Source organism: Esox lucius, chromosome 13 (assembly GCF_011004845.1).
Source record: "Esox lucius isolate fEsoLuc1 chromosome 13, fEsoLuc1.pri, whole genome shotgun sequence".
Classification (NCBI taxonomy): Eukaryota; Metazoa; Chordata; class Actinopteri; order Esociformes; family Esocidae; genus Esox; species Esox lucius.
The window spans coordinates 7,139,141-7,283,319 of NC_047581.1; the positions used below are offsets into that span (position 1 = coordinate 7,139,141).

Sequence of the window (144,179 nt, forward strand, 5' to 3'; positions counted from 1 at the left end):
TATTTTTTTTGTATTGGTATTAAGTAATATTCAAATTTTCTGAGATACTGAATTTGGGGTTTTCATTAGTTGTCAGTTATAATTATCAAAATTAAAATAAATAAACACTTGAAATACACTCACCTAAAGGATTATTAGGAACACCTGTTCAATTTCTCATTAATGCAATTATCTAATCAACCAATCACATTGCAGTTGCTTCAATGCATTTAGGGGTGTGGTCCTGGTCAAGACAATCTCCTGAACTCCAAACTGAATGTCAGAATGGGAAAGAAAGGTGATTTAAGCAATTTTGGGTGTGGCATGGTTGTTGGTGCCAGACGGGCCTGTCTGAGTATTTCACAATCTGCTCAGTTACTGGGATTTTCACGCACAACCATTTCTAGGGTTTACAAAGAATGGTGTGAAAGGGTAAAAACATCCAGTATGCGGCAGTCCTGTGGGCGAAAATGCCTTGTTGATGCTAGAGGTCAGAGGAGAATGGGCCGACTGATTCAAGCTGATAGAAGAGCAACTTTGACTGAAATAACCACTCGTTACAACCGAGGTATGCAGCAAAGCATTTGTGAAGCCACAACACGCACAATCTTGAGGCGGATGGGCTACAACAGCAGAAGACCCCACCGGGTACCACTCATCTCCACTACAAATAGAAAAAAGAGGCTACAATTTGCACAAGCTCACCAAAATTGGACAGTTGAAGACTGGAAGAATGTTGCCTGGTCTGATGAGTCTAGATTTCTGTTGAGACATTCAGATGGTAGAGTCAGAATTTGGTGTAAACAGAATGAGAACATGGATCCATCATGCCTTGTTACCACTGTGCAGGCTGGTGGTGGTGGTGTAATGGTGTGGGGGATGTTTTCTTGGCACACTTTAGGCCCCTTAGTGCCAATTGGGCATCATTTAAATGCCACGGACTACCTGAGCATTGTTTCTGACCATGTCCATCCCTTTATGACCACCATGTACCCATCCTCTGATGGCTACTTCCAGCAGGATAATGCACCATGTCACAAAGCTTGAATCATTTCAAATTGGTTTCTTGAACATGACAATGAGTTCACTGTACTGAAATGGCCCCCACAATCACCAGATCTCAACCCAATAGAGCATATTTGGGATGTGGTGGAACGGGAGCTTCGTGCCCTGGATGTGCATCCCACAAATCTCCATCAACTGCAAGATGCTATCCAATCAATATGGGCCAACATTTCTAAAGAATGCTTTCAGCACCTTGTTGATTCAATGCCATGTAGAATTAAGTCAGTTCTGAATGCGAAAGGGGGTCAAACACAGTATTAGTATGGTGTTCCTAATAATCCTTTAGTTGAGCATCACAAGCAGCATCACAGCATCACAACCAGAGGAGCTGAAATCTATGAAGGAGAGGTAACCATCTGGACTGACTCATAGGAAAAGGGACACTTGACTTTGGGACATCGGGGTCATAGGAGTGTACAACACAGACAGTAGTGAACACACACATCAAATGTGGGACACCAGAATGGCTGACAACATCGCAAGAGGGAAGCAGTAACACCTATAAGGATTTAAAGTACTGCAGTTTTCCCATGTAACAAGTAGGAAGGTTGGATGAATGGAGAGGACCACGCAACACTTGGCATGATGTTAAGCATTGTGTTAACTGTCAATACTCTAGCTTGTTTGTTGTCTTCATGTGAACAATCCCACCTAAATCTTCTGAAATAAAACAGTTTCCAGAATCTATGAAAAGTTTGAGGGAGGAGTAGATGTAATTTCAAGGATTAAAACATGATAATTAAACTTTTTATGTGAAACAAACATATCGGTTATAATAAGTTATTATTCAAAATGTGATATTTAAAAGTGAATAATGTATTTGTTTTCATGTCATGCATGTCTTTTTCTTAACAATTCAAGATGTTTATTTGAAAGCTCCAAATCCTCTTATTTCTCCCAATGGCCTTTGTGCCCTGGCAAAAAAACGTTTTTGTGTCAAATTACCTTGCACCTAAAATGACGGAATTCCAAGCCTGATGAGAAGACTAATCCCAACGATAATACAGGTCATTCAAAATGACTTACACATTGAATCCACCAGCAAGTATAATTACATTTTAAACTGAATTATTTTACCTGAATATTTTCACTTATTGGACAAGGGTTCAATCTGTAGCCAGTGTGTGGAATCCTGAACAAAGGTAAACGCCAGTTTGAGATAAGGGCTGGCTTTCAGGGTTTTACATCTAGCCAAATATTGGAATAAAATGCGATTAAAAGGTCAAATTTATCATTCAGGATTAGTATTGATAGATTAATATATTAATCTTCTAATTGCGGTGTTAACACAATTCTATATTAATTCTATATTTACTCACCATTGGATGAATCTTCATCATTTGGTATATCCATTCAGATGTATCTCTTATGTACCATATATGTCATGTATGTGCCTTATATAAAGTAATATACTGTAATTTGAATTCTATTTGTTGCTGCAGTTCTATTTACACACTCTCTATTTCTGTCCTAGAAAATATGCAATGATTTAGTTGTTTAGGCCTGACAGATGATTTAAACAGATACTACTTGAAGGCGCCAAGGAAAGCATAGATGGGAATGTGCCCAGTGATAACGTAGTGGGCTAAGTGGATGTCAAAATCACCAATAATTGTAAAACATCCCCCAAATCCTTATTTTGGTTATAACAAAGATGCATTCTTAGAACAGACTCTAGTTCATTCCTCTGCATCTCTCCTGAATCTTGCAGCTTTGCTGGAGTACTGCCATCTTTGATACTTGTAATGCAATTTTATAACCTCTTTACTTATTCAATTCATATTTTATATTTATCTGTTGACTTCTTGGAATAAAATATAAAACAGTTAAAAATCCACTTCCACCCCTCTGAATCAGATTAAATATATTCATCACATGCCATGTAAACAACAGGATGAATGAATAATTGATTGGATGTAAAATGAATGAATGATGAATATATTAGTGTAATGTACTAGAAAGTCTCTCTGGTGTGTCTGTCCCAGGTAGAGAGTAAGGTTTCAGTGAAATTACTAGAAATCTTTTGACTTACAGGGGATAATCTGAAAAGGACAGAAGGACATGAAAATGGATGGAGATTCCAAAACGTTAGTGAGGCTCTTCTATTACATACGTTATGCTGCACTCTGGTGGTAATAAAGAGAATCACATTACAGAGAAGAGAGGAAACATCTGTCAATCGAGCAGAACACTTTAAAACACATTAAACCACCTCTACTATGCCTTTACTAATTGTCTGTGGGTCCAAAAGATCACATAAAAACATAACAGTACTAATATTAAAAGTCTAACTGTAAGTCCAACAGAACACATTAAAACACACCATTAGTACTACTACTACTAATCTGGCTGTTTATAGACAGAACACAATAAAAGACACCATCCATCCATCTTCTTCCGCTTATCCGGGGCTGTGTCGCAGGGGCAGCAGTCTAAGCAGGGATGCCCAGACTTCCCTCTCCCCAGACACTTCCTCTAGCTCTTCCGGAGAGACACCGAGGCGTTCCCAGGCCAGCCGGGAGACATAGTCCCTCCAGCGTGTCCTAGGTCTTCCCCGGGGTCTCCTCCCGGTGGGACGGGACCGGAACACCTTCCCAGGAAGGCGTTTCAGAGGCATCCGAAACAGATGCCCAAGCCACCTCAGCTGACCCCTCTCGATGTGGAGGAGCAGCGGCTCTACTCTGAGCTCCTCCCGGGTGACCGAGCTTCTCACCCTATCTCTAAGGGATCGCCCAGCCACCCTGCGGAGAAAGCTCATTTCGGCTGCCTGTATCCGGGATCTTGTCCTTTCGGTCATGACCCAAAGCTCATGACCATAGGTGAGAGTAGGAACGTAGATTCACTGGTAAATCGAGAACTTCGCCTTGCGGCTCAGCTCTTTCTTCACCACGACAGACCGATACATCGACTGCATTACTGCAGAAGTTGCACCGATCCGTCTGTCAATCTCCCGTTCCATCCTTCCCTCACTCATGAACAAGACCCCTAGATACTTAAACTCCTCCACTTGAGGCAGGCACTCTCCACCAACCTGAAGTGGGCAAGCCATCCTTTTCCGACTGAGGACCATGGCCTCGGATTTGGAGGTGCTGATTTTCATCCCCACCGCTTCACACTCGGCTGCAAACCGTCCCAGTGCATGCTGAAAGTCCTGGTTAGAAGGGGCCAACACAACAACATCTTCTGCAAAGAGCAGAGATGAAATTGTGTGGTCCCCAAACCTGACACCCTCCGGCCCCTGGCTGCGCCTAGAAATTCTGTCCATAAAAATTACAAACAGAACCGGCGACAAAGGGCAGCCCTGCCAGAGTCCAACATGCACTGGGAACAAGTCTGACTTACTGCCGGCAATGCGGACCAAGCTCCTGCTTCGGTCGTACAGGGACCTGACAGCCCTTAGCAAAGGACCCAGGACCCCATATTCCCGAAGCACCCTCCACAAGATGTTGCGAGGGACACAGTCGAATGCCTTCTCCAAATCCACAAAACACATGTGGATTGGTTGGGCAAACTCCCATGAACCCTCCAACACCCCGTAGAGGGTATAGAGCTGGTCCAGTGTTCCACGGCCCGGACAAAAACCACACTGTTCCTCCTGAATCCGAGGTTCTACTATCGGCCCTATTCTCCTCTCCAGAACCCTGGCATAGACTTTCCCGGGGAGGCTGAGAAGTGTGATCCCCTTATAGTTGGAACACACCCTCCGGTCCCCCTTCTTAAAAAGGTCTGCCATCCCAGAGGCACTGTCCCCGACCGCCACGCCATGTTGCACAGGCGTGTCAACCAAGACAGCCCCACAACATCCAGAGACTTGAGGTACTCAGGGCGGATCTCATCCACCCCCGGTGCCTTGCCACCGAGGAGTTTCTTGACCACCTCTGTGACTTCAGCCCGGGTGATGGACGAGTCCACCTCTGAGCCCTCATCCTCTGCTTCCTCAATGGAAGACGTGACAGCGGGATTGAGGAGATCCTCGAAGTACTCCTTCCACCGCCCGACGACATCCTCAGTTGAGCTCAACAGCTGCCCACCTCTACTGTAAACAGCGTTGGTAGGGCACTGTTTCCCTCTCCTGAGGCGCCGGATGGTTTTCCAGAATCTCTTCGAGGCCAGCCGATAGTCCTTCTCCATGGACTCACTGAACTCCTCCCAGGCCCGAGTTTTTGCTGCCACAACCACCCGGGCTGCAGCCCGCTTGGCCTCTCGGTACCCGTCAGCTGCCTCAGGAGTCCCACAAGCCAAACCGGCCTGATAGGACTCCTTCTTCAGCTTGACGGCATCCCTTACTTCCGGTGTCCACCACCGGGTTCGGGGATTGCCGCCTCGACAGGCACCGGAGACCTTATGGCCACAGCTCTGAGCGGCCGCTTCGACAATGGCGGTGGAGAACATGGTCCACTCGGACTCAATATCTCCAGCCTCCCTCGGGATCCAGTCGAAGCTCTGCCGGAGGTGGGAGTTAAAGATCTCTCTGACAGGAGACTCGGCCAGACGTTCCCAGCAGACCCTAACAGTACGCTTGGGCCTGCCGAGTCTGTCCAGCTTCCTCCTCCGCCATCGGATCAGTTGACAGCTCCACCCCTCTCTTCACCCGAGTGTCCAAGACATACGGCCGCAGGTCAGATGAGACGACAACAAAGTCGATCATTGACCTGCGGCCTAGGGTGTCCTGGTGCCACGTGCACTGATTGACACCCTTATGCATGAACATGGTGTTCGTTATGGACAAACTGTTATGGACAAACAATTAGCTTAACTGTATGTATTTTTAAAATAACACATTCAAACACACTACTGCAATTGTATGAATATTTCTAGAAGATAACACATGATGAAACTATTCCATGGTTTACCTCTGAATCTGTTGGTCATTCATCAGACAGATGGTTCCTTCACCTTTGTAACCTTCATGTTCTCCTCAGACACTTACAGTAGTTGGTGTGCTGTATTTGGGTTAGCGGTAAGTTGACAGGCATCTGTAGGCAAAAGGGTATATTAATGAAACCACATCTTAATTTACAATTTGATTTTCCTTGGTACAGTACATGTTTTGATTGATTACTCTTTGATTTACAAATTAGGATTGAATAGACTTACATTTTTCTAGGCAACCCATGTAGGTAGGCAACCCTGCTTTTATGAGCGATGCCTGTATAACCTCAAACTTATACTTGTGTACTTACTCTCTCTCAATGAATTATCACAGCTCCAGGCTGTCTCCATACCTCTCTCATGGCTGTGTCTAACATGAACAGTACCCCCAGGCACCAAGGGATAGATAAGAATTTATTTAAGCAGAACCCATCTGACATATTCTGTAATCCTTCAGTAACCCTGGAAATTCTGTTTTAAATTCTGTCACCAATACGTTTGTTCAATACAATAATCCATTTGAATGTTTTACCTGAAATCCCTTCTGTAGTATCTAAAGAAGTATAGTAGGCTGTGGACTCTTAGTAGTGCATAAAACCAACTTCTTATCAATTTTGCTCTTCTGAGAATAGCCAATGTTCCCAGGACTTTCTCCCAGAATCTCTGCCTTCCACAGATGTCTCAGGCACGACCCCCACTTGCCTGACTGATAAATCATCAAGATGCATCCTCTTCAACAATCTTCCACATACAGTAGTACAGAAAACCAGCAGGCTCCGCTCAGCTCCAATTGTTTCAGTTGTGAGTTGACTAAATAAAGAATTGAGGCAAAATCTGTACAGCAACCCTCTGGCAGAAGACACTCACCAAGCTGTGGGTAATGGAGGACGATTTCAATATTAGCCCCACATTCTCTCTTATAAATCCTCACACATAGACAATTGTTTTCCCAACAATGGCCCAGAAATGCATGTTCCCTATTCCCTAGCCACAAATCTAACCCTTACCCTAACTTGTTCTTCAACTTATATGGGTTAACGGATCTTAACTGATAGCACAACAGAGGGTGTTGCCATTTGAGACAGTTGAGACTTGTTTCACTTCTTCTTGGTTTGTAAAAGTATTCCAAAATATGTATGAAATTAAAAGGTTCTGGGGAATGATTATTCACAGATGTGTTGATCATTCATTGGAGGAATTGTTCACATATATGTAGATTACAATAATAATAATTATTATTATTATTATATAATCTTTATTTGTAGAGCACTTTTCAAAATCATGTTACATGAGAAACATGAGAAAAGCAAGAAAACTACTTAAGAAACAGTTAAAAGAAAATAAAAAAATAAAGTCAGCTAAAATCATGAAAGGCTTTCCTATAAAAGTATGTTTTAAGAAGGGACTTAAAGGAATTCACTGACTGATGTCCTCGGGCAGGCTGTTCCAGAGCCTCGGGGCCCTGACTGCAAACGTTCTGACCCCTTTAGTTCAGTTGAGACTCTGGAACAGACAACAGGCCACTTCCCGAGGACTTCATGGTATGCACTGGTGTATATGGGACTAAAAGGTCAGAGACATAACATGAAGAGGTCATGAAGAGCCTTAAAAGTAATCAATAACATTTTAAAGTATATTCTAAAACATACTGGGAGCCAGTGTAATGAAGCCAAAACAGGGGTGATGTGATCAAGTTTCTTGGTTCTGGTAAGTCTGGCAGCTGAGTTCTGTACAGTCTAGAGTCGATCAATAGATGTTTGGGTCACAAAAGTAAAAAGGCTGTTGCAGTAATCCAGACGTGATGGTCTCAGTGTCCTTAAAAGTTAATATTGATCATATTTTGGATATATTTCTAAGATGGTAAAAACACGATGTGCTGTTCGAAACTTAAATTACTATCAAACCAGACGCCAAGATTCTTTGCAACAGGCTTGATAAGATCCACTAGGGAAACCACTGCCATCTGCTGGGACCCAATGACCAGGATCTCTGTTTTGTCTGAGTTCAGCTGGAGGAAATTATTTGACATCCAATTTTTGACATGACAAAGGCAGTCGGTTTGGTGAACTCAGCATTCCAGGGTCTGTCCATCTGACAGGGAGGTACATCTGTGTGTCATCACCATAAACATGAAAAGAGACACCGTGTTTCTGAATAACATGTCCAAATGGAAGCATATATAAGAAAAATTAAATAAGTCCCAAGACCGACCCCTGGGGCACACCATATTTAACAGAAAAAAATGAAGAGACATAGTTATATACAGAGACATATAACCTCCTATTGGACAGGTAGGATGAAAACCATTCTAAGGCTGCACCAGAAATCCACACCCAGTGCCTCAGTCTGTCTAACAGGATGTTGTGATCAGTGGTGTCGAATGCGGCGCTAAGGTTCTGGAGTACTATGACTGCGCACAGGCCATCATCAGCAGACATCAAGAGGTCATTGGTAACTCTAATCAAGGCAGTCTCAGTGCTGTGATACTTCTGGAAACCAGATAAAAATGTCTTTAATATTTTGTAATTTTCTAATACAGAGAGCAGTTGATGGGACACTATTTTTTCTAAAATCTTTGACATAAAAGGCAATTTGGAAATTGATCTATAATTTTGAGGGAGTGATCCAGAACAGGCTTTTAAAAGGGGGTTCACACAAGCAGTTTTAAAAGAATCATGGACACAACCGGTAGATAAGGAGCTATTAAAAACAGAAAGAAACAGAGCCCGACAGATTCAATTACTTTTAGTAAAAACTTTGTTGGTATTACATAAAGGGGTCTGGAAGACACTCTCATTGCAAAAATGTTTTTAAAAGCTTGGACAAGTCAATGGGATAAAACCGGTTAAAACTGTCTTGTTGCCGGTGAGGGACCTGAGAGTAAGAGGCAGAGGGGGTAATAGAGGCTCTGTTCATCTCCACCTTATCAGTAAAATAAGATAAAAATTCACAGTTCACAATCATCATCACTTTCAGTTGAGGCACACAGAGGGGCTGGATTTACCAGCTGATTCAGTTTTAAATACAAATCTGGGATTGTGCTGATGTGTAACAATGAGTTCAGGATAAATAACGTGTTCTCGCATCCTTAAACATTTTATTGTAGTTAAATAATAAATCCTTCATAATGAGGTAATGAACTTGGAGACTGGATTTTCTCCATCTGCGTTCTGCATTTCCTTTTACAGCTGCAAATCTTGTCATTTATCCTGAGCTGCTTTCTTACTGAAGACTTAGGCCTAACTTTGAGAGGTGCAATGATGTTTAATGAGTTCAAGCAAATCAAATTGAAATGGTCGGCCAGATCATTGGTGTGGGAATCAGGCAGGTGTTGGCTGTGACTCTGAAACAATGTACAAAACCTTGAAACACTTTGTTCAGTAAGGACGTGAGTACACGAGGAGCCTGGTGAGGCAGTATGAGTAACCGATGATTCACAGTTAATAACTATACATTTGTTTATAGTCATGCCCAATAATTCCACAGAGGTTTACACCAAGCGTAAAACCCAAGTCCAATGTATGGCCATGGCTTGTTTAATGGTAAAGAAGAGGTCATGTTTAAAAAATCTGTTGCATGAACATTAGTGGAGTCATCAACATGAATATAAAAAGCCCCACAAAGAACAACTCTGTCATAATTTAAAACAAGAGTAGATAAAAATTCAGGAAGTTCTCCTAAAAATACTCCAGGCAGTTTTGGGGGTTGATAAATGATAGCAAATATGTTCGGTTGCAGGCTGTAATCTTTACAAGTGAGAACTTCAAAGGAAGAAAATTAATCACATCGTAATTGATGACATTTAAAGCTTTTCTCATGCAAGCTCACTATGCCACCACCACGACCACTGACTCTGGCTTGGCTGATACAACCATATTGAGGAGGACACAATTCAGCTAGCTGGCTGTGTTCATTAGTTTGCAACCAGGATTCAGTTAAAAACATAGAATCTTGGTTGGCTGAATAAATAAAATCATTTAAAATGAAGGTCTTACTTGAGAGCGATCTCACATTGAAGAGTGCCATTTTAAAATAATTAGTGCTTGGTGCTGGAATTGGTGCACTTGTCTTAATCTTTAATAGATTATTAGGCTTTCTATGTTGGATTTTCACGTTTCGGATGACAGGACCATGCGTTAGGACTACAGGAATGTCAAAATTCTGTGAGACAGCACTAGCAGGAGAAGGCTTTATAGACCCATGGGTGGGGCTAGTTGTTGAGTAGGCAACTGTCAGTAGCAGTGCAGAAGAGTTCTGTTCAGTGACCAGTGGAGTGTCCAGGTTGGCTGCATGAGTAATTAGTCATTTGCGTGGGTTACCTACAGGCAGCGGTCAGGGACAGCCTCCAGAGCGTCTGAGCATGGCCTCTTTCAGGATTCTACGTTGGGAAGAGGAGGTCTTTGATCGGGATGCCGGCCGCTGATCAGGTTCAGCAGCGGATCGGCGATCCAATCGAACACCGCTAGCCGCAAGTTGTGGGGAATATGAAGTGTCAGCATGACCTCTGGCGAAACCACCGGGCAGCTGCCACCCTCCAAAAATGTCTTGCCACCCCAGGTGTCAGGAGTGTCTGCTATAATGTATTCATATTTTATTTGATTGAATAGTATTATATTTTTTCTACTTTTGTTGTTAGTCTCTATGGTAATCCATTCCAATATCTTTGAGTCCCCCCTTCCCGTAAAATGGTTGAGTCCCGGAGTCCGCCTGCTCGTGTGAATGTGCTGCTCCACACCGGGCGTCATGTCAAAATGCTCTTAGCAACTGAACAGTCAGGATCTCATTAGAATAGCCTAGCAGTAATGAAAGAAGGTACTGCTGCACATGTTTACTAAATACACAATACAAAATGTAATCTTGTAAATTAATTTGCAGCAGCCATTTTTATAGTTAAAATATGTCTGATATCGTCTACTAGCTAATGTAATGCAATCGTCAATATTATTGGTGCTAGCTAGTTGTAATTTTTGTATTAGCTTAAACAGGAATGCCTAACCCTGTTCCTGGAGATCTACTGTTCTTTAGATTTTCTCTACAACTAATTTAGCACACCTGAATCTAATAATTAGTTGGTTGAAAAGCTTAACCGGGTTAATCACAAAATGGGTTTGAAGAGAGCACCTACAGGACAGTAGATCTCCAGGAACAGGGTTGGGCCACCCTGCCTTAAAACCTCTGTCTTCAACAAACAAGATTGTCTGGAGGTCCTTCACATTCATCTCTCCCAGATTTATTGTAATCTCTGCTGCTCTTTGGGAGTCATCTATTGGAAAGTTTTTTTAAGTCTTTCTCGACCGTATAACTAAAATGGTTAGATTAAGTAGCTACATGCAATTAATAAATAGTTTAAGAGTTCCAAAATGCATTACACAATTTGAGTGACACTTTTGTGATAAAATGATGGCCGACGTAAGAGTTGTATACCCTATAGATCATTGAGAGCTTTACTTTGAGAACATTATGACTTAGAAACATTATATTCTTTATAAATCCTGAGCAATACATATTAGTTTTTCCTGAACATTTATATAATTCATTCAGATATTGTTTGAAAATATGACCAACTTTTACATTGTCCTGAATATTTTTTCCCTCTGAGTATTTCCCTGGTAGTAGGGAATATTCTCCTTAGTTGGTATATCAGAGTATTAGTTTACATGTAAATACACCCATGGTAATATTCTGCACTGTGATAGCCAATTTTGCCCCCCCAAAAAATCCTGCTTTGTATTGAAATGACTAAAATAAATAAATATTATCTATACATATATACTATACTGTGTATACACTGCATGCACAATTATTAGGCAAATTGTATTCCTCAAGTTTTATTTTATTGTTGAACAAACACAATGCACTCAGTCAATCCAAAATATAATTGAACCTCAAACCTGGATGTTTAACAAAGGAAAAGTGAGTGTTGATCTTTCTCAGTTGAATACATTAGAGTGCTGAATTATTAGACAACAATTGGTGTGCATAATTATTAAACAACTATTTTTTTATAAAACAATAAACATGTGTTTATTCGCATTCTTTTAAAGTAAATGTTATAAATAAGTAACAAAAAATTACAATTAATTAAAATTGTTGTCCTTTCAAAAATATTCAGTGACTGATATAGCCACCTTTCTTTTCAATAACTGCCATGAGCCTTACATGCATGGAGTCCATGTCAGTTTCTTGATCTGTTCACCATCAACTTCTGCTGAAGCAGCAACCACAGTCTCCCAAATGCTGTGTATTCAGGTGTATTGTCTTCCCTGACTGTAAATCTTATGTTTGAGAAGGGCCCACACATTCTCAATAGGACTTCCTCAGGAGAGGAAGAGAACTAGGTCATTATTCGGGCATCTTTGTGGCCCTTGCTGGCTAGCCAAGCAGTTGAGTTATTAGATGAATGTGATGGATCATTGTCCTGCGTGAAGATCATGGCCTTATTAAATGCTAAGAAACTATCTTCCAGAAACTGGCAGTAGGTTTGGGATTTGAGTTTCAGTCCATCTGCAGCCCATACCAGTAACCCTCTTCCACCTGACTGAAGTGGTGCCGAGTGTCCATTAGTGATCCAGCCACGGGCCCATTCATCTGGTGCATCAAGAGTCACTCTCATTTCATCTGTCCAAAAATCCTAAAAATCTGTCTTCAGGTATTTCTTTGCCCAATCTGTACAGTACATTTCAAATCTTATTCAGTGGTGGTCGTGTTTCAGTCTTCTTGACTTTGGCCATGTCTCTGAACACTTGACACCTTGTACTTCTGGACCATCCAGGTAGGTTGCAGTCCTGGACTATGGTGGCACTGGAGGATAATGAGTTCCTGGTGGCTTCATGTTTAATTCTTCTGAAGTCTATTGCAGTTCATTTGCATCTTTTCATCTCCATGTGTTTTTTGCGCCCCAGTTGACTATTCATAACAGAAGTTTAGCTTTTCAGTGTCAGTTAAATCTCTTTTCTGGCCCATTTTGCCTTGATATTAGGTGTTGTTCACCACACCCTCCCTCGTTACACAAATACGTATCACCTGAAAATGATAAAATCCAATGAGCATTCAAGTTTATATGTTTGGAGTTGGAAAATGTGCATAGAAATAATGATACGATCAGAATACTCACTTGCACTATGTCATCAGATCTAAGGGTATTTGCCTGCGTTCTCTCCTCTGATCGCCTCCACTGTACTTCCTCATGCTATTTTGTGTGGTTGTTTTAACAAGTTTGTAGTAGGCTATTGCCAAAATATCCCACCAGGTCGACTGGTGCTTTGGTGTCAAGCAGGAGGACAGTCGTGGACAGGTAGCGGGGTCCCACACCAATCCGTTTGGCCTTGAAGCTGGTCAAGAAGGAGTCTTTCTGTCTCAGTTCCTGGGAAATCTGTAGGATGTCTTCCTTAAGGGAGTATATACAGATAAGATACAGTGGGGAGAACACTGCCGATTTTGCAGGTTTTCCCACTTACAAAGCATGTAAAAGTCTGTATTTTTTATCATAGGTACTCTTCAACTGTGAGTGACGGAATCTAAAACAAAAATCCAGAAAATCACATTGTGTGATTTTTTAATAATTAATTTGCATTTTATTGCATGACATAAGTATTCGATCACCTACCAACCAGTAAGAATTTCGGCTCTCACAGACCTGTTAGTTTTTCTTTTAGAAGCCCTCCTGTTCTCCACTGATTACCTGTATTAACTGCACCTGTTTGAACTCGTTACCTGTATAAAAGACACCTGTCCACACATTCAATCAAACAGACGCCAACCTCTCCACAATGGCCAAGACCAGAAAGCTGTGAAAGGACATCAGGAATACAATTGTTGACCTGCACAAGGCTGGGATGGGCTACAGGACAATAGGCAAGCAGCTTGGTGAGAAGGCAACAACTGTTGGCGCAATTATTAGAAAATGGAAGAAGTTCAAGATGACGGTCAATCTCCCTTGGTCTGGGGCTCTGTGCAAGATCTCACCTCGTGGGGCATCAATGATCATGAGGAAGGTGAGGGATCAACCCAGAACTACATGACAGGACCTGGTCAATGACCTGAAGAGAGCTGGGACCACAGTCTCAAAGAAAACCATCAGTAACACACTATGCCATCTTGGATTAAAATCCTGCAGCGCACGCAAGGTCCCCCTGCTCAAGCCAGCGCATGTCTAGGCCCGTCTGAAGTTTGCCAATGACCATCTGGATGATCCAGAGGAGGAATGGGAGATGGTCATGTGGTCTGATGAGACAAAAATAGAGCTTTTTGGTCAAACACCACTCGCTGTGTTTGAAGGAAGAAGAAGGAAGAGTACAACCCCAAGAACACCATCCTACCCATGAAGCATGGAGGTGGAAACATCATTCTTTGGGGATGCTTTTCTGCAAAGGACTGCACCGTATTGAGGGGAGGATGGATGGGGCCATGTATCGCGAGATCTTGGCCAAAAACCTCCTTCCCTCAGTAATAGCATTGAAGATGGGTCGTTGCTGGGTCTTCCAGCATGACAACGACCCGAAACACACAGCCAGGGCAACTAAGGAGTGGCTCCGTAAGAAGCATCTCAAGGTCCTGGAGTGGCCTAGCCAGTCTCCAGACCTGAACCCAATAGAAAATCTTTGGAGGGAGCTGAAAGTCTGTATTGCCCAGCGACAGCCCCGAAACCTAAAGGATCTGGAGAAGGTCTGTATGGAGGAATGGGCCAAAATCTCTGCTGCAGTGTGGGCAAACCTGGTCAAGAACTACAGGAAACCTATGATCTCTGTAATTGCAAACAAAGGTTTCTGTACCAAATGTACCAAGTTCTGCTTTTCTGATGTATCAAATACTTATGTCATGCAATAAAATGCAATTCCATTACTTAAAAATCATACAATGTGATTTTCTGGATTTTTTTTTTAGATTCCATCACTCACAGTTGAAGAGTAATGCAATTTACTGCAGGGATTATTCAAAGCTATGTAGGTTATTCAAGGGAGGGATTATTCACAGATATGTAGGTTATTTGGGGATGAATTATTCATATACACTCACCTAAAGGATTATTAGGAACACCTGTTCAATTTCTCATTAATGCAATTATCTAATCAACCAATCACATGGCAGTTGCTTCAATGCATTTAGGGGTGTGGTCCTGGTCAAGACAATCTCCTGAACTCCAAACTGAATGTCAGAATGGGAAAGAAAGGTGATTTAAGCAATTTTGAGCGTGGCATGGTTGTTGGTGCCAGACGGGCCGGTCTGAGTATTTCACAATCTGCTCAGTTACTGGGATTTTCACGCACAACCATTTCTAGGGTTTACAAAGAATGGTGTGAAAAGGGAAAAATATCCAGTATGCGGCAGTCCTGTGGGCGAAAATGCCTTGTTGATGCTAGAGGTCAGAGGAGAATGGGCCGACTGATTCAAGCTGATAGAAGAGCAACTTTGACTGAAATAACCACTCGTTACAACCAAGGTATTCAGCAAAGCATTTATGAAGCCACAACACGCACAACCTTGAGGCGGATGGGCTACAACAGCAGAAGACCCCACCGGGTACCACTCATCTCCACTACAAATATGAAAAAGAGGCTACAATTTGCACGAGCTCACCAGAATTGGACAGTTGAAGACTGGAAGAATGTTGCCTGGTCTGATGAGTCTCGATTTCTGTTGAGACATTCAGATGGTAGAGTCAGAATTTGGCGTAAACAGAATGAGAACATGGATCCATCATGCCTTGTCATCATTGTGCAGGCTGGTGGTGGTGGTGGAATGGTGTGGGGGATGTTTTCTTGGCACACTTTAGGCCTCTTAGTGCCAATTGGGCATTGTTTAAATGCCACGGCCTACCTGAGCATTGTTTCTGACCATGTCCATCCCTTTATGACCACCATGTACCCATCCTCTGATGGCTACTTCCAGCAGGATAATGCACCATGTCACAAAGCTCGAATCATTTTAAATTGGTTTCTTGAACATGACAATGAGTTCACTGTACTGAAATGGCCCCCACAGTCACCAGATCTCAACCCAATAGAGCATCTTTGGGATGTGGTGGAACGGGAGCTTCATGCCCTGGATGTGCATCCCACAAATCTCCATCAACTGCAAGATGCTATCCTATCAATATGGGCCAACATTTCTAAAGAATGCTTTCAACACCTTGTTGAATCAATGCCACGTAGAATTAAGGCAGTTCTGAAGGCGAAAGGGGGTCAAACACAGTAGTTGTTTGGTGTTCCTAATAATCCTTTAGGTGAGTGTATATGTCAATAATTCAGAGAGGGATTATTTACAGATATGTTGGTTTTTCAAGGGAGGGATTATTCACAGGTAGGTAGGTTATTCAGGGTAGGGATTATTAACAGATTTGTTTTTTATTCACAGATAATTAGGTAATTTAAGAGGAAGGATTATTCAAAGATACGTACATTTTTCAGAAAATGATTATTCACAGATATGTAGGTTATTCAGAGGAAGGATTATTCACAGATATATAGATTATTCAGGGGAGGGATAATTCACAGATATGTAAATTATTCAGAGAGGTATTATTCATAGATAGTTAGGCTATTCAGGGGAGAGATTAATCACAGATATCTAAATTATTTAGAAGGGGATTAATAACAGATATGTAGGTTATTCAGGGGTGGGATTAGTCACAGATCTTTCCAAAAAAAAATATTGGTTGTCCTTGAATATATGGATTAATCCTCAGAGTATAGAAATATGATTTGTATGACTCTGAGTCAGCATTCTACAAACATCCTATACAAAAGAAGAAATCTATTAATTTCCGACAAAAAAACAAAACAGCCCAATCTCTAGGTCGAATTTGCTAGCCACAGCAATCTTTCTCAATGTAGGTAAATGTTTAATGCATGTTACCACAAAATGTGTATAGTTTTTTCAGATATGATCTTTTGTTATTTGGACTGCATGTCATAATCGCTTGGTCGGGATAGTCAAAGTCAGTTTTCATGCAATGGTGCAAATGGGGCTGGTTGCCATGTTGTCAGTCACACAGACACTTGTGTGTCACCAATGTCATACACAAACACACACATCCAAGTTTATAGTTTGGATCCTGCAGTCCAGCAGTCAGAAGTGTAACTCTTAAGTCCTGCAGGTCATTGTCTCTCAGCTCCTGAACAGTAACCCTTACTACAGATCAGAAGAACATTTGATGGACAAAATTGAAAACACACATTATAACTCATACTCTAAATAGTTGATTCACACAAGTGTCTTAATGTTGCAGAATGGGCTGAATAATACAACACAAAACAGCTCTACTCCTCTGTTTTCCAGTTCATTGCTGCTGAGATCCAGTTCTGTCAGGGCACCGTTTGGTGTCTGCAGAGCTGAGACCACAATCTCACAGGATTTATATTGGAGGTCACAGCCAACCAGTCTGGAGAGTAGAGATAATATACAAAGCCTTCAGAATAATGATACTGTCTGCATACATCAATACATTACCAGAACTTACAGGGCTCTCATGCTTTTTCACTACCGACAGCAACCGCTGATAATCTTGCCATGATAAGTCATGTGTCTTCAGGTCAAATTCTTACCCTCTGACCTCTGATCATCTTGTCATGATAGGTCATATGTCTTCAAGTCAAATTCTTGACCTCTGACTTGAATAACAGGTAGACCAGGGCTGAACATTGGTGAGGTTCTAGTTTTGTTTCTGAAAGTGTTCTGATTGCAGGCAGGTCTGCATTTCTTCAACTGAAGAGTTTGCATCAAGTTAATTCAGACAGTGGAAAAAGTTGATGATCCTTTCTGGTGAGGATTCCTTCTTGATTGTGTCTGAAAGCTATTCAATCGTTCTATATACACTCACCTAAAGGATTATTAGGAACACCTGTTCAATTTCTCATTAATGCAATTATCTAATCAACCAATCACATGGCAGTTGATTCAATTCATTTAAGGGTGTGGTCCTGGTCAAGACAATCTCCTGAACTCCAAACTGAATGTCAGAATGGGAAAGAAAGGTGATTTAAGCAATTTTGAGCGTGGCATGGTTGTTGGTGCCAGACGGCCGGTCTGAGTATTTCACAATCCGCTCAGTTACTGGGATTTTCACGCACAACCATTTCTAGGGTTTACAAAGAATGGTGTGAAAAGGGAAAACATCCAGTATGTGGCAGTCCTGTGGGCGAAAATGCCTTGTTGATGCTAGAGGTCAGAGGAGAATGGGCCGACTGATTCAAGCTGATAGAAGAGCAACTTTGACTGAAATAACCACTCGTTACAACCGAGGTATGCAGCAAAGCATTTGTGAAGCCACAACACGCACAACCTTGAGGCGGATGGGCTACAACAGCAGAAGACCCCACCGGGTACCACTCATCTCCACTACAAATAGGAATAAGAGGCTACAATTTGCACAAGCTCACCAGAATTGGACAGTTGAAGACTGGAAGAATGTTGCCTGGTCTGATGAGTCTCGATTTCTGTTGAGACATTCAGATGGTAGAGTCAGAATTTGGTGTAAACAGAATGAGAACATGGATCCATCATGCCTTGTTACCACTTAGTGCCAATTGGGCATCGTTTAAATGCCACAGCCTACCTGAGCATTGTTTCTGACCATGTCCATCTCTTTATGACCACCATGTACCAATCCTCTGATGGCTACTTCCAGCAGGATAATGCACCATGTCACAAAGCTCGAATCATTTCAAATTGGTTTCTTGAACATGACAATGAGTTCACTGTACTGAAATGGCCCCCACAGTCACCAGATCTCTACCCAATAGAGCATCTTTGGGATGTGGTGGAACGGGAGCTTCGTGCCCTGGATGTGCATCCCACAAATCTCCATCAACTGCAAGATGCTATACTATCAATATGGGCCAACATTTATAAAGAATGCTTTCAGCACCTTGTTGAATCAATGCCACGTAGAATTAAGGCAGTTCTGAAGGCGAAAGGGGTTCAAACACAGTATTAGTATGGTGTTCCTAATAATCCTTTAGGTGAGTGTATTTTCCCCATTGCTCTGTTTACCTCCTTTTATGCACTTCTGGTTAGATGCTAATTGCATTTTGTTGTACTGTACTTGTACTGTTTAATGACAATAAAGTCTAATCTAATGTGTAAGAAGGCATTGTAAGAGCTTCTGATTACATTCCTGAGATTGACCCAGAAGGAAGAGGAATAGGTCCAGGCGTCCATTCTCACTCTGGTCTGGTCCAATGCTCTCCTGGGTAAGTCAGATAACTGGTCTTCCTCACTTCATCATCATCATCATCATCACCCATATAGCTGTGGAATGAGTACAGAGCAAATGCTTTAGGGGTAAAACATGTTCCACTTTATCTAGACAACTAGAATCTAGAGCATCTACTGCTGCTAGAAACCCCTAAATTCACAGATGTACAAAGGTGAAGTATTTCTCTTTGTACAGCCCAGATTCCTCTTTAAAGATCTCTGTGCACAATGCTGAGAACTCAGTTATGTCAATACCACACTCTTTCAGATCATAGAAGATTAACTTGCCCTTCTGCAGCTGTTGGAAAGACAGCTGTGCCTGTTTGAGGACCAGCTCTTGGTCTGACTGAAAGGGTTCCTCTGGGTTTGTCTCTGTTGTACTTTTTGTTCTACCATCTTATTTGAATGAGTGGTGAAAACATGGGTTGGACAAGAAAACAAAAGTCTTTCTTGACTTTTTTCAGTATTATCTATAGGACAGTGGCTGATATCCAACCAAAGACTGGCTTGTGACCGATAATGTGCAGGTTTCTGAATGTTTTTATGTGATTTGATCATTCTTCTTGCCATATACTGATCTGTGATTTTCTTACTGAAGTACTCCTTCTGTGACTCATTGAACCCTCGTACCTTTGTCACGAGGTCAACACATTCAGGAGGGATCTGACTGTCTGCTGCAGGTTGTGTGTTTATACAGAGGAGATCAAAGGAAAGCATATTCCCCTCCATGAGGTTTGTCAGCAACCTATCCACCAAATTGTTGTTGCAGTCTATAGGAAGTCGATAGTTATTCGGAAAACAAAACATGATAACAGTTTTGGTTGCCCGCATTGCAATATTCATTACAGATACTTACCACCGTCTATTGTCCCCAGGTTGTATTATCTCTCTTTCCACCTCTTTCTTTTAGAGGCGAGAGATTAGGAGTATACAAAACGTTCACACGCACATGAGGAATGGTTCATTAATCTATACAACCAAAGTCTATTCCAGCCTTTTACAGTTGATGAGACTTGCATACAAAGATTTCCTCTTCAAATTAAAGGACGCTAGTATACTACCAGAGCAATTACAGAGAAGATGACGAGTAAACTATTTCTCCTTGACAGTTACCTTTGCTGTCATATTTGTTTAGAGACTCTCTGAGATCTTGTTTCTTTGGTTTGTTCCCAGAACTTCTGTTCCAGATGCCTGTACACCTTTTGGAATCAGGCCAAAAACAATCACAATCTGGTCTGTTGAAGGAAATGCACTCATTCATTTTACATTGAATCTCGCATATGTAGAGAGAGGGAAAGCAAGGGAAGTCCATGGAAAGGAGGAAAGATACTGTTCAAAAGGAGGTGGTATGTACTAGATAGACAGTATTTCCCAAAGAGCAGGCAATGAAAGGTCTGAATAAATAGTTAACATTAAGTTTATAGGCATTGCAGGGCAAGCAAACAAAATGCAAAGACTTTGATAGCAAGTATTATGAAATATCACAATATTCCATGAAAGAGCTGGTATCCACAGAGAGACTGATCAGGAGAGAGTTTGAGGTACTTCACCATTACTAAAAGAGGAAGAGGAAGACAAACTGATTGCAATGGGAGAGAAAGAGAAGGGGGAGACGATCGCCAAAAAGATGATGAACAGTCAAGATCAGATCACCTCTCTTACAGAATGTATCACAGCTGTGATAATGAGCTTCAGAAACTGGAGGTCCCATTGGTCAGGAGTTTTAAACACAGCCAGACAAGCCATACAGCCCTAAAGCAATTAGCATCAGAACGACACAGTCAAACAATGACACTCTACCATCACCACGACCACCAAGACATAACTTAGTTATGTTGCAATTTAATACAGTCGATCAAGAATCCCTAGAAGAAACAGTTCGACATCTTAAAGTTTCCACGTTGTCATGACACACTGCCATCTGACTTTTTTTAAAACTATTTTTAACTCTATAACAATGGACCTACAGCAAATTGTTAATGGCCCCCCCTCTGGAATCAGGCATTTTCCCAACGTCTCTCTAAAAACAGCTGCCATTAAGCCTCTTTTAAAAAAGAGAACACTAGGTGCATCTATATTGAAAAACTATTTGAATGTCACTCAACAACTGTAGGATGACATCATGTGACCTATAAAAAGAATAGCAAACAGCAGCTCGGGTGAAATGCACGGCGAGGACAGTTTGAAACTGCCTCCTAGAGGGGCAGGGCTGAAATCGTGCAAAGCTAGAAAAAAGCCCTTCATCAATGAGAAGCAAAGAAGAGCCAGGCTGAAGTTTGCAAAAGACCATAAGGATTGGACTGTAGAGGAATGGAGTAAGGTCATCTTCTTTGACGAGTCAAATTTTCAGCTTTGCCCATCACCTGGTCATCTAATGTTTAGACGGAGCCCTGGAGAGGCCTACAAGCCACATTGTCTCACACCCACTGTGAAATTTGGTGGAGGATCGGTGATCATCTGGGGATGCTTCAACAAGTCTGAAATCGGGCAAATTTGTCTTTGTGAAGGACGCATGAATCAAGCCAAGTACAAGGTTATCCTGGAAGAACACCTGCTTCCTTCTGCTCTGACAATGTTCCCCAACTCGAAGAACAGATTTTTCCAGTTCTCCGAGTTCCATGCCACACAGCCAGGTCAATCAAGATGTGGATGGAGGACCACCAGAACAAGACCCTGTCATGGCCAGCCCAATCTCCAGACCTGAACCCCATTTAAAACCTCTGGAGTTTGATCAAGAGGAAGATGGATGGTCACAAGGCATCAAACAAAGCTGAGCTACTTGAATTTTTGTGCCAGGAATGGCATAAAGTCACCCAACAGCAATGTGACAGACTGGTGGAGCATGTCAAGACATATGAATACTGTGATTAAAAATCTGGGTTATTCCACCAAATATTAAGTTGAAACATTAGTATTCTGTTGTTGAAAATCTATGAATTTGTTTTCTTTATGTTATTTGAGGTCTGAAAAAAAGCATATTTTTTTGATTATTTTGACAACAGGTGAATAGACTCATTGTGTCACTGTACAGAGCACATACTGTAAATACCTGGATGAACCAAAATTGTCTACAATTAGACCAAGATAAAACTAAGATTATTGTGTTTGGCAACAAAGATTAGAGACCTAGTATTAGTAAAGAACTGGATTATAAGGCCCTAACCAGGGACCAAGTGCATAATCTTGGTGTTCTGATTCAGACCTCACATTCAACATTAAAATCAAGGCGGTCACCAAAACAACATTCTTTCATCTTAAAAATATTGTAATAATCAAGTGCTTTGTGTCCCAAAAAGACCAAGAGAAGCTCATCCATGCTTTTATCTCTAGTAGGGTTGATTACTGTAATGGACTCTTAACTGTTCTCCCTAGGAAGACTGTAAAACAGCTGCAGCTCATTCAGAATGCTGCTGCTAGAATGTTAACTAGGACCAAGAGAAAAGAGCACATCACTCTTATTCTTAAATCTTTGCACTGGCTTCCAGTCATTTACAGAATAGATTTTAAATTGGTGCTTTAAGTCTATAAATTACTGAATGGTTTAGGCCCCAAATACATTTTTGATATGTTTGAAGAGTACAAACCGTGCAGGGCTTTTAGATCCATGAACTCAGGCCAGCTAGTGGAGCCCAGAGTTCAAATAAAATATGGCGAAGCTGCGTTTAGGAGTTATGAATAAACTACCAGCAGATCTTAGACATCCCCCAAATGTATACATTTTTCACATGCCTATGAGTCCTGTTATGGAAATTTGAACTAATGTATTCTTGGTCCTATACATGTATGAATGAGTTACTAGTTAAAGATGCCGAGAGGGGTCTGGTGTTTGAATAGGAGACATCCTTGACCGGCACAGGTGGATTAGAGGGGTACTCGTAAATCTGTATAACCCTTTATTGTCTCTGTTGATTAACCAGACATTGTGTCTCCTCAGGAGTTGAGAAGGATAAGGTGGGGGGACAGCCTGCCCTTTGGGTAAATGTTACACAAGACAGATGGGCAACTTAACACACCCCTTCTAACATTTGAAATAAATACGGATTGTTCATGTATGGAGTTAGAGACTCCTCAGATGATTATGTGTGTAAGCGGTTGACGCTTCTCTCTTATTTGCAAATAATAATAAAACTGTTAAATTGTGCCAAGAGAATTTCGTCTCTGTACTTCCTTATTAATGAGTTCGATGAAATTACCATCACAGTCCTTAAACTTAACTACACTGTTTTGCCTTACAGCTATTATAGCTTCCTCATGGAATCTAATACGGAATCTACCAGTTATGTTTTTATTATGTTTTTATTCAATGTTTTATTATTATGATGGAGAGTACCCTGGAGGGTGGTTAGAGAACTATAAAATTCTGACTATTTATTATTCTTTTGCATTTTTATATTTTTCTTTTCATTGTAAACCTCACTGAATTTCTTCTAAGTATGAATTGTGCTATATAAATAAACTTGCTTGCTAAAGCCCAGTACAATCTACCAGGGCAACGTCCAGTTCAGAGTCCAGAAAAAGATGCAGGGGAACGTCAAATACACTGCTGTGATTTTGGACCCCAACACTGCCTCTTACAGTGAATATATAATAGATTTAGACAAAATCCAGCCACTTCCTTACACCCCAGAGAGGAACACAGGGTATTGCCATAGTTCTGTGCACTGAGGATTTCCTTTCAGGAAAACACAGCAGGGAGGTGTAGGTGGGGGCTATCCTGAGGGGAATATGGGTGTGACTAAAGTGTCAATCAACAGATAGGAGGAGGTTTTGTAAGCCCCCAGAATGGAAGCTGGACTCTGTTGCTGAGATGTGGTCAGTATTCAGCAGGACTTGGGAGCCTCAATCTGAAGAAGAGACCCCAGAAGATCAGAGTTCAGCTGGACTATGACAAAAGCAGGATGTCCTTCTACAATACCAAAGACATGACACCCATCTACAGCGACTCTGAAAAGCATTCATCCCCCCTGGACTTGTTTTTTTTGCCCCCGATCAACACACAAAAGACAATAATGCCAAAGGGAAAAATAAAATCTAAAAATTGTTCAGAATGAATTACAAATAGAAAATAGAAAACAACTGCATAAGCTTTCATGCCTTTTGCTATGACTCATCTGAATGAGTTGTGGTGCAGCTAGTTGTCTTTAGAAGTCAGGTAATTAGTCCATCTCTGTTGCATTTTCACGTGATTTCAGGTTAAACACACCTGTCTCTGGGAGCTCCTAAAGTTGGTTAGTAATTCCTAACTAAAATTACATTATGACATAGGAACATTCAAAGCATATCTGCAATAAGGTTCTTGAAAAGCACACAATCAGGGGTATGATATAATATTATCACTGAAAGTCCCCTGAGCACAGTAAAGTCCATTATTAAGAAATGGAGACAACATGGCACAACTGAGAAGCAGTCCAGAATAGGATGTCCTCAAAAACTGATAATTCAGGCGAGAAGGACACTAGTCAGGTAGGGCTCCAAGAGGCTTATAGCAACTCTAAAGGAGTTACAGTCTTCCGTAGCTATACAGGGACACACTGTGTATACTGCAACAATAGGCTGAGTGCTTCACAAAAGTGGCCTTCATGGCAAAGTGGTAAAAAGATAAAAACACACATGAAATATCAGCTTGAGTTTGCTAAAAGGCATGTGGGAGACAACGAAAGATTGTTCACATTACGAGAGTGGGAATAAATGCTAGGGAGACTTATCTAACTTTGTCTAATAATTTCCATAGCGTTTAAATTTACACCAGCATTTTCAAAACATACCATAAAGTATTGTGGCAGTCAATCGCTGGAAAATGATTCAAAATGCATGCACACTTCACTAAACCTGATGCAAAAGTCCGAAGGACTATCCGTTACCTTGGAAGATGTTGTCTCTGAGTTACTGAAATCTGCAAGCTTAAACAACAAAAAATACCCCTCTGCCAATAGGCAGGCACTGCAAATTTTAATATGCAAATCGCACCTCTCATGGCCATCTGCCCCATGGCTATAAAAGAGGTCGTCGTACTCTGTTCTGTCTCCCGACATACCTTTCTTCATGAGAAATCCATCAGTGACCGGTCAGGGTATGAACCCTATGGGCGACGCTCCACTCATAGAACTGGAGTTACGAAAGTAACCATCGTTCTTTGCTCCTATTGGTTTAGGGCAAAGCGAGCAAGCCCAAGATGTACTCCCTGCCGGTCCCCTACCTCACTAACGAGATAAGAGCCAACAGGACGGCTCAGGCGTGGAAAGATCACGACACCTAGCCACTTCCATCCCGCTCACACCAAGCACACCAAGCACATGGAGAGTTCGAGGCCAGCCCATAGAACACGCTGAGACCTGGACTCGGTGCACAAGTAGACGCTCAAGCGCACACAATATGAGCGTCATACACAAAATCGCACAGGCACAACGGAGCAACGGACGAACCCATGTCAAATACACCGTCCCAGTAGCTCAACGGACCCAACTCACACCCCAGACTCAGCCACACTGAGCACAGATTGAGCCAACGTGCCCGCAGCCATGTCACTCAAGTAAAACCGGACAAAAGGCGACGGCGTCACCAAAACATGGCAGCACAAATGTCCTCCACCCCCATGCCCCTAAACAGCGCGGCTGAGGCTCCATGCGTGGCCCCAAACCCCCTAGGCGTAGGAGTGCTGGTTTAAGGGACAGCATCTTCAACGGTATCTGATCAATCGGTTCGAATGGCCCGTCACACAGCGCCTCCAGAACCAAAGCCAAATCCCATTGAGGCAACGTCCGCCGGGACCCATGACACGGTGAGATCGCACATGCGTACATCTTGAGCGTGCCAGGAGACCTTTGCTGCTCAAATAGACTCTGCAGGAACGCCAGGACACTGGCCACGTCACAACAGAGGGGGTCAGCCCCCGCATCCTCACACCAGCGGGCAAAGTTACCCCAACGGCTAGTATAGCTAGCCGACGTGGAGGCTGCCCTCGTCCCCTGAATGGTCGCGACCACCTCCTCAATCAGTCCCCGGCGCAGCAGCCTGGCCCTCTCAGGAGCCAGGCCTGCAGCGACTGACCCTGCACAGGGAACACCCCGATCGAGCTGTTCACCTGTGACAACGCCCCTTGGTGGTAAGGGATCGGCCAACAGCGTTGTAGAGGGGGAATGCACTGTAGAGGGGGAAACGTGTACAACAGCACTCTCGGCCATGGCCGGTGAGCCAAGGACACACCCAACGGGGGCCTGTCCTGCACTCTAAGAGAATACCACAGGGGGCAGTGCAAGTCCTCCCGGGACGCAAACAGATCCACCTGTGCCTTCCCGAAGCGTCTCCAGACCTCGGCCACAATGTTGGGATGAAGATGCCACGCGTCGGATCGTGTCCAACTCCAGCCAGTTGATGTGATGCTCCGAAGGGGGCCACACACCTCTGACCTCGGCACGTCCTGCCCCAGCACATCAGGGATGTATCCGTAAACACAGGGACCCAAACCGACACTCTCCCCATGGGAACCCCACACAGCAGAGTGCGCGGATCTCTCCAGAACGGCAGGTCCGACTCCAGAGAGCTTGGGACCTTGAGCAGCCGCTGCCGGTGGTGCACCAGATCCAGACGGAGGGGGCGAACCAGCGTTGAAGGCCTCTCATGTGTAGCAGGCCCAACGGAACCACCACGTGGGCCCGACGACATCAAGCCCAGGAGAGACATGACCGCGTACACCGACACCGTGCGTAACGACCGGACGAATCCGCGTGTACTTGTATGCCCGGCCCTGAAAAGCAAACCGCAGGAACTTCCTGTGGCGTGGCAGTATAGGAACATGGAATTAGGTGTCCTTTAGGTCAATGCTGACGCAAAAATCCCCAGGAGACGTTTTGTCATGAGCATGCGAAATGGCCTCTTTGACACGCATTTGTTCAAAATGCGCAGGTCTAGAATAGGCCTCATGCCCCCCTTCTTCTTGAGCAACAGGAAGTATGGGAGTACAGTTCCTTCTCCCTCTGCCCCAATGGGACTAGGGACACCGCCTCCTTTTCCCCTTGCAGGGCAGCGACCTTCCGAGGGACACTCCCCCCAAAGAGTCAGGTATGCCGTTTCTTGAAGGTGCTGCGTCCGGCACAGCGTGAACATCCTGAGAACACCATCCCTACCGTGAAAGCATGATGGTGGCAGCATCAGTGAAAGCCCGGAATTCAATCCAATTGAGAATGTGTGCAAAATAGTTTTAAACTGCTGTTCACCAAACGTTCCTATTCAAGTAGACAGATCTTGAGCAATTTTACAAAGGAAAATAGGCTAAAGAGTAAATCCATTTTGATGTTGTAACACAACATTTTTGGGAAAAATCCAAGGCGGCTGAATGCTTTTGATAGCCAGTGTACACTCATAAGTCTAGATTTGCTGAGAAACTGGCCCCATAAGTCTCTCTTGCCAATGCAAATGATGCCAACTGCCCAGCAGAAGTTCACAGTTACAAGGTGTGTTTGTGAGATTTGGATTTTGGAAGACTTGGTTTGTGGTGTGTAACCTCAGTAGGCATAAATAGTTACAATACAAATGTTTCTCATATAAATGTTGCAGAGGTAAACTCTCTTAGGTTAAGTTCTTTGTAACAGTGAGAACCGCCACCTGCAGTGCCGTCTAGTGTACCAACAAGGTAAAATAATGTTTCCTTTTCCCTATCAGATTACGGTTCTGATTTAAGGTCTGTTATTATTTTATATGTAGAAATGTATTGGCTTAGCAGTTTATATTCTAAGAAATGTGCTTTAATGAAGTTTGCTTTGATTTAAATAAAATACATTGTTAGAGAGATGTTTTTTAATGAACAAAAATGTAACTGCAACATCTAAAGTATTGGTCCCATGTCCTGAAATAGATATTTCGTATATATTTTTCATCGTTAATGGTGCCTTCATAGATGTGCAAGTCACCCATGCCATGTGCACTAATGCACCCCCATACCATCACGGATGATGGCTTTTGAACTGTGCACTGATAACAAGTCAGATGGTCTCTCTCCTCTTTAGTCCGGAGGACGTGGCGTCCATATTTCCCCAAAATAATTTCAAATTTTGATTTGTCAGGCTACCGGACAGTTTCCATTTAATCTCAGTCCATATTAAAAGAGCTTAGGCCCAGAGAAGGCATCACCGATTCTGGATCTTGTTTATATATCGCTTCTTCTGCTTGGTAGAGTTTTACCTTGCATTTGTGGATGCAACGATGTACTGTGTTCAAAGACAATGGTTTTCAGAAGTGTTCCTGAGTCCATGCAATGATTTCCACTACAGAATTGTGTCTGTTTTTAATGCAGTGCCACTTGAGGGCCCAAAGATCTTGGCCATCCAATATTGTTTTTCGGCCTGCAGAGATTTCTTTGGATTCTCTGAATCTTTTAATTATATTATGTACCACAGATGATCAGATCCCCCGTTATTCTTAAACTGTTGCACAATTTGCCCGCACAGTCTTTCACAGAGTGGTGAACCCCTCCCCATCTTTACTTCTGACAGACCCATCTTCACTAGAATGATCTTTTTATACACAATCATCTTACTGACCTACTGCCAACTGACTTAATAGTTTAATTAATTTTCCACCAGGTTTAGTTTTTTAGCATTACACAACTTTTCCAGTCTTTGGTTGCCTCTGTCCCAAATTTAGAAATGTGCTACTGAAAGTGGGTGTATATTTTTCAAGAAACTATAATGTTTCAGTTTCAACATTTGATATGTTCTATTGAATATAGGGTTTAAATGATTTGCAAATCATTGCATTCTGTTTTTCTTTACATTTTACACAGCGTCCCAACTTTTTTAGAAACAGGGTTGTAGATTGTGTGATCCCATTGAAAAAAAAATTGGAATAATTCAGTTATTTCCTGTTCGTTTAAAACTAATATGCTCAATACTGAAGGTTTGACTTTAGTGGAGTCAATTTGGGGCAAATAAGAAACACTAACATTATGGACTTTCAACCAGTTGTTAGGTCATGGGGTTAGAATGGTCAGTGTAAAGAGGATGTGGGTCATTTTACGACTCCATATACCATACAGGAGACCTGATTGTCCTTGAGTGGATCAGCCAGACCCCGGAATTGAATGCGATCAAACATTTCTGGAGATGGTTGTGCGTCGACATTCCCCATCCAATCTGACAGAGATTGAGAGAATCTGCAGAGAATAGGAAAAACTCCCCAAATATAGGTGTACCAAGATTGTAGCATCATACCCAAGAAGACTCAAAGCTGTAATTGCTGACACATTTGCTTCAACAAAGTATTTAGTGAAGGGGTCTGAATAATTATGTAATTGTGATACTTGTGATCTTGTGTTTCGTTGTTTCTTGCGTGTCGTGTTTGTGTAGATTGATGAAAGGAAAAAATTAAGGCTGTAACATAACAAAATATGGAAACAGTGAAGGTCTGATACTCTACCATCCACTGTATAATACATGAACCCTACTAGATTCTGCTCACTTTGGTTAGAAATGGGCCAAGAGATCTGAAGCTGCTGCAGTATTCCATCAAGACAAGACACACCCACTTAGACCACATCCTGTTGCCTATATCTGTAAAGGAAGCTTTTTGACAGAAACACAAATTACTTCAACTGTTGCACACCACTCTTTTGATGAGGAAATACCCAGAATATGTTTCATTTGTATCCAGTTAGGCTGTTCAATTCAAATGGCTAAGGAGCCTAATAGCTGTATTATAACTTGTTTAAGTATACTATTAGACTTGTAAACAATAAAAATTATATCAATCAGTAAGGAAATTCTATTTGATTTGAATATCTGGTATTATTTGTTATTATTTTCTATTTTATTTTCTATATGTCATTAACATATAATGTATAACTCTTACACAATACACAAATAACCTCTGTCTTATATTTGCCCCTATTTGGAAGTACTGTACACCGGAGGTGTGTATGCGCCGCGGCTACGTTACCCACGCACGCAGTTACGCGCATCGCCCAATCGAGGGCAGCGCTGAGCAGTTTGCCGCACACTGGGCTTTGGAGCGCTTCGCTTTGCACAGAACTAATCGCACTGGAGAGGAACGTTATAGTAGGCTACAGAAGGTTGATAGATACAGGGAGACTTGAGCAAGCAACCACCCTGGTCGCTCGCCTGCCTTCCTTATCGAATCATATATACCCACTGCCGTTCAAAGGCTATATTTGAATTGTTGGCAGCGCAGAAAGAAGATACATATTTCGAAAGAAATAACATATCGTGAAGGAGGTCATATCAAGCAAAGGAGCAGCCGAGAGAGAAGCACGAGATACGTAGAAATGGCTGCGACAACCTGTACACGATTCACGGACGATTTTCAGCTATACGAAGAGCTGGGAAAGTAAGCTTGTTTGTTTTGATCATTTGCATGAAACATTTGCAAATGTTTCAAGTTGCTTGCTGTTGTAGTTCGCGTCACGGAGCTGTGGGTGCGGGTTTTTGTTGTTTTGCATGGTCTTTTTCGGGGTGACAGCGGCGGCAAGGGTGACAGCTCGCTCAAAATACGTGTGTGTAATCTACGCACACACACATAAACACACTAGATTCTAGTTCAGTGCGTTCATAACACGAAGTATTGCGTCTGGTCTACGTGTCTGAAGAAAAGCGCATGAAAAGCGGATATACATGTTTTACCAACATGTATATGGTTGCCTACTCAAGTGGGCACTGAGCACTATCGCGCTTCGGTTGGCATTCTACGCCCCTCTTTTCTAGTCATTCCCCTATCAGTAGGCGAGCACTGGCAGTCCGGGAGACAGTGACAGTTTGAGCTGTCAAAAAACCCTGCTCTTGGTGTGGGTGGTGGTAGAATTGAAATGTTGTTTCATGTTGTTGGAGTGCTTTTAGTTTAATCGCCTCTGAGCACTATTATACTCAACAGCTGAAATTTAGTACTATTTAGTCATTATGTGTATTTCTAAAATAAAAAATGTAATCAGGTATTCTAAATTATGCGTTTTCCTATTGAACTATAACAGTTTTATTGCTCCAATTATTATCAAATTTGGCTAAGGAGGCAGAAGCTATCTTATAGCGTATGGCCGGTGACGCCAAGCATAGTGCAGAGGGGAATGGAAACGTAAACATCAAACAATGTGCTGCCAGTCACTGTACAAGTGACAACATTGCACAGGCCACTCACTGGTTGATAGGCCCATGGAACATCCGCCTTATATTTTCCTCTTGTGTTGTTTCTCACATGAGCCTGTAAACGCATATTATGTAACCTATAATGCAAATTATAATGCTTAATTTCATGTCATAGTCGCGTTTATTTGCAAAGTACATTTACAGTTGTCCCAGAATTTTGCTAATAATGCATAATGGATATTATATAAAATGTCAATAAATAATAGCTTTGGCTTTTGGTGAGTTGTTTAATTTGTCGTATTGTTGTAAAAGTAGAACATAAATCCTGTTTCTTAGGGGAAACTGAGCTGGCCATAACACCACACAATTTGTCTCCTATCCTCTCAAATAAGACAGCTTTCAAAGACGTGGAGACTGAAATTAACAGAATTGGACTCATATATAGTACATTTAAGTGTAGGATATTGATAAGTTTCCACATCCAATTATGTAATAATATTGCCACACTAATGAGTAATCCAATATCTAGTATTGTAAAGTTCTCCTCTGTGTGTTCACTGCATGGCTTGAAAAGCATTTTACTAATAGACCAATGAAACCTTGTCATTCAAAATATATATATACTTTAGCAAGGAAAGACACAATGCGATTTTCAGCTGTTCTTCAAGTGAACCCGAGTCTAAAACTCAGCACACACAGGATACCACAATAGAAAAACAGTAGAAGTACATAGGATACAAAACATTGGACCTTTGTGTTTTGCACAGTGGTCCCAGTGGGTGGAGGAGGAGACCGACTGTATGTCTTTTAGGGAAGTTATATAGATACCGTTTTGAGATCTTCAACTGTATTGTCCATGACTCTGTAATGTAAATGAAGTGGCTAAATATAATGACTGTTAGCCTAGGATACAGTTACATCATGGATACATATTCCAATGTGTCTGTTGCCCCATGGCTCAGCGTGGTTACTGCTAAATGATAAAAAGTACACTTTGTGTTTGATACAAAACCAAGCATTGTTCAATATGTAGTCTCAGCATACCATAAACCACCAGACCCGTTATATAGGGAGACATCTGTAGCTCGATATCCTCTTGTTACTGAATATCTTGTTACTCTTGTAATGTAACTAGGCTTCCTGTAAAGCTGATTATAGTCGATCTGACTGTAGTGTAGTTGCTACTGTAAGTAATTCTACTGTAGATGTCAATTTAGTGTTGCGGTTTCTAATGTAAATATGCCTCCTGTAGATCTGACTGTAGTGTTGTTGTTACTGTAGGTAGACCTACTGTCGATCTGACTTTGGTGTTGTTGTGACCATAAGTAGGCCTACTGTAGATGTGAATTTAACGTTGCTGTTGTTACTGTAACATGTCCTCCTTTAAATCTGACTAGTGTTGCTGCTGTAAATGTGAATTAACTTTTGCTGTTCTTACTGTAAGTACGCCTCCTGTAGATCTGTCTAGTGTTGTTACTGTTAAAGATCTGGGCTTGCTTTTTTGTTAAGAGGGCATGCATCCCAAACTCAATGGATGGATTTCAACATCATTTTGTGGTGAATTGGGTTGTTTTGGTCAGCTTTTCGAGTGTTCGTTTGCAAAAAAAAAATTCTTTAAGCAATTCGAAGTCTAGTAACCAAAGTCTACACTATTTTTAACAGTGATTGGTCAAAATTATTTTCTTCCTCTTGGAAAAAAGTTAACATTGTGTATTCATTCATCAACATTGTGTATTCATTCATCCTTTTTTTCTTTTCTCAATTGAACACAGTTTGAAAAAGTATGAACTGAAACACATTCATTTTCCCACATTCCAAAATAATTCAGCTAAAAAACGCTGAAGCATGCCCAGGCCTTAAGTAGGTCTAGTGTTGTTGCTTCTGTAAGTAGACTTACTGTAGATCTGACTGTAGTGTTGTTGCTTCTGTAAGTAGACTTACTGTAGATCTGACTGTAGTGTTGTTGCTTCTGTAAGTAGACTTACTGTAGATCTGACTGTAGTGTTGTTGCTTCTGTAAGTAGACTTACTGTAGATCTGACTGTAGTGTTGTTGCTTCTGTAAGTAGACTTACTGTAGATCTGACTGTAGTGTTGTTGCTTCTGTAAGTAGACTTACTGTAGATCTGACTGTAGTGTTGTTGCTACTGTAAGTAGACTTACTGTAGATCTGACTGTAGTGTTGTTGCTACTGTAAGTAGGCCTACTGTAGATGTGTGCACCTCCCTCAGTCCCCAGTATATGTTTGTGCATGCGCATAGCTTTCTGATTTCCCAGCAGCCTTTAGTCATTCCAGCTATGTGGGGCGAGGTGCAAGTGGCCCAGGAGGACAGTATAACCCCCCCCCCCCCCCCCCCCGTAGGCTGATATGAGGGTTGAGAATGGTTGGGGAGGGTTCCTTGTAAATCACTTCAATGTCTCTTCAGAGACATGTGGGGTGGAGCAGGCCAGACACTAATGAACAGAACCGGTAGTTAGCTTAGCCGACCTTCCTTAGGGCCAGGAAAGCTGGATTTCCACCTGATACTGACGAATGCGGTGTGGTTCAGTTGTTTGCCGAAGGGTGGTTTGTGACAGTGTTAGTCTGTGTGTCTGTCTGTAAGAATGTCTGTATTTACGTCTGAATGGGTCAAGTTTAACCTTTGATTGTGTGATAACATGTTGGAAAGCATATGGTCTGCTGGAGCATTTACTGTAGGTAATATCACTTCAAACCAACAATGCAAGACTTTAACTCTACTGCTTGGACTCCATTTTAATGCGATAACAGTGGGATACGTGTGTATTCACTTCTCAATAGTTTTTCACATTTTGTCGCGTTTCATTCTGAATTGAATCGGGATTCTCTCCATATAACACAACGTACATAACAATTTTAAGGTAAAACATACGGTTTTAATGTGAAACAAAAGGGAATTATACTTAAGCTTTAACCCCCTGAGTCAATATTTGGTACAGCCACTTTTGGCAATTACCACTAAAACCATTTTTTGGTCTGCACTGATTTTAAAAATCTTCCTCCTACAATTATTGTCCAATCTTCTTGGAAAAACGTCTTTATCTCTATGAAGTTGTTTGAGCACCGTCGGTTCACAGTTGTAAGACTTAGGTCTGGCCTTTGACTGGGCTATTGTAGGGTGGTCAGTTTCATTTGTAAGACCAATCCAGTGTAGCCTTTGTAGTGTATTTCCGAAATAGTGAACCTTCACCACAGTCAAAGTATGATTTCTTTCTGTATTTGGTTCCCTCCATTTTGCCCTGTTTGAAATCAAGGAAATTGATGTGTTGAATTCACCCTAAAGATGAGGCATGTTGGATGTTTTTCTATGCAGTGTTATATGTATTGTTCAATGGTTTATAATATCTCTATTCTGTAAAAATGTTATTCTTCTTTTCAGTAATTATTGTATTCTCTTCAATGTGGTTGGTCCATCTGCAGTTTCCCCCATCCAAATATTTTATCTCTGTTGCTGCTTGAACATCTCCAAAGGCCTCATAATACAACAACTATATTTTAGATTCATTTCATGAATCACAAAATAGAATAGAAAAAAATCACAAATAGAATTCCACTTTGTAATACAACAAAATAGTTATGCAAACAGTTGTACCAGCGCTTCTGTAATATTTACATGGAAATAAAGTGTTTTCAATAACTGATTTTACAGCTAATATACTTTAGTTACAAATCCAAAACAAACTAAAATGTTTTGGTACCTTTACTCTTGTGTGTCACTCACAATCATTTCCTTTGCTGGCTTTGGGGTGGGGAATCCCAGGGGAACCTATTATGTAGACAAACTCATATTTTATTACTGCCATTAAAACAGAAGCCGGGGACGAAGACAGAGGCATTGCTGTGCAGGCAGAAAAACGCTATTAATATAAGCTGAAATCTACTGCACACGCAAAAACAATTCTGTGCAGTTGCTAGAAATTATATTAGGAAAGACCCCCCTGTATGACATTAAGAGAAAAAAACTCCTTTATTGTAATGTTTGTGTTATATATGTAAAGTGTCTCATTGAATGTTCTGTTCTTTTTTGCTTTGTCTCCAGGGGAGCCTTTTCAGTGGTGCGCAGATGTGTCAAGCTGTGTACAGGGCAGGAATATGCCGCCAAAATAATCAACACCAAAAAGCTATCTGCGAGAGGTAAGCAGAAAGAAAGCTCTGTGCCTTTTCTTTGTTTTCTACACATTTAGTTGCACGCTGTTTATAAGTCTGGTTCTTTTATTTCTCAACCTTATTTGTCCTAAGGACCAGGAAGCTTTATTCATTCCTCTTGGGAGCAATTACAATACAAAACTTACAGTTTCAGACATGTCATATTTATCAGCACTATACAGATCTCATCTATACAGGTAGTATATGCACATAAAAATGGTCTGCCTTTAATTTTCATTCATCCTGGTCGTTAATGTTAATCAGTTTCATACACATGGGGTAGCTGCTTTAGCCAAAGCCAAGGCCAAATGCCATGATCATGAGATCCACTATTGGTCCACAATGGCCACAGGGTGTGTTTCACGCATCCAGTTGCACAGTGAAAACCTGCCGGTGCCGTCTATGCCTCGAAATTGGAACCCCGTGCAGGCTCAACTCTGCCAGGTGTCACCAGCTCACCACAGCACTCAAATGTCCATCTTAAGACAGATAGTCTGAGAGTAGACTTCGGTCAAATAAGACTTAGAATGTTTCAAATACTTCAAGCATTTGCTTGAGGGCCAATATGAGCAGAATTTGCATCAATGCGACTATGCTATTCATTCCATTGCACCTGGCAAGCTCTGTCAAGCACAGCAAAAATATTTTAAATGACTTTAAATTGTGCTTGAAAACCTCTCTGACAGAGACAGGAGTGGGGTGCTTCACATTGTGTAGACGGTTAGTGTAGGAAACTTGCGATTATACAGATCGGGGCCTCAAATTGGCTGCTGTCAGCTTTCTCTCTGTTGGTCAGTCTGACTGCCTGTGTCTGATTGTTTCTCTGTAGCCCTCTGGCAACTCTGCTCGTATTTGACTAGTTCTAGAATGACAACACGCGGGGACATTAATCTAGGTTGGAGGGGTCAATTCCACGTTTGACTTTGTGAATTGGAAAGTGGAACTGAGTCCAGCCCTCCTTTGATATACAGTTCCCGTATCCTCTGCTGAAATGGTTTCTTTGACCTGCGACGTGAATATGTCATAGATATTTAGAAGCAATTAGTTCACCTTTTAGCTGATCTATGGCCGTAGTGTGGGTTTGTAATTAGCCTCTAACAAGAACTGGCTTGTGCAAGCCGAATAGTCTCATAGGGGCCTATCTCCTGTTTCTGTAATGTGAAACCCCCTGATGTACAAGTACTGTGTGTCCTATGTCGTAGTGGGTCTGGGGATGTATGTACACATAGGGAAGGCATGGAGATTACTGACATTATCCCGCTAGCAGTACCATAGGGCCCAGCCTAGCTAGTCACTGCGATTGACTTGATACTGTCACTCGCCAGAGGATTTAATCAGGCCAGTGAAAGAGGGAGATGGGGGGAAGTGGTGAAAGAGATACGTTTACTCTCTCCATCTAACACAGTGTATCTTTGTGAATTAATTATTATATGCATAAGGACCTAGATGATATGCTTAGATTTGCAATCTGACTATCCATTTGCTTTTGGCAATTTTTTGTTATGACTGACTAGAAAGCCTATTCATTGTCCTAAAGACAAGCATGTCCACAAATGCAGAGTTGATTTAATGTCTTTGTTTTTAACTTAAGTATTTAATGCCTATCATGGTGTGAAGATATCAAAACCATATGTTTTGGTGGGGGGAAAAACATATGCTATTGGTTCTGTCAGAATACCCAGTGATGCAGTTTAATTCCATATTCTCCTGTTTCAATATTTGATGTCCAGATTGAGCCAGTGTGTAAGGAAATTGCTATGCAGCCGAGTTTAGGCAATTTCAAATTATGCTGAGACTCAGATATTTCACTTTATATTACAGATCCATATTTTCAGGGTGGGATCTCCTGTAGTGTTCTCTTTAATGTTGTGTTAAATTAAAACATTTTTACAACACAAAACCTCACAATTACAACAAGCCACACAATTCCATGGACGAGGAAGTCCTAAAAACGTCCACTAAAAACCTATAAAACTGTAAAAAAAACATTTTGAAGGACAGTGCAGTTGCAAAGTTGGGTAACCGAATACTCTCTTATGGACGCACTACAGAGGCACAAACAATGCTGTATGTCTGTCTTGATACAACAGGATGCACACAATAAGCACCATTAGTTTCTATGCTTTGGACAGAATCACAATTTTACTAATGTTACCGTTTTGAATCAGGGCACTGCCACTGACTTAGTGCCATGTTGTTTTAAGAGATTTACTGATTAGAATCCCACCAGTTAAAAAGAGTTTAAAAAGTTTCTTCCGGTCGCAGTTTCAAACACGGTTGTAGTAAGGTGTAATTATGTCAAGCACCCTCTGATATGTTCATAAAAAGAGGTGTGGAGAATTATTCTGGTTCCATCTCTGAATGTAAAATACCATTTCAAAAGTGTTGGGGTAAATTCGAAATGTCCTTATTTTCCATGAAAACATACATGTAGTGTGTTTGATTAGGAAATATAGCAAAATGAATAAGATATTGATTGTATATGTATATTGATTGACAAGGTTAGAAATAATGATTTTTTTATTGAAATGGTAATTGTTTCTTTCAAACATTGCTTTTGTCTAAAAATGCTCAATTTGCAGCAATTATAGCCTTGCAGACCTTTGGCGTTGTAGTTGTCAATTTGCTAAAGTAATCTGAAGAGATTTCACCCCATGCTTCCCGAAGCATCTCCCACAAATTGGATTGGCTTGATGGGCACTTACGTACCATACGGTCAAGCGGGTCTCAGAACAGCTCAATAGGGTTGAGATCCGGTGACTGTGCGGGCCACTCCATTATAGACAGAATACCAGCTGACTGCTTCTTCCCTAAATAGTTCTTGCATAGTTTGAATCTCTGCTTTGAGTCATTGTCCAGTTGTAGGAGGAAATTGGCTCCAATCAAGCACCGTCCACAGAGTATGGCATGGTGTTGCAAAATGGAGTGATAGCCTTCCTTGTTCAAGATTCCTTTTGCCCTGTACAAATCTCCCACTTTACTACCAACAAAGCACCCCTAGGCCATCACATTACATTCACTATGCTTGAAAGATGGCAGTAGTCCTCCAACATCATTTAATTTGGTCTGCATTTCTCAAATGTTCTTCTTTGTGATCCAAACACCTAAAACTAAGATTTGTCTGTCCATAACACTTTTTTTCCAATCTTCCTCTGTCCAATGTCTGTTTTTTGTTGCTTATCTTAATATTTTCATTGGTCAATCTGAAATATGGCCTTTTCTTTGCAAGTCTGCTTAGAAGGCCAGCATCCCAGAGTCGCCTCCTCACTGTTGAAGTTGAGACTGGTGTTTTGCAGGTAATATTTAATGATCAGCTTCTCAAACTAGACACTAATGTATTTGTCCTCTTGCTCAGTTGTGCACCAGGGCCTCCCACTGCTCTTTCTATTCTGGTTAGTGCCAGTTTGCGCTGTTCTGTGAAGGGAGTAATACACAGCGTTGCATGAGATCTTCAGTTACTTGGCAATTTCTCGCATGGAATAGCCTTCATTTCTCAGAACATGAATGGACAGACGAGTTTCAGATTAATTTTTTTTTTTGCCATTTTGAACTTGTAATCAAACCCACAATTGCTGATGCTCCAGATTTTCAACTAGTGCATAGAAGGCCAGTTCAATTTTTTCTTTAATTAGGCCACAACAATTTTTTTTTTTTTATGATCAATTTGTGTTTTAAAATGATAAACTTGGTTCAGCAAACACAACATGTTATTTTAACACAGAAGTGATGGTTTCTTGATAAATGAAACCATCTCGGTACGCCTATTCAGATATTCCATAAAAAATATGCTGTTTCCAGCTACAATTATCATTCCCAACATTAACAGTGTCTACATTTTATTTCTGATCAATTTGATTTAGTTTTAAAAATCTGCTTTTCTTTTAAAAACAAGGACATTTCTTAGTGAATCCTAACTTTTGAATGGTAGTGTATGTTTAGAATGTTACAGTAGAGGGTCATTATGAGCAACTAAACAGAAAACTGAGGTTATCATGGTCCCCTGGATGTCCTTTGGATTTCCAATGATAGCTGAGTAGTTTTTGGCATGTTGAAGGCTGGTATTTTTGGTTACTAATGCACAAGGATTTACAACAGTAGGGTTGCTGCTGCTTGGGACACATCACAGCAAACATTAGTCCTGTAATGGACTGTTCTGCTTCGCTTATTAGGATTTAGGACTTACATTATTACCTACAATGTAGCCTTACCACTGTATACAGGACATAACTGTGGTTAAGAGTTCTATTGAGTTCAGTACATGTTTTGGTACATGTTTGTTCAGAGTGCCGTTTTCTCCTCCATAGCCGCTTCTTAGCAAATTTTACGCTTCAGGGTTGAGCATTTCTGGTTCAGTTATCAGAACCAATAAGGAGGCCATCCTTATTAAGTATATTGTAAAATATTGACCCCACACCAAAAATAGCTATAGGGCCTATTTAAATTGCAGATTTCTTCTGGAAAACAGCCCACATAAGTGTTTATATGCTCCAGCAAAACCTAGCTAACTAGATGTAGTTGCTATGTTTGTATACCGCAATGGTAGCTAACATGAGTTTTCAGAAATTAGCAGTTACCTCCTCCCACAAGTTTCTGTAATATCCACCTCTGATCAAAATGAGCAAATGTAGACAGGTAGACTGATATTTGACAATGTTGGGGCAGCACTGCATGTTTATAACTAGTAAGCAAGCCCTTTGTCAGATACAGATGTTTAGGATGTGCCTTTGTGAACGTCTCTGAAGTTAGCGGGCTAGTCACTTATGTCAACAGTAAGCATCTTGTGACCTTCTGCGTCACAACTCACTCTCCAATATAGATTGAGCAAGACTTCCTATTTGCACTGCATTAGGCGCAGGTGGTTTGAGTGGGGAAACTGTCCCATGTTACCTTGGAAGCTGACAGATGTCAATTTACAGTTATAGCACATTTTATTGCTGACACAAATCTTGCTGCATGTATTGTTTATCAAATCTATTGTAGTGTAAATTGGTCCATATACTAGGATACACAGTTTCCTGCATGCAAATCAGTCAAATCGACTGTTAGTTTCACTGCTCTGTTTGGCTTGTTTATTAGCATCAATTCATAGGGAATTGTCTGAGGCTCTTTCTCCCTGTTTAGATCAAATAGCAGTACATTGTGCTTGCAACGCGAAGGTTGTGGGGTTTTTCCACTGGGGAGCGGGGCAGTATGAAAAAGTATTTTATATATATCTTACTCTGGTTAATAGTGTCTGCTAAATGACTTAATAGGTAAACAAATGTAGTGAACCCCAAACCAACACAGTGACGCAGGGATGTGTAGACACTGCAGAAAACACTGTTCATCCACAGACTTCTGTCTCCATATCACCATACAAACATACCTGAAATATTACAGTCGTGAAGAGGACAGTTTTGACTGCGGTACTGCTTATTGTGCTGTTCAGATAATCCTCTCAGAAAATCATATTTATGTTTTGGTTTTTCAAATTAAATACTGCAACAACTGACGGAGGATTTTGAGGAAAGTAAAGTGAGATTGACAGATGAAAGGTTGAGAGAGAAGGTAAGAGAGAGGGGTTGAGAAAGAAGGAAAGAGAGAGGGGTTGAGAGAGAGAGAAAGAGAGAGAGTGAGCGAGAGAATGAGAGAGAGAATGAGAGAGAGAGAATGAGCAGAATGAGCAGAGTGAGACCAGGTTTAGGGGAGAGAGAATACACTTGGCAGCTGTGGGTCATGCGCATGTGCTCCTAAATGCGTTTAGCACGGGACTGTCATCTGACACAGACATACTGACAGACAGACTAATGCTTGTCTACTGGACTGGATTCACTAGTAGAATCAGAGTTAGTGCCTTTGTTCATTAGAAGGGGGCAATATAGTTGCCTTCTGATCCAAGGCCTCAATGAGTCATGGTCACAAGCTACTTGAATTCGGATGGACCTCATACGGTTGTTTTGTTATTAGGGTTTGCTCACCATCAGGGTTCGAGCAAACTTATTCTTACCATACCAACTAATACGCTATCATTACGCCAGATAACATTTGTCACACTTTTGTTTTCCTTGTTGTTTATGCTGTTGTTTTCAGCGTAGTTTAAGATTTTGTTAATGCAGTTGTTTTCATAGTCGTGTATAGTATTGTTTTCGCTTTTGTTTTTTCGCTGTTGTTTACATTGTTGATTCTTTTGTAGTCTTCACTGTAGTTTTTGCTGTTGTTTTTTCTGCTGTTTACATTGTTGTTTTCATTGTTTTTTTTGTTGTTGCTTATGCTGGAGTTTGTGCTATTACTTAGGCTGCTCTTCTAAGGTTACCCTGTGTGTGTGTGTGTGTGTGTGTGTGATCTGTTTTTAAACTGGCCGGTCCAGGAGGCGAATGTTTGATGTCAACGCGCCACATCAGGGAAGAGTGTGGACCCACTGGCATGGTCCTCAGCCAATCAGATAGCTTGTTTATGGATGCGGACACCGGTCAGGCTGCAAGGAATCAGCTATTGGGCCAATGTATTCACAATGGGAATAGGAGATGAAAGTGCTTAGAAGTTAAAAGTGATGGGGAATGCGAGAGTTAGATCATGTCCACTTCCATGCGTGCTGTTTTAGTTTCACCTGCAATGCAGTGACAGTGAACTGACCTGGATTTGCCTGGTATAATAACTTGGTATAATGTGTCTGTGTTAGAGAAAATTAGAAAATGGAGGGGAAAATGTTTGATGTTTCACAGATTGTCTGGCTAATCTTGCCGAAACGGCCCATTCCTTTATATATGACCTTAATATCTGTTTTCAATAGCTCGGCATTAATGCAACAACATGTTTTGTTGTTTGGCTAAATCCTCCTCTACTCCTTTCCTCTTGTCCTATCTTCTTCGTAGCATGATGAGTCACAATTAGTCAATCTGCCCCCTCACACTTGAGTCAAGCATGCAAAATCCTCACAGGCAGACAGTACCAAGTACAAACACACACAATATCATACACTAATACTCACACTATTAGACATGCAAATCCACACAGAAGCACATACAAATATATGCACATTTCCTGTCCTGCATGTTTTTACACACACACACACACACACACAGTACAGTACAGACTGGAGTTCATCTATGGCTGTGGGGGTTTTGGGCAGCAGCGAGAATTTTTTCGTGGATTTTCTCACCCAGTGAGCACATGGCTCATGCTCTCCTCTCTCCCTCCGTCCCCTTAGGAACAGTCCTCCTTCACTACCCCCCCCTTCCACCTCCCCCCCCCCTCTTCCTTCTCTCCGGTCATCTTTTATTCACTGTGCCACCTCACCAAAAGGGAAACGCTAGTCATAGGCCCGGGCTGGATGTCCAACTGCAGAACGGGAAACAGCTACAGTCTGCTAAGGTGACAGACAGGCGGCGATGTATTGTGCAAGACCGTAGTGTAATGAACACTGAACATGCGTGATATCTCATTTAGCTCGCTGGGAGGATTTGTTTTGGGTTATGTGGAAAACATTGACCCGACCCGGCTCTCCTAACCCACACTCCCAACGTTCTGTTACCCCAACATTCGGGGGCAGTATGTGCTCCAGACATGTCATGGGAACTCTGTGGTGTCAGGAACAGGATGCTGTTTAGTACTCCGTCTCAGTGGGCTGCTTTAAAACATACTGTTATGAGACTAGTCCCGTCTGTTGATTGTACAAGCAGAGAGTGTCCACCTGTCTGACAAGTAAGTCGATGTCCGTTTGCCACGGGGCAGCTGTCCTCGATTGTGTGACAGGGGTTGTAAGTGACAATCTTTCCTGCTCCACTGGGGTCAGTACTTACCTTGGGTCAGGAGGTCTTCTCAGCAGCAGACCTTCTGTGGGGAGGTTTGGGGAATTTTTGGTCCAGGTAGAAGACAGCTGACATGAAATACATGAATAAATGTACTACAAAGTATGTCATCACTTTTGTTGTAAATTGCATACTCAAGTTCCAGCTGAGAGATTGACTTCTACTTTTAACCCATCACCTTGAATTTTGAGAGGTTTTATTGGGATAATTAAGGGAGGGCTTTCATTCGCATCGATGCCATTTTGATATATATATTCCAAATGCACCTTGTCAAAAGGTTCAATAAGTAATGTTTAGTGTTTTTAAGTGGAGGCCTGTCAGTCAATCATCTGGTCCACTCTGCATTCCACTGCGGAGGGTCCTTGTGTGACCCTGGTTCTGCAAGGGCATTTGGAATGGAGAACTGCAGATTTCCCCGCCAAGTACAACTTGAAATGCTAGCTAGCTGGTTCTGCTGTTCTGGACTGCATGGTGACATACCACCACGCTGTCATACTGTACTGTATTTCTATAAATGAAATACTGTAGAGCACATTTCTGTATTTTCCTCAGCGTATAAACCCGGTTGAGCCACCTTCATGTACACATGTACCACTGAATCCCACCCCCACTCAGCCGTCCGTGCATCTTTGAGCGCCAATAGGCTCTTCTGAATGCCAAGACCCACCCATGTGTGGTCTACGTTCAGTTTCAATTCAAGGGCCTTTAAAGTGCATTCCAATGTGCTTTCTGTTATGTTTAATTACTTCCATGGTGTCAAATGTTTTATTTGTGTTAGACGGAAAGTGCATCTCAAAGTGAATTGTTCCTACCTGAATGGTTTGTCAATGGGATATTGTTGTACGGTGAGACGGATGTTGGGTAATATACAAATGAGTGTACGGAGCCCAGCTAATTGTGCCAAGTCCGACTTGAGGTTAAAATAACCCAGGGATTTAATAGTCTGTGAACACCCCACCCCCCACCCCCCAAAAAAAATAAACACAAGAAAAAAATTAGATCCATGCAAGAAGACATTCAGGAAAGCATGATAAGAGGGTAGTAGAAGTTGGAAGAGAGGACATAGATTGGAGTGACTTCTAGGGAGAAGGGCTGGAAGACTATGGAAAATGTTGGGAGAAACGGAGAGTTAGAGGACAACAATGACAATCAGTGGCATCTTTGTCCTCAGGCAGAGCAACGGTGGCTTGTCATTCTGATTTAAAAGGCTCCTGTCCTTGCTCTCCCCTCTCGCGCCCCCCCCCCCCCCCCTCCGCCACTTCCCCTCATCTGTGGGTAATCACTAGGTGCTCACTTCACCATCAGTCTGCGCCTCTGTGTGTGTGTGTGTGTGTGTGTGTGCGCGCAACTGATTCTCCTCAATGTGTTTTCACAGAAAGGCCCCTCCCGTGTCTCTACGTGTGTGTGTTGTCTCTGTATGATCCAAGCTACAGTCAGGGAAACATTATTTGATCCCCTGCTGATTTTGTACGTTTGCCAACTGACAAAGAAATGATCAGTCTGTAATTTGAATGGTAGGTTTATTTGAGCAGTGAGAGAAAGAATAATCCAGAAAAATCCAGAAAAACTGGTAAAAAATTTTATGAATTGATTTGCATTTTAATGAGTGAAATAAGTATTTGATCCCCTCTCAATCAGAAAGATTTCTGGCTCCCAGGTGTCTTTTATACAGGTAACAAGCTTAAAGGGAGTGCTCCTAATCTCAGCTTGTTTCCTGTATAAAAGACACCTGTCCACTGAAGCAATCAATCAATCAGATTCCAAACTCTCCACCATGGCCACGACCAAAGAGCTGACCAAGGATGTCAGGGACAAGATTGTAGACCTACACAAGGCTGGAATGGGCAACAGGACCATCGCCAAGCCGCTTGGTGAGAAGGTGATAACAGTTGGTGCGATTATTCTCAAATGGAAGAAGCACAAAATAACTCTCAATCTTCCTTGGTCTGGTGCTCTATGCAAGATCTCACCTCGTGGAGTTGCAATGATCATGAGAACAGTGAGGAATCAGCCCACAACTACACAGGAGGATCTTGTCAATGATCTCAAGGCAGCTGGGACCATAGTCATCAAGAAAACAATTGGTAACACACTATGCCATGAAGGACTGAACTCCTGCAGCGCCCGTAAGGTTCCCCTGCTCAAGAAAGCACATGTACAAAGCACATGTACAGGCCCGTCTGAAGTTTGCCAGGGAACATCTGAATGATTCAGAGGAGAACTGGGTGAAAGTGTCGTGGTCAGATAAGAACAAAATCGATCGCTTTGGCATCAACTCAACTCACCGTGTTTGGAGGAGGAGGAATGCTGCATATGACCCCAAGAACACCACCCCCATCGTCAAACATGGAGGTGGAAACATTTTTTCTGCTAAGGGGACAGGACATCTTCACCGCATCAAAGGGGGTGATGGACTTGGGTGAGAACCTCCTTCCCCCAGCAAGGGCATTGAAAATGGGTCGTGGATGGGTATTCCAGTATGACAATGACCCAAAACACACGGCTAAGGCAACAAAGGAGTGTCTCAAGAAGAAGCACATTAAGGTCCTGGAGTGGCCTAGCCAGTCTCCAGACCTTAATCCCATAGAAAATCTGTGGAGGGAGCTGAAGGTTTGAGTTGCCAAACGTCAGCCTCGAAACCTTAATGACTTGGAGAAGATCTGCAAAGAGGAGTGGGACAAAATCCCTCCTGAGATGTGTGCAAACCTGGTGGCCAACTACAAGAAACGTCTGACCTCTGTGATTGCCAACAAGGGTTTTGCCACCAAGTACTAAATCATGTTTTGCAGAGGGGTCAAATTCTTATTTCACTCATTAAAATGCTAATCAGTTTTTGCCATGCTTTTTCTGGATTTTTCTGTTTTTATTCTTTAGTCTCTCACTGTTCAAATAAACCTATCATTAAAATTAAAGACTGATCATTTCTTGTCAATGGGCAAACGTACAACATCCTCAGGGGATCTAATACGTTTCCCTGACTGTACATGTGATGATCTCCGACTTGTATTCCATGGCAGTTAGTCTGTCAACAGGCATCTCGTCCCCTCCGCTGTCTTTGTATGCATGTCTTGATCTGCCATTTGAGCTGTTGTTTTTTTTTCCTAAGAGATTTACAGGGTCCACACGTTTGTTCAATCAGTCACACTTGACAATGGATCTCTTAATTACACTGAAAAACAGCCTATTCAAACCTAACTTCTAACCTATTCAGATCTAACTTCCTTTTGCATCTGTTACAGGGTTTTGGTATGTGAATTTTTTTCTTTTCTCGTTTAATGTCTCTCCGTCTGTCTTTGGTCTCTCCTCAGACCACCAGAAGCTGGAGAGAGAGGCTCGTATCTGCCGCCTGCTCAAGCACTCCAACATCGGTGAGTCTTCCCATGGCTTTCCGACACAAATACAATAACAACCAGCGCCGTCTCATCTCTGCTGCTTGGATCTGCCCTCATTCAATCTTCAGTCAGTCAGTTCACCTGTATCTGAATCCATGTGCCGCAATAAAAAGAATGCCGCTTCAGTGACTCCATCGTCTGTAGTGAGTTGATTTGAATCGCCCGAGTTGGCGTCCAAGTTTTGATGTCTGCGTCTTGTTTGACTATTCCACATTCAGTACCATGGCGACGGAAGGCTCAGGTTCCCGGGTCGGGCCTTGGTGCGTTGTTTTGTTATTTTTTATTTCTCCTTCCGTTGCCATGCATTGTTACTGGCCAAGTGTAAGGCTGTTTAACATTTCTACACGTAGCCTGCGTGAGAATGCCTTGACTTGAAATACTTTGGGAGTTTTGGCCCCCTAATGCTTTTTGCAGTGTTCGCACTACCTGACTGGTCGCATTTCTTGCCTGTTCCGAATCTGTCCCTCCGCCTTGACTAGAACAAATGGCTCTCATACACCGCCAGTGTCATGGAAGCACTTTTCCTCTGTTTCTCTGAGCCACGTACACTTTTACACTTTAATCTACAGGTAGGAATGGATGGTTTTACTCGCCGTAATCTTGACATGTGTTTGTTTTAGTTGTTTTAGTCGAATGCAATGGTTGCCGATCTGCTAAATGACTGAAATGTGAATGTATACAGATTTTATTTGACCCCCACATGGCTTATGTCTCCCTTTCTCTCCCTCCCTCTCTCCCTCTCTCTTTCTCTCCAGTTCGTCTTCATGATAGTATATCAGAGGAAGGCTTCCATTACCTCCTGTTTGACTTGTAAGTTATCGATTCTCGCCTTCTCTCGCTCTCACTTTCTCTTCTCTCTCCATCTTCTTCCCTTTTACACGTAATTTTTCCTCTCCCCACACACCCTAATCCCCCTACCACACTACCCCTCACTCTTTTCCCAGAGTATCTGGTGCTAGGCCGGTTCTAGCTCTAGTTTCCATGGTAACAGCCCAGGCCAGACAGGGACGCGGCAGGAAGAAAAAGAGGAGTGCTTCCGGGGAAGTCTGGCAAGCCAGAGCGAATGGGGCTTGCTCCTCTGACTGAGCGTAACGCTCATGAGCTGCTCTCGGATTGGCTAATGAGCTTGTCTCTGATTGGTTGGCAGGGTGACCGGAGGGGAGCTGTTTGAGGACATCGTAGCCAGAGAGTACTACAGCGAGGCGGATGCTAGGTAAGCCTGGCATGTAAATTTCTCTCTCTCTCACTCTCTCTCACTCTCTCTCACTCTCTCTATCACTCCCATGTTCTCTCTCACTTTCACCCTCTTTCATTCCTTTTCCCTCACTTTCTTATCCTGTTTTTCTGTCTCTCACTATGTCTCCTGTCCATCTGCCTCTATTTCTTCACCTGATTTCCCCCTGTGCCCTTCTCTGTCTTAAGTAGCCTACCTCTCCTATACTTTTACTCTCTCTTCTTTTCTCTTATTTCTGTATTTTTGTTTATTGCTTTCTCCTTTTATCTCCTTTGCTGGTTCTCCATTCCATCTCCCACTCTGCCTTGATCTCACCCCTCGTTCACACCCTCCCCAACTGGAGGGTTTGAAATACTCCAAATAAGTCCAGACATTTCCCCAGAAGTTTGAAGCACCTTCTTCTCATCCCAGTTCCATGAAATTCCGTAGAAACACTATTATCAAAGGCCGTGGAAAAGAGAGCTGATTCCCATCGCTGTCAGCAAACAAGCTCTTCAAGATTAGCGGTAAAATGGACATAGGTCCAAGGAAAGCCAGCAGAAAGTATTGAGATTCACGTCTACTACAGCCAGGTTAGCCGTACTGGTCCAGTATTATGTTACTTTAAGAATACTGGAAAATCTGGAGACAAACAATAGAACAGGAATATTACACACATACTTCCTGGATCCCCCTCCATCCATTTCTTTATTTCTCTTCCACTGGCCATCTCTCTCTTGCTTGTTTATTCTCTTTACACTTGTGTGTCTCTCTTACTCCCCCGTCCTATGTTCTGTCTTTCTCTGTACTCTCTCACCTCCTTTCACTGATTCACATTGGTGCTATCTTAGAATATCAGCAGTATTGTCTCACAAACACACACACACACACACACACACACACACACACACACACACACACACACACACACACACAGCAAGAGTTAAAGACTGACTGCTGTGTTCAGTCAGTCTTTAACTCCTGATATTACATCTTACACACACACACACACACACACACACAACGATACAAGGGTGAGGTGTGTGTTTGATGCGTGTCTGTATGGAAAACGGACCTTTGTTTGGGGTGTGTGTGAAACAAAGTCTATGGGAAGACATACCAGGAATATGTGATATGTCTAGCTATGTGATGCATGTCAAAGGGAATACGGTTTAAAAGGGTGTGTGTGCACGCATGTGCGTGTGCATGTGTGTGTGTGTGTGTGCGCGTCAGTCATCCAGGTCAGACCTGCCTCCTGTTTCCTAGGAGACCAGCAATTACTGGGCCTTTAATTAGCTGACATAATTAGTCACACACTCACACACATTTTTAAAGCTTCAAATTGTAGATGTGATTTTTGCCATCCTGTACTGGAGTTGCCATGGCAAAGCGCGTAGAACGGCATCTAAAATGTTTTGACATTATTAGCTCAATGCTCAGTTAAGAAAGCGCATGCACGCTATCACATTAAGACCCAATGAGTACATTAATGATTCAAGTTTTCAGTCCTTCTGAAACAAGCATGCCATTGTGGCTCAAACTGCTGAGCCAGTCGCATATGTGGGAAGTGTTGAGAGAGCAACTGTTGGTTCTCTGTGCTCTGGAGGACCTTATATATATATATCCTTTATTTAACCAGGAAAGCCCATTGAGATTAAAAATCTCTTTTGCAAGGGAGACCTGGCCAAGATAGGCAGCTGAACCACATCACATCATTACATACATACAAAGACACAACAAAACACATAAAGACAAACAAACCAATAAAAACAAATCGAAAGCCAATTTTGCACTTACAAGGAAATCACAATTAAAAACATTGACATGTGAGGGAGTTCAACTCAAAACACCTCATTCTTATCTTAAAAACACTCAAAGGAATCAATTTACTGAGTTTTAAGTTATTCTGCAGCAAATTCCATGTAAAGGGAGCAGAATAAACAAAGGCCTTTTTACCCAGCTCAGTACTTACATGTGGGACAGAAAGCAAGACAACAGCCTGAGAACGGAGAGAATAATGACCAGCACTTTTTTTCATAAGAAGTGAACATAAATAGGATGGAAGCACACCAAGAATAGCCTTATATATAAATGTGTACCAATGACAAAGCCTCCGTGTGGCCAGAGCAGGCCACCCTACACGAGAGTACAGCTCACAGTGGTGAGTGCGAGCTTTACAATTAGTAATAAATCTCAGCGATGCATGATAGGATGCGTCAATCATATGAAGGCATTTAACAGATGAATGCATATAAAATATATCACCATAGTCCAACACAGATAAAAAAGTGGATGCCACTAGCCGTTTTTTTACATTAAAAAAAAAAGCACAGCTTATTTCGAAAATAAAAACCCAATTTTAGCCTCAACTTTCTCACTAGACAGTGAACATGAGGCTTAAATGATAGGCAATCATCAATCACAATACCAAGATACTTGTAAGTGGAAGAGTCCATTTCAATCTTATTGGGATAGAGCGATAGTAGGGGGAAGAGGAGCAGAAAGAGAGGAATGGAGGGAGAGAGACAGAGAGAGAAAGACAGAGTCGGATGCACTGACATAAGGTTACTGTGTGTGTGTGTGTGTGTGTGTGTGTGGTGCATGGCACATGTGAATGTGGCAACAAATCTGATCTAAATTTCCCATCTACTTACTGATAATGAAGTAGAAGTCCACAAACAGCCTAACCCTGTCCAATAACCCTGTGCTACACATCCATTGTGTGGGAGCCTGTATGTGGGTGTGAATACATTTCCAGTGGGGAGAACAACAGTCCCTGTCTGATAAATTCCCCTTGCATAGCCCAGTCCGCTGACTTCCTGAATGGAGCATTAACAAGGTTTCAGTGGGCAAACTGGTCCCATGTATAATTTGGCTCCCCTGGCAGTGTGATTTAATCTCCGCTGAATGAGTTCCCGTAGCTACGGACAACCTGGGAGGGTATGTCACACAGGAGTTCCAGGAGACTGGTACCCAGGTCTGCCTTAGTTTGTACCGCTTCACCTTGTGGGTTGTATATGTGTGTGGGTTTTTGTGTGTGTGTGGGGGGGTTGTGTGTGGGTTTGTGAGTGTGTGTGTGTGGGGGGGGGGGGGTTGTGTGTGTTTGTGTGTGTGTGGAAGGGGGGGGTTATGTGTGTGTGGGTTTGGGTGTGTGTGAGGGACAGTGTGTGTGTGTGTGTGTGTGTATCTCTCAGTCCTCCTACTCACTAGACAGCGTGGGGTACAACCATTCTGCAGGCTCTCTCCCTGCTCGGCTATTAGTCATATGACATCCTCCTGCACATTTAGATCTCTCCGTTCACCAGGCGCATGCATGCACACACACGCACACACGCCTATTTTCGTCATCCCTGTTTCTCTCACTTCATCTCTGGCCTTCTATCCTTTCATATTATTTTTCTCTCCTCTCTTTCTCTCTGTTCCTCTCTCTGTGTTTTTAGTGAGAGACTGTTCTGTTTCAGTGGCCTTGTGTCTCATCATGTTTTAAAACGGTTTTGTCTCCTCATTCCTCACTGCATTCATTCACTTCCTCTCCTCCTCCCTTCACTCTCTCCATCTCCCTCCCCCCTTTCCTCCTCCGTCCTCTCCATCTCTCCATCTCCACATCTCTGCCCTCTCCCTGCCTTCCCTCCCGTCCTTTCTCTCCATATAATCCCTTCTCCCAACTCCCATTCCACTGTTTGATGACTGTTTCCCAATCATGTCCCAACCTGTTGGTCCGTCCACCTCACTCCTCCACACTCACGTGCTCTCCTCTTCCACCCCTCCTCCCTAACCGCCCTCACTTCCTCCTCAACCTCCCTACCACCTCACTCTCTCCCTTTCTTTCTCCTTCCCAAACCACCTTCCCTCCCGTCTCCCTCCCTCTCTGTCTCCCTCCCTAAACACCTACCCTCCCGTCTCCCTCTCTGTCTCCCTCCCTAAACACCTTCCCTCCCTTCTCCCTCCCTCCCTCCCTCCCTCCCTCCCTCCCGTCTCCCTCCCTCTCTGTCTCCCTCCCTAAACACCTTCCCTCCCTTCTCCCTCCCTCCCTCCCGTCTCCCTCCCTCTCTGTCTCCCTCCCTAAACACCTTCCCTCCCTTCTCCCTCCCGTCTCCCTCCCGTCTCCCTCTCTGTCTCCCTCCCTAAACACCTTCCCTCCCGTCTCCCTCCCTCTCTGTCTTGTCTTCACAGTCACTGCATCAGTCAGATTCTAGACAGTGTCCATCACATTCACCAACATGACATAGTGCATAGGGATCTGAAGGTCAGTATGTGTGGGGACCAGCTGCACTCCTCCTACCGCGCCCCCCCCCCCTGCACCTCTGCATGCCCCCCCCCCCCCGCCCACCCCCTTCTGTGTCAGTCTGCCTGTCTGTTCGTGTGTCCGTCCGTCTGTCCGGCTGGCCTTGCAAGACGGGTGAGGTCCCGTATTTGTTCCCGTCTGAGGTTCCTGCATTCTCTCCCTTCCGTGGTGTTCTTGGTACGCTCACTCACTGGCCCTCCCATCCCTCTTCTCCTTCCATCAACCCCTCACCAACCCCCCACCCCCTAGTGTACTTGGCTTCAGGGATGGTATCTCTTTCCGGGACTGTGTCCTAAATGGTTGTATCATTTTGACCAGATCCCTATGAGCGCTGAGTGCACTACGCAGTGAACAGTGGGCCATTGTAGTCGGGCGCACCTCAAGGAGCCTCATTCAGATATCCCCGTCAGGTCATCAATAAACTGTCCTCGGTTCACTCTTTTCCTTATTGCTCCTTCAGTCCTCCCCCCCTGTCTTCCTCTACCTGGCTCCAGATGTCCCAAAGCCACTTTAAGTTGTTGATTTGGTAGACTAGTGCGTGAGAAAACGACACGGCATGCGGTCAAGGTTATGTTTTATATGTAGGACTGAACAGGGACAGGAAAATCATTCGTTATTAGGGTGTCACACAGCGCTACTGCTAGTTAGGTGTCTTTTTCTGGGTCTGAAATGGCGTCCTTTTTTGTGGTGTACTAACATTTGGGTGTGAGGATCTGATCGGCAATGCATCTTCCCAACCTACAGTAGGTGTTGGGGCTCAAGCGTCTTCTAATGTCCCTTTGTGAGGTCAGTAGTTGAACAGGCAACTGTTTCAGAAACGTTGGTCTGGCTAACATCGCTGTGAAGAAAACGGTGTGAAGCAGCAGAGCATGGTGCACCTGTGTCAGGATGGATATCCCAATCTTTGATATTTCTGAGCCAGTTGTGAGTTGCTGCGTTAGAAAATTATAATAAAGATTGAAGCCTTAATGATGATGTCTCTAGTAACAGTGGATAAAAAAAGTCTACACACCCCTGTTAAAATGCCAGGTTCTTGTGATGTAAAAGAATGAGACAAAGATAAATCATGTCAGAACTTTTTCAACCTTTAATGTGACCAATAATGTGAACAATTCACTTGAAAAACAAACTGAAATCTTTGAGGGGGAACATTTTTAAACTCACAATAACCTGGTTGCATAAGTGTGCACACCCTTAAACTAATACTTTGTTGAAGCACCTTTTGATTTTTTTACAGCACTCAGTCTTTTTGGGTAGGAGTCTATTAGCATAGCACATCTTGACGTGATAATATTTGCCCACTCTTCTTTGCAAAAGTGCTCCAAATCTGTCAAGGTTGCAGGGACATCTCCTGTACACAGCCCTCTTTGGATCACCCCACTGATGTTCAATTGGATTCAGGTCTGGGCTCTGGCTGGGCCATTCCAAAACGTTAATCTTCTTCTTGTGAAGCCTTGCTTTTGCGGATTTGGATGTGTGCTTTGGGTTGTTTTCGTGCTGAAAGGTGAACTTCATCTTCAGCTTTCTAACGGACAGTTGAAGGTTTTATGCTAAAATTGCCTGGTACTTGGAACTGTTCATAATTCCCTCCACACTTACTAAGGGCCCGGTTCCAGCTGAAGAAAAACAGCCCCAAAGCATGATGCTGCCACCACCATGCTTCATTGTGGGTATGGTGTTCTTAGGGTAATGTGCAGTGTTGTTTTTGCACCAACATACCTTTTGGAATCATGGCCAAAAAGTTCAACTTTGGTTTAATCAGACCTTAACACATTTTCCCACATGCATTTGGGGGACTTGATGTTTGTTTTTGCAAACTTCAGCTGGGCTTGGATGTTTTTCTTTGTAAGAAAAGGCTTCTGTCTTGCCACCCTACCCCATAACCCATTCATATGAAGAACACGGGAGATTGTTGTCACGTATAGCACACAGCCAGTACTTGCCAGAAATTCCTGCAGTTCCTTTAATGTTGCTGTAGGCCTCTTGGAAGCCTCCTTGATCAGTTTTCTACTTGTCTTTTCATACATTTTGGAGGGACGTCCAGTTTTTGGTAATGTCTCTGTTCTGCCATATTTTCTCCACTTGATGATGACTGTCTTCATTGTGTTCCATGGTATATCTAATGCTTTGGAAATAATTTAGTTCCCTTCTCCTGACTAATATCTTTCAACAATGAGATCCCTCTGATGCTTGGGAAGTTCATTGCGGAACATGGCTTTTGCTCTGAGATGCAACTAATAAAATGTCAGGAAAATCCTACTAGAACAGCTGAACTTTATTTGTGATTAGTCAGAGTCACTTTAAATGATGGCAGGTGTGTAATGACTTATATTTAACATGAGTTTGAATGTGATTGGTTAATTATGACCACAGCCACATCCCCAGTTATAAGAGGGTGTGCACATTTATGCAGCCAGGTTATTGTAAGGTTTTTGTTTTTAATTTTTCCCCCTCGAAGATTTCAATTAGTTTTTCAATTGAATTGTTCACATTATAGGTCACATTAAAACTGGAAAAAGTTCTGAAATGATTTGTCTTTGTCTCATTCTTTTACATCACAAATACCTGGGATTTTAACCAGGGTGTGTAGACTTTTTATGTCCACTGTACATAAAGGATGCCAAAAATAATAATAACATTAATGTCAAAATGGACAGCAGAAACTCAGGGGGAAGTTTCTGTTGTAGTAGTAATGTACCTTACTATAAGTGTATCATTCAGGATTAATGTCTTTATCTCCATCCTGTCTGCTGAATTATTTGTTGAGCAGCTCAGGGCTCAGGACACATATCCAGCCATGCTACAGCATTCAACACAAAAACATCACCAATCTCTGGGAGTGTAGCTGACAGTGGATATAGTGAGCTATTCTGTTTCCATTCTCTAACATAGCTGTAGCAGGTCTGAAAATGTACGGTGACTAGGATGGTAACAGCCAGATTTGGCATAGCCTGCTGTGCAATTCTTTCAGTTTTTAGATTTTACACTGGCAATGTAAGTTGTAAGAATGTAAGAACATTTCTGTTCATTTTTTGATTTTAATGGATATATTGAAAAAAACAAAGGTAATGTAATATTAGGTACACACACACCGTGTCTGTATATATATATTCAAAATACTTTATTGTACTTAATTGGTTTTTATGTCTTGAAAGTATTTGCAAGAAAAGGGAAAATATGAAATGTGTTTCTTGCATAAGTATTATTGGTGTGAAAGCTCCCAGTTTACACAGATGAAAGAAACAAGGACTTAATTCTGAAACAGTAGGCATTTTTTCTTACAAAATGTATTTACACTCTCCATATATATAAATGCTGGTGTGACTATTCCTCATTAAGTTGGAAATCTGCACTGTTACAGGGCTAACATCTATGCAATTGCATATAAACTGAGTTAAACTCCCTTGTAACTGGAGTCCTCTCATTCTGTGATAATTTCCATGATGCTACAGAAGTTAGACATAAAGGCATACAAATTGGTAGATTAGGGATAGGGTACAAAATAATATCCAAATATTTATTATTAGCACAATTGTATTAATAATCAGGAAGTTGAAGCTGTATCACACCACCTATGCACAGCCAAGAAAAGGTTGTCCCTCAAAGCTCAATTCTCAAAGTAAGAGACTTGTAACTTAGAGGCCAATAATCACTTTGAATGAGCTACCAATTTCAGTGGCCATGTCATTAGCTCTGTATAAAATGTATATTTTTTTAGAGGGTGTGAAGAACGAAACCTAAACTCAAAGCATGTGATGTGGCAAAAGGTTTTGTAGTCAGATGTGACCAAGATAAAGGTATTTGAGCTGCCTATGCCTTTAAAACGCATCACCCCTACCATGAAGTATTGTGGTGGAAGCATCTTGTTGTGGGGATGCTTCTCATCAGCAGAGGCTGGGCATCTTGATAAAATTTTAGCAAACTACAGGGAAATGCTGCAAGAGAACTTGCTTCAGTCCATTTCAAAACGGAAGCTTAGTAGGAATTTTGTCTTGCAGGACAATGATTCTAAGCATTAAGCCAAAGCAATCTGACAAGAAAATTGGCCCGGAATCTCTTTGAGCTAAGCTTATACATAGACACTGTGAGCAAAGCGTATACATTGTTAACCCCAAAAGCTGTTCTTGTAGTAAAAGTTGGCTTTATGAAATATTGATGTGTTAAATATTTGTCCAAGTAACATATTTCAGTTTTTACTTTACCTTTTATTTCCCAACTTGAAATCCACTCTAATAAATGTTTTGTGTCAGTGTTTTAAAATAAAATATCAACCAGAACAATATTTCAACGTACCATTTTGAAATTCAGTAGTATCAATAACAGAGAAATGTACACATTTACGTTAACACATAGGTCAGTAAAAATACACCTTATGGAGTTTAAAAGCATTGTACAGGCTTAACTACCTGTGAGTCTCTCTGAGATCCTACTTAACAGTTCTTCCATTCCTGTCTGCCTGCTGATTAACTGATTGACACACTAACGGTTGGCATTATACTATGTACACGCACCCTTCCCCCCTGACTCACCCGCCAGGTCACAGAGCTGAACAGCTGATGGGGTGGGGGAGGTTTGGGTGGGGGAAACCGCACACACACACACACACACAGTGCTGTGGCCTGCGGATGTGACCTGGCTAGTATTTATTCATCTGAGACCTTTAGAAGCAAGACTAGGGATCCTAATTTATAGCCCTGAACTTTATCGCCAAGCCAGTCCCTCAGTCAATCAGCTAGCAAGCTCACAACTGCAACAGCACTCATAATATCCTCTCTGTCTCTCCTCCCGTTCATTCTCTCCTCCTATGTCTTGAGCCCTTGTATTTCACACTCTCACTGCATCTCACTGTCTCCCTCGTCTCACTGGCTTGGAGTCATTATATCTCATGAGCATTATTGGATTTCCCTGAAAATTCAATACTCTGCGCTGTGTATTTTAGACACAAGTAATGATTTACCAGCCTATTTCCGACACACGTCTTCTTCTGAAAATGTCAGCGGTCCATCAACAGAAATACTGTGAACACATATTGTCGTATTTAACGTAGGCTGTTGGAATCAGAAGTTGACATTTCTCGTGACGGATCCCAACCGGACCACGAATATATATATATATATATATATATATATATATATAATATATATTTCTTTTTTATGGCAACCTTCTACACGCATGTTTTGATGCACTCTCGCCCACCCACACACTAAAGCAGTAGTGGCGGTACATGGTCTTTCACACACACAACCCCGCAAAGTCATCCTCCTCTTTGCATTGGGCCCTGGCACCTGGCTGTGTAGTTTTCACATCCTACATGGTGGCCAACATTTGAAATTGATCAGACATTGACATGCTGTGTCAAATGGCTAGATTTCTGCACAGCTAGGGCTGCTGTTGGTATCGACGTGTCTGATCATGGTTCATTTTTAGCTGTTAGGACAGGAAGTGGCACACCTGGTCCTTTGAACACCCCCCCCCCGACTTTCAAACCCTCATAGTGCCTTCATCATCTTGGGCTGGTGATTGAAATACAGCAAAGTGAGTGATTTAGAGTTCGCCTGCAGCCAACCGTGAAATGAAGTAGCTTGTTGGAAACTTTACTGAGTAGTCACTTCATGCACCTCCCCTCTGCAGTAGAATAGAATGTCCCAATATAATTATTAATATATTGTTACACCTAGGATCCACGCTTTGCCTGTCAGGTTCAGCCCTGTGCAGGCCATAGCTACTGCTCAAAACCAAATTGCCAAACTCATAAAAGTCATCCAGTAGATATGACTTTGTCCTTTATTTAAATTTTTTATTGATCGTTTGATCATTTGATTGTTGGTCGCCTAATTGGTAGCCTGTACATTGGATAAATGGCCACTTACATTGGGCATTCCATCGTTGAAACGTTGGCAGTTCCCCACGGCTGGCTGGATGAGGGTTTGTGACAGCCAGGCAAGGTCTGTGTCTGTGTGATAGAGGTCCGGCGAGCCCCCCCCAACCCCCACCCACCCTGACCCACTCCTTCCCCTATCATACTCTGCGTTACACCCCCCTTCACCCCGTCATCAACCCCCCCCCCCCCCCCCCCCCCGCCTGTGCACGGGATTGTAGCAATGCTGCTCAGACTAACATGCGCCCCCTGGTGTTTGCATGCAGTCATTGCATCCAGCAGATCCTGGAGGCAGTGCTACACTGCCATCAAATGGGCGTGGTGCACCGGGACCTGAAGGTGAGTGACAGGTGTCGCCTTGTCTGTTTAGTGTCCCAACGCATGTGCGTCCAACTGTTGGTCCTTCAGCATTTGTATGTGTGAGTGTGTGTGTGTCTATCCTGTATTTTCGTGTTACTGTGATTGGGTTTGTTCAGTTGTAGATTGTAGCTTTAGAGAGGGGTTTGTTTTCTTGGGTGATGCTACCTTTAGCTCGTCAGACCTTTACATATGAAAGCCAATCAAAAGCAGTCGGTTGGCTGCGGTCGGACTTCCTGTCTCAAGGTCAGAATCGACTCCCACTTGGGCACCGTCTCTCTGCACCAGGCTTTATGTCTTATATGACCTTTGGCCTCTCCGGTGTTGCCCAATGCTGCTCTACTGCCCCTCCCACAAAATGAAGTCCCTCTCTTGTCCTCTTGTAAAAACTCTACCTCTCCTAGTCAGTGGAGAATGCCAGTGTGCATGCATGCTAGGCTAGCAAACTGATCTGTTTCTTTTATGCTATGTTATGCTATATTTGTTCTGCTATGATGTACTCTCTTATACTAAGGTGTCCTATGTTATGCTAATGCTATGATGGACTATGGATTTTCAAATGGATATCCCTTTAACTAGTTTGTCTCCTCGGCGCTTCCAGTGGAGTTGTATAAGCACCCAGCAACTGTCTGTACTGTAGGGGAAAACTACTGGAGCAGAAGTTGTTGCCTTTGGCGTTCACTGATTCTACTGAGATTGGCTTGCGGCCTGGGCAATCATGTCCTATTATGTCCTATCCTGAGAGTGTGTGTGTGTCCTTAAATGTGTGTGTTCGGATGCCTCTACTTTTGCATTCTTGTTTTGCACGATGCTGTCAGTGTGTCCGTCAATGCGCTAGTCTGGCGCTGTAATTAATGCTAAGGCCAGTTCCCTGGGCAGTGGCAGAATTCCTCCTGAAGTAGACTGGTGTTTATCAGAAGTGTTGTGGCTATTTCTTTATTTAGCTGCCACACCTATCGGGTTACAGCCCGGAGCACTGGGGTAATTCACCCAATAGGTCATTGCATGAAGCTCCCGAGCGTGTCTGAGCGGCCAGAAGATCGCTCCGATATCGGATGAGTGATTCAGACAGAAACAAACGTGGGGACAACGAGGCAGTTCTGAATAATGGGTCCATGGGTAAAGTCAAGCTGGCCCATGAAGAAGACTTTCTTTGTTAAAGTCCCTTAACAAAGAAAGTAGGCCCCTGACAGAATTCGGGGTTGATTGTCTGGGTCCGAAGCGAGTTATGGGGACAGTTGACAGTGACAGTATGAGGCGCTGACAGAGCTCAACCGATACTGCCGACAACTAGGGATTAATTACAATTCTTTCTTGGTCGATTTGGTCGTAATATCACAGTATAACTAGCTTATGTAACGACACTCGAGTCAGAAATTCTCCCAGCCTCAGCCTGAGTCTTTGTCAGTCAGGGTAGATGACTTCACCCAGTGTCTGGTTTCCCACTACGGTCGTCAGTCTGCTTAAATTGGAGTGCCCTTTCAACTGCCTGGCTGTCTGGCTGTCTTTCGGCCTGGCTGCCTGTTTCTCCTGTTCCTCCTCTCACCTCGCCTCCACTTCCTGAGAGAGGATCTGAGCAGATTCCTGTCTGGAATTCGGCAGCAGTTTCTTCTCCACTCCTGAGAAAGAAAAGGCGCCGAGAATTAGAGAGAGAGGGAGAGAGAAGGAGAAGAGAGAGGGAGAGAGAGCTGGGAATCGTTCCATCCCAAACACCCACACACAGGCCCTCACTGCTCTCCAGTGGCAGCACTCTCTGTCTCTCTCCCTCTGTCTTTCTCTCTCTCATTTCTCTCTCTCTTTATCTCTCTTCCTCTGTCTCTCTCTATCTGTCTTTCTTTCTCTCTCGTTGTCTTGCTCACCCTCACCTAACCCACTTACTAACCACCAGCTTGTGCTGCTACGCTGTGTGTATATGTGCGTGTGTGTTATGTACGCTTGTGTGTGTGTGTGTGTGTGTGTGTGAAGGACGGAAGGACCTGGATTTGTGTGCTGCTGCAGAGGGCCGCTGTTACGTGATGTACAAAGAAAGATGTCTGCGTGTGTGCGTCTGTCCGTGTGCTCGTGGATCGGTTCTGTGTGCTTGAGCGTGTGGCCTGGATATGGCGGGTCCGTCCACCTATTCTTAATGCAAATTCCTCCCACAACCATAGAGGGGATTATACCACGCTGCAGCATTGGCAAGTTTCAACTCACAAATGCATAAACCCTGAATCATATGAGTAAACCCTGAATCATATGAGTAAACCCTAAATCAAATGAGTAAACCCTGAATCATATGAGTAAACCCTGAATCATATGAGTAAACCCTGAATCATATGAGTAAACCCTGAATCAAATGCGTAAACCCTGAATCCAATGAGTAAACCCTGAATCCAATGAGTAAACCCTGAATCAAATGAGAAAACCCTGAATCATATGAGTAAACCCTGAATCATATGAGTAAACCCTGAATCAAATGCGTAAACCCTGAATCCAATGAGTGAACCCTGAATCAAATGAGAAAACCCTGAATCAAATGAGCAAACCCTGAATCAAATGAGCAAACCCTGAACCAAATTAGTAACCCTGAATCATATGAGTAAACCCTGAATCATATGAGTAAACCCTGAATCATATGATTGAGCTGAGAGAACGATGACACAAAGTAACGCTTCCCCCTCAGCCAGATTAGTCCCTCTCTCTTTCGTTCTCCCTTTCTTTCGTTCCCTCATTCCCTCTTTCTCTATCCTTGGCACTCTCTTTCTCCTATTTCCCAATTCTTTTCACACCCTCTCGCTGCGTCTTCTCTCTCTTTCCCTGTCTTTCCCTTTCTCTGCGTTTTACCTCTTTCATTCTGTTTCCATTTATTTTTTTTCTTCTTCTCAGCATCATGGAGACCCGGCTCTGTGGCTATATGTATTTCTCACTGCCCCAAATGCAGAGTTATGTTTCCTGCACCTCCAATCAAGTCATTGAAAGAGGGAGAGAGAAGTAAACGGTTGAAGGGGGAGCTGTGAGGGAGTGAGGGGTGAAGAGAGAGAATGAGGAAAGAGAAAGATGGAGTGAGGGAAGCGAGGGATGAAGGAGGACACAGGGAGGAAGACAAACTGGTGGTACTACAGTGCGGGTTAACGTGGCTCTGTTCACAGTGTCAATACGCACCATCGGTGGGTTTGTGAAGGGAACAGTAAACGCACATCCAAGGTTCATGTCATTTCGGCAGGCTTAAGTAAAACATCAAAAGGGGCCAGAGATCTGTCAAGAAACAGTGGAATGCTTTTTTTCCTCCTGACATGGACGGAACCAGAATGTCTTTGACCCAGGCTCTATCTAGTTGAATAGGTTTGATGTTTGTATGTCAGGTTTAGGGCAAAGGTCGGCAACTATGTTTGGCCTAGGATTAATTATGTTCTAGCTACTGGTTGGCCCTCACCCAGTTCACAGTCTTTGCACTAGAATCTTATTTGTTTCAGGTAACCTGACATTATTTAAATAAAACGATGACAACATCATGCTGTCCGGTTATGCTTATAGATGCCTCTATTCAAATTGTTTAAAGTGACCTTTCCAACCAGAGGCCAACAGGGAAAAATGTAAGCTTCAACTGCTGGTTGGTTCATTAACCCAGAAGTATTACACTGTAATACAGTGTATTATAGTGTGATACTTCTCTAAAAGTGGCATAGGGTATCATTGTCTTCAGAATGTGAACAGCTGATCAATAAATAGCTGTACATGTTTTGTCCTCTCAAACAGAACAGCACGTTGTCAGAATAACATAGAGACCAAGCAAAAACGTTGCTGTATATTTCGCACAGATCGAGAGGGAGCCAGATGAATCACCACATGGTGTATAGATCTTAAGGGTCATCATCTCTACTCCCTCTGGGGACAGGAAGCCCAGCGGCCAGGCAATAGAAGCCTATGGAGAGAGATTGGAACTAGGGCGACATTCTGCCAATTTTATCATCATTGAAACATCTGACCTCAATAAAGTTTTTCTGTGCTGTAAATTATCAACCGGGTGTGTTTAATCCTGAATGCTGATAGCCGCAGTATATGACCGTAAACCAAAGCATGACATCAAATCTCACCCTGTGATGTGTCGTGCCTAAGGACAGCTTTTAGTCATGGTATATTGGTCGTATACCACATGCTTTGTTGCTTAAATGTAATACAAACGCAGCATTACATGCTGCTTTTCTACTTAAAGATTAAGATTATTCTTAAGTAACATATGTCAACATTACTGGAATTTAATGATGAGTTTTATAGGCACTTTAATTAAAAAAGCATGACTATATATACTGGCTATATAAGTACGCTGAACAACCATTGCATTAAACACATCCAAGTTCTTCAGATTTGCAAACATTAGAGCAATATGAACTAAGGAATGGAATAGAGGTGACATAGTTCTACTGTGTGGATTGATGTTAGGTACTGTAGGTCTGCAGTGCAGTGTGAGAGAGAGGGAGGGAGGCCAAGGAAGAGAGCAAGACAGAAGAGCGAGGCAGAGAAAAAGTGGAGAGAGAGGCCAAGAAAAAGAGAGAGGGGGCCATTGGGGATAGCAGCCCATTATTAGAGCCTTTTTGACAAAGAAGAATGAGGCTGTTCTATCTGGGACAGAGAGAGAGGGTGGATAGCTGAGTAGGGAAGGAGGGAGAGAGTCAATTAGGGGAGACACCATCAGCTCTCCACACCACAGCCCGAACCGCTACACCCTGATCAGCTCGCTAAACCCTAAAAAACATGATATAGTAAAACAATCACTTTATGTCGCTATGTACATATCCCTTTCTGTACCTAGCATTTCAAAAACCAACAGCTGGAGGCAGGGCTTTCTCACGTAAAGCTCTGCTATGGTGAAACGATCTGCCAATTAATGTGGGATACACAGACTCAGTCTCAACCTTGAAGTGTCTACCAAAGACTCATCTCTTCAGTAGGGTCTGTGATTTAGTGTAGTCTGAAGGTGAACGCCTTTGCCTGGTGGGCTCTCCTCTCCCCTGGGATGTCCTCTCAAAAGCTATTCCTTTGCCGCTCGCCACCCCTAAGTCCCATGATAATGAACTTTTGTGGGCTATACTCAGAACTCTGTCAGGGTGGTTGTGGACAGTTGGTATTCCTTTGGTCTGGTCCTGGCGAAGTGGGTGGAGCTCTTATATCCTGACATAAAGCTTTTGGGTCCAACTGATGCTCTCTAGCCTCAGGAATACCTGGACTGACGACTCCTAGATGACCGAAGTCCAACGTCCTCCTGTTCGTAATGCAGATCTACAACCCCATTTCCCAAGAAGTTGGGATGCTGTGTAAAATGTAAAAAAAAAACAGACCAAACAACTGAATGCAATGATGTGCAAATCATTTAAACTGTGTATTCAATGGATAGTAGTACAGAGACAACATATAAAATATTGAAACTGAGAAATCTTATTGTTTTTTGAAAAATGCATGCCCACTTTGAATTTGACCCCTCTCTAGTTTCTTTGAAGTTTTTCCTAGCCACTGTGCATCAATCTTTGTTGCTTGCTCTGAGGGGTTCAGGCTTGGTTTTATGCAAAAGCACTTTGTGACAAATGGTGATCTCAAAAAGGCTTTATAAAACACTTTGATTTCATTGACTTACACAAACCGCTAATGTTACTTTGTGTTACGTAGCTGCTAGTGGTAAACAACATGTAAGGACAGTATAAAATAAATATATGAAAAGTAGACATTCTTTTATTTACAGGTGACCACAAGATAGTTTCATCAGAGTTATTGAATTGCAACAGAAAGAAAAAAAAAAAAAAACTGTGACTTGTCAATCAATTGAGGCGCTGGCAAAAACGTAAATTGCGTCTCACCATACGTGCTAAAGATTGTGTTCCGTTGTGTGCGAGTGACCCTTTGTTGTGTTGTTGTATTAAACCTGTGTGTTTTCAGTCACCGTTCCTGTGTGTGTGTGTGTGGGGCCCTCTGCTGTGCTTTGGACACGCGTAACGTCCTTCCCTCCTCACGCCACAGGAGTGTTTTGGTTTGTTTGTCCATCCCTCTGTCTGTCTGTCCAGTCTCCCCCTCCGGCTGCGTCTCTTCTAGTTCCAAGCAGGAGTAACCATAGCGCCCCTCTCCTCTTCCCCTCTCCCCCTCCCCTCCCAGCCAGAGAATCTACTCCTCGCCAGCAAATGCAAGAACGCTGCGGTCAAGCTGGCCGACTTTGGCCTAGCCATTGAGGTGCAGGGGGACCAGCAGGCCTGGTTTGGTATGTTCCCAGACTAGAATCTGATCCTGGATCTGTGCTTCTGGTTGCTTACTGCGTCAGCTTGTGTCCAATGTTTAATCATCCCACTATGGGGAATTGTTAAGTGGTAAGGTTTAATGGTGAAATGTCTCTGTGTGTGTGTGTTGTAGGATTTGCTGGAACACCGGGATACCTGTCCCCTGAGGTTCTGAGAAAAGAGGCATATGGCAAACCTGTGGACATCTGGGCCTGTGGTGAGCATCTCACACGTTTACACACACGTTTACACACACACACCCAGAAATCCCACACATATGATATAGACTCACAACCAGACACAAAAATAACAAATTACTCATATTAAAAATGCTGATTCTATGTGTTCTGTCCATCTGTGTTTTTGTTCTCTCTCCGTCAGGGGTGATTCTGTATATTCTGCTGGTGGGCTACCCTCCCTTCTGGGACGAGGATCAGCACAAGCTGTACCAGCAGATCAAAGCCGGGGCGTATGATGTGAGTTGTATGGGATGGGGACGGACTGGGTCATCCATTTTTTTTTCTTATATTTCGGTCTAACTGACTTTATATATCAATATGATCAGGTCTTTTTCCATTGGATTGAACCACAGCTGCTGGACACTGGTGACCTCTCCTGTGCGGATGTGTCCTCTCCTCTTCTTTTGTGCTCTCGTTCCCTTCACACTCCTCCTGAACTTTTCCGTCTCTTTGCAATCTGTTTGTGGTCCTTAACTCCTTTTTCTGTTCTTCTCCCTCTTTTCTCTTCTTCCACCTCACCTTGCTTGGCATTCCCACAATCCCTGTTTTTTCCTCCAGTCTATTCCCAGCTACACCCACGCACCCTGGTTTCTTTTTTAGTAGTCTGTCTTACGTAACCAAATCACCTCATCTATATTTCAGAGGAGCCGGAAAGTGCCTTGGGTACCTTTGTCCCTTCTTAAGGAAATGTCTTGGGATGCAACTGAACGACAGTGATGGCGTTTAACACTCAGACACCCAATTAGATGATCAAAAGACACATGGTCCTGGACGTTTCGCTGTTACATCCAAATTTGCTAAATCTACTTGTTAAAATGCATTACTTATAAAGTACACTTTGTCTCAGTAAGGAGGCAGGAAACAGTACACTTTTACAGCATGTCCATAAAAGTATATTACATTTACCATTTAAATCATTTAGCTGAACCTCATCTCTGGAACGACTGAGAGCGGTGAGTGCATACATTTGCCTACCGGCCGCACATGGGAATCGAACCAACAATTCGAATGCGTCCCAAGATACGTGTTGTACTTACTGAGTGTGGGCGTTTATCTGGCTGAAGTGTCTGCTGGCTTCAATCTTGCCCTGACTTACTTATTTGAATGATCATTCAATCTAATAGATAGGCCAGAGAGTCCACTCACCAGGACCAGTTGAGAGGGGTGGAACATGGTGACAACTGCAGTGAGTCCAGATGTGTAGAAACTGATCAAGCCTGTGTGTGTGTGTGTGTGTGTGCGTGTGTGTGTGTGTGTGTGTGTGTGTACGCGCCTGTAGTTCCCCTCCCCAGAGTGGGACACAGTCACTCCAGAAGCCAAGAACCTGATCAACCAGATGTTGACCATCAACCCTGCCAAGAGGATCACTGCCCAGGAGGCTCTCAAACACCCATGGGTCTGCGTAAGTGACCATGTTGTATCCAGGCTAGATACTCCTACACACATGCACACACACACACACACACAGAGGCACAGAGAACTGACCTACGTTTTTGAAATTGGACACACGAGGTTAATTTCCAATTCATTTCCAATATGTTTGTATCACTCTCTTTCTCTCCTGTTCACTCTCCCTGTTGTCATCCCCCTTTCTCTTTTCCTAACAGCAACGTTCTACGGTGGCGTCCATGATGCACAGACAGGAGACTGTGGAGTGCCTGAAGAAGTTCAATGCCAGGAGAAAACTCAAGGTCTGTGTCTCACCGTGGTATTCTGTGTCTGTTTTCATTTGTTTGCCAGGGTCTTTGAGACCTGTGTTTTGTGGCCTTGGGAGGCACAGCGGTCTGTGCTGCATATTTACTCCCCGAACAATAAAGAAAACATGATGCGTATATATACATGGCTTTCCGAAGGGATTCAGATCCCTTCATTTTTTAAAGATTTTATTTGGAATTGATTTACTATTTTTATTTGCAATCACTCTGAACACATTACCTCATAATGACTAAGTTGCAATTTTTGGCAACTGACTGGAAATAAAATAACTAAAATATCTAATGTACATAATTATTTCAAGTATACCAGAAATCCCTAAAAATACAGTGCTGAAACAAAAAGGAGAATTCTGAGAGAAGCTACAGAGAAGAAACAATGCCATGTGAAGGAGCTTCAGAGTTAATTGGCTGTGAGTGGAGTAATGATACACCAGTCAACCATATCTAGACCTCTGCATAACACAGGCCTGTATGGGAGGGTGGCAACAAAGAAGCCTTTACTCAAAAAGTACCATCTGAAAGCACATTTGGAGTTTGCCACAAGCATCAGAGTGACCCAGGCGTTATATGGGAAAATATATTTTTTTTGTCTGATGAGACCAAGATCAAGCTTTTTGGCAAAAATGTAGTGTTATATGCGATGCAAACCTAACACTGGCCATGCCTCGACACACACCATTATACTGTAAAAGTGAAGTGAGGGTGCAGCATCATGCTGTGGGGATGCTTCTAGTCATGCAGGGACTGGGCATCTTGTAAATACTAAAGGGAAAATGGATAAAGCAAAACACTAGGAAATACTGCAAGGAGAAAATTCACCTTGCAGGGCAATAATCCCAAGCACAAGGCCAAAGCTACATTGGAGTTGCTCAAGAACAAAAAGGTGAATGTCCAGTCCATTCTGACCTCAGTCTGCTTTAGAATCTGTGGCACATCTTTGAAAATTGCTGTCCAACCAATCTGAACAACAAGGAGCATATGTAAGAAGAATGTAATAAAATACTTAGTGGCTCTACCAAATTTGTGTAAGGGTTATATACTCATACAAACAACATATTTCAAATATCACCTTATAATTAAAACAGTATTTTCACTGTTTTAAAATTAAATCTCAAACAGAAAGAATGAAATGTCAATGTCCTATCTGTAATTTTGTTAAATGTGTCAATTGGCCAGAGATCCTAAAGTTATTCCACTCTATATGCAGTACATGTATATTAATATGACATTTATAATTATATACAGTATAATATGAAGCTTTCCCCATGCTAGCGTGCATTGTTGAGTAGATCCCTGTCAATTCAAAGTGGTCTCAGTTTGACCCTCTACTCCTTTTCTGTCCCCTCTTCTCCTCCCCTCTCTTTTCCTCTCCTTTCCTGTCATCACCCAGGGGGCCGTTCTTACCGCTATGCTGGTTTCGAGGAACTTCTCTGGTAAGTGTTGAGTCACCAGACACCTCATATTTGCTCTGTGTGAGACCTGCTGGGTTTGGGGCTCTGGCAAGATGTAGATCCAGTTCCAGGAATAGCTAACCCTCCCCAAAGTCAAGGAGTTAAATGCTATTGACGGGATGCACACAGAGTTCCTGCTTTTTAGTTGGTGCTTTTGTGTGTTGATTTCAATGACCATTTGAATCCAGTAATTAATATGTACTTCTGCATAGACTGTATGTATATTTTATTATGCTACACAATCAACAGAATGAGGGTTTTTTCTGTCTGGTTGGCTGTCTGGCTGGCTGTCTGGCTGGCTGTCTGGGAGATTGGTGCTTAGGGGAACATGAATGACTTTGATCATAACAACAGTCTTTTAAATTGTAAGATGATCTGAGGTGAGCATATAGTAGCACACCTGTGGCACACCTGCCAGCTGCGTCACTCCTCAACTTGTCAGGACAAGTAGACATTATAAGAGAGGTCAAACTGGGATAAGTCACCCAGGGGGATGAGAGAAAAGACAAATAGAGACAAGAGAGATGGATGAGAGAACAAGGGATACGGTAGAAAGGGCAGATGAGGATGATGGATTGGAGGAGGGGTTACTAATTGAGATTAGTCAAAATGTGGGAAAGAAAGAGCAGGGAAAAGAGAAGGGAAAGAGAGGAAGAGAGAGAAAAGGATGCAATGAAGAGAATGAAAGAACCCAGGAGGGACAGAAAGAAAGAGAAACTAAAGCCTTCTGTTGCCTTGTGTTTGGTTGATGGTTGTCATTGACAGTGTGGCTTATGTTTTGCCATCTGTGTTCGCCCCAGTAATCCCTCCACACTGAACTACATTTACACTGCTTTGTTTCAGTCTGTTGGTGCCAGTTATATAGTAAAATAAATAAAGCCCTTAAACTGAAGCAGTAAAACACTGAACTACATTTACACTGCTTTGTTTCAGTCTGTTGGTGCCAGTTATATAGTAAAATAAATAAAGCCCTTAAACTGAAGCAGTAAAACACTGAACTACATTTACACTGCTTTGTTTCAATCTGTTGGTGCCAGTTATATCGTAAAATAAATAAAGCCCTTAAACTGAAGCAGTAAAACACTGAACTACATTTACACTGCTTTGTTTCAGTCTGTTGGTGCCAGTTATATAGTAAAATAAATAAAGCCCTTAAACTGAAGCAGTAAAACACTGAACTACATTTACACTGCTTTGTTTCAGTCTGTTGGTGCCAGTTATATAGTAAAATAAATAAAGCCCTTAAACTGAAGCAGTAAAACACTGAACTACATTTACACTGCTTCGTTTCAGTCTGTTGGTGCCAGTTATATAGTAAAATAAATAAAGCCCTTAAACTGAAGCAGTAAAACACTGAACTACATTTACACTGCTTTGTTTCAGTCTGTTGGTGCCAGTTATATAGTAAAATAAATTAAGCCCTTAAACTGAAGCAGTAAAACACTGAACTACATTTACACTGCTTTGTTTCAGTCTGTTGGTGCCAGTTATATAGTAAAATAAATAAAGCCCTTAAACTGAAGCAGTAAAACACTGAACTACATTTACACTGCTTTGTTTCAGTCTGTTGGTGCCAGTTATATAGTAAAATAAATAAAGCCCTTAAACTGAAGCAGTAAAACACTGAACTACATTTACACTGCTTTGTTTCAATCTGTTGGTGCCAGTTATATCGTAAAATAAATAAAGCCCTTAAACTGAAGCAGTAAAACACTGAACTACATTTACACTGCTTTGTTTCAATCTGTTGGTGCCAGTTATATAGTAAAATAAATAAAGCCCTTAAACTGAAGCAGTAAAACACTGAACAGCATTTACACCAATACTTTGTTTCAGTGTTTCAGGGCCAGTGAAGTATGATTGTGTACTGTCCAATTGCTCTCCTTGGATGTTGTTTGTTTTGTACCTGATGTAGAGCGTTTCTGGGTCCTAGAAAAGCACTATATAAGTTTAATTTATTATTATAATTAAGCACTGCACTACAGTTTCACCAATGCTTTGTTTCATAGTGTTGGCACTGGAGCTACAGTAAAACACCTTAGGGCAGTTTCATATGTCTTTGGGTTGTCATGGAGATGCAATCTTTTTTTTCCTGTCCTTTATTTCTTTCTCCTCTCATGAGGCCTAATGAACCACTTTTCTTCTTTTTCCCCGTCTCTCTACCCTGTATCCCTCCATCCTTATCCTTTTCCATCTCCTCTTCCTTCTCCCTCTCCCCTCTCCTCCTCTCTCTCTCTGCGGTGACTCCACGTGTGGGACACTGACAGTGGGCTGTCGCTCCAGCGCTCCAATGAGCGTCACTGCTGCCGCGGCGGCTGCATCGGCGGCCGCGGCCACCAACACCGGGCTGGTGGAACAAGGTAGCCCAGCTCACCTGAGGGTGCCGCCCCCTTAGCTCATTTATCCTTCCGCTCCCCCCCCAATCTCACCCCATCAGTCCTCCATCCAGCGTGGATAAGAGCATGCCACCTCCCACGCCCGATCTCATCTCCATCTCTCTTTGGCCCCAGCGCGGCTCCATCGCTCACAGCTCACTGGCCGCACTCTCCCTCCCCCTACAGGGATAGGACGGCCCCAGATCCATCTCCCCGTTCCTTAAAAACACTGAGCTGTCAAGGCTTGTTCTCACTCTCGGATATCTCTTTTGCTCTCCCACTTTTTTCGGACCCAGAACCCTTTGATTTGCTTGGTCTAACACATCTGTGTCCATCAATAGTCACTCTCCACTTTCTTAACTTTGTCTCTAAGAACATAACTTGACAGTTTAACCCCCCTTATAATCTGAAGGATGGAACAGTCCGTGTGCTGTCGGTGAATGCTGCATGGGCCACTGGACTGGTGCATGTGCGCTAACACAGGGGGTTACCAGGTTACATGGTGCATGATAACACTTTGGAAGATGCAAGGTTGGGGCTTCTAAAGAAAAATTACGTACAGTCCAAAGTTTTGGGATGGCATTTATTCTGTGGATGTATAAAAAACAAGGACTAACAGTCGCTGAAACCTTAGAGCTTGGAGGAGAACGCATCTCCAACGAACAACCACAACTGTGTGTGTAGGTGAATGACCTGCCATAAGGAGTCACAAGAGGACAACATGCTAATACAATCCCACAGGATTACGAGGAGCAATGTGTATCAGTCGGGAAAATCCAGTTATCTTATCCAAACAGCGGAATGTTAAGGAGCGACATTGGATACAGGGCCACATTCTCACAATGTTCTCATTGATTGAAGATTTGATCTCAATACAGTGACAAACCGTGAGTATTGTAGCTGGGCCCTCAGTTGTGGAAAAAGATCTGACGTCATACATATAGATGGAGAACTCGGATGCCTGTGTATGTAGGAGAAGCAGTTCTTTGATGATGGAGTCAAACGGTCCTAAGCAACATCTCAGCTGTGGCTCACAGAAGCATGGACATACAAAACGGTTGCAGATATCGATAGCAGGAACCACATTAGAAGAAAATACCATTGTTTCAAATAAACATTTGGCAAAACAGTCACTCATGTAGTGGCTGGAATATATTCAACCACACAACTATTCACATTGTTTCAAGACCATGGACAGTAAATGCTGTCAGAGAGAAAAAGGTTGCGCTGTATTCGATGATCTCCAGCATCCAACAATAAAACATTTTACCGCAACATTAAATATCATGTACCCAGTACTTCCAAATGCAATGTCATAACCTTTGTTTTTGCCATACAACCAGTGATCTAAAGTTTAAATAATAATAATAATAAATAATAATGTATTCAAAATGATATGACAAAAAGAAAGCTATAAATAAAAACAAGAAGTCCACTCACCATTAGAATTATAATTTAAAAACAAAGTCCATTCTCCTGTCCTTGTTTATGAAATGGGCAATGGCAGGTTCATATAGCTTAACTTTTGATTTAAAATCTGAAACTTAGAAATTAAAAGTTATTTTTAGATTATGATCAAAGCAAAGGCTGAGTCAGGCCATATCCATCGTTACATACACTCACTGCAAAAAGCTAGCTCGCTAGTCTCAAGTGTGAGAAACAGGGCTTGACATTGGCACCCGCCCACCCGCTAGGACGAAACGTTTTCCATACTGAGTGTTGCCAGGTGGGGTGTGTTTCTTACACATTTGGCTATTTTTAATGGGCTTGAGCGAGTCAAAAAAAATTCTGGAGACAGCAGCAGAATGCAGTTTACGGTCAATGAAATCTGGCAACCTTGCATACAGGACCACATGGGTCCAGACATCGCGGAGATGAGTAATGTGGGAAAAATAAGCTGATCCTAGTTTTCTTTCACACCCAAGCATGTCAACATATTCCAGTAAAACTTAATAACTACATTTAATCCGCAAATCATTTTTAACTTTTCAGGAAGCCTAAATTAAAGATTTGTTTTTTTAAGAGAGATCGCAAGACAAACGAAGATGACAGGTGAAAAGACCATCAGATTAGGTTATGAACTATCACCAAAAATGATAAGCAATATATAGAGTAAAACATTTATAATGAACTTATTTAAGTTACTAACAATATAAATATATGTAGGTGAAGATGCTGGATCAGCGACAGCAGAGCCTAGTGCAGCTGAAGGAAGTCGAGGGACATTAACGATGTGGCGTCAAGGCAAAGATGGGGGGGAAATTACTTGACAAAGCTGTAATAAATACAGCTCTGTTTTGTTTTTATGCAAGTCTATATTAACAAGAACATAGCATAACAAAAATAGACAACAATAATATTGACTGCGATAAATTATAAAGCTTATGGGTGATTTCATATTTCTTTTTAAATAACATTAATAGTTAATAGTTCTAGGTTATGTTAAGAATATATATATTGCTTGAATATTTTGTTTAATATTAGGGAGGACATTGTAGCGTGCATTATCCGCACAAGTGGACAAGGACAACAGGGCAGATTTAACACTATAATAGTTGTATTTATCATGTGTAGCCACATTATATAAAGTATTTCACAGAGGGGTGTCCGGTAGAGTGGGGTACCACCTTTGCCTTATAGTGACTTAACCAGTGAACAAGACAGGATAAGATGTAGCACACCATAGTCAAATTTCATCAAATAATACGTAATTGCCCAACAACAAAATGGTGGCTAGTGAAAATGTTGAGTGGCTAGTAACTTTGTAAAAGCACTAACTACAGTGGCTGGTGAGCAAAAAAGTTAATGTCAAGGGCTGGTGAGAAAACAAGATAAGGCTCATCATTGGCTCTGAATTAGTGACATATAAGCTTTCTAGAGGACCTTGAGGCATCATACATCGTCCCACTTATTACAAGACAATTTGTGATTGGTTGATTCTACTGTCATTCCAAAATGCATCGAAAGTCAATGTCAATGACATTGGCTGGTGCCTTCTATTCAAAGCCTGTGGAGGGCCTAGCCTATGAGCGTTGAACCCAGACAGATTATTTCTACCAAGAGACTGCCTTGGATATTAACCCTTTTTCCAAAACAATCTGAAGAAAGGTGAACACTGAATTGGTTTACTGCGGGCCACTTCCGGAACTACAATGGGGTCCATACCTTCCAAGAAGATGGATCAGTTTGAACAGTTTGTTGTCATGTGGCTGTTTGTTACTGCACCGATAAATTGCTTTTAGTTCAGAGCTTTGTCATCCAGGAAATGCGGGTGACTGAACGTTCTGTAACTGTACCCTTGAACTACACAGTCCATCAAAGCAATGGATCTGGTTCCTTCAGTCATTTAAGTACATTTTTACTGTATTTTGTTGGTTTGTAACATTTGCCGGACTTGGCCTTGGCTGTTCCTGCTGTTAGGCAAAAAAAAATGCTTGGTTTCAGCAGAGGGACAGAGCAGGTGACTTCAGTCCAAATGCATCGGAACCTGATTAACCAGTCTCCCTAGATTGAAAACTACAAGAGTCAATAAACAGAGACTGCATGGATACACAAGACATTCAGTGTACCTGGAAGAAAATGAAGGTTCACTGAAATATTACTTCTTATTATTAAAAACCAAAATGATTGTGCCTCAAAGTTTTCATCCGGGCACTTATACACAGATAGTCAAGCAGACAGACAGACTGACACAACAAAGAAAGACAGAGAAGAAGCTTTTAGATGTGAGCCTCCCACCTTGCTCCTTCCTCCTTAGGACTATTTACAGGGAGGTTAGTGAGTGACCACCTCTGTCTTTTCTCTCAACCTCTTCCTCCTCTCTTTCCTCCCCTTTCTTCTCGCTTCTGAAATGTGTGCCAAGGTAAGGAGACTGCTTGCTTCCATACAAAGGTTTACGAACAGCATGACCTTCAAATTTTGAGTTTACTGGATGGAGCCAAACTCTATTAGGGAATCTATTTCTGGTTCTTTTTCATGGAAGCTTTTTGCCGTTATACACTACTGTTCAAAAGTTTGGGGTCACTTAGAAATGTCTTTGTTTTTTAAATAAAAGCACTATTTTTGTCCATTTAAAATAAAATTTATCAGAAATACAGTGTAGACATTATTAATTTTGTTACTGAGAATTGTAGCTGGAAACAGCAGTATCTACATGGGCGTACAGAGGCCCAATCAGCAACCATCCCTCTTCTTGCTGAGAAAACGCCATGTTTAAAAAGAAAAGATTAAGTTGGGCACAAAAACACAGACACTGGACAGGGGAAGAACCCTGCCTAGAAGGCCAGCATCCTGGAGTGGCGTCTTCACTGTTGATGTTGAGACAGTTTTTTTGGGTATACTATTTAATGAAGCTACCAGTTGAGGACCTGTGAGGCATCTGTTTCTCAGACTAGACACACTAATGTATTTATCCTCTTGCTCAGTTGTGTGCCGGGGCCTCCCACTCCTCTTTCTATTCTGGTTTGCACTGTTCTGTGAAGGGAATAGTACACATCATTGTACGAGAAACTCAGTTTCTTGACAACTTCTCACATGGAATAGCCTTCATTTCTCAGAAAGAATAGACTGACAATTTTCAGAAGAAAGTTCTTTGTTTCCAGCCATTTTGTGCCTGTGGCCTAGTCCACACGTACACAGGTATTTTTCCAAACAGGGTTTTTAAAAATCATTTTGGCCTTTTGTCCACACGCAAACTGCATTTTAGGTAACTGAAAACAGACCTTTTTAAAAACTCCTTCCATGGTGAAGATATTCAGAAACTCCATTTTCAATGTTGACGTGTAGACAGGGAAAACTACGTTTTTGGCTTGTGACGTCAGTGTGTGCTCCGTTATCTCCTTTGTTTGACATGAGGCGATTTTGTGCAAAGGCAGACGTAGCCAAAATAGTGATGATTTTAATCTTGCTAATGGGATTTTTACATGTTTACAAATAATTTACAGTTAGTCTCCCACTATATTGAGGAACAGAGGTGTAAGAATGTGCTACAGAGGTCACTGCTAGATCCAACACTCACTCCATTGTTGTTAGCCTACTAAAATCTGTAATAACTTTTTTACAGGCCTCTGATTGGCTAACAGGACTTTAAGGTTAGGGTTATATCGCCGCCTATTGTTTTGGCATGCTATTGACAGTGCTTGACAGCGTGTTTTTTCATTTTAATGTGGACAGAGATTTTTTTAAAACAGTGTTTCCGTGGACATAAAAAAACACAAATGCTAATGCTGAAGATACTGAACTAGAATATAGAAGGCCAGTTTTATTTCTTTCATCAGCACAACAGTTTTTATCAGTACCAACATAATCGCAAAAAGGCTTTCCTAATGATCAGTTAGCCTTTTAAAATGATAAACTTGAGCCAACACAATGCCCCATTGGAACACAGGAGTGATGGTTGCTAATGAGTGATGGGCCTTGGTACACCTATTTAGTTATTCCTTTGAAAATCAGCTTTTTCCAGCAACAAAAGTCATTTCCAACATTAACAATGACTACACTGTATTTCTGATCAAAGTGATGTTGTTCTAATGGACAAGAAATGTGCTTTTCTTTAAAAAAACAAGGACATTTTTAAGTGACCCCAAACTTCTCAATGGTAGTGTAGAATCTTTATGAGCAGACTGAGAGTTAACATATCTGCAAGCATGTAAGTAAAGTCAGAAAGGGTGTCTCTTGTTTGTCTCTGTAGCTGCTCATGTCAGTGAATTTGCAGCAGAACAGACAACTGCCATTCTAGAACTTTCTGGACGTCTTCCCAAAGCCTCTGTCTATTCAGGCTCTGTTTTTCTTTTTCAGTTAAAAGAAAAACAGTGTTTGTTTGTTGGAATAATCTGTGGAAACTCCTGGGTTTTGGGGACCCCCACATCTCTATGACTTACAACATGATGGAAGAAAGCACTTGACACTATGACCCAGATTTCTCCCATTAATAAAGACACGCCATTCAGAGCCACTGGAGGAATTCTCTGGACTAATCGTTTTTGCTCTTGACTTTTTGACAGTACCATTTGAAATAGTATAGCTAGTGTTCATCTGGCCTCAGCATACCAGCAAACTGCTAAATTTGCACATTTAGATTGGCTAGTAAAAAGGAAATGCTATATCAATTTAGGCTGATGGAGAGTGGGAATGTGTTTCTATCGGGGGTGGGGGGGGGGGTGAAACGGTAAACTGCAAGTTGTTTTGCCTTTATCACTCTCTCTTTTTGTATGTATATCTTTCTCTCCTAGTCTTTCTTTTTCTCTCTGTAGACACAAACACCGTCATGTTTCTACTTCCGTAGTGCATGTTCTTTTTCCGTCTCATCACGGTCTCATCTCCTCTCACGGCCTCAAACATACTTTGAACAGGCTTCCCCCGTGGGAGAACGGCTCGCTTACACTTCCTCCAGAAATTAGTTTCTAATGGAAATTTTAATGGAAGTCAAGCCCCAATTTAAAATTCACTGCAGACGTTATGTTGGCAATATGTGGAGATAGAGGAATAGAGACATACAGTAGCTACAGAGAAAACGATGTGGGGTAGAGAGAGATGGGTGAGGTAGAAAGCAATAAAGAGACAAAAGAGAGAGCGATACTGACAGAAAGGAGAAAAGAAGAATGCCAGAAGTAATGTTTTATGTAACTTAGTGCTGGCGATGATGGGATAGGATGTGATTAGACTATGAACGTGTATCAGACCTTTAAATGGAGCACCCGTGAAGCTGAGGATGTTTGATAGAGCCAGGGAAGAAAAACTATATATGAGCAGGCGACCTGTGTGTACGTATGTGTTTGTCTGTGTGTGTAAAATCTTCATCCCCAGTCTCAATTGCTAATGCATATAGCAATTTGTCTTATGCCAAAGACTGAGCATCAATGATACAGTGTTATTGGATGGGACTTATAAACCTTCTGACAATATTTCCTTTTTGGGTAGCCCAATTAAACCTGCAGTGTGTGTGTGTGTTTGTGATGGAACCATTTTGGGCTCTTGCCCTGCAGGGGACCGGGGGGACAGACTCTAGTATCTGTCCCTTCGTCCCAAACTCCTTCTTTATCTTTGCCTTTTAACTAATTAACCAGTTCCCCTTAATGAGGTGCCTTGCCCACGGCAAACCACGTGGACTCTCGCCGGGCCTAACCCAGGAACAGTGACGCGCTTGTGTGGCTGGTTCTTCTTCCAGTCTGCGTGCATGCACTTCACATTCATGTCTTTGTGCAATTTTCTTACTTACGTAAAGTATATCACGTGTGTATTTGCATGTGTGTGTGTGTGTGTCTCTCCTTGTGCGATAGCCCGGCACATACCGACTGTTGTCTGTGTAACATTTCCCCTGTTGCTAAGGATTATGGGCATTATGCTAATCAGACTGCTGTCTACAGTATCAACTTGCCCCTCTTCTCTTCGCTCTAATTCTCCTGAAGCTCCTGGAGCTCATCTTTTTCTAATGTTGTGATAATTAGGCCCTGATGGACGGATCATTTAAAATTAAAGCCCCGACTAAAGTTCTTAAAGTGTTTGGTTGGACTACCAGAGATTTCAGTGGACTTCTACCCTGTTGGGTTGATTTTAACTAGTGGGCTGCAGTGTGGTATAATTTGGGTTCCCTGGCTTGTTCCACAAATCAAAGAAAATGTGTAAAGAATATTTAGGAGCTGTATAATAACAATGTGAATAAAGATGAAATCGTGACTCTGTTAAGTTGATCACGTTAGACCTGTGATCTCCCTAGCTGTCGTTCTCTCAGCGTTCCTGACCCACTGTCTCTCTCCTGTCCTCTCCTACTGCAGCAGCCAAGAGTTTGCTCAACAAGAAGGCTGACGTGAAGGTAAGGCACCGTTCACTGCTGCGTGCTGTTCCCCTCCCCTTCCCACACCTCCTTCAGTCCTGTTTCTCTTGCTTTTCTCTCTCCTCTTCTGTTCTTCCCTTAGTTTCTCTGGTTCTTACTCTCTAGTCTCTCTTTCTATCTTGGTCATTTTCTCTCCCTCTCTGCTTTTGCTTAGCTTGCATGATTCCATGTAGTTGAGAGAGTCTCCTGCTGAGTTATTTGTCGGCGGCCCGTCTTCTTGTTCGTGCGGTTGTCTCGCCCCGTGATGGGCGGGGATAGAGCGGCGACTCGATTCGCGATCATCCTAAAATATCGACGTCTTCTCCTTGCTCCCCGTTCTGCCCCCCTTTCATTATTTGTACACCATCTGTCACTCCATTAGCTCTCTCTTCAGTTCTCTTCTTCGTCTCATCCCTCTGTTCTTCTCATCTCCACCTCCCTGTATCACTGGTTCCATTTCCTGGTTGCCCCATCTGCTCTTTAGCCCTTTCAACCCCCCTGGCTAGCCGACGAGCGTTAATGATCTCTCTCACCATCCTCGGCCCATCTCACTTAATGCAAAACACATCCCACGCGCAGTTTGTGTGTGTGTGTGCGTGCGTGAGTGTGTCTGTGCGCGCGTTTGTGTTTGTGAGCCCGGTACTAGCTGCTCTTCGAACGGTCGGTGTGTTCAGTAGGGAATGTGACTTCAGTTCCAGGAATAGACATGTCTGAACCCTGGAAACTCTCCATCCAGAAATAGACACACACGCTCACACACAGACACTTCCCCCTGCTCTTCTCCGCGCTTCGCTCCCCATTGCCTAGCAACAGGCTCCCCACCCTCGGTGGAACCGTTTTAAAAAGGATTTCCATTTGTTTTCTCTACTCCCCCCTCCATCTTTCTCTGTCCTTCTATTCATTCCCTATCGCATCATTATTTCTGGTTGTATTGCTTTTCTGACCTCTCTCGCTGTCTCCTGACCACTCGCGTTGTCTCCTTTGTTCTCTCTTGCTCTGTAAAGCAGAACAGAACAGAACCTGATATTTTCCACTCTAGAAAACATCTGCTTCTGTCCTGGTAATAGCTACTACTTCTCTGCTTTGAGGCTGCCGGCTCTCTTCTGTTGCAGCGCTCTTCAACTTCGGTCCTGGAGGGCGTGAACAGTTCTGTTTTCTGTGTCTATCTGGTAGTAAGTTGTACTTAACCTGTAGAGTTCGTTAGAGGTCAAAAGCGGTTGCTGTTGGACTGGCATCACCATTAATGGAGTTCCATTTTAATGTAGTCAACTAAGCGGTACTGCAAACTTAATTCAAACACAATTCTTTCTTTGTCAATCAGTTGGTGCCATGTCTTACCGAGTCATCAGCAAGTCCCACCCACTTAACTACATGAAAACATCCGGTGCTTTCAGTGGCGATCTCCATTTGTTCACAGACTCCATGAAGTGTCCTCCAACCTAACACACCTGATTTCACAGGTCTGAATCAGTCCTCAGTATGAAGGACAGGAAACAGAGTTGTATAGCCCTAATTTATAGTACGCCAGCCAGCCCTAAGCTTGTGTTGTCAAGCTGTTGTCTGTAAACTAGTACAGCAGACACTTTGGTGTATGACTCTACTTCAGTCTGTTCCTCTGTAGCTTTTTTGTTCATTCATGTGAACCACATATACACCATTCATTGCTTTAGAGTAAAGTAGAAAGACTGCAGGTGCAGTTTCAGGTAATTGTTCTGCTTTTGAAATCCCACCGGACCCCCCTTTTCAGTGTGCATTAATATCCCTGCAGCAGTTTTTCAATGCTACCTTGCCCCCCCACCCCCCCCACCCCCCGGACTTTCTTAAATTATTTTTTACTTTTCTCATCACAATGAAGCAAGTGATAACTTGGCAATCAGAGTCAACGCTCCCCCCTAACGGCTCCTCCAAAACCTTTCCTTATCTTCTGGATGATGCCACACCATCCTCTGTTCCTGTCGTCTTTCCTTCCTTACGTCCCTCCTGAAAATCCATGGAATGACTTTTTCCTTGGACAGATCCTCCTCTCTTACTGCACTTTACTTCTAATTGGCAAAGTTCTTTCTGATGGAGCTTATTGGTCAGATGAAAGTGTGTGGTTTTAATCAACATGCTCGGCCTTCAGTACCCTGCATTCATCTGTTATCATCTGTTCTTGTTCTCTCTACGTCGTCTGTCTCTCTTCATCTCCATCATCCTTCCATCATCCTTCCATTGCTGGGGATAGAAACGCAAGTCCAGCTCTACCGTCCAGTACATGGTGAGCATTCCATTTTGACATCCCTGGAAGACACAACCTCTCCTCCCTCTTTTTCCTTCCTTCCTTGGTTCATTCCCTCCCTCCGCCTCTCCACTATATGCCCTGCCCTTTCCCCCCGCTTCTCCTCCCCCTTTCCAATCTTCGTTCGATCTCTAGGTAACTCAAGGCCTTTATGTGGAACACTCTTTACATTTCTTACCCATTTCCCTTTGTCTTATGGACACCGAGCACCGACTCTGCCTGACCTGATTTCAGCCCTGTACATGTTCTGCGTTTTTCCCTTCTGAGGAGAATGTGTTCTGTATCCTTTGCTTGTATTCCCAATGTGAAACCGGTAAGCGTGGTTTTGCCCTCGCCCCAGCTCTTGGTGTGCCGATGTCTGCGGATGATCCGAGTGCCCTCAGAGATGTCTCGATGGAACTCCCAACCTGGAAATGAACACACACGTAAAGGCCTATCTCTCCATTATCTTGTAGTCCTATGTGGCTCCATTGGTAGAGCACGTTGCTTGCACATGGCAGGGTTGTGGGTTCGATTCCTGCTGGCATTCGGTACGAAATTGCATGTGCACGGTACTGTATGTCCCTGCTTAATTAGTGAAATGTAACCCTATAATTTAAACAGTCTTTCACTGAAAGAGTTGGAGCGGTGCTGTTTGCGTGTTTCTGTGTTAAGGTTGAGAGAGAAGATCCGACAGTTGATGAAGAGGTCGGAGCTGTAGATCCGCACTTTCAGCGATTTGTCTTGGAGAATATGCGTTTGCAAGGCGGCCAAGAATTGGTGTTGTGTGTGTGTGTGTGTGTATGTGTGTATGGATTCTCTACAGATGTCGATTTGTCACCAATGTCCGTCATCTCTGGTGCTATAGCAACCTCTGCTCTCTGTGATGACTGCGTGCATATTCTCTTTCTCTTCCTTTCCTTCTCAATCTCGGTCCCGAGCCTCAACTCACCCCTTGACCACCAATTGCTGCTCTGTTTCCTTTGAGCTCCCGTGATGCTGTGAATTAACTCTTCATCGCTGTTATAAACCACCAACTCCATTGCCAGCTAAATCCATCTCCTCTCAATGGTATTGGTTGAGCAAACGCCGGACTCGGGTCGGTTTGTTTTAACCCCATTGCCGCCACCGCCGCCGCCACCACCATCATCATCGGCTGCCTCCAACTACGCCGGCCACGGTTGTTGTTAACCCGGTGTTGTCTTCCCCCTTTACCTGTACAGCCCCAGACAGCACAGACAAACAGCACCAAAAACAGCATAGTCACCAGCCCCAAAGGAAACGCCCCACCTCCTGCTCTGGTATTTAACCTTTAACCGTCGCCTCCTCCCTCCCTCCTTCTGTTCCTCGTCCGTCGGTCAATCCGTCCCTTTCAGTCCGTTCCCCCGTCCTCTGTTGGTCCGCCTGTCCTTCAGCTTTTCGTCTGTCTGCGCCCCTCCTATGTCTTTCCACCCATACCTCCGTTCTGTCCTTGTGTCTTTCTCTACCTGTACGTCCTTCAGTTCCCCTGCTTCTGTCCTTCCCTCCTCTCTCTGTCCGTCCGTTCTTCGCCCTCCCTCCTCCTTTGCTCCGCTCCGTCCCGGTTGTTTGTTGTCACTCTGGAGTGGCTGTGGTTGGCTAGATGGCTCTGTGCTGTCTCTGTTGAGTGTGTGTCAGATGCTTTCGGTGGGAGAGAAGCCAGAAATGCCAGGATGTGTCAGAAATGGCTTCCCTGTTAAAGAGTGTCACGGCGTATTACCAATATGCACCAGCTGTCCCTCTCTCTGTCACCGTCTGGGTTTGGTTTCCATAATGTTACAGTGTGTGTTATTATTTTCCAGAGGACAGGAGTGGACATCTGAGTCTGAGGGTGGTTGTCTGACACCGTCTATCTTTCCTAAAGCAGAGATCTACTAATCATTGGTGCGTGATTGCTTAGAGAAGAGGCTATATTGAATAACTTGTAGAAAACCAAAACTTTCCGCAAAGTTTCTGTAGGAATGAATGACCTCTAAACATATACATACCAGTCAGACCAGAAAGACTAATTATATAAGTTATGATTCATAATTACTTAGGAAATATACAGAGTCGACAGACACAAAATGTGGTCAGAGCAATTTTGTTTATAAAAACTTGTAGATGTTTGTAAACCAGCTGGACCCAATGACACCAGAGTTTTAATGATAGTTTGGTTATTCCCTTTAGGCCAATACTCTTTAAATATAATTATCTCCTGAAACCCTCTGGATAAAAACCTATATAGGATGACTATTTGATGGATGTAAACCTATGTAGGATGACTATGTTATGGATGTAAACCTAAATAGGATGACTATGTTATGGATGTAAACCTCTGTAGGATGACTATGTTATGGATGTAAACCTAAATAGGATGACTATGTTATGGATGTAAACCTAAATAGGATGACTATGTTATGGATGTAAACCTCTGTAGGATGACTATGTTATGGATGTAAACCTCTGTAGGATGACTATGTTATGGATGTAAACCTAAATAGGATGACTATGTTATGGATGTAAACCTCTGTAGGATGACTATGTTATGGATGTAAACCTCTGTAGGATGACTATGTTATGGATGTAAACCTCTGTAGGATGACTATGTTATGGATGTAAACCTAAATAGGATGACTATGTTATGGATGTAAACCTCTGTAGGATGACTATGTTATGGATGTAAACCTCTGTAGGATGACTATGTTATGGATGTAAACCTATGTAGGATGACAATGTTATGGATGTAAACCTCTGTAGGATGACTATGTTATGGATGTAAACCTATGTAGGATGACTATGTTATTGCAATACGGGACTAGGGTGTCGTCGGGAACATTGTGTTGTTGTTGGACTCCTGGTTGATGTGGACACCGGACACTAAACCAGGATCAGGCCAGTTAGAGAAAAGGGGGTTGGGTGACGGGTGCTCTGCCATACACACCACCAGTGCAACACATGCACCATAAATCAGCATATTTTTAGAAGCTCATAGTTGCCCTTTATTGCCATGTGTATGTATGTGTGCCTGTATGTACGTTTGTGTGTGTGTGTGTGTGTGTGTGTGTGTGTGTACAGGCGTGTTTATGAATGCGTGTGTTTATATATGTGTGGGTGTGGGTAGATGCAGCGTAGAGGATGAAACATTATTTCCTAGGCCTCGCTCAGAGATGCGAGTGGGAGGTTGGCAATAGTCTTTATTCGGTTGCTATGACTTCTGCCAGTGTAGAGTTTCACTGAGGTATTTGGCGCTTTAACCTCTTCTATTTTACTGCATTTCCTATAGTGGATGAAGAAACAGATACCCTCTTTTGATGCAGAATATCTTCCTGAAACTTACGCGCAATGCTTTGTAGGCACAGAACGTTCGGGTAATAGTCGTAGTAGTATTTGAAGGCCTCTTGAATGTACACAGTTCTTTAACACTCCAGTACGTAACTGTGTCTTTATGAAGTGTGAAGCAGCGCGAGGCGCAGTATGGCAGGTTTATGAGTGTGTGACAGCGATAAGCTCTGCTTATAACCCTGGATGTCAAACCACTCTTTTGTCAGACTGTCAGTCAGTGAGCCCTCCTCCCCTCCCCCCCCCCACCCCATGACCTCAATCTGCAGTTAAACCCCAGGTAGTTTGTTCTAGCTTTTGCCTCCCAAGCCGTTGCCAGGGGCGACGGTTGTCATGACGCTGATGTCATCATCAAGCATGAGACAGCTGGCCGGTGATTGGTCATCGGAAGGTGTTGCTTCCTGGCGGAGGAGCACTCAGAACGATGTGTGTTTGGTGTGTGTCAAATTAGGCTTCTGCTGTATAAGAACTGGTGATTTTGGGAGAGAGACAGAGAGGTGGAAGGGAGAAAAGAGGGAGAAATTGAGAGATGTCACAGCCGTTTTCCGAAACACCCGGAAGCATGTTGCGTCCTGTCACAGAGTAGTGGTATTTCAGAGTAGGTCTTACTGCGCTGAAAAATCTGCCTTTAGCTGCCTAAACCGATGTAATCCTGTCTCTCTGGTTAAAAGCTTTTTGCTAAAACTCTAACTAAAATGTTGTTGCCACTGCTTCTGGTGCGTATGTACTGCAGCGCTGGGTTGAAATGACCCACTGCTCTTTCAGGGTTGAATTGACCGACTGCTCTTTCAGGGTTGAATTGACCGACTGCTCTTTCAGGGTTGAATAGGACCCACTGTTCTTTCAGGGTGGAAAAGGACCCACTGCTCTTTCAGGGTGGAATAGGACCCACTGTTCTTTCAGGGTGGAATAGGACCCACTGCTCTTTCAGGGTGGAATAGGACCCACTGCTCTTTCAGGGTGGAATAGGACCCACTGCTCTTTCAGGGTGGAATAAGACCCACTGCTCTTTCAGGGTGGAATAGGACCCATTGCTCTTTCAGGGTGGAATAGGACCCACTGCTCTTTCAGGGTGGAATAGGACCCACTGCTCTTTCAGGGTTGAATAGGACCCACTGCTCATTCAGGGTTGAATTGACCCACTGGTCTTTCAGTGAAAACTGACGCTTTCTTTCCCCACTTCTTCTGTTAGCCTGAAAATAAATGTACAATACAATATAAATTAAAATGTTTCAGAATTGGGTCTATTTAACAGATTTTCCAGAACTCCTGGTTGGAATATGTGATATCCCACTTTTTCCTTCTGGAAGTTCACTGGAATCATTGGAAATTTGCAAGCCCATATCCAGTTTAACACAAAACTTAATGATAGCAGTTGAGTCCAAGTAGTTTCCAGGTATGGAACAAAACGACTGTCTTCACAAACGTTAAAAGCAGTGGGTTAGTGGTCGACTGCTGGGTTTTGATGAAGGGTGGCAATTTAAATACAGTTGTGCTCAAAAGTTTACATACCCTTGGAGAATTGGTAATATATGTACCATTTGTAAAGAAAACATGAGTGAGCAGGCAAAACACATGTATTTTATTTCTTATGGGATTCACATTCAACTCTAGGTCATAACAGAATGGCACAATCATAAAACAAAACATGGCAACAAAGAAAAAAATTACTGACCACTGTTCAAAAGTCTGCATATCCTTAGTTCTTTATACTGTGTATTGCCCCCTTTAGCATCAATGACAGCATGCAGTCTTCTATAAGGCCCCAAATTAATTGCAGGTGGTATAGCTGCCCATTCGTCTTGGCAAAATGCCTTCAGGTCATGTTAAGTCTTTGGTGTTCTTGCATGAAACGCACATTTAAGATCTCCCAAGAGTGGCTTGATGATATTAAGGTTAGGAGACTGTGATGGTCACTCCAGAAACGTCACCTTTTCCTGTTGTAACCACTGGAGCGTCAACTTGGCCTTGTGCTTAGGGTCATTATCGTGCTGGAAAGTCCAAGAGCGTCCCATGCGCAGCTTTTGTGCAGAAGAATGCAAATTGTCTGCCAGTATTTTCTGATAACATGCTGCATTCATCTTGCCATACATTTGCCTTTAGAACCCCCCCCCCCCCATCAGTGAGCCACCACCATGCTTCACAGTAGGTATTCTGTTCACTGTAAGCCTTGTTGACCCCTCTCCAAACATGGTGCTTATGGTTTTGACCATAAACTCTATTTTGGTCTCGTCACTCCAAATTACAGTGTGCCAGAAGCTGTGAGGCGTGTTAAGGTGTTGTAAGCATATTGTAACTAGGCTTTTTTCTGGCATTGGCGCAGTAACGGCTTCTTTCTGGAAACTCGACCATGCAGCAAATCTTTTGTTCAAGTATTTTCGTATTGTGCTCCTTGAAACAACCACACCTTCCTTTTCCAGAGCAGCCTGTATTTATCCTGAGGTTACCTGTGGGTTTGTCTTTGTTTCCAGAACAATTCTTCTGGCAGTTTTAGCTGAAATCTTTCTTGGTCTACCTGACCTTGGCTTGGTATCAAGAGGTCCCCGTATTTTCCACTTCTTACTATGTGATTGAACAGTACTTACAAGCATTTGCAAGGCTTTGGATATCTTCTTATATCCTTTTCCATCTTCATAAAGTTCCATTACCTTGTTACGCAGGTTTTTTGACAGTTATTTTCTGCTCCCCATGACTCAGTATCAGTGCTCAGTGCATCCATGTAGGAGCTAACAAACTCATTGACTATTTATACACAGACACTAATTGTAATTTAAAAAGCCACAGGTGTGGGACATTCACCTTTAATTGCCATTTTCACCTAGGTGTGTCACCTTGTTTGTCTGTATAAACATTCAAGTGTATGTAAACTTTTGATTAGGGCCATTTGGGTGATTTCTGTTATCATTATGATTTAAAAAGGAGCCATTCAACTATGTGATAATAAATGGCTTCATATGATAACTATCCTTAAATAAAAGTTGTTTTGCATGATCAGTCATATTTTCAAAATCAATGCCAAAATGTCACAATTTCTGCCAGTGTATGAACATTTATGAGCACAACTGTATGTACAGTGGGGAGAACAAGTATTTGATACACTGCCGATATTGCAGGTTTTCCCACTTACAAAGCATGTAGAAGTCTGTAATATTTATCATAGGTACTCTTCAAATGTGAGTGACGGAATCTAAAACAAAAATCCAGAAAATCACATTGTTTGATTTTTAAGTAATTATTTTGCATTTTATTGTTTGACATCAGTATTTGATACATCAGAAAAGCAGAATTTGGTACAGAAACCTTTGTTTGCAATTACAGAGATCATAGGTTTCCTGTAGTTCTTGACCAGGTTTGCACACACTGCAGCAGAGATTTTGGCCAATTCCTCCATACAGACCTTCTCCAGATCCTTTAGGTTTCGGGGCTGTCGCTGGGCAATACAGACTTTCAGCTCCCTCCAAAGATTTTCTATTGGGTTCAGGTCTGGAGACTGGCTAGGCCACTCCAGGACCTTGAGATGCTTCTTACGGAGCCACTCCTTAGTTGCCCTGGCTGTGTGTTTCGGGTCGTTGTCATGCTGGAAGACCCACCCATGACCCATCTTCAATGCTCTTACTGAGGGAAGGAGGTTGTTAGCCAAGATCTCGCAATTCATGGCCCCATCCATCCTCCCCTCAATACGGTGCAGTCGTCCTGTCCACTTTGCAGAAAAGTATCCCCAAAGAATGATGTTTCTACCTCCGTGCTTCATGGTTGGGATGGTGTTCTTGGGGTTGTACTCATCCTTCTTTTTCCTTCAAACACGGCGAGTGGAGTTTAGACCAAAAAGCTCTATTTTTGTCTCATCAGACCACATGACAATCTCCCATTCCTCTTCTGGATCATCTAGATGGTCATTGGCAAACTTCAGATGGGCCTGGACATGCGCTGGCTTGAGCAGTGGGACCTTGCGTGCGCTGCAGGATTTTAATCCATGACGGCGTAGTGTGTTACTAATGGTTTTCTTTGAGACTATGGTCCCAGCTCTCTTCAGGTCATTGACCAGGTCCTGCTGTGTAGTTCTGGGCTGATCCCTCACCTTCTTCATGATCAAGGTGAGATCTTGCATGGAGCCCCAGACCAAGGGAGATTGACAGTCATCTTGAACTTCTTTCATTTTGTAATAATTGCACCAACAGTTGTTGCCTTCTCACCAAGCTGCTTGCCTAATGTCCTGTAGCCCATCCCAGCCTTGTGCAGGTGTACAATTTTATCCCTGATGTCCTTACACAGCTCTCTGGTCATGGTCATTGTGGAGATGTTTCAGTCTGTTTGATTGAGTGTGTGGAGAAGTATCTTTTATACAGGTAACGAGTTCGAACAGGTGCAGTTAATTCAGGTAATGAGTGGAGAACAGGAGGGCTTCTTAAAGAAAAACCAACAGGTCTGTGAGAGCCGGAATTCTTACTGGTTGGTAGGTGATCAAATACTTATGTCATGCAATAAAATGCAAATTCATTATTTAAAAATCATACAATGTGATTTTATGGATTTCGGTTTTAGATTCAGTCTCTCACAGTTTGTGTTCCTATGATAAAAATTACAGATCTCTACATGCTTTGTAAGTAGGAAAACCTGCAAAATCGGAAGTGTATCAAATACTTCTTCTCCCCACTGTATAATCATTGGTAAAAGAACGAGCAATGACTGACTGTAACAACTTGTCGTGGTGTAGTGTTGGAGGAACCAGGCGCAGGCAGTACTCTCGTTCGTTGGTTTTATTAAAACAACAAACAACAAACCGAACACGAACGGAAAACAATAACTACTCTACTGAATGAAAATAAAGTGCGCAACAATGCGACTTAACAACTAACATACAAACAGTAGCACAAACAACACTCACCAGCATACAGACAGCGACAGCAACAATGATCCACAATGTGGGGAGCAGAGGGGAAACATATATACATATACAAACGAGCTAGATTGGGACCCGGTGTGGAAGATGGGAAACATGTGACAGTCCGGGATGTGTTCGTGAGAATATGGGGACTTGTGGAAATATGGCACGGTGGCGCTGCTGCTCACCACACCATGACACTGACGCAGACTATACAAATAATAAACATAGCATGTTAATTCAGTGTTAATTCACAAATCCTATAGAAAACATGTCAGAAATAGCTCAAAAATACAGTGAAATGTTACAAGTTAAGAAAATGTAATTGGTGATACGCTAAACATTACAAGACTGTGCCAACAGTAGACCAGTGGAACAAAATATGCTTTTACAGTGTATTTTCTGTAAAGCATTTGTTATATCTGAAACAGAACCAGCTATGATTAGAAGTGTGATTATTTAAAGGAGTTTTCACTGAGATAGTGCCCTTATTGCTACATGTTATCTTTGAGTCATATACATTACATTCAAAAAGGTAACAATAGCCGCCCATTCAAAAAGCTAACAATAGCCATCAACTAAAATATGTATTTCTTTTATGTATTCCGCATATGTATTTCTTTGGTTTGCAGGTGAACAAAAATAAAAAATCATAATAATTCATCAAATGTTTGCACAAAGATGTCCTAAGATGGCCTGGACAGTATTACTGACTTCTGGACAGTATTACTGTCACCTAGAAGTAGTTAAAAATAAGTTGCAGGTGCCTCATTAATTGAACCAGTTTGAATAGAGGAAAGGACTCCTTCTCCTGTTTTGTGCTGCTACATGTACTGCAATGAACACAAAGAAAAGAAAAAAGTACTGAGAATTTTCTGAGGAGGTCAGATACAAGATTGGATGTGGCCACCCGAGATGGATGATGGACAATCAGTGAAAGAGGTGAAAGATGACAACAAGTTACAGCATTTTTCTTAAGCACACCATTTCTATGTTTACCAAAAGCAAAAGGAAGAACATCTTCTCCGCTGTCAAACATGGAGAAGATTCAGTGATTTTGTGCTTTACTGCCTCTGCTACTAGGTTCTTTGAACATGTGGCACCTTCCAGAGAATACCAATGAGTGTAATGTTGAACCCAGTATCAGATAGGTCACGGGTCTTCCACCAGGACAATAACCCCAGCACACTTCAAATTGCACCCAGCAATGGTTCAAGAAAAGGCTTGCATGTTCTGAAGTGGCCAGCAATGTGTCCAGTTCAAAATCCTATTGAAAACCTGTGAAGAGATCTGAAAACAGCAGCTGATAGACACCCTTCAAATCTGAGAGGACCGGAGCAGAGCGGTGGTCCAAACTGCCAGTACAGAGGGGCTTAAAACTCTTGGTTGGGTATAGGAAGCTTAAAACTCTTGGGTGGGTATAGGAAGCTTAAAACTCTTCCGTGGGTATAGGAAGCTTGAAACTCTTCTGTGGGTATAGGAAGCTTAAAACTCTTCCGTGGTTATAGGAAGCTTAAAACTCTTCCGTGGGTATAGGAAGCTTAAAACTCTTCCGTGGGTATGGGAAGCTTGAAACTCTTCCGTGGGTATGGGAAGCTTGAAACTCTTCCGTGGGTATAGGAAGCTTGAAACTCTTCCGTGGGTATAGGAAGCTTGAAACTCTTCCGTGGGTATAGGAAGCTTAAAACTCTTACGTGGGTATAGGAAGCTTAAAACTCTTCCGTGGGTATAGGAAGCTTGAAACTCTTCCGTGGGTATAGGAAGCTTAAAACTCTTCCGTGGGTATAGGAAGCTTAAAACTCTTCCGTGGGTATAGGAAGCTTAAAACACTTCCGTGGGTATAGGAAGCTCAAAACTCTTCCGTGGGTATAGGAAGCGCTTGATTGCAATTATTTTGGTCGATGGCTGTGCTACCAAATATTGTTTTCATCTAGGATGTAGATAATTTTGTCATTGACATTTCTGTTCATTTTTAATTTAAATGGTATAATACTTTCTTAATAACAAACGATTGTTCTATAATATTAACACTGAAATGAAGAATTGTGGAGACCAAGCACTTTGGATCATTTCAACTAATTTCTTGAGTTATTTGTTGAAAGTGCATAGGTGCCAATACATTTTGGGCATTTGAAGAAAATTGGTTTTGGGTTCAGTGTGCCTTCAGGATTTGGTTGTGTGTGTGAATGTGTTGTCCTTTGCTGATGGTGTGTGTATCTACCGCATACATTCTTGGTGTTATTTGTGTGAAATCTATGTTTTCAGATTATCCTCCTTCCGTATGTGTGTGTCTGTCTGTTTGAAAGACTGAACTACAGATGTATTAAGTGTTTATAGCCTGACTATGGGTTATAGCCATTTCAGTAGCGTTTCTTTCCCAATGCTCTGAGCGTGTTGGTGTGTGTTTTCTGAATTGATTGAAAATTACAGTCCTCAGCTCATCCACCCCCTCAACTCCAGAAGAATCTTCATCCCTCCCCCTCGTCCCGGCTTAACCAGCATTCTGGCCTTTTGTAGTCTCCTCATCCTAGCTAGATGCAGTGCTCTTTTATATTTCAATTCTTTCTCGCCTTGTCTCTCTCTCTACCTGTTACCCTCCCCTCTTTTCCCCCCACCATATTTCTATTTCTCCATCCTTTGCCCCATTGCTCTCTTTTTCCTCCTGTCCCTCTTTCTTTCTGTAGGAGCCTCAGACCACTGTTATCCACAATCCAGTGGATGGGACTAAGGTACCTCCTTCTCTCCTCTCCTCCTCTTCTGTCCTCCTTTTCCTCCTCTCTATAATCTTCTTTCCTCCCGTCATGTACTACAGGCTCTGCGTGCTTGTGTTTGTGCGTGTGGGTGTGTGTAATTATGCGTGGTTATTCATGTTTCATCCAAAACCGGGCTAAGCACAGTACGTGCATCCTAATTAGCGTGTGGGCATTATACGTGTGCAGGTGTGTGAGTGTATGTTTGTGTGGTGACAATTTAATACACTAACGGCAATTTGAAACTAGTCGTTTGATTGGTTGGACTTACATATTTTGGTATAATAGGAGGATATAGAGTTCCTGACCTGCAGAAGAGAAATCCATGCAGTTAAGGGATGATGCTGACAGCAATGGAGAGATTTACTAAGAATTTGTTAGTTTTCACCGACGTAAAGTAACTACCTCTTCATTACTGTTGAAATCAAAGAGCTAATTTTTTACCTCTTTGTTTTATTTATTGATGTGCCAAGTTTCTTCTAACTCTTACTAAATTTGTCTCATTCTTTAGTCCCTTACTTTTGAAATTCAAGGGAAAATGTGTAGATTCATTTTAAACATTATATTATTTTTTGATATCAACAAAATTTGACTATTTCTCTTGACAGACCAAGTTATTACAACGTGTACAACGTGTTTTATCTATGAAGGCGCTGATCATTTGTAAAAAATACTGAATCCAAAAACTGTAATTTTTATTTTTGTCAGACTAGGATTGTTGACATTTTTAAGAATCCCTGGGTATGCTGTCCGCATGTGGCTTTTCTTAAAACACCAGACTTACAGGACATGCAACACCCCTGTGTAGATCCTAGCAGATCCCTCTGCTCCTTAGGTTTGCATAAACTGATGGAGACGGCCATCTATTCTGTTCAATTCAACATCAGAGCAAAGCAGTTATTACGTATGTGCTTGATCAGGCTACGGTTGGCATCATTAGCTTCTGTGTTGTTTGTAGTGTAGCTAGTGTGTCAGCTGGTTTCATTTCTGCTTGTATCTATGAAGTATCTATCTATCGTATGTATCTTATCTATCACATATCTATGTCTATCCATCATCTCTGAATCTATTGCTGTATTTATCTGTCTGTCTGACCTGTTTGGGATCTCTCTTTCTGTTTTGCGCAGTATGCGTCTGTCCCGATTGGCACCATTTTTGCTATGTACAAAGGATTACAGAAGTTAACAAACATGCACTTTTTGTTTATGTAAAGGCTGAAATCATGACGTCATGCCATCACCTTTAATTCGATCTTTTTACCAACAATATCAAAGTGAAAAACACATTTAACATTTTTCCAAAATAAGATTAGCTGATATTGTAGGATTTCCAGCGAGACCTACTGTCAAACATGGTGGCGGCAGCTTCATGTTATGGTGGGGTTTCTCTTCTGCTGGGCCTGGGGATCTGATCAGGAATGGAGGCCATTTAACAGGGCTGCTACCCTCTACCAGAAATCAGCAGTTATAGAATTTCACCTTTTAACACTACAGTGATCCCTAGCATTGAACTCTTCTGCGAAAATCCAGATGTAATAGGTTGATAGAGATCTATCCAAGAAGATTTTCTGCTGTATTCCAAGCAAAAGGAGCATCCATGACGTGTTAGTTGAAGTGTACACACTTACGCAACCAAGGCATTGACAGTTTTTTTATTTGTTATTATTATTTCTCAAATAATGTATATATTTGTTATTTACTTAAATATTGTTTGTTAAAGTATCTTATTAAAGGTGAAAAAAGGTCTGACTTGTTTACGTAAAAGCTGCATTTACAGTAAGGGTGTACAGATTTGATGTTTCATTGTAGTACACTGCTTTTGAGAGCTCTAGTCACAAGTGGACTATCTATGGAATCGTGAGCCATTTGATGCACAGCATGTATCTGAGACACGCCGAAGAATAAAGGTTAACCCTCATAATAGAACAGCAATATATATAACAAACATTTCTCCATTCTGGTCAGTTGAGTAGATTTGTATCAGGAGTTCATGGATTTTGTTTCTCACATTGTTTTTCGGACTTGACAGGGTTTCAGAATTCCATACAGACACAGAATCAGAGAAATAGACACACCTTTCCCTCACGCAACCAAAATCCCTCCCAGACTCCAGTGGAATCCTCCAGTGTAGAAGTGTTCCAAATGTGGTGCCAGCATCCAGATCCTACCATGCCATGGAATATAGGCTCATTCCAGACACTAATTAAAAACCAGAGCTTTAGCTTTATGCTGCATCCAAAATCACTTAAATGCCACTGCCATTTACCAGGGCCCATAGGGTTTTGTCAGACGTGTTCTAAATGGGGACTAGGGTACAGTTTGGGCCAAAGTATCCAACTCTTCCTCTGTTAGGTCAGAGGAGACATAAAGACATCAGGGAGAGCAATACATTGATGCTTGTCACATTGATGTTTACCTGTGCCATAGTTACACACAGTTATTATACAGTGCCTTGCAAAAGTATTCAGACTCCTGACCCGTTCTCTCATATTACTTAATTATAAATGGTACATTGAAATTACATTATTTTTGAAGTTGAAATTAAATTAAATGAAAATCAGTTATTGTAAGGTGACATTGGTTTGATGTTGGTTAATGGACCTGCCTGGACATCTCTAAGTTACAAGTAGCAAAAACAGATGAGCCATTTCCATTCAGGTCAATGTTCTCCAATGGCTGTCGATTCTATTCCTGTTCAGGTTGAAGCGAACAGACTCACCTGTATTCGCTAAGTACATTAACACCTACTCTGAAATGACATTGTGTAGCCTAATAGTGCTACCAGTGGTAATCAACCAGATGAGACAGACTCCACTAAATGTATGGATGGAAGCGGTAGCTGTTGTTGTGATTCAAGTTTCCTTGGGCAAAGCCGTGTTTACACCCCCTCACAAACACGCACAAGCATGCTTTGTGGTGTTCGGCAACAGGGAGATTGAGTGTTAGATGGGATGAGGGTGGGGGGGTCAAGCTGAGGTAAAAGATGACGGAAAACACGTGGTGAGTTAGCGTTTCCCGCAGCACTTCTAAGTTAGCACAACACCACTTTGGATTTAACTGAATCATCCACGTGGACACAGTGTTCAATTTATTTACTTAGCAATCCCGCTAATACCTCACTCTCCACAGAAAATCCCACTAACACATCACTATCCACAGAAAACGTATGCAGAGATGTAGCAGCTTACACCTGAACATTAGCGACATGCTCTATTGCATGGAAACCGTAACTTTTCCAGCTGATCAATTGTAGACTACTAAAAGCAACAACCTGTTCTGCTATGTGCACAGTCCCTCCAAACAGGGTGAACAAAGTGCAGACAAATGTATAACCCGCTCGTTTTGGTGTGACTGGAAATGAATACTTTTTTTCTTTAAATTTGGAATGACTAATCTTTGGAGACACACTCAATCTGAAATTCACTGATTTATTTAATTATTCAGTGAACAGAACAAGAGCTGATATACATTTTCAGTTAGGCATAGAATTGCACAAGCTCGGACCACACAATTTAAACCAGCGTAAAGCAAGCTCAACCTTGTGAGTTTTACTGTCCAATCAATATTTTCTTTTCTCTGTGTCTGTGTATGGAAATCCCCCTGTTAGTCTTTAAATTATAATTCATGGGAACAAGGCCGCTGCAGATTGGTAGCGTTTCATCCTTCTCAAGGTTAAAAGTCAGAGGTAGACCCTGAAGTGAGATCCTGTAGAACCTGAAGAGATGCAGCTTTCTCTGGGAAGCCTGTGGATAGGTTTAACCAAGTTCACGATTTCAGCTAAATGCTTTTGTCACATGTAATGTGTTGAAGTTGCAACCTAATCTCTAATAAATGACTGCCCATGCTAAAATTATTATGGCTATTACATGGCAGAATTACGGCTTGGTTTGACGTTTTAATTAGGCCATGTTGTCGCATATTTGTCATTTCACCATGGCTTGATGTTTTAATTTGGCCATGTCGTGATCTGCTGTTTTGTTGAAGTCAAGTTCTGTTTGTTGTGTACCTCTGTCTCATCTTTAATAGTCGTCCCAATGAAACTGGATCCATTCTTGGTCCCTCAAAGACAGATATAAGATGTCATTTCATGTAGATAATTGATTTCACAAAACAGTACTAGGAGTGAAAATTAGTTGATTGTATTTTGGTGTTTTTAACAGTTGTGTCCCAATAGCATGAATGTGTGTGTGTGTGTGTGTGTGTGCGGGTGCGGGTGCATGCTTGCGTGTCTGTTTTGTTTGTTCCTCTGTGATTAATACTTTTCTCTCCCCTCTAGGAATCATCAGACAGCAGTACCACAGTGGAGGACGAGGACGTGAAAGGTAAGAAGTTGAAACTTCCTGTTTGTCCCCAAAATCTCCTCACAGGTGTTATAAAAGATGTCCATGAGATGAGAACAATCAGTTCCCTGGGAAGCAGGTCACTAATGCTGTGTTCCCTGGGAAGTAGTTTCAGCCTCTCCCCCTTCTTCTGCTCTGACGCCCAACTCCCAAATCTAACAGAGCTCACACTCACTGGAGCGCTACCCCCGCCCCCTTTCCCCCCACAGCCAACCAATCGCCACCCCTGTTTCGCCATGATTTATATCGTTTCCCTGTTAGAGCTAGGAGCCCCCCCTCCTCCCCCCCAGGGGCACACCAAGGGCACCTTGTGAGTATTTTTAGCCTATGGAAGGAAACAGGAGTCAGAGACGCGTCACTGTTGCACCTGGGATACAGAACACGGCAGACACACGGCTCCGGTGCTGTCATTGTCCTGACTATAGTTCTGACCTGAAATGAATCAGCTGGGTGGGAGGTAAGACAACAGGCCATGGGAGTTCAGTGGCAGATAATGTTGCGTGTGTTTGTCTTTTTTAGGTGGTGGGTGCTTTCGTTGTTGAGTGTGTATGTGTATTTGTGGGGATCTATAGTGTGTATATATGCGCTCACCGGTTCTTGCAAGTGTGAAGTCGACTGGATTGCGGAGTGAAATGTAAACCGGATTGGGTCATCGTTTATTTTTGGTCGGTAGGTTGTTGAACTACTGCCTCCTGGCCCAGTACGGTATACATACCGTACTCTACGGTATGTTCCTGGTATGTTACACTCTGAACAGGAAAAAACTTGATGGCCATGCCCCTTTGTCCCAAACAGTCAGACTAAATACACGTTTCTTCATTGGAGAGCCTGCACTGTCGGCAGATAGATCTTGCAAACGGATGCAGCTGCTAACGACTACTGCTTTGCCCAATCATCATTATCGCAGTCTGCTTCCAAAACAGCGCCCTGTTCCCCACAAAGATCAGCGGATCCTGGTCAGAGTAGTACAAAACAGTGAATTGAGGTGACAGAAAGCACACCTTGGAGGGGATAGGGGTCCATTTGGGATACACTTATATTACTTATTGCAGTGGTCATGATTATCCTGATGGGTGGCAGCCTGGTCAAATCAAGCACCCAATTAAGCACCTTATTGACTTCCAACCACAACAAAGACATTAAGGGAAAGTGAAAATGCAAATGTGTTTCATGCATCTATTCATTACACTGTTCTGCAGATCCAGAAGATGAAGTGGAATAAAAGAGCTGGGGAAGTCATTAGCAGCTTTATTTCTGCTTTGTTTCCAGGGCCCGCTCCCCTTGATGCATCTTTACTCTTGTTTACGCTCTCATTCTTTTCCCCCCTTCCCGTTGATCTATTGGTACCGTGTGTGTCTGTGTGCGTGTGATCAGGAAGGAGTATAGACCGTTTAGTTAAGACAGAGTCGCAGTCTGAAAACCAGACACAGGTTCCCTCGCCCGTTATCTACTGTAAGTCAGCATGCCAGCATTTGTGACACACACACACACATACACACAAACAATTTACAGGCTCTTACACAAACACAAACCACCAGCTTTTACACATACAGAATCTCACAAAAGTGAGAACACCCCTCACATTTTTGTCAATATTTCAGTATATCTTTTCATGTGACAACACTGAAGAAGTGACACTTTGCTACAATGTGAAGTAGGGAGTGTACAGCTTGTATAACAGTGTAAATTTGCTGTCCCCTCAAAATAACTCAACACACAGCCATTAATGTCTAAACCACTGGCAACAAAAGTGAGTACACCCCTAAGTGAAAAGGTTCAAATTGGGTCCAATTATCCATTTTCCCTCCCCGGTGTCATGTGACTGGCCTGTCAGTGCTCAGACCATACGCTGCACACTGCATCAAATTGGTCTGCATGGCTGTCGTCCCTCTTCTAAAGATGATGCACAAGAAAGCCCGCAGTTTGCTGAAGACAAGCAGACTAAGGACATGGATTACTGGAAACATGTCCTGTGGTCTGATGAGACCAAGATTATTATTTGGTTCAGATGTTGTCAAATGTGTGTGGCGGCAACCAGGTAAGGAGTACAAAGACAAATGTGTATTGCCTACAGTCAAACATGGTGGTGGGAGTGTCATGGTCTGGGGCTGCATGAGTGCTGCTGGCACTGGGGAGCTACAGTTCATTGAGGGAACCATGAATGCCAACATGTACTGTGACATACTGAAGCAGAGCATGATCCCCTCCCTTCGGAGACTGGGCCACAGGGCAGTATTCCAACAAGATAACGACCCCAAAAACACCTCCAAGATGACCACTGCCTTGCTAAAGAAGCTAAGGGTAAAGGTGATGGACTGGCCAAGCATCTCTCTGAGCATCTGTGGGGCAAACGGAAGGTGAAGGGGCGCAAGGTCTCGAACATCCACCAGCTCTGTGATGTCGTCATGGAGGAGTGGAAGAGGACTCCAGTGGCAACCTGTAAAATCTCTGGTGAACCCAAGAGGGTTTAGGCAGTGCTGGAAAATAATGGTGGCCACACAAAATATTGACACTTTGGGCCCAATTCGGACATACTCAATTTTGTTGCCAGTGGTTAAGACATTAATGGCTGTGTGTTGTGCTATTTTGAAGAGACAGCAAATTTACACTGTTATAGAAGCTGTACACACATTACTTTACATTGTAGCAAATTGTCATTTCTTCAGTGCTGTCACATGAAGAGATATAATCAAATATTTACAAAAATGTGAGGGGTGTACTCACTTTTGTGTGATACTGTACAAACACATTCACAAGCTTGAATTGTCTCATTGACTGCCGAGTGATACTGAGACCTGGCTAACCTAACCCCGAGTGTACACTCACCATCACAACTTATTTTTAGAAAGCTGAAACCCCTAATGTTGTGGCCTGACTAACTCAATGGTATTAATGTCACCACATCCGTCCTCATAAATAGTCAATATTCATGTCAAGAGCTCTGTTTTATGACTTTATTAGGACTATATATGCCACACTGTCACATTAATCCCATTGGATTGTCTAAACTTTAACTAAAAGCATAGTGTGAAAAAGCTGCCTATGTTATCATGTAGAGCGATAGAGAGACACACACACACACACAGAAACACTGCTCTTATGCATGTCATCCCCCTAATGCTCTCTCTCCCACTGTCTCCATCCCTCCACCTACCTCTCCTGTCCTCTGATTCAGAGCCGGCCCTCTCCCGCCCACACTGTGTGAGGCGGCTCTGTGTGTAGTGGCTCACTGTCTCCCTCGTGTGGACAAAGGCAGTTAAGGAGCACTGCAGCACCACAGTCCCAATGGACGCATGCTGGGTCTCTGTTTCCGCTTCCTCTCCGACTTTCGGCATGCCGTCTCCTGTGAACATCTTCTTTTTCCATTAATGTCAATTGTATCCCTCTTTTTTCACTTCGTCCATGCCTACTCCCAGCCTCTAAGCTGTCAGACCTGTTTGGTGTTGTACGCAAGGCGTCAGGGCCTATGTCTGACGGGGAAGGGGGAGCCAACACACCTCCACCCCCTCCTGCCGCCCCCTCTCCCCCCTCCGCCTCCACTCCACCCATGACCCACACACCCATGCAGTGTAAGTACACTACAGAGTACTTGGAGGAGAAGGGCTGCCCCCCCCCCCCCGTGCAATTACACCCTCCTCATGATACAATCACAAGTGGACTTTTTCGTCACCATCAGTGGAGCGCCAACAGTGCACTTTGAATGTGTCTAAACATGTCCAACATTATATTTTCCTCTGTGCTATACATCCATTTTATAAAGGAATTTGTTTACAACAATAACAACAAAAGTATGTGACTCGGGATTTGTGGGGCATTCAAATAAAATGCAGGAGCGTATAAACCAGGGCAGCAAAACAATTCTCTCCTTTCAAAGAACACCTCCTTGCTATAGGCAAGAGCTTCTCAGACCTGTCCTCTGGGTCCGGCAGTCATTTTCACATTTTAGCTGTAGCCCTTTTAACATAATCTGATAATTAGTTGACACGTTTAATCGGTTGTGCTAGCTCTGGCAGGTTTTACAAACATGAAATGGCTGCCAGTACCAAGGAGAGGTCTGAGAACCCCAGCTCCAGACTGGCTTGATAGTACATTTTACAGGAATGTGCTCACTGGTTTAACAATTAGGCTTAACTGTCCTGCACAGTGTAAGAACAACCAATCTTTTACATTGCTGGCTCAGGGGTTTTATCTAGCCATCAATCAGATGCTCCAACTGCCTCTTGTAATGAAACATCCGGGGATTTAGGTTTGTACCCTGAACCTTCTTGCCAAAGCCCTGATCACTGCCATATGCCTCAAAAAAGCACTCTTAATGGGCAGAAGGGACATCCATCTCATGGAGTGGTTATTTCAAATTGAATTGACAGATAAGGGTTAGAAATATAGATGTAGGAGACAGATGAAGGATTCATCCAAGATAGTAAGCTGCGTTACAGGAGGTGAAATTGTGGCCCCCAGGGTCATGTGCGGTCCAGGACGAGAGCATTAACACCAGGCCAGTTCCCTGAACGTTTTCACACAAGTCAGATCACGCTCAGTGTCAGATGCAACTTTGTCTGCATTGTTTTCTTGTATATACATTTATTCATTTATATTGTTTGTAATTGCACTTATATATTCATTTCCTTTTTGGATCTGTTTTACCACTACACCTCCCTCTTTCTCGCACGCTCTGTCTTTCTCTCACTCCCTCTTCTCCTCTCTGCATCCCTCCATCCCGGCGACCAGTGTCCCGGCTGTCGGACCTAGTGGGCAATGTTCGCCGGCCGCCAGCCGCCGCCACGCCTGCGCCCCTCGAGGCTGAGGTGGTACAGGCCTTCATGCCCACGGCCCCTACATGCAACCCCACCTCCCCCCTGCCCCCTGCTTCCCCCTCCAGCCTCTCCCTCACCTCTCAGAGTGAGTCCCAGACAGTGGCATGACGCCTGACAGCTGGCAGTGCGAGCCGGTTCGAAGGCAGCGTGGGTTTGTACCCGCACAATGTATGCTGGGATGCCACTCACTGGGCACTGGGGACTTGACCTGTGTGGAACAAGCACTCAGAACCCCTAAAGTGTTGCAGTTGTCTGTCAAATTAAGCAGGCCGTTCGTCTAACTCGGTTAAAAGGCAACACAGAAAGTATTTGTTTTTGGTGATGGCACGGTATATATTTTTACTTTATGCCCATGTTTTTCACACCTGCCTAGAGAATACCCAGTGAACACATCTGTGTGCTGTTTTCTTGCTTGTTGGATTTAATCATTGGTATCACATCCGGACACTAACATGAACAGTGGAATGACACGCCAAATGGAATGAGAGAGTTGTGTTTTCATCCTCTAGAATTCTCAACTGGTTGCGTTTGCGCGTCGTTTAGATTTTGCTGTCTGTTAATACCGGATTTGTTGCTGATTACTGTGTGAGCTTGATCAAGATTGGTTGTGTGTATCTTATTCTGGCTTTGTTTCTGTCACAGCACGTAAACAAGAGATAATCAAGATCACTGAACAGCTGATCGAGGCTGTCAACAATGGTGACTTTGAGGCATACGCGTGAGTCCGTCCGTGTGTTTGTGAGGGAGGAATAGACTTGGGTGTGGGTAGCTACACATAAGAAGTAGATTTTGTATATTTGAAATTTTTAGTGTATCAACATTATTTTCATGTGTGCGTTCAGAGGTGTAAAAAGCTTAAATGACCAGGTGAAGGGAGTTCATCGCTAACACTGGTTAGATCCGAACTCCCTTTTACTGGGTAATTTAGGTCTGAATTATGAACACAGCCAAACACAGATTACTTTTACACCTCTGTGTGTGTGTGTAATATTTAAGTGGTTTTCCTCTTCCCAGGAAGATCTGTGATCCTGGACTTACCTCCTTTGAGCCTGAGGCCCTGGGCAACCTGGTGGAAGGAATGGATTTCCAGAGATTCTACTTTGAGAACCGTAAGATCTTTTGATGTGCTTGATATTATATTAGGGGAAACACCTGCACCTATTACATCATATAGGCCAATGGATCACCAGGAAGCAATGCACTGATGAGGACTGTTTCAATGCATTGGCTTAAATAATTAATGTACAGCTGTGAACCATGACTATTGGAGCTGGGCCCTCAGTGGTGAACCATGACTATTGGAGATGGGCCCTCAGTTGTGAACCATGACTATTGGAGCTGGGCCCTCAGTGGTGAACCATGACTATCTGAGCTGGACCCTCAGTGGTGAACCATGACTATCTGAGCTGGACCCTCAGTGATGAACCATGACTATTGGAGCTGGGCCCTCAGTGGTGAACCATGACTATTGGAGCTGGGCCCTCAGTGGTGAACCATGACTATTGGAGCTGGGCCCTCTGTTGTGAACCGTGACTATTGGAGCTGGGCCCTCAGTGGTGAACCATGACTATTGGAGCTGGGCCCTCAGTGGTGAACCATGACTATTGGAGCTGGGTCCTCAGTAGCAGTAGTTTTTCCATACATATGAATGGAAAACATGGATGCCTGTGTATACAGAGCATGACTTAAGACCTTTCTTTTGCAGACCTATGTAGGAGAAGCAATCCTTTGATGACAGTCAAGAAGAAAGTTCTATAGGAAGATCGTTACAATTAAAGCAAAAAAATATTAAATCAATAAAAATAATAATATATAGAAATATATACTGATTTGTATCTACACTGTCTGAGGGTGTAGAGGGCCCTGACGGTTCTCCACTGGTTCCCTTGAATGTGTCATCTTCCTCACCTTTGCCCTCATCCCCCTGTCCCCTCCAGTGTTGTCTAAAAACAGTAAACCAATCCACACCACAATCCTCAACCCCCACGTCCACCTGATTGGCGAGGATGCCGCCTGCATAGCCTACATCCGCCTCACCCAGTTCGTCGATGGCCAGGGCCATCCACGTTCGAGCCAATCAGAGGAGACTAGGGTATGGCACCGCCGGGACTCCAAGTGGCAGAACGTCCATTTCCATTGCTCGGGAGCCCCCGCCGCCCCTCTCCAGTGAGGTATGTGCAAATAAATCTTAATGTCTTGTGTACAACGTTAATTCACAGTTATGTATATGAATTCCAATGAATGTCAATGCATGGAAAAACAAAAATACTTTGGAGAAAGCCAAGATTGTGGATTGGATTCACAAGGACATCCAGTAATAAATATATGTACTCCTCTGCATAAGTGTAACCTGCCTGGATATACTCAGCAGTAACCCTGGGTATTGTGCAACTTGCACTTTGCCTAACGACCCTCTCTCATCCCAGCCATAAGCCTCCAAACAGTCTGTAACATGTGCCATAGGCCGACTCAGTGCAGAAACGTTCAGTCAGATCAAGGCCATCTTCTGTGGGTATAAAATATATACAGACAATTTGCTCAATGTTATAACCTGAGCTCCAGATACTGGACAGGAGCTAGGCCTGTAACATTTATGAAAGTGTGAGGCACCTTCACATATTTCTTACCCAGAATTGCCACATCTAATGTCCAAAGAACAAGCTAATGGTTTTGGGTTATTTGGACATGAACACACAGAGAAATGGGCCTATATCCCCACAACATATTCCATTAAATACATGATTATAGGCCTACATTGGTGATTTTGTGAGTGTATTCACATTGAAATGATTAACTTAGTTTCATTGACGTTATTATGTACCAATATGTGTTTCAACAATTTGTAGTGTCGGCTACTAATTAGCTCAGATATTGGCTAAAGATAACATTTGGCCTGAGGCCAAGCCTACTTGCCAATCCCTGGTCTATAATGCAAGCCTTTTGTAGGCTCCTTCTGGCTGAAGCTCTAAACCATTGTCAGTGGCTAACCTGGCTACAAGTACCAGTGACTTTTATAGTAAGAAGCCATATTGTAACAGCTGGAGAGTTTTGTTAAATAGTGTATCGTATATCCTGCATATCAGCACAGTGGATACTGGCGCGTATTTGTCAAGGGAAAATAACTCTTGCATTTTGGCAACTAAAAGAAAGTTAATATTCAAAACCAAACTAAAACCCAAGGTAAATAAAATAATCCAGAAATGCTTTAAATGTCCTGTCCACTGTCCTTGCCCAGTTGCACAAGCTATCAGGACCAAATCAGACTCACTGCAGTTAGGTACACCGACAGTGAGCAGAACAAGTATTTGATACACTGCCGATTTTGCAGGTAGATTTTTAGAAAGCATGTAGAAGTCTGTAACTTTTATCATAGGTACTCTTCAACTGTGAGTGACGGAATCTAAAACAAAAATCCAGAAAACCACATTGTCCATCCATTTTCTTCCGCTTATCCGGGGCCGGGTCGCGGGGGCCACAGTCTAAGCAGAGATGCCCAGACTTCCCTCTCCCTAGACACTTCCTCCAGCTCTTCCGGGGGGACACCGAGGCGTTCCCAGGCCAGCCGGGAGACATAGTTCCTCCAGCATGTCCTAGGTCTTCCCCGGGGTCTCCTCCCGGTGGGACGGGCCCAGAACACCTTCCCAGGAAGGCGTTCAGGAGGCATCCGGAACAGATGCCCAAGCCACCTCAGCTGACCCCTCTCGATGTGGAGGAGCAGCGGCTCTACTCTGAGCTCCTCCCGGGTGACCGAGCTTCTCACCATATCTCTAAGGGATCGCCCAGCCACCTTGCGGAGAAAGCTCATTTCGGCCGCCTGTATCCAGGATCTTGTCCTTTCGGTCATGACCCAAAGCTCATGACCATAGGTGAGAGTAGGAACGTAGATTGACCGGTAAATCGAGAGCTTCGCCTTGCGGCTCAGCTCTTTCTTCACCACAACAGACCGATACATCAACCGCATAACTGCAGAAGCTGCACCAATCAGTCTGTCGATCTCCCGTTCCATCCTTCCCTCACTCGTGAACAAGACCCCTAGATACTTAAAATCAGCACTTGAGGCAAGAACTCTCCACCAACCTGAAGTGGGCAAGCCACCCTTTTCCGACTGAGGACCATGGCCTCGGATTTGGAGGTACTGATTTTCATCCCAACCACTTCACACTTGGCTGCAAGCCGTCCCAGTGCATGCTGAAGGTCCTGGTTTGAAGGGGCCAACGCGACAACATCATCCGCAAAGAGCAGAGACAGAATCATGTGGTCCCCAAACCTGACACCCTCCGGCCCCTGCTTGCCACATTGTATGATTTTTAAGTAATTAATTTGCATTTTATTGCAGAACATAATATTTGATACAGAAACCTTTGTTTGCAATTACAGAGATCATAGGTTTCCTGTAGTTCTTGACCAGGTTTGCACACACTGCAGCAGGGATTTTGGCCCACTCCTCCATACAGACCTTCTCCAGATCCTTCAGGTTTCAGGGCTGTCGCTGGGCAATATGGACTTTCAGCTCCCTCCAAAGATTTTCTATTGGGTTCAGGTCTGGAGACTGGCTAGGCCACTCCAGGACCTTGAGATGCTTCTTACGGAGCCACTCCTTAGTTGCCCTAGCTGTGTGTTTCGGGTCGTTGTCATGCTGGAAGACCCAGCCACGACTCATCTTCAATGCTCTTACTGAGGGAAGATCTTGCGATACATGGCCCCATCCATCCTCCCCTCAATATGGTGCAGTCGTCCTGTGCCCTTTGCAGAAAAGCATCCCCAAAGAATGATGTTTCCACCTCCATGCTTCACGGTTGGGATGGTGTTCTTGGGGTTGTACTCATCCTTCTTCTTCCTCCAAACACGGCGAGTGGAGTTTAGACCAAAAAGCTCTATTTTTGTCTCATCAGACCACATGACCTTCTCCCATTCCTTCTCTGGATCATCCAGATGGTCATTGGCAAACTTCAAACGGGCCCGGACATGCACTGGCTTGAGCAGGGGGACCTTGCATGCGCTGAAGGATTTTAATCCATGATGGCGTAGTGTCTTACTAATGGTTTTCTTTGAGACTGTGGTCCCAGCTCTCTTCAGGTCATTGACCAGGTCCTGCCATGTAGTTCTGGGCTGATCCCTCACCTTTCTCATGATCATTGATGCCTCACAAGGTGAGATCTTGCATAGAGCCCCAGACCGAGGGAGAAAAATTGGCATTGTATCAAATACTTTCCCCGCTGTATCTGGTATCGCGTTTAAGTTTCAGTGCGTCGTGCATTTAGAGATGCCCTTCTGCACACAATTGTTGAGTATTCATGGCCTTTCTCTCGGCTTGAATTAGTCCTTTGACTTGTCATCAACAAGGGGTGTTGTGTTTTATTGATTTCACCCTTTTCTGTTAACTCCAGTGTTTGGAGTTTATGAAAATCCTAGGAGTTTTCTGGCTGTTTCTGAGATGCTGGGAACACCACATCTGGCACCAATAGTCATACCACAGCCAAAGTCAATTAGGGCTTGTTTACATTACGCTACATTTTCCAAGACACATTGGAGAATGCTCAGGACGCTAGATTATTTTACTGTGTAAACTTGCAGATATCGATAGCTCAAGACACCACCTTCCGAGATAGCGACCCCCAGGAGTTTTTAAGACAGTTTTCTTGGAACCGTATCAAGTTTCTCAGCAGTATTGTGAACAAGTCCTTAGATCACATGTTGTCCCCATTCTAAGATTTGATCGTACAACAGCCAAACCTTTTGAACATGTCTGCATGCTATATATATTTTGCGTTGCGGCCACATGATTTGTTGTTTGCTTATTTCCGTTAACAAGCAGATTAACTAATAAAGTGGCTGGTTAGTGTATGCTGCTAGTTGGGCCATGGGTCGACTTGGGGTCATGGGGTCAAATTTAATTATAATTTTGTTCTGGCAGTGTTGGAATCAATTCAGTTTAATTTCTGCTACTTATAAAGGTGCTTTAACATGCAACGGAAGTGTCAGATTGTATCTCCTTCTGTGTTTCAGGAGGAAAATTTAACGGCCACGTCTAACAGGAGTGCTCTGCTGGAGAGAGAAAGGGGGAGGAATGGAGGGAGGGGGAGAACAAGTCCCGTGTCAGATGGCTCTGAGTCTGCTGCACAAGACCCCTCCTTCACTGGATTCTCAGCATGCACCTCTTCTTTACGACTACCACGCTCTATCTGTCGCCACCCGTCACTGCACCCACTGACATCCATCTCATCAACCCAGCATCCAACAACAATCTATAGTCTTGCCAACAACAACAACCTGACAACAGCTTCCTTTCCCCCTCAATCCTGAACCACGGACAACTCACGCCCCCCTTCCACAAACCCCAACTTCTCCAGCCCTACTGTTGCCACAACTATAAAGAATATTGGACCGTGGTTAGAGAGTGCTTCGAGGGGTGTGTTGAGAGGGGTGTGTTGAGAGGGGTGTTGTAGTGTTTTCTTGGCCTCAGTATGCATTTCACTCTTCCTCTTTTGTCACATGATGTCTCCTCTTCTTCCTCTTGTGAATCTCCACTTGTGTTGTGTAACACTGCACAGAAAATACAGTATGTAAAGTTTTAAGTAAAATCTATTATTATCATTATTAACCTTATTATTATTACAATTACACATTTTAAATTGTATATGTAATTTGTATAATTAAAATTATTGATGCCAGTGGTTTCTAGAGTTAAAGGAAATAGTTTTTTTTTTTTTTCTCAATCTTTTTAAGGAAGCATGATGTTTTTCAATATTTACAGTGGCTGTTTTTTTATTGTGGCTATAAGTAACAAAATGGTATTGGCAGTTTTTGTATAAGCTTCTTCTATGTATTCTATTCTATTATACTAGGCCAAAGCTAAGTTTAGGGGAAAAAAACATTTTTGGAGGGGTGTGTTTGATGTGGTGTGGGGAAGCAAGTGTGTACATTTTAAATAGTGTGTATGTTTTTGTGCGTGCAAGTTTGTTTGTGTGTGTGTGTGTGTGTGTGTGTTCATAGGTGGCAGGTTTGATCAACTAATTAGAATTTTTAGCATTTCAGGATGAATAGCTACAATCGTTGTTGGCTTGGTTTGGTGCCATCCGTGCCCGGTCACAATAAGTGTATATTCCCGAAACAAGGACATTGAACAGTAACAGAGGTTTTTATTTAATTCACATGTATCATTTTTGCCTTTTTGTGTTTATTACTATATCTCAGAGGATGGACCCACAGGTTCTCTTTGGTTTTGGCCGTTGGTGTTCATGAAAGCTCTGCGCTCCCTAGTGCTCCTACTGGTTTGAGTAGGTATTGTAGAATCAACACACAACTTGACAATACACTGCACTGTATTGCACGCACTGCAAATGAGGCCTCCACTTACTGCCGCTATAGAACAAGAAAATAAATGATACCACAGCAGTATTATGCTTTAGTGTCCATACATATCAGAATCACTACTTATCTTTTAACTGTTTCACAGTCTTCTAACAGTTTTAAAACAGCAGCAGATCCTTTCCTGCCTCATTTTTCTGTACGGTGATGCTTTGTATAACCTTAAGTTAGCAGCGTTGAGGCCTTACACACTTATAAAGCCATATTGCATTACAATTTGCTACTGTCCTTTCTTTTACGCTTCACTCGTGCCCGTTGCACTCTGAACCTTTATAAAACCTGGAAACTGCATTACTACTGAGGTCCTGCATTGAGAGCCTTGCATAGGGTTGTCCTCACTGATGCCTGTTCAATATTTTTAGGGGGCTTTATGTAGTTCTAATAGGCAGGCAGTTAGAAGACTACATTATGTCTGTCCGGATAGATGTGGGCGTCTGTACATGTTTAAGTATTGAGGTCATGTGTATATGTATGAATGAGTGTTTACTGTCCAGACACCCTGACTCTTTGCCCTGTGTCTTGCTCTCTGCCCTGTGTCCTGCAATCTGCCCTGTGTCTTGCTCACTTCTCTGTGTCCTGCTCTCTGTCCTGTGGTCTCTAGTTAGTGCTGCTCATTTTAAAGCAGAGAGAAGTGGCTGAGGTCTGACAGAGAGCCTCGAGTGTGTGGGAGAGCCCCTATGTTGGTATTTGACATGAGGGAGATTTCCGAAATATGTTGGGAGAGAGATATTAGCAGAAGAAGGCTTTATTTCAGGGGCCCTAAAAGTCCTCTGCCTTCAGTCCGGGACTTGCTTTACTTATGGTTTAATTATCTTTTTATGTATATTATATTTTGACATTTGTAATATCATTCTTACTCATGTTACAACTGAGTGTTGACTTGTGCTTCTACTTGTTAGTTGTGCGAGGGTTTAAAGATGGACAGATTGATTGAAATACTGTAGGAATAGATAGCAGTGAGGGTGTGTGGCTTTTTGGAGAACAATCAGCATAGGACTGTTTCTCATTAACAAAGTGGTGTGAAGATTTTTCATGATACCGTCCTATTGCCATAGTTGTTTTATCTGCCTGTGATTGGCTGCCTTCGGAGGTGTCTCGTCGCTATTGGCCAGATGTTTTTTAGCGACCGCATCTCATTGGTCAGTCAGGCAGTTTGTCCTCAGGTTTATCTTTATTTGATTATTTATTTATTTATTTATTTTAATTGACATTTTATTGTGCTTTTTCTTCTGTGTTATATTCAGTTGTCCCTCTGTACAACTCATGTGCTTGTTCAGTTACCTTCTGTTGCACTGTGAGTCAAGGAGTGTTTCCACAATTGAACGAGGAGGGGTTCAACTTGTGACGCACAAAGTGCTCATTGAGTGATCAAGCTAAGAGTGACCCAACCAATGACCCCAGCCACACAACCCCTCCCACCAAAAAGATGAAAAAGAAGCATGTACAAAGATGTTGTTCTCATGTTCTTTTTAGTGTGTTTACTAGCAAATGAATATAAAAGGGGGTAGTGTACACTAACATAAAAGCGCTATTAACTGGCATCTTAGCTGGCATTTCTTTGCATGACAGTCAACAGGACACTTATTTTTTTCTTGTTTTTATTTTCTACTGAATGCTGGTATACTAAACCTTTCTCTATCTATTTTCGGAGCTTTTTAAGTGCATAAAACTATTTTTGTCTCGAGATGATAGATTGGCCTATATCGAAGATGGATGATTATGATGAGGCTGACTATGATATTGATGATTATAATGTGGATGATGATAAACATGTAACGATGATTCTATAGCATGCTTTTATATTGGGCTCAGTGTTGTCAGTGCAGAGTGGCTTGATATTGTGGTGCAGTAGAGAGTGGAGTGTGGAAAACCTCTCAGCCATAAACACATCCAGGAACTCCTGCTCAATTCAACTTGTGTGTTACTGAGAGGGAACATCCAAAATTCCATTGAAGTCAGACAATCTCTTGGTCATGCATTACTGTAAATGAGAGACTAAATGAAAATGTGTCTTAAGTAGAAGTTAGAATTTGCCACATACAGGGAAACTGCTTAAATTTGTCCTCAACAGGATGTAAATGCTTGCAGTTCTATCAATGTTCCACTAGGGGTCACTCTCACGTTTTATAAAGTACTACAAGATGATGAGGGGTGGGTCTATCCAAGATTGTACAGCACCGTGGCTGCTGAAGTAACTCTCTAAGAAGCCACCCATTAGTTATCAGTTCCAATATCATTTGGAGGAAATAACTATTCTTTTTGCGGGAAACATTTTAAATAACATAAATACAAAGTGCATCCAACTTGACTGGACCACCTGCACTGACAACACTGAACTAGTATCTCTAGTATTTATTTAACTATTTTCCTAGTCTCTCTGTTTAAAAACCTTATTCTATCATTTATTTACAGTTGGGTCTTTATATAAGAGAATCTGTCTCTTTTTGTTAGTTTGGGTTTCTTCTGTAGAATATATTTATCCAATATTTCACTGATTCTTCTGATAATTGCTCTGTTCTCTAATGTGCTACATGTCTTTCTCTAACTTAAAGAAATGTATTAAGATGTTACCAATAAAATGACAGAAATAAAAAATTTAATTGTCTCCTATTTTCTCCAATCTTTCTTCAATGTCACCTTTTGATTTATGGAGAAATGCCGTATTCAGATTCACACTATTTATTAAACCGAGATGAACAAATAATATTTTGTATAAATGAAAAATCAACTGAAAATAAAGGTAAAATAAAGGGAACAGTTAAAAAACGTTTTTGGAAGTAGGAATGACAGTGTTTAAGTGTAACTTAATATTCTTCAAATAAAGACTGATAGAATGGACAACATTTTCTTTGTCAAGTCAAAACTAAACTGCATACAGCTCTGGAAAAAATTAAGAGACCACTCTTAATTTTTCTTAAATCATCATCTGTACATTCCATTCCAGTGTCTGTTAAATTCCAACACAGGCACACCCCAATTTACTTAATGAGGTACTGATTAGGTGATTATCTGAGCAAAATCCAATTTAACAAGGAAAGGTATAAAAACCACTGTTGTGGTCATCACTATCCTCTTGCAATAGGACCATTTGGATGGCAAAAACAGTAGTAGTTGTTATGGACATTTTGAACTGATGTATTCTTGGTCCTATACATGTATGAATGAGTTACTAGTTAAAGATACCGAGAGGGGTCTGGTGTTTGAATAAGAGACATCCCTGACCGGCACTGGTGGATTAGAGGGGTACTCATAAATCTGTATAACCCTTTAGTGTCTCTGTTGATTAACCAGACATTGTGTCTCCTCAGGAGTTGAGAAGGATAAGGTGGGGGGTAAATGTTACACAAGACAGATGGGCAAAAACCTAACACACCCATTCAAACATTTGAAATAAATACGGATTGTTCATGTATGGAGTTAGAGACTCCTCAGACAATTATGTGTGTAAGCAGTTGACGCGTCTCTCTTATTTGCAAATAATAATAAAACTGTTAAATTGTGCCAAGAGTATTTCGTCTCTGTACTTCCTTATTAATGAGTTCGATGAAATTACCATCACATAGTACCTCAAAGGTAATTTGATTTAAAAAATAAGAGTTGAAAAGAAAAGCTTTGAGTGAGGAAAAGAAGGGTTCAATTCGGGATTTACTGTCAGAGGGTTACAGAGAGTGTCATGTTGCTTTCATCCTGCAAATTTCAAAAACGGCGGTTCATAATAACAAGATCAAGCAACAGACATTGGGGACAACAAAGCTACAGACTGGCAGAGGGCAAAAATGACTGACCAAGATGACCGTCATTCGACATTCCTTTGAATGTCACTCAACAACCATAGGATGATATAAGTGCACGGTGAGGACGATTCGAAACAGTCTCCTAAGGCCATGGCTGAAGTCGTGCAAAGCTAGAAAAAGAATGTACCAAATTTTTTCCTGATTCTTGGTAAGTGACTTTTGTGACTGTTTCTGATTTAAATAACTGGGAAGTAGAGGAATATAGAATTTTTTTATTATTGTAGTTCTTGTCTATTTTGCTGGGAAAGTAGGTTAAACAGCAGCTGTTCAGGAAATATTGCAAAAAAAACTTGTTGCTATGGTTACTGCAACTGGTTACTTCAGTTACAGTAACTCCAGTTTGGTAAGGAATATGATCATAGTTTTTTCGGATACTTTTAGGTTAAGCCGTATTTGTGTATCTGGAAAAGTAGGAAAAAATCTGGTTAGAGATATTTTAGTTTTTATTTCTGACAAGAAGAGGAATATTTAACAATTGTACCTTTCCTCTATCTTGCTGGGAAAATAGGTTAAACTGCATTTGTTTGGGAAATATTGTTAAGAATTGGGTTGCTATGGTTACTGTGGATACAATATCATGAGTTTGGTAAGGGATATTTTCACATTTAATTTTTATTTAAATAGCTGAGAGGTATATCTCTATTTGAGTTCCTCCATGTGTCTTGTTCAGAAAGTACTTTATATTTCAGCTGTTTTTAAAAAGTTGGGAAAAAATCCTGTTGCTATGGTTACTCCAGTTGCATTAGCTTGAGTTTGGTAAGAGATTTTCAAAATGATTCCTGATTTTAATAGCTGAGAAGACTACTTACATTGTCCTTCCTCCATGTTGGTGGGTCTGATTAGGAAAATACTTTCTATTGGAGCTGTTATTGAAAAGTTGTGAAATATAGACGTACAAATACAGCATTGACATGTTCTTTGAGATCAACAACATCTCTAGGCTTATTTAGGAATGTTTTGGAGTAGGGTTTCACTTGCATTGTAATTCCAGGCTGGGAGTCGAATAATGGATTGTTTTGAAAAACTCAAGGTATGTGTTATTTCACCCAAATATAAATCTAGGACAAACTATTCCTTTAAACATTAACTTGTTTTTCATGTCTCGGGTAATCTCCAGCACTGAGTGTGTTTGAGGTAATCTCCCTTGTTTTCAGTGTCCTTCTCCCCTGGCTTGTCTAAGAGCTGTAGGTACAACGTTTAATTTAGCCACTTCACAAAGTACACTTAGGTGATCTACTATGGCGGCATCTTTGCCAAAACAATAATAGGAAACAGTGGTTAATTTTATTTTAAATACTGTATAGCTAGCTGTGACATAGCACTGCCTTAAATTTTATGGAATGAAGATGCAACATATGATAAGGAATTAGGGTGTGAGCGGAAAATTGTGGCAACAAGCACTCTGCTTTGTGATTCCAAGCCTTGTGGATCCCACAACCTCTGCTGCATATTGGCTTATGATCCTTCAGAGAAGTTACATCGTGTTTTGGTTTAGTTTTAACTTAAAAGCTGGTGTACATGACAGTATTTCTGTATGTTTCCTTTGTTAATTGCCCTCACAATCATAAACTATATGTTCTATGTTCACATTTGCATGTGGTTGTCTCAAGACCCACTAAAATATGGCAGATGCGTGGACATTTTTTAAGTAGTGTAGTTCTACTGATATATCATGGTATTATACAGTGGGGAGAACAAGTGTTTGATAACCTGCCGATGTTGCAGGTTTTCACACTTACAAAGCATGTAGAAGTCAGTAATTTTTATCATAGGTACACTTCAACTGTGTGTGATGGAATCTAAAACAGAAAATCACATTGTATGATTTAAGTAATTAGTTTGAATTTCATTGCATGACATAAGAATTTGATACATCAGAAAAGCAGAACTTAATATTTGGTGCAGAAACCTGATGTTTCCACCTCCATGCTTCACAGTTGGGATGGTGTTCTTGGGGTTGTACCCATCCTTCTTCCTCCAAACACGGCGAGTGGAGTTTAGACCAAAAGGCTCTATTTTTGTCTCATCAGACCACATGACCTTCTCCCATTCATCCTTTGGATCATCCAGATGGTCATTGGCAAACTTCAGATGGGCCTGGACATGAGCAGGGGGACCTTGCGTGCGCTGCAGGATTTTAATCCATGACGGCGTAGTGTGTAACTAAATAGCATAGCCAGAGTAGTTAGTACAGCTTTACCTATTGCCACTGTGACTCATTCCAGGCTGAGAAAAGTTAAACAAGGTAGTGCTAACAAAAACAACCTTATTAAGATAAAGCCTTCCTCCACCTCGGTCACAAATAAAAATAAAAATGACTATCACTTCGCATCTCAAAATGGGACTCCTAAATGTTAGATCCCTTGCTCCAAAGGCAGTTGCAGTTAATGAATTAATCTCTGATCATAAACTAGATGTTATTGGTTTATGTGAAACGTGGCAAAAGCCTAATTAATTCACTGCCTTAAATGAGGCCTCTCCTCCTGGTTATACTAGTGATCATATCCCTCGTGCGTCCCGAAAAGGAGGGGGTGTTGCTAATATTTATGTATTTAATATAAATTTACTCTCAAACATATCACTGAGTTTCATTCTTTTGAAGTTTTACTCATGAAAGTTAACCAGGCCCATAAATCCTTTTACATAGCTACTATTCATAGGCCCCCCGGGCCATACACAATGTTCCTCAATGAGTTTCCAGAATTCTTGTCTAACCTTGTAGTCATGGCAGATAGTATTCAAATTTTTGGCGATTTCAATATTCATATGGAAAAGTCCAATGGTCCTCTTCAAAAAGACTTTGAAGCCATAATTGACTCAATGGGTTTCATCCAACATGTCTCTGGTTCAACACATTGCCACAATCACACCTTAGATTTAGTCCTTTCACGAGAAATAGATATTGTAGATCTAATAATTTACCCCCAAAATCCTGGATTATCGGATCACTGTCTTATTACATTTACTGTTGAAACAAGAAATCCACTTGCTCCACAAACAATGAGTTTCAAAAGCTGTACTATAAGATCATCACCATTAGAAAACAAATAACTGACTTCTCCTAAAATAGTTATGGTCCTCAAAATCTCAGTTGTCCTAAATGTCCTGAACCTCCCTGACCAGGTGTCAATGGGGACACTTGAATTTTTTGATACCGTATCGCTCAACACAGTTACTAAACTTGTAATGAGTTCTAAACCCACAAACTCTCAGCTAGACCCGATTCCAACAAAATTACCCTATTTCCTGTGCTAGGTCAGCCAATGCTGAACATAATAAATTGCTCCCTTTCCTCCGGATGCGTACCAAACTCACTAAAAATTGTGGAAATTAAGCCTCTTCTAAAAAATTATAATCTGGATCCTGACATATTAAACAATTATAGGCCAATATCGAACCTCCTGTTCCTCTCAAAAATCTTAGAAAAATGTGTTTCCCAACAACTGAATGCCTTCCTAAAGACAAATAACATTTATGAAATACTCCAGTCCGGTTTCAGATCCCATCATAGTACTGAGAGTGCACTGCATCTGTCCTGTTGCTTCTTGACCTTAGTGCTGCTTGATCACTCCCTTCTCTTAGAGAGACTGGAAACCCATATTGGGCTACGTGGACATGTTCTAGCCTGGTTTAAATCTTATTTATCTGAAAGATATCAGTTTGTTAGTGTGGATGGCATATCCTCTGACAAGTCAAAGGTATGCTTTGGTGTTCCTCAAGGCTCGGTTCTAGGCCTATTATTGTTCTCACTATATATGCTCCCTCTGGGCAATGTAATCTGAAATCACAATGTAATCTTTCATTGTTATGCTGATGACACAGTTATGTATTTTAATGAAGCATGGAGAAGCCCCTAAATTAGCTACTTTGGAAGCATGCGTTTCAGATATTAGAAATTGGATGACAGAGAATTTCTTGCTCTTAATCTCAAGGAAAACAGAAATGCTCGTTTTAGGACCCAAAAAACAAAGAGCATTGTTAGCAGATCTCACTGTGAACCTCAACAGCTGCATGGTCGTATCCCAAAAAACTTTAAAAAACCATGGCGTTACACTTGACCCTGACCTCTCCTTTGAAGAACATATAAAATATGTCTTAAGAGTTGCTTATTCTCATCTTCGAAACATGGCAAAAAATTAGAAACTTTCTATCAAAAACTGATGCAGAAAAATTAATCCATGCTTTCGTTACTTCTAGACTAGATTACTGCAATGCTCTCTGGTTATCCAGACAAATTAATAAATAAACTTCAATTAGTGCTGCACACGGCTACTAGAACAAAACATTTTTAACACATTACTCCTGTCGTAGCGTACTTACACTGGCTGCCTGTTAGGGTTAGGGCTGATTTTAAGGTTTTACTCTTAACCTATAAATCAATACATGGACTTGCTCCTACTCACCTTGCTGAAATGATCCAGTCATACATACCTACACGTAACTTACGATCGCAAGATGCAGGCATTTTAATTGTACCTAGAATTTCTAAACAAACAGCTGGAGGCAGGGCCTTTTCTCATAAAGCTCCACTACTGTGGAATGATCTGCCAATTAAGGTTAGAAATGCAAACTCAGTGCAAACTTTCAAGTGTCTACTAAAAACTAATCTCTACAGCATGGTTTATAATTAGGTGTACCCTGGCCCGGGGGCGTGAAGGTGACCAGTAGGCTTGATACTGTCCACCCTTGCTGTCTTGCCAGGTGGGCTCTCATCGCCACTGGGATGCCCTCCCTCCAATGCCTTTCGGGGGAAGAGTCACTGGCTTGTTGTTGACTCTCTGTTGCGCATTTGTGCAATTGGGCTGTACGCTGCTGGCAATACTCGCCCCTCATTCAGGGGGGTTGCGGTTGGTGGGTGTCCCTTTGGTTGATGCCTGGCAATGTGGGTGGATTGATTTCCTGCCTGTTGGGCCCTGTTCGGGGCCTCCCCGTTTCAGTTCCAAGGTGTTACGCTGCTATATTATTGTGCTGGGGGATTTGAGGAATGCACCTCTAACTTTTCTCAGTTTCCTCCAGTTTTACATTTTAGAAGGAGATGAGGTCCTGGTCCACACCTGCGGATTTCCTGGTTGCTGTCCCAGTCCTTGTCCACATGGTCATACTTCTGACCTAGTCTAAAATCAAATAGCCTCTGGATTTAGCCCAGAGAAATGTATTAATTATTCCAACTAGACTCTTAATATCTCACCCGGCACAGCCAGAAGAGAACTGGTCACCCCTCTGAGCCTGGGTCCTCTCTAGGTTTCCTCCTAAAATTCGGCCTTCTTAGGGAGTTTTTCCTAGCCACTGAAATTCAACACTACTGTCGTTTGCTCTCTGTAAGACACTTTGTGACAACTGCTGTTGGCAGTGTAATACTTGTAAATACTTGTTCTCCACACTGTATATATTATTGAAAAAAAACATGTCTGTTTCATCAATTCCTTGTATCAGTTTTGTTGTGAATATTTATAGTTTCTTGCAGGACACATCATGTGCACTTAATTTTTGCCTACTGTCCTTTACAGTAGTGCTTTAACCGTATCTACCTTTTGACTCATATGTCCATTGTTCCAGCAGTATTGGTCTTTACCCAGGTGTTGTTTGCCAAATTGCAGTTATGTAGATCATTTTATGTGAGCAGAAGCTTCTATTCCTGACTTCTTATGTAGGCGGAGTTTGTGTAACAATAGACTAATGTATTTTAGCAAAAAGGGCTGTAGATCCCTTGATGTTACCTAGGTATTCATGGAGACTTCTATAAGCATTTATTGGTCAGCTAAGGGCCTGAATTTGGTCCTTCCCAGTGGTATATAATTTTCTACATTTGTAGGTCTTTTGGTCAATGGAATTATGTGCTTAGAATTGTTTGAAAATTGCTTTCTTAACCCTCTCAGAGAAATGGGCATCCATATTGTTTGTTCTGGGGGCACTGGTGAAACCACTGAGGTGGCAAGGAGTGGCAGCTGCCACCCTACAAAAATGTCAGAAGTGTCTGCTGTAATATATATTCATATTTAGTTTTATTGAGTTATTATATTTTTTCTACTTTCGTTGTTAATCTCTATGGTAACCCGTTCCAAAATATTTGAGTCCCCCCTTACTCGTAAAATGGTTGAATCCCAGAGTACTTCTCCTGTCATGGTGCAGCTCCCCCTCCCTTCCAGTGAAAACTCTGGGTGTGGGTCCATGGTACTCTATGCAACTGAAGCAATAATGAAAGAAGGAACTGCTGCACATGTTTACTAAATACACAATAAAAAATGTAATTGTTTAATATTGCATTAGCAGCAGCCATTTATTATAGTTTAGATATGCCTGATATTGTCTACTAGATAATGTAATGCAATCATCAATATTATTGGTAAAGTTCACGAGCTAGCAAAATTGCAGATTAAGTAGCATTGCCATTTAATGCTTGTCCTGATAGATAGCAAAGGGGCAATGAACAATGTTGATGTAGCTTACCATGGACAATTAAATGGTTTATTTAATCTGTGGAGAAAGTTGAGGTTTATCTACAATAATTCTAAATTAGACATTTCTGGACATCTATATAACATCAACAAAATGTGATGTGTGATCACGTGATTAACAGTTGTAATAAAAAAAAATAGTATATTAATTTGCTACTCTATAACCTCATTAGCCTGTATTTAGTGTCTGTGTATTGTGTATTTCAAGCAATATAAGGCATTCATTTTCAGGATGCATAGATTTATGCTTCTGCAGTTGGCAGAATAATATAAACAATGTGTCCAAGTAAAATACTGCATTATTTCCCTCAACTCACAACACTCAGAGATTTTGCATTCTCAAAAGACTCGTAGCAAACTTTGAACACAAACATCAACGTGTAGAACATGTATGATATTTATTAGCAAGACATTACACTGTCCGCTTTCAGTAGCTGAATTTGTATAAGTGGACATAACCAACAGCGGAATGATATGCCGCCCTTGAAATACAACTTGCCACCCCATGTAAAATTGTCTAGAAAAGCCACTGGTCTGAGGGCCTTGGGTAGGTGTTCTAATCTTGGCATGATGTGTTACCACACACCCATATGGTTAAGTCAAACCTGACCAAGTTTCTGATATTTATTGGGGGGCATGGCTGTTCCAAGTTAATCTCTAATGTTTTTCAAAATAATTTGCATCGGTTTTGGTGCCCCTTATTCAAATTTTTGCCATTTGTCATAATGGTAAAGGTCGGGATTGACAGAACTGTTTCCCCTGTTGTAGTCTTGCTTTACTCTGATTTTTGAAGGTCTCCGCTTCAGAGTGTGCCGTCTTTAATGCCGGTCCATTTTACAAATATTTTCCCCTTGGCCCCTGATTTGAGTGAACAACTTCACTCACTTGCATGGTTGATCAATGCAAACTGTAGACAAGGGTCAAACGCCGCTGCCTGCCAAGTGTCACATATTCAATGCAACAAAAATAAATAGTCAGACAGGAATCTCAATGGTCAGACTTCTCATAAGGTGTGTAACTAGTTAGTGAACTGTGGCTTAGGCTGTAGGGTTTGTCTCTTGTGTTTGGAGTCCAGTTTAGGTCTGTCTGGAGAGAATGGCAGCCCTTGTAGGTGTTTTAGTATTGAGGTCATGCGTAGGAATGAGTTTGTCTATTGTCCAAATACCTTGGCACTTGGTTCAGTGGTCTCCTGTTGTTGCTGCTCATTTTAAAGCATAAATGTGACTGAGATCTGACATCAAGTCCAGAGTCTGCAAGAGAACATCTATGGTCATCTTAAGTAAATGGGAGACCTAGTGAACAGTACTTACAGTTTATCTCAATCGCTTTGTCTCAATTCCTGAATGACAATTACTTTTTTAAGTTCAAATCTCTGAACAATTATTTTCTTGTTCACACCAGATTTTAATTTCTTATCCATTTAAGCAAATTGCATGTGTGCAACAGAGTAAGTACAGAGTAAGTGAAATTGTCCTACTCTTCGCAACTTCTAAAGATTATTTTATTGTGTGAGCTATCACATACAAAATGATCCATTCAATTATCAAAATCTGTCAGACATCCAGGTGCTGGTCATAAAATTTGAATATCATTAAAAAGTTGATTTATTTCAGTAATTCCATTCAAAAAGTGAAACTTGTATATTATATTAATTCATTACACACAGACTGTGTCATGGTGCGGTGAGCAGCAGCGCCACCGTGCCATATATTCTCAAGTTCCCATATCTCACAAACACATCCCGGACTGTCACATGTTTTCAATCCTTCACACCAGGTCCCAATTTGTATCGTTTGTATGTGTTTAATTGTTTCCCCTCCGCTCCCCACATTGTGGGTCATTGTTGCTGTCTGTATGCTGGTGAGTGTTGTTTGAATGTTGGTTGTCACGCACTTTAGTTTCATTCAGTAGATTAGTTATGGTTTTCCGTTTGTGTTTGGTTTGTTGTTTATTAAAACCCACGAACGCGATATCTGCCTGCGCCTGGTTCCTTAACCAACACTACAACAACAGAAGTGTTACAGACTGATATATTTCAAATGTTTATTTCTTTTAATTGTGAGGATTATAACTGACAACTAATGAAAATCCCAAATTCAGTTTCTCAGAAAATTTGAATATTAAGATCAATACAAACATTTTTTTTTTAGATATGTTGGCCAACTAAAAAGTATAAACATGTACAGCATTCAATACTTAGTTGGGGCTCCTTTTGCCTGAATTACTGCAGCAATGTGGCGTGGCATGGAGTCGATCAGTCTGTGGCACTGCTCAGGTGTTATGAGAGCCCAGGTTGCTATGATAGTGGCCTTCAGCTCTTCTGCATTGTTGGGTCTGGCGTATCGTATCTTCCTCTTCACAATACCCCATAGATTTTCTATAGGGTTAAGGTCAGGCGAGTTTGCTGGCCAATTAAGAACAGGGATACCATGGTCCTTAAACCAGGTACTGGTAGCTTTGGCACTGTGTGCAGGTGCCAAGTCCTGTTGGAAAATGAAATCTGCATTTCCATGAAGTTGGTCAGCAGCAGGAAACATGAAGTGCTCTAAAACTTCCTGGTAGATGGCTGCGTTGATCTTGGACCTCAGAAAACACAGTAGACCTAAACCAGCAGATGACATGGCGCCCCAAACCATCACTGACTGTGGAAACTCTACACTGGACTTCAAGCAACATGGATTCTGTGACTTTCCTCTCTTCTTCCAGACCCTGGGACCTTGACTTCCAAAGGAAATGCAAAATTGACTTTAATCAGAGAACATAACTCAGCAGCAGTCCAGTCCTTTTTGTCTTTAGCCCAGGTGAGACGCTTCTGACGCTGTGTCTTGTTCAAGAGTGGCTTGACACAAGGAATGCGACAGCTGAAACCCATGTCTTGCATATGTCTGTGCGTGGTGGTTCTTGAAGCACTGACTCCAGCTGCAGTCCACTCTTTGTGAATCTCCCCCACATTTTTGAATGGGATTTGTTTCACAATCCTCTCCAGGGTGTGTTTATCCCTATTGCTTGTACACTTTTCTACCACATATTTTCTTTCCCTTCGCCTATATATTAATGTGCTTGGACACAGAGCTCTGTGAACAGCCAGCCTCTTTAGCAATGAGCTTTTGTGTCTTGCCCTCCTTGTGCAAGGTGTCAATGGTTGTCTTTTGGACAGCTGTCAAGTCAACAGTCTTCCCCATGATTGTGTTGCCTACAGAACTAGACTGAGAGACCATTTAAAGGCCTTTGCATGTGTTTTGGGTTAAATAGCTGATTAGTGTGGCACCAGGTGTCTTCAATATTGAACCTTTTCACAATATTCAAATTTTCTGAGATACTGAATTTGTTTTTTTCATTAGTTGTCAGTTATAATCATAAAAATGAAAAGAAATAAACACAATACATCAGTCTGTGTGGAATGAATGTAAACATTATACAAGTTTCACTTTTTGAATGTAATTACTTAAATAAATCAACTTTCTGATGATATTCAAATTTTATGACCAGCACCTGCACATGTATATTCCATACATTTCTATGACATGGAATGTTTGTGATGACCATGACCATCTTCTTCCGCTTATCCGGGGCCGGGTTGCGGGGGCAGCAGTCTAAGCAGGGATGCCCAGACTTCCCTCTCCCCAGACACTTCCTCCAGCTCTTCCGGGGGACACCGAGGCGTTCCCAGGCCAGCCGGGAGACATAGTCCCTCCAGCGTGTCCTAGGTCTTCCCCGGGGTCTCCTCCCGGTGGAACGGGACCGGAACACCTTCCCAGGAAGGCGTTCCGGAGGCACCCGAAACAGATGCCCAAGCCACCTCAGCTGACCCCTCTCGATGTGGAGGAGCAGCGGCTCTACTCTGAGCTCCTCCCGGGTGACCGAGCTTCTCACCCTATCTCTAAGGGATCGCCCAGCCACCCTGCGGAGAAAGCTCATTTCGGCCGCCTGTATCCAGGATCTTGTCCTTTCGGTCATGACCCAAAGCTCATGACCATAGGTGAGAGTAGGAACGTAGATTGACCGGTAAATCGAGAGCTTCGCCTTACGGCTCAGCTCTTTCTTCACCACGACAGACCGATACATCAACCGCATTACTGCAGAAGCTGCACCGATCCGTCTGTCAATCTCCCGTTCCTTCCTTCCCTCACTCGTGAACAGGACCCCTAGATACTTAAACTCCTCCACTTGAGGCAGGCACTCTCCACCAACCTGAAGTGGGCAAGCCACCCTTTTCCGACTGAGGACCATGGCCTCGGATTTGGAGGTACTGATTTTCATCCCCACCGCTTCACACTCGGTTGCAAACCGTCCAAGTGCATGCTGAAGGTCCTGGCTTGAAGGGGCCAACACGACAACATCATCCGCAAAGAGCAGAGACGAAATCGTGTGGTCCCCAAACCTGACACCCTCCGGCCCCTGGCTGCGCCTAGAAATTCTGTCCATAAAAATTACGAACAGAACCGGTGACAAAGGGCAGCCCTGCCGGAGTCCAACATGCACAGGGAACAAGTCTGACTTACTGCCGGCAATGCGGACCAAGCTCCTGCTTCGGTCATACAGGGACCTGACAGCCCTTAGCAAGGGACCCAGGACCCCATATTCCCGAAGCACCCTCCACAGGATGCCGCGAGGGACACAGTCGAATGCCTTCTCCAAATCCACAAAACACATGTGGATTGGTTGGGCAAACTCCCATGAACCCTCCATCACCCTGTAGAGGGTATAGAGCTGGTCCAGTGTTCCACGGCCTGGACGAAAATCACACTGTTCCTCCTGAATCCGAGGTTCTACTATCGGCCGTATTCTCCTCTCCAGAACCCTGGCATAGACTTTCCCGGGGAGGCTGAGAAGTGTGATGCCACTGGGGTTGGAACACACCCTCCGGTCCCCCTTCTTAAAAAGAGGGACCACCACCCCGGTCTGCCATCCCAGAGGCACTGTCCCCGACTGCCACGCGATGTTGCACAGGCGTGTCAGCCAAGACAGCCCCACAACATCCAGAGACTTGAGGTACTCAGGGCGGATCTCATCCACCCCCGGTGCCTTGCCACCGAGGAGTTTCTTAACCACCTCGGTGACTTCAGCCCGGGTGATGGACGAGTCCACCTCTGAGCCCTCATCCTCTGCTTCCTCAATGGAAGACGTGACGGCGGGATTGAGGAGATCCTCGAAGTACTCCTTCCACCGCCCGACGACATCCCCAGTTGAGGTCAACAGCTGCCCACCTCTACTGTAAACAGCGTTGGTAGGGCACTGTTTCCCTCTCCTGAGGCGCCGGATGGTTTGCCAGAATCTCTTCGAGGCCAGCCGATAGTCCTTCTCCATGGCCTCACCGAACTCCTCCCAGGCCCGAGTTTTTGCCTCCACAACCACCCGGGCTGCAGTCCGCTTGACCTGTCGGTACCCGTCAGCTGCCTCAGGAGTCCCACAAGCCAACCAGGCCTGATAGGACTCCTTCTTCAGCTTGACGGCATCCCTTACTTCCGGTGTCCACCACCGGTTTCGGGGATTGTCGCCTCGACAGGCACCGGAGACCTTACGGCCACAGCTCAGAGCGGCCACTTCGACAATGGCGGTGGAGAACATGGTCCACTCGGACTCAATATCTCCAGCCTCCCTCGGGATCCAGTCGAAGCTCTGCCGGAGGTGGGAGTTAAAGATCTCTCTGACAGGAGATTCTGCCAGACGTTCCCAGCAGACCCTTACAGTACGCTTGGGCCTGCCGAGTCTGTCCAGCTTCTTCCCCCGCCATCGGATCCAACTCACAACCAGGTGGTGATCAGTTGACAGCTCCGCCCCTCTCTTCACCCGAGTGTCCAAGACATACGGCCGCAGGTCAGATGAAACGACAACAAAGTCGATCATCGACCTGCGGCCTAGGGTGTCCTGGTGCCACGTGCACTGATGGACACCCTTATGCTTGAACATGGTGTTCGTTATGGACAAACTGTGACTAGCACAGAAGTCCAAGAACTGAACCCCGCTCGGGTTCAGATCAGGGGGGCCGTTCCTCCCAATCACGCCCCTCCAGGTGTCACTGTCGTTGCCCACGTGGGCGTTGAAGTCCCCCAGTAGAACGATAGAGTCCCCAGTCGGAGCACTTTCCAGCACCCCTCCCAGAGACTCCAAGAAGGTCGGGTACTCTGCACTGCCGTTCGGCCCGTAGGCACAAACAACAGTGAGAGACCTATCCCCGACCCGTAGGCGCAGGGAAACGACCCTCTCGTTCACCGGGGTAAACTCCAACACATGGCGGCAGAGCTGGGGAGCTATAAGCAAACCCACACCAGCCCGCCGCCTCTCACCATGGGCAACTCCAGAGTGGTGAAGAGTCCATCCTCTCTCAAGGAGTGTGGTTCCAGAGCCCAAGCCGTGCGTAGAGGTGATCCCGACTACCTCTAGTCGGAACCTCTCAACCTCACGCACCATCTCAGGCTCCTTCCCCGCCAGCGAGGTGACATTCCACGTCCCTAGAGCTAGTTTCCGTGTCCGGGGATCGGGTTGTCTAGGCCCCCGCCTTCGACTGCCGCCCGATCCTCTCTGCACCGGCCCCTTATGGTCCCTCCTGTGGGTGGTGAGCCCACGGGAGGGCGGCCCCATGTCGCTCGTTCGGGCTGGGCCCGGCCGGGCCCCATGGGGAAAGGCCCGGCCACCAGGCGCTCGCGAACGAGCCCCAACCCCGGGCCTGGCTCCAGGGTGGGGCCCCATAACAAATTATTATGTTTCATAATAATGACACATAACAAAGGGAATCAAGAAGCATTCTGATTAAATCAATACGAAAAGATAAATTCATCAACTTTACAATATAAATCGATCTATTGCTTGAAATGGAGTGGAAAGAAGTCAAACTTATTTAAACTCACCTTGGTCTTTCATCATTTTACTGTTAAAAAAACCCCACAAATATATTAACTTGATCTCTATTACTGTACATCAGAACTTTTTAGAAATCAATTAATACTAGTACCATGGAGTGTGCGCGTGTGTGAGAGAGAGAGAGAAATATGAGACGCGCCTTCTGTGATGACTCACTTTCTTTCCCGCGCACGCCCTTTGTGGTCAAAGGCAGTTATTTTTTGTGGTGATTGTAGATCTGCGATTTCTGGACAAAATCTCTACTTTATTTGCAGTAATTGGTAAGTATTTTGGGCGTCTCTTTCACACAGATCGTCTTGATCCTCCTGACATCCAAACCAATATAAACGTGGCATGAAATGAAGTAATCATTGTGATTTTGACTTAAGACAATAACATTTCAATTATTATTTCAATGCATTGGCTAATTTTGCAATAATGTGGCTATTTTAAAGCACGATTGCGCATTCAACAACGCAAAACGGGTATAAACATTGCGATTAGTTTGACACAAAACATAATATTGCGATCATTGTGACATGATTGCTTTTTTGCATGCAAAAAAAAAAAAACGCTCTCCAGACTGTTTGTTCTATATAGACACAGGCCAACACACTGTTACAATCAGACAGCGTTTCAATTCACTGACGGGACTGAGGGGAAACCGGTGCTCTTAACTCCGGAGAATATCGATATGATAAACTGCATTTATAATGATTATGTATCTTAGCATTATCAATTCCATATCTTTCGGGGTCTAAAGTAAACACCTTGATGATAAAAACACATTATCAAGCAAGCAATATCATGCCCGAATTGAGTTTTGAACATGCTCACATGCCGGTTAAAGTTTAGCAGCATGATAGATATGCGTGAACTAATCTATAACACGGTGATTTCAGTTTAAATTTGATTAATTGTGCAGACTTACCTTACTGATGTCTCAGATGTTTGTTGTTTCAAATAAAAAGAGACACACAAAAAGGTCTCTGTTAAAGTTTTCCAGCGTCAGCCAAGTGATGATTTCGGAACGGCCACGTCCATAACGGAAAGAAGTCACATCCGTAACGTCCGTTTTTCCTCATAAATTGATTTTTTAAAACTAAAATAAAATAAATAATGTATGTTCTATAGAGAGCCGACACTCATCCATTCGGCTAGTATTATTTATTTTGGCTTGTGCATTTTAATTCACAGAATTTCAACAAAGTATATATGCGTCTTTTTTTTGTCACGTCCATAACGCATGTGTATTTCCCTCATATTAAATATAAAACGCATGTGTAGATTGATATTTTTCTAATGTCTGTACTCCTTTATTAAGGGAGTATGGACATATAAACAGACATTTAAATATATTGGTATTAAATGCATTTTCTGAGAATTTATATTTTATGTTTTGACTGCGAATGTCACGTCCATAACGCTGGAATTGCCCCAAAGTAGGTGAACTTTTACAATTTAGTTGACAGATGTGAGTCCTGTGATGTGTACCAAACCAGATTGACAGCAGTATTGTTTCAGTGCTGGCTCCAATTGGAATGTTTTAGGTTTGTGGTTTAAATTCCTACCCATATTTCCCAATGTACTGGGGAAGTGTGTGTTCTTTAGGGTGTGCCAGCCCACAGCCATGCACATTGTCCAACATTTGTCTGAGAATATATTAGTTGTGGGCCACATCACAGGCTTGGAAGGCCACTGACTAGATTCTTGATGTTTTGTTTCCTGTGTATGATGTGGCATTGGTGTTGTGAAATCTGGGGTGAAATGGCTGATTTACTGCAGAAAGAATGCCAATGCAGTAGGCTTGTTTAAGCACTCCATTAATGAGCACAGGTTTCGGGGCTGTCAATGGGTAATACGGACTTTTAGCTCCCTCCAAAGACTTTCTATTGGTTTCAGGTCTGGAGACTGGCTACGGAGCCACTCCTTAGTTGCCCTGGTTGTGTGTTTCAGGTCGTTGTCATGCCCATCTTCAATGCTCTTACTGAGGGAAGGAGGTTGTTGGCCAAGATCTCACGATACATGGCCCCATCCATCCTCCCCTCAATACGGTGCAGTCGTCCTGTGCCCTTTGCAGAAAAGCATCCCCAAAGAATGATGTTTCCACCTTCATGCTTCACGGTTGGGATGGTGTTCCTGGGGTTGTACTCATCCCTCTTCTTCCTCCAAACACGGCGAGTGGAGTTTTGACCACAAAGCTCTATTTTTGTCTCATAAGACCACATGACCTTCTCCCATTCCTTCTCTGGATCATCCAGATGGTCATTGGCAAACTTCAAACGGGCCCGGACATGTGCTGGCTTGAGCAGGGGGACCTTGCGTGCGCTGCAGGATTTTTTATCCATGACGGCGTAGTGTGTTACTAAAGGTTTTCTTTGAGACTGTGGTCCCAGCTCTCTTCAGGTCATTGACCAGGTCCTGCCATGTAGTTCTGGGCTGATCCCTCACCTTCCTCATGATCATTGATGACCCACGAGGTGAGATCTTGCATAGAGCCCCAGACCGAGGGTGATTGACCGTCATCTTGAACTTCTTCCATTTTCTAACAGTTGTTGCCTTCTCACCAAGCTGCTTGCCTATTGTCCTGTAGCCCATCCCAGCCTTGTGCAGGTCCACAATTTTATCCCTGATGTCCTTACACAGCTCTCTGGTCTTGGCCATTGTGGAGAGGTTGGAGTCTGTTTGATTGAGTGTGTGGACAGGTGTCTTTTATACAAGTTCAAACAGGTGCAGAAAATACAGGTAAATTAGTGGAGAACAGGAGGGCTTCTTAAAGAAAAACTAACATGTCTGTGAGAGCCGGAATTCTTACTGGTTGGTAGGTGATCAAATACTTATGTCATGCAATAAAATGCAAATTAATTATTTAAAAATCATACATGGTGATTTTCAGGATTTTTGTTTTAGATTCTGTCTCTCACAGTTGACGTTTACATATGATAAAAATGACAGACCTCTACATGCTTTGTAAGTAGGAAAACCTGCAAAATCTGCAGTGTATCAAATACTTGTTCTCCCCACTGTATATACAGGCTTATGGGGTGGGTGAGCTTATAGAGTTGAAGTCGGAAGTTTACATACACCTTAGCCAAATACATTTAAATTCAGTTGTTCACAATTCCTGACATTTAATCCTCATAGAAATTCCCTGTTTTAATTTAAAGAATGTGAAATGTCTGAATAATAGTCGAGAGAATAGTTTGTTTCAGCTTTTATTTCATTCATCACATTCCCAGTGGGTCAGAAGTTTACATACACTCAATCAGTATTTGGTAGCATTGCCTTTACATTGTTTAACTTGGGGCAAATCGTTTCAGATAGCCTTCTACAAGCTTCCCACAATAAGTTTTGTCCCATTCCTCCTGACAGAACTGGTGTAACTGAGTCAGGTTTGTAGGCATACTTGTTCGCACACGCATCAGTTCTGCCCACCAATTTTTTACAGGATTGAGGTCAGGGCTTTGTGACGACCACACCAATGCCTTGACTTTGTTTTTATATGGGTCATTTTATAATGTTCTCATTGACATAGCCTACTGTTTATACCAGCCACAATCTGAGAAACTAGCATCGGTCACTAAAGTGGTTATGCAAACCCACATTTGTGTGCATGATGATCACATACACAAGAACTGAGGTGTGCAAATAACTATGTTTTTAATACATTAAATAAAAAATTTAAGTTATCCCAGAAGTAATCACACATCTTTTCAAAAGTATCTCTAATCTGATTACAATTTTTTATCTGGTAATGTAAAGGATTACAGTTACAGATTTTTTGTAATAATTACGTATAATCCATTACTCCCCATCACTGGCTACAACACATACAGTTCTGCTTGAAAGTATGTGAACACCACAGAGATCGTAACAGTGACGGATGGGTCTGTCATCTCCCGCTTTTCTCGGTTTCCATTCATTCACGAACTCACCCTGGACCCATTCATTGTCTTTTATAAATGTACTTATGAAGGTAGTATTTGAGTGATTATGCACAATGAACTAATAATTTCATGAGAAAAATCAAATGTTTTCTGCAAACCCTTTTCTTACACAAGTACGCATTGTTTTACAATAAATGTGAACAGAACAATGAAATAATGAACCTTATGTACATACAGTCCAATACGTTTATGAAACCCATTATTTTTCATGGATACTAGGCGATACCAAACCACAAACACCCATGTGGAACAGTTCTCCCATTCCAAATACGCAAAGCAGACAATATCTTCAATTATCACATTTGTTTTACATTATTTCATGATATACCCTCACCTAAAGGATTATTAGGAACACCATACTAATACTGTATTTGACCCCCTTTCGCCTTCAGAACTGCTTTAATTCTACGTGGCATTGATTCAACAAGGTGCTGAAAGCATTCTTTAGAAATGTTGGCCCATATTGATAGGATAGTATCTTGCAGTTGATGGAGATTTGTGGGGTGCACATCCAGGGCACTAAGCTCCCGCTCCACCACATCCCAAAGATGCTCTATTGGGTTGAGATCTGGTGACTGTGGGGCCATTTCAGTACAGTGAACTCATTGTCATGTTCAAGAAACCAATTTGAAATGATTCAAGCTTTGTGACATGGTGCATTATCCTGCTGGAAGTAGCCATCAGAGGATGGGTATATGGTGGTCATAAAGGGATGGACAAGGTCAGAAACAATGCTCAGGTAGTCCGTGGCATTTAAACAATGCCCAATTGGCACTAAGGGGCCTAAAGTGTGCCAAGAAAACATCCCCCACACCATTACACCACCACCACCAGCCTGCACAGTGGTAACAAGGCATGATGGATCCATGTTCTCATTCTGTTTACACCAAATTCTGACTCTACCATCTGAATGTCTCAACAGAAATCGAGACTCATCAGACCAGGCAACATTCTTCCAGTCTTCAACTGTCCACTTTTGGTGAGCTCGTGCAAATTGTAGCCTCTTTTCCCTATTTGTAGTGGAGATGAGTGGTACCCGGTGGGGTCTTCTGCTGTTGTAGCCCATCCGCCTCAAGGTTGTGCATGTTGTGGCTTCACAAATGCTTTGCTGCATACCTCGGTTGTAACGAGTGGTTATTTCAGTCAAAGTTGCTCTTCTATCAGCTTGAATCAGTCAGCCCATTCTCCTCTGACCTCTAGCATCAACAAGTCATTTTCGCTCACAGGACTGCCGCATACTGGATGTTTTTCCCTTTTCACACCATTCTTTGTAAACCCTAGAAATGGTTTTGCGTGAAAATCCCAGTAACTGAGCAGATTGTGAAATACTCAGACCGGCCCGTCTGGCACCAACAACCATGCCATGCTCAAATTTGCTTAAATCACCTTTTTTTCCCATTCTGACATGCAGTTTGGAGTTCAGGATATTGTCTTGACCAGGACCACACCCCTAAATGCATTGAAGCAACTGCCATGTGATTGGTTGATTAGATAATTGCATTAATGAGAAATTGAACAGGTGTTCCTAATAATCCTTTAGGTGAGTGTATAGGGAATCTGATGTTACTTACCAGACTCAGTTCTCCCGCTCCGGAGTTAGCATGTTGGGTTCACATTTGTCCTTTGTGTTCAGGTAACTCAGGTATCCACGGTTTGAAAACTATAAAGGACTATTGCTACATTTAGTAAAAGTGTTTTTACGTTTTGCCATTTTATACTAATAATAAAACTGTTGAAAACACATCCTTTCTTTGTCTGTTCGACACGTTGGCGTTCGCTAGCTAAGCTAACGTACTGCATCCAGCTGTCTCCTATACTAGGCATTACGACATCGAGAATACAAACTCATTATGTCCCACCCCGCAACCTTTTGATTTGCTTGAATAAATAAAAGAAATCTTCCCCTGATTGGGTAAAATAAACTATTTTGCCTAGCAACAGCCTTCCATTGGTCGATTCTGCATCAGATGCTGTCACCCATCAGCCCATCCATTGGTCAGGTGCACAAGGGTCTGGTTGCATTGGGATAAGATGACGAAAACTAGGAAATTCCCATGTCAGCAATATACACATGATTATTTTCACCTGAATCTCAGGAAAACAGCAAAGTAAACCGATTCTTTCTATCATAAACTGTTTTAAAGATATTTCATATTTCGTGGATTCAGGACATCCATTTCCAGATAGTCCCGCAAGGGTTTGTTTCTCCCCTGCTCCCCTCACCTTGTCGGTTATTGTCTCTGTATGTCACACGTAAGCTGTGAGTGTTTCGTTTTGTTTCAGCCCTTTGCTTTCCTTCAGTTTGTTTTGTGCTCTGTGTTTGTTTAAATTCAATTCAACATTGAGTGCTACTCTGGCTGCGCCTGGTTCCTCCTCTCCACCACTACAACCGTGACAGAGATGGTCATTATTTCTATATTTCTGTAAAATATTTTAAAAAACTCAATCAAAACCCAAATTAATTCATAGGGAACACATTCCAAATAAATGACACCAACAAAAAATAGTTTTTATTGTTTGTTTGACAAAGGTTGTGCATTTAACAAGAATATTTAGGATAGAGGACATGACCTCGGTGTCCACAGTGGGGCTAGTAACATTTTGTGATTTCCTATTTTCAGATAAATAATGTCAAGATGACAGCATGTGTCTTGACATTGGTTTTGTATTTTCAACTTGGCATTTCCCTCCATCCCAAATACATGGAAAATTTCATGAAATTAATACAACCAACAATTTAGATGGTGCTCATCTTGCCCAGATGTACACAAAATCTTTTTAGCTCAAAAGAGAAGTGTGCAAAGCTATCTAGCATAGGGTGACCAGACCTGATACCATCATATGCATGAAAAATTCCTAAAGTGACTGCAGAAATGATGTGAGAAAACACATCATTTACATTCAGTGTATAGTTTGATTTAGGACTGGACAACAGTACACAGCCATTCCAGGGCCAGAAGGATTTCTGAGAACAGCTTTAGGGTCCTCGGACAGCCCTTGAAATTATTACAGAGAAAAATCTGTGAGCATTACTGAGGCCTGTGTGGCCCATCAGTCAACGTTAAGGCTATGCAAAGATATATATCAAGGATATATCAAAATAATATCAAGGATAATAAGCAGTAAGTTGAGTGGAAGAACTAGCAGTTACCTAGCAAACCACCTTGTCTAACATGATAACTTGACCAGCTTTTCTAGATAGCTATACAGCAAGTATATCTGTTCCCAGCTATCCATAACGTTATAATTTTTTTTACTATTTTACCAATAAAGTATGCTGGCTTGCTAGCTCAGCCTGGACCGATCATGGCGCAGTCAAAAAGTAGCTAAAAGTACATTTAACATTTTTGTAATTTAGCAGGCACTCTTATCCAGAGCAACTTAAAATAAGTGCATTCCTCTTAAGGTGACAAACATCTGACAATCATACTAAGTCTCCTTGATCGAAGCTGTTATTTTGCAAAATCAGTGCCAGGGAAATCAACATTAAGTGCATTTTTTTTTTTTTATCAGGTGGTGGGGGTGGGTGGGTGGATACACAAGTTAACATGCTGAGGTGGCTACTTTCCCCTCTATTCCGCAAGCTCCATTGGCTTCCGGTAGAAGCTCGCACTCGTTACAAGACAACTGTGCTTGCCTATACCTCCCTACCTGCAGGCTATGCTTAAACCCTACCACCCTTCTTGTGCCCTCCGATCTGCCACTGCCAAGTCTTTTGGCCACCCAAACCTCACGGCTAAACTCTTCTGTCTTGGCACCGCAATGGTGGAACAAACTTCCCCTGGAAGCCAGGACAGAGTCCCTGCCCATCTTCTGAAAGCGGCTGAAACTCATCAAATAGGTAGGTTATCTTAATAGCTAGCTTATATTTACCATCATTCAGGATTTCACTACATTTGTGTTTTATTAGGACAAACATCATTAACAGTAATTTTACTTTACGAATTTACAAAATTAAGGCTTGCTGAATTACTGAAAATTATCCTTTCAAGAGTATTTTCTGATTTAATAAAAAAATGTAATCTACCTCCCAACAATGTTGTACTTATTTCCCTCAACAATTGTTGTAAATGCATTATTGGTAACCCAGTTAATTTTTAAGAGATCAAAGGAAGAGCGTGTCTATGGAGATCTTTCATTTTCCAATCCCATGGAGACTGTTTGTAAATATCCAGATAGACTTCATGCAGAACCCTCCTAACTGTGGTTACAAGCAGTGGCATCGTTAGGCCACTATGAATAGCCCTGGATCTCAAATGGACCAAAAAAAATTCAGTATCACACTCTAATCCTCAAAAGGAAATTGTTGTGTCATCATACTATGGCGACACGAAATACAGTTCAGCACTGAAACACACCGGTCAACGCCCCACGAAATACAGCAAATATTGAGATGGACAGTCCGCACCCGCAGACAGATTCCATGCGATAAAAATCACGGCCTAGTCGGGTCATCATAGGGCTTGTTCGACTAACTAACGCTGCAATCTTGACAGTTTGTTATATGCCGTAGTTTTACGACTCACTGTTCAGTTCTCAGCAACCAGTAATCGGGGAAAACAAGTACTTCCTCACGATTGCAAATCGATGCCCCTAAGCTCTCCAGCCGAAGTTCAGTTGAATCGTTAAAACTTGTCCATCCAGTCGCGGCAGCATCGTGTTAGAAATCAGCCGTTTCATATAGCGGTTGAAATAATTATCACATACCCAGTTGTCAAGGGAGAGAATAATTCAATTATTTATTGCAGCATTAGATAGTCTTGTTCATGAGGTTAAGGACCTGGTCTACTTTACACAACCTCAATCTCACCTCACTCAAACTCTTCTCACTGTAATATTGGTTACAAGCTGATATATACATTGAAGGTTGTGTCTACCTAGCAAAGATCAGGTTTCCAAGACAGTAACCCCCATGCCAAATGGTCAATGTAAACTTTCCTGTGGTTATTAGAGCGCAACCTACAGAGGGAATCTAAACATTTGTTTCTGTTGTTCTCTATGTCAGCACATTCACTTCCAATGGAACGTACATTCACATTGTAATTATTAATGCTCAGATTCCACACCAGCTATGTAAACTCTAACATTGATTGATGTTAGAGTTTCAATATGATATCTTTAATTGGATATAGGCTATTCCTATTTGTTTTCTAATGCCTCTTAATATGAAAGTAATCTAAAGTAATCAGATTACGTTACTGAGTTTGAATAATCAAAAAATTACGTTACTGATTACAAACGTGGACAGGGAATCCCCTAGGTGTCAAATTGAAATTCCACATTGTCATATCACACACAATCCTCAGTTTTGGTGGATTGCACAACAGGGTCATAAAAGCACAACTGGCCGAGATGGAGCAAGACACAGGCCTGAAATTGACTGATGCGCTGCTCATTGTGCTGTTCATCATACACCATAAACACAACTGCAGCAAGGGGTACTTGCATGAGATACTTATGGGCTGCCCTGTGGGCTTGCCTCAAACATCACTTCCCACTCTCTATCAGGTGGAGTCTCTGTTGGAGGACACAGAGCTGATTGCGTACTGCAAGGGACTGAGCCTTGTGTTGAGAGCCATAACACCCTTAAAGGTCCCAGGGCATAACATAAGTCCTGGAGAATATATGATGGTGAAACAGTTAAAACCCGGGACTTCTCTCTCTCCTAGGTGGTCATCCATACCAGGTGATTCTGACAACCAAATCATATCTTTGCCCTTATACATGACAACCTGCCCTACATGAGTCCCTGTCACCGCTCAGACTACCCCAGAGCCACAGTGTTTTCCTCCTATACGGTTTCCCTATTACTCTGATGATGGTGTGAATCTTCAGCAAGTCAACACATACCAGTATAGTAAGGGTGAGTGAGAATGGTTGAAGGTTTATCACTTATACCAAACAAAAGTTACCGGGGGAAAGCTAGGAGTAATGAGGGCAAGGGAAGCGAGTATCCAACCATCTCCTGTGTAGGACCCGGTCTTGCAGAGGCGTCAGGAACCCAGTCCATTTTTTTTTTTGTCCTATGTACGTAGGATAGACACCACCATTCTCACACCAAACTCACACAAACACAAACATCCCATGGCACCAACACAAACATCACGACACCAACACAAACATCCAGTGCAGTTTCTAGAACATTTTACATGGGGTGGCAGAAGGGTGGCAAGTTGTATTTCAAGGGTGGCATATCATTCTGTTGTTCGTTATGTCCACTTATACAAATTCAGCTACTGAAAATGGACAGTGTAATGTCTTGCTAATGAATATCATACACGTTCTACACTTTTATGTTTGTGTTCAAAGTTTGGTTACGAGTCTTTCGAGTGTGCAAAATCTCTATGAGTGTAGTGAGTTGAAGGAAAAGATGCAGTATTTTACTTGGATACATTGTTTATATTTTTCTGCCAAGTACAGAAGCATAAATCAATGCATCCTGAAAATGAATGCCTTATATTGCTTGAAATAATAAACAAACAGTAAATATAGGCTACTGAGGTTATAGAGTAGAAAATTAATATACAAACAAAATTGTAATTACAAATGTTAATCATATATGACCACACATCACTTGTTGTTGATGTTATATAGACGTCCAGAGATGTCTAATTTAGAATTATTGTAGATAAACCTTAACTTTCTCCACAGATGAAATTAACCATTTAATTATCCATAGCAAGCTACATCAACATTGTTCATTGCCCCTTTGCTATCTATCAGGACAAGCATTACATGGCAATGATGGCAAGCTACTCCGTTTACAAATTTGCTAGTTCCCTAACTTTAACAATAATACTGACGATTGCATTACATTAGCTAGTAGACAATATCAGACATATCTAAACTATAATAAATGGCTGCTTTAATGCAAGATTAAATGATAAAATTATAATACTATTCATTCAATATGAATATATTACAGCAGACAATCCAGACATCTAGGGTGGCAAGATATTTTTGTAGGGTGGCAGCTGCCACCCTTTGTTACCCCATTGGTTTCGCCTGTGCATGATACCAACACAAACATCCCATGTACTAAAACAATGTTAGAGAACTGCAGCACAGTCAGGATTTACATCTTAGCTTCATGTGTGCAGTGCTCATTTTGGTCGTGTTCAGAGTGAACAGCAAAAGTTGCCAGGATTTTCCTCCAAGACTGCTCCAAATCGTGTTTTCCTGTCCTGTTAGAGCCTTGAGTCAGAAAAAAGTTCCATACAGGATCTTTGGCTGTCCCTCTAGAAGATCCCTGAAGAACACTTGTGGTTCCAGATAGAACCTTATTACACAGACCTCTAAAATGATACTCACACAAGGGTTAAACCTGGAAACATGCTTTTCCTATAGGTTCAGTCCAAGAGCTCTTTTGGAACAGATTTATTTTTGTCAGTAAAGTGCAAAGGATGCACCAGTCCAAATACAACTCAGTATTTATGAGAACTGAGTGCTAATATTACCTTTGTAATAAAGCCTTTGTCTCCAAGTGATGTTATTTAAACTGAAGTTAGCCAGCACTCTTCCTCAAGGACCCTTAGGTCTTCCAACAAATTGCTTTTGTGTGCCCCACGATCACGATTGAAGTTTAAAGGAGAACTTTTCTGTTGCTGCTCCAAAGATGTGGAATAGCCTACCTTCATATAGTAGGTCTTCTACTAGTAGCAAAGTTTTTTAAATCCCACCTTATGACCTCTTTTTTCTTTAGCATTTGAGTCCGCAATTGGGGAGGAGGTTTCTGTTGATGTCTCATGTCCTATGAAAATGTTTTGTTAGCTATACGTTTTAGGCCTTTTATGTTTTTTCCTTTTGATATCCTATATCCTTTGTGTTTGATTGTACAGCACTTTGGTTGACACTAGTTGTTTTTTAATAGTACTTCATGACTTGACGTGTTGATATATAATAGCAGTTGCTAAATTCAAAATAAAGGTTTTGAACATTACTGAACAAAGCAGATGTGCAATTTTAAGGTTTTCTTTTGTAGAATTCTGCTAACGTTGACAAGACTGACTAAACAATGTGACTTGTCTCATTCCCCTTACCTGATTAGGCCGGAAGGGTATTGGCTAACTGAGGGTGGTTCAGGGTGGGGGGGGGGGTGGTACCACAAGTGTCTAAAGCCAGTCAATGCAAACGGATAGACAGAATGGTGAGAAAGTTCAAATGTGGAATATCTCAGCATTCTGAACAATTTTGTAGATAAACACGATTTGATTAATAATTTTAAACTTTAACTGTAGGTGTCCTCTGGAAATGTATGGTTGTATTTATACTAGGAGAGCAGTAAATTACATTAATTTATTATATCATGGCTTCACTATATTTTTGTAATTTACAGTTCCATAAATGGGTTGATTCACAATTTGAAACTCACTAGGATACCAGCAGTCCAGAAAATGGAACAGAAAGCTCAGCTGTCCTTGATAGATACCTCTGCTGTAGTGTTACCTCTGGAATGTTTTGTTATTGGGAACATTTCCTAGAGGGCAGGGTTAACCTGTCTCCAGAGGGTCTAAACTCTGCTCACCTTCCCTATTAGTGGATGAAAAATTAAACACTTGGTGAAGTCTGCTTCACAATGGTTGGAAGAGCCGACAAAGGATCAGAAAGGCTTATTCTACTTTAAAGTGAATGTAAAAAAAACTATTTTCGCAGCAGTAAATAGTTTAAATGGTATTTTATTAATTTCCATTTAGGAGTCTAACCTTTTACATTATAGGCATTAACACAAGTATCACTACAGATAAATAAGAATGTACATGATACGCCGCTCTCTATTGAACCAACTGAATCAAAAGACGACAGTGACAGGAGCTAAAGCTCCAAGCTGCAAGTTTAATACAAAAAACAAAATCACATCAGTTACATTAGTTTACCACTTTCTGACTAGTGAATCCTACATTAATAATTCAATCCTTTATGATCTTCGACAAATCAAAACCTGAACAGTCTGGAATACTTTATTCCATGTGACAGTGACCTCTAGTGGGAGTATTATGGAACTGAATCTTTTACATTTCCGGTTGAAGACGTGTTACAGTTTCTCAATCGCTTTGACTTATTTTTTGAAACAGTCTTAACATTCCCTATTATATAAGCACAATCACCACAGTTTCATGGGACTCGCCCAAAACATGTAATTCATGCTTCAAAACCTAGTTATTTTGTCAGTAAATTGGACAATACCACCAAAATGCAAAGTTTTTTTGTCATCATGCGAGCCGTACTGGGCAAAGGTTTTTTCACCATGGCAGTCAACCCTGGAAATAGTTTGTCATATACAAATATCAGTTTTGTTGTACTTTTCTGTTGACACTGACTGCTTACTGTACTACACAAGAATGTCAGTTTTGGCTAGCTGAATGCTATTGTGTATCACACTGAGCTTTTTAGATACTAGATTACTGGGAAATATTAGGCAGGTGATCATAATGTTCTGGCTGATAAGTGTATATCCTTCCAAACCTGACTAGTAAGATTGTGACCCCATTTCATTACTATGTCACCTGGGAGGTAATTTGCCAATTTAGCAGACATCACAAACATTCCTTGGAGTCTCTGGGAGGGGTGCTGGAAAGTGCTCCGACTGGGGACTCTATCGTTCTACTGGGGGACTTCAACGCCCACGTGGGCAACGACAGTGACACCTGGAGGGGCGTGATTGGGAGGAACGGCCCCCCTGATCTGAACCCGAGCGGTGTTCAGTTCTTGGACTTCTGTGCTAGTCACAGTTTGTCCATAACGAACACCATGTTCAAGCATAAGGGTGTCCATCAGTGCACGTGGCACCAGGACACCCTAGGCCGCAGGTCGATGATCGACTTTGTTGTCGTTTCATCTGACCTGCGGCCGTATGTCTTGGACACTCGGGTGAAGAGAGGGGCGGAGCTGTCAACTGATCACCACCTGGTTGTGAGTTGGATCCGATGGCGGGGGAGGAAGCTGGACAGACTCGGCAGGCCCAAGCGTACTGTAAGGGTCTGCTGGGAACGTCTGGCCGAGTCTCCTGTCAGAGAGATCTTTAACTCCCACCTCCGGCAGAGCTTTGACTGGATCCCGAGGGAGGCTGGAGATATTGAGTCCGAGTGGACCATGTTCTCCACCGCCATTGTTGAAGCGGCCGCTCGGAGCTGTGGCCGTAAGGTCTCCGGTGCCTGTCGAGGCGGCAATCCCCGAACCCGGTGGTGGACACCGGAAGTAAGGGATGCTGTCAAGCTGAAGAAGGAGTCCTATCAGGCCTGGTTGGCTTGTGGGACTCCAGAGGCAGCTGACGGGTACCGACAGGCCAAGCGGACTGCAGCCCGGGTGGTTGTGAAGGCAAAAACTCGGGCCTGGGAGGAGTTCGGTGAGGCCATGGAGAAGGACTATCGGCTGGCCTCGAAGAGATTCTGGCAAACCATCCGGCGCCTCAGGAGAGGGAAACAGTGCCCTACCAACGCTGTTTACAGTAGAGGTGGGCAGCTGTTGACCTCAACTGGGGATGTCGTCGGGCGGTGGAAGGAGTACTTCGAGGATCTCCTCAATCCCGCCGTCACGTCTTCCATTGAGGAAGCAGAGGATGAGGGCTCAGAGGTGGACTCGTCCATCACCCGGGCTGAAGTCACCGAGGTGGTTAAGAAACTCCTCGGTGGCAAGGCACCGGGGGTGGATGAGATCCGCCCTGAGTACCTCAAGTCTCTGGATGTTGTGGGGCTGTCTTGGCTGACACGCCTGTGCAACATCGCGTGGCAGTCGGGGACAGTGCCTCTGGGATGGCAGACCGGGGTGGTGGTCCCTCTTTTTAAGAAGGGGGACCGGAGGGTGTGTTCCAACTATAGGGGGATCACACTTCTCAGCCTCCCCGGGAAAGTCTATGCCAGGGTTCTGGAGAGGAGAATACGGCCGATAGTAGAACCTCGGATTCAGGAGGAACAGTGTGGTTTTCGTCCAGGCCGTGGAACACTGGACCAGCTCTATACCCTCTACAGGGTGATGGAGGGTTCATGGGAGTTTGCCCAACCAGTCCACATGTGTTTTGTGGATTTGGAGAAGGCATTCGACTGTGTCCCTCGCGGCATCCTGTGGAGGGTGCTTCGGGAATATGGGGTCCTGGGTCCTTTGCTAAGGGCTGTCAGGTCCCTGTACGACCGAAGCAGGAGCTTGGTCCGCATTGCCGGCAGTAAGTCAGACTTGTTCCCTGTGCATGTTGGACTCCGGCAGGGCTGCCCTTTGTCACCGGTTCTGTTCGTAATTTTTATGGACAGAATTTCTAGGCGCAGCCAGGGGCCGGAGGGTGTCAGGTTTGGGGACCACACGATTTCGTCTCTGCTCTTTGCGGATGATGTTGTCGTGTTGGCCCCTTCAAGCCAGGACCTTCAGCATGCACTTGGACGGTTTGCAGCCGAGTGTGAAGCGGTGGGGATGAAAATCAGTACCTCCAAATCCGAGGCCATGGTTCTCAGTCGGAAAAGGGTGGCTTGCCCACTTCAGGTTGGTGGAGAGTGCCTGCCTCAAGTGGAGGAGTTTAAGTATCTAGGGGTCCTGTTCACGAGTGAGGGAAGGATGGAACGGGAGATTGACAGACGGATCGTTGCAGCTTCTGCAGTAATGCGGTCGATGTATCGTCTGTCGTGGTGAAGAAAGAGCTGAGCCGCAAGGCGAAGCTCTCGATTTACCGGTCAATCTACGTTCCTACTCTCACCTATGGTCATGAGCTTTGGGTCATGACCGAAAGGACAAGATCCCGGATACAGGCGGCCGAAATGAGCTTTCTCCGCAGGGTGGCTGGGCGATCCCTTAGAGATAGGGTGAGAAGCTCGGTCACCCTGGGAGGAGCTCAGAGTAGAGCCGCTGCTCCTCCACATCGAGAGGGGTCAGCTGAGGTGGCTTGGGCATCTGTTCGGATGCCTCCGGAACGCCTTCCTGGGAAGGTGTTCCGGTCCCGTCCCACCGGGAAGAGACCCCGGGGAAGACCTAGGACACGCTGGAGGGACTATGTCTCCCGGCTGGCCTGGGAACGCCTCGGTGTCCCCCCGGAAGAGCTGGAGGAAGTGTCTGGGGAGAGGGAAGTCTGGGCATCCCTGCTTAGACTGCTGCCCCCGCGACCCGGCCCCGGATAAGCGGAAGATGATGCAATGCAATGCAATGTGTCATTATATTGCTTGAAATAAATAAATGAATTAATTAATTAAACAAATATAAGCTGGTCAAATCATGCATGATTTAATGTGAAGCGTCCATAACGGTCACGTCCGTAACGCATAATTAGGTTGTTTAGAGCAATTAAGTGAGATGATTTGTCAATCATAACTAGAATGGACATATTTTGGCTTTGTACATAAAGTTTCAAATTAATTGTAATAATAATGATTATACAATCTAAACTTATTCTTTAAATCGTTACGGACGTGACACAGCACTTAAGCGTCGTGACTTCCTAAATATAGCCTTTATAAATGTAAAGGGAAATGCAGTTATAACAAAGTGAGTGTATTTATATCTTAGTCATGCCCCCATCTTTCTGCAAAATCCTTACTATCAACATAAAGTATAATTAAAGGAGTCTTTGATCCCTCTTTTTAAAGCATGAAATAGGTTTGTATAAAAAAAGCAATTGTAGTATCTGTGCACACCTTATCTGAGGTGAATAAACAGAAATGTCCTTAAAATTTACATGACAGCACATCAATACAATAAAATACAGATCCAAATGGACAACTTAGAAAGGGTTTTGATTTTTTTATGATAACTTAAATTTTTCACAGCAAGGTTGACATTTGCGTGGAATTGCCCTTTGGCGTTATAATAAGTACTCCAAAATAGTTGAAGGATGTGCTTCAACTAAGTGTTTCAATGGGTATGTTGGTGTTTTGTGGGAGTATTTGCTAATAACAAGAACACACTTTAGAATAGGAAACATAGGGTCACTTTTACGGTCAACAGTTCATTGTTATATCCTCATGTTTATTGTTACTTCAGCAGTTTATTGTTACATCCTAAAGTTTATTGTTATGGCCTACAGTTTACTGAATATCATACAGTAAATTATTAATTATTATTATTTATTTTTTAATGGACTACAGTTCAAGGGCGAGGCTAGCCCCTTTTTATGGGTGCTTCAGCACCCCTAAAAAGGAGCTCAGCACCCCTAAAACTTGGAGTAAGAAATGTAGTTATTCTAACATTTTTGTTCGTCTTTGACAAGGTTAAATAACGTCCAAAACATACTCCGTAGTTTGTGGTTTAAAATGTATGTGTTAAGGATGAAATGAAACATCCCCGCTTAGCAAATGGTGTCATCCTCTTCTCTTCTACTTCTCCTCTGTACCTGCACCGCTCAGCACAACCGTCATCCAGCGCGAGAAACACACGCAGAGTGAGAAGCCGTTATGTAGTGTTGTGAATCAACTAAGTTGCTCCAAAGCTGTGTCTCACACTTATTTCCTTTTACCTAGAGTTGTTCCGATTCCGAAAACATATCGGTGAGTACTGGAGTCAGTATCCTGAATCACGGTACACCTATAATAAGTGTTTATTTTCGGACTATTTTAGTCCAGCGGGTCGCCGCCGCTGTGGAGTAGCACAGGACCTGAGTGACTTGTCCATAGTCATAAACGGAGAGAAGTAGCGCCGGTTACAATGTTCTTCCGCAAGACGCATGCAGTTCTGTTTATTAACTGCTAGAGCGTGAAACAAAAACAGCAGCGCGAAAAATTTAACCTGAACCAGGATTTAACCTGAACCAGGCTGAACTCTCTCTCTATCTCTCTCTCTCTTTCTCTCTCTCTGTGTGTGCGTGTGTGTGCAGCCTGCCAGTGAGCAATGGACATATGACAGTTCTTTAAAAGAAAAAAGACAGATTCAGGTGAGAGACTAGGGACAGTCCATAATGACCTCTGTCTTGTTTTTTGTTTTTTTTGTTCTTCTGAAAAGTGTTAAGCGAAAGTAACAGATAATGCAAACCAGCGATCTGTTGTTGTATCAGATTATCTAGGCAATGGTCCCCTGCTTTTATTTATTTTATTTATTTCAAACCCACAAAGAAATTTGTGATTTAAAAAAGTTTCTAAGCCCAATAATAATAATAATGAAGACATTTAAAATGACACTCATCTGTGTGCCTTTTGATCATATCCTTAGAATCTGTAAATGGTCTCCATAACATTTTTGTGACATGACAAGCTGACCTCAACTCTCCTGCTTACAATATATTTGTATTTGATTGTCAGTGCCAAGGGAAAGAGAGGGAGATGGAGAAGGAGAAAGGGAAAGGGAGAGCATGCAGGAAGTACCAGGTGAGGAAACAACAACAATAAATTGACATATAGAGAATAGTGGCAAGCAAAACAGTAACTACTCATACTCCTATACTAATTTATTGGCATTAAGTAGCCTATATTACATTTACTTTTTGTAACATTATTTTACACCACATTTTTTCATAATAATGGAGGAGGAAAACAACAGGGAGAGTCCATAAGGGATGAGAAGGAATTTTTGGTTTTACCTTTTTTTTTTTTTTGCTCTTGATGTGAAGCCTGTTTTATTATTATTTATTGATGACTTATATTGGTTTATGAAAGTTCAGACAGGCATGCAACCAGATATGTTACAGATGGCCATTTGTAAATAATTTACAGAAGATTAATTACATTTTGTTGTCCAAGTACCTGTTACTTTGTTCAATGACAATAAAGTTGAATCTAATCTAACCAATCTGATGACTGTTGATACAAAAGGAGGCACATGGAGTTAACGGTCCGGAAACCAGCTGAGTGAAGAAGGTTTGTGTTTGTTACAGGGGGGCTGTCTGTGTGAACTCTCACAATTAAGCTGGTGAAAAGGTCTCAAAAAAAAAGAAAAGAAAACTCTGGATTTTGGAGTTAGTTGAACCAATGTTAAAATGATAAAGTTATTTTTCAATAGACATATTTTTTGTTTTTGTGTGAAAAGAGGGTGTGTGGTGGCAGTGGGGCTCATTGGGTGCTCAGCACCCCTAAAGCTCTGACCCTAGAATCGCCCCAGTTTATTATAAATGGGGAACATAGGTGAACATTTTTTATTTTATTTTTTTTATTTATCCTTTATTTTACCAGGGGATGTCCCATTGAGATAATCAAATCTCTTTTACAAGGGAGCCCTGGGGCAACAGTTACACAAATTACACAGAATCACAGAAACAGTCACAACAACAAAATTAATTTACAAAACATATGAAATTATTAAAAATAACATAAAGGGGTTATTTAAAACATGCGCATTGTTCAGATTTGGATTGCCTAAGTAATTGTTTAAAATGTTCAAGTGGGATAAAAACAG

At 42.5% G+C, this 144,179-nt stretch overlaps 1 protein-coding gene across 40 annotated transcripts; it reads left to right on the plus strand.

Moving 5' to 3' along the window:
- Window positions 1-30,084: 30,084 nt before the first annotated feature.
- On the plus strand, window positions 30,085-110,449 carry camk2b1 (calcium/calmodulin-dependent protein kinase (CaM kinase) II beta 1). 40 transcript variants are annotated; one of them, XM_029124729.2, is made up of 25 exons: window positions 30,085-30,447; window positions 35,253-35,347; window positions 46,455-46,514; window positions 47,294-47,348; window positions 47,686-47,751; window positions 51,925-51,997; window positions 64,392-64,494; window positions 64,644-64,727; window positions 64,892-64,986; window positions 66,029-66,151; window positions 66,357-66,440; window positions 67,855-67,897; window positions 70,183-70,275; window positions 78,063-78,100; window positions 80,325-80,357; window positions 81,581-81,658; window positions 91,263-91,307; window positions 95,604-95,649; window positions 97,042-97,119; window positions 99,084-99,236; window positions 100,396-100,566; window positions 101,124-101,199; window positions 101,496-101,590; window positions 102,419-102,652; window positions 106,488-110,449. In XM_029124729.2, exons 1-24 carry the CDS (start codon window positions 30,386-30,388, stop codon window positions 102,649-102,651), a joined length of 2,082 nt encoding a protein of 693 aa, XP_028980562.1. In that variant the 5' UTR covers window positions 30,085-30,385; the 3' UTR covers window position 102,652; window positions 106,488-110,449. The 40 variants fall into 40 exon arrangements, with proteins under 40 accessions (XP_028980562.1, XP_019908106.1, XP_019908107.1 ...); XM_020052547.3 differs by lacking the exon at window positions 51,925-51,997 and adding an exon at window positions 58,181-58,253; XM_020052548.3 differs by lacking the exon at window positions 51,925-51,997 and adding an exon at window positions 58,181-58,253 and having other exon boundaries at window positions 78,066-78,100.
- Window positions 110,450-144,179: the final 33,730 nt, after the last annotated feature.

Coding starts and splice junctions, on each gene's coding strand:
- camk2b1 (XM_029124729.2), top strand. CDS start 30,386: ATGGCTGCGACAACCTGTACACGATTCACGGACGATTTTCAGCTATAC. Junction 30,448..35,252: donor CTATACGAAGAGCTGGGAAA/GTAAGCTTGTTT, acceptor CTTTGTCTCCAG/GGGAGCCTTTTCAGTGGTGC. Junction 97,120..99,083: donor TCCCTCGCCCGTTATCTACT/GTAAGTCAGCAT, acceptor GCCTACTCCCAG/CCTCTAAGCTGTCAGACCTG.